The sequence below is a fragment of the Dermacentor silvarum genome, chromosome 9, assembly GCF_013339745.2.
Source record: "Dermacentor silvarum isolate Dsil-2018 chromosome 9, BIME_Dsil_1.4, whole genome shotgun sequence".
Classification (NCBI taxonomy): Eukaryota; Metazoa; Arthropoda; class Arachnida; order Ixodida; family Ixodidae; genus Dermacentor; species Dermacentor silvarum.
In genome coordinates, this window is record NC_051162.1 from 46,380,630 (window position 1) to 46,524,808 (window position 144,179).

Below are 144,179 nucleotides of genomic sequence, written 5' to 3' on the forward strand. Positions count from 1 at the left end.
CGACCACAGGGCGAGAAGTTTTACGTGCCAGAAACATGCCGGCCAAGAATCTTGGGACTTTACCAGGACAGCGCCGAATCGGGTGGGCATGACGGATACTCAAAGACGTACAGAAAGATAAACCAGCGCTTTACCTGGGAAAGTATGAAAGAAGACGTACATGAATATGTCTGAACTTGCCACCTTTGTCAAATGGCTAAAGCCAAATACAAACCTAGAGGAAACGAAATAGTCATTCCCAAGTATTCAAGCGTACCCTTTGAAGTTGTCCACCTCGACTTCGCTGAAGTCAAAAAGAAGGGGGACGGCGTGCGCAGGACGCAGGCTTTCCTTGTCGTCATTGACGAATGTACAAGAATGGCAGCAGCTAAATGTGGAAAGGAGGATGCCAACTCTGTAATCGCCCTAATCGAACGCGTCATCTTCAAGACAACTAAAGTATGGGTCTCTGATAATGGACCTGCTTTCCGTAGCGAAAAGCTCAGAAGATGGGCCGAACAAAGAGGCATCGCTCTAAGGTTTTCGACTCCGTACCATCCGGAAGGCAACGCACTCGCAGAAAGGTTAATTCGCGACCTCAAGAAGTATTTGGATTTATACCCTACCTTCCCTGGTGGACGGAAATGTGCCTTGGAAGCTGCAGTGACTCACCACAATAACACCTACATGGAGGGGTTGGGCTGCAGTCCAGACTTTTCTGCAAATGGAACAAGTCCTTGGCTTCCTGCAGATCATCAGTTAGGAATCGCCGGCCGCGTTATTCTTCTACAGACCCCCAAGACAGCCGAACAGCAAATGAAATATAAATGTGGAATGAAGAGAAACTTCGACAATAGGCACTATCATAAGTTGCCTGTGGTTGAACCTGGAAGTTTTATACTCGTCAAGAAAGGACTGAGCTTCTCCAAGTGCCAATTTAGTGGTCCATACATGGTCACCAAAACGGCGAGCCAGCAAGCAATCCTCAAGTCAGTGTACTACGAGACTCCGGCGAAGACGATCGAAGTTAGCTCCGTTGGGAACATCATCCCATACCATCCCAGGAGGGATGGAGTCAGAGGCCCCGGAGAATGTGGAGTGCCGTCAAGACGAAGTAGAAGTGGCGCGAGTACCGGAGGAGAAGAAGGAGAAGAAGAAGTTCAATAAAATGGAGGAACGGCTTTATCCGTTTCCGTTGAGTTCTTTACATATATATATATATATATATATATATATATATATATATTTATTTATTTAACAGCGTAAAGCGTACAGGCAATGAAAGGAAACGACAATCATTGAGCCACTATAATTTTTATTTATCTCTAAATTCCAACAAATATCAGTCACATTGCCGCAGCGGTTCCCCAGTGGTTTCGCATTCTAAAGACTTTTTCAATAAGGGCGGGTCGTTGTTGAAATGGAATAAAACAAGCTGTGTGTGAGGTATCAACGAACTTCTTTTATTTGAAAGATCCATGTATGACATTGTGTAGGAAATATAACATTATTCAAACATCCGCCGCGGCTTCTCACTGTGGCAGGGATCCAAGTGGTCCAAGATTCAGTAACTCTGCCGCATAGATCGGTCTGAATTCCAGCGATGGCCTGGGTTAAGTTGTCTTTAAGAGGATCATTCGCGCAGGTCGATTGCGGCTTATTGGCATAGACCTGTGACTTCAGTAAACCCCACAAAAAACGTCTAGCGGGGTCAAATTGCACGATCTTGCTGGCGAATTCACTTCACCTGTGTGAGAGAAAACCGTAACTTGAAATCGTTCATGCAGAATGTCCATTGTGGCCTCCATTGCGTGGCACGCAGCGCCGTCCTGCTGGAACAACATGTCATCTATGTCCATATCGTTAAACTTGGGCCAAAGGAAATCAGTTATCATCGTTCTGTAGCGCTCGCCGTTGACGGTGATGGCCTCGCCAACGTCGTTTTCCAAAAACGTACGAACAAGTGACACCGCCGGCCCAAAATACGCAACAAACAGTAATTTTTTGTGGGTGCATTGACACTTGGTGAACCTCGTGTGCGTTGGCTTCATCCCATATACGACAATTGTGCTTGTTAATACAGCCATTCATCCAAAAATGCGCCTCATCGGTAAAGATGATTTCTCGGCCAAAATTGGGGTCCTCTTCCAAACGCTCCGAAGCCCAGTTAGCGAACGGCATTGTCTATCGTAATTAACTTTGAACTCCTCGGTCAGTTCTATGTTGTACGGGTGTTGGCCCAAGTCCCGACGCAAAATTTGCCAAGTTGAAGTCTGCGAAAAGCTGAGTTCTTCCGCACGGCGAGGAATTGACTGCACACTTTGACGGACCGCGGCGATGTTATCGGCCAATGTGGCGTTCCTTTGACGTACGGGTATTGGCTCATTGTTTACCGAACTGGTCGTCTCGAATTTGGCCACCAAACGTTGGAGAGTTGACTTTGAAGGGCCACCGCGTCAGCCGTAAAATGCGGGCAACATGCACAACGTTTTCACTAATGAACAGTCATTTTGATAATAAATATTTATCATGTGGACGTGCTCCTCAATCGTGTAACTTTCCATGGTGCTTTGTCTTCATTGACTGAATAATAAACACCAAATTAGGCAGACGCCACCACAACAACATGGCCGCCACAGGTCGCAAACATCAACCCGCCCCAATTGAGAAACCCTATACGTGTTTTTCACTAGGGAAATTAAAGTTGGCCCCGGCTAAAGCTACCCCTTTAGTCTCCTTATTTTAGCTCACGCATACAAAAGTGTGGCACGTAAAGTTTTGTGCGATATTATATCGCAGACTGCCAAGCAGCCAGTAAAGCAGTCATACTTTCACATGGCTTTCTGTGCCTGAAGTAACCATGAATTTAGCGCTTGTAGGTAAAACGTGTATGAAAAAAAAAGTAAACATTACGGCCGCTTTACCCTAGGCAAATACTAAACAAAGTAGGGCATAAGCCGCCGTAGTTTTTGAGTGGCGTTGGCGCAGCTAAGCACGAAGTCTCGAGATCGAATCCCCACCGCGAAGGCTGCAATTTGATGGGGGAAAATTGCAGAAGAACTGCGTACAGAGCATTGGCTTTGCTTTTAAGAACCCCTTATGGTGCCAATTATTCCGGAGTCCCGCCAGTCAAACCAGATAATTTATTTTTTTCAATAGAACGTAATACCATCTTCACTGTCGTCACAACTGAAAACACTCACAATCTACCCACTTCATTGTGCTTATTGAGGCTTCCGTAAACAACAATTGCTTGCCTTGAGTGTCATTGCAGAATAGTCTTGTGACATGATGCCACGGGAGCGCGAAAGGAACTCTCCTCAAAACAGTCCTCTTATGGTCTAGTTTTGCGCCCCACTGAGCACAATACTGACCGCAATACGCAATACTGACCGTAAGCAATAATTTAGGCAGTGCCTGACATTTCTTGTTTTGTAAGGTGCCGGAAATTAGATTGCTCCGAGCAGTCTTGTTTTGTTGTCGGTAACGGTGTAACTATTACCTTGTTGTCCGTGGACTGTCAGCTCAACAATCGCCGACGCAAACCGTATCCCCCCCCAACCCCCCCCCCCCCCCCACCTATACTCTCGCTGCGACATACTACGTGTCAGTGCTGCACCAATTTTCTAATCAACAAAGGGAGCTTCCAAAACGTGTATCCACAGGACGACTGTTCGATTTCAAGGATAATGAATATGCGGAAATAACGAAGAGCCCAGTTGCTTCCTTTATTGCACAGCTTAGAGCACGAATGACATTTTAATCACAACTGTACAGTTTATATTTACACACGTCTAATTGCATTTATCGCTTCAAACAACCCTTATTGTCCTCTGTGACTGTTGTTCGCGCGAACCTTCCCTCCCTTTGGATCAATAAGCATACAAGTGCTTCATGTAGCGTCTGCTTGCTTCTTTTGGTGGTCTCCTTGGATTCCTCGTGTTGTATTAGCTGCGTCTTTGAAATTACTTCCAACGACTTTTGTCGTTGTTCTGTTATGGTGGTATTTATTATAACCACAGATTGCCCTATACGTTGAGCAAAAACGAGACTTTTTTTTTTTTTTTTTTTTTGGGGGGGGGTTAACAGCATGTTATTCGGTACTAAAGCCGTAATTATGAGTACTTTGCAGGGATGTACAAAAAAAACTTTTTTCCTTAGACAGAAGGTTAAGAGATAAGCAGTAAAAAGATGATTAACGTTGCTCTTCACATCTGAAGAGCAACGGTTATTCGGTACTAAAGCCGTAATTATGAGTACTTTGCAGGGATGTACAAAAAAAACTTTTTTCCTTAGACAGAAGGTTAACAAGAGATAAGCAGTAAAAAGATGATTAACGTTGCTCTTCACATCTGAAGAAACAAAACTGGTTAACCTTATAATCACTGAAAAGAAGCAGACATACCGGTGACTCTCAACTGAAAATTTACTGACAGAATTACTAACCCAGCTCGCGCTTTCAATGAAATTAAAATAACGTGACAGAAGATTAGTGAGCTGCTTAGCAAGCGAGACCGTGTCGTCACGTAATCGGCACCGGAGCTTCGGACTTCGGCAGCCAGTACAGCGGGAGTCTCTGGAGCCAAGCTACCCAAGCTTACCATTGCCCCATTTGCTGATGATTTGTGTCGATGGAACGACATCTGGGAACAATTCCACCAGATGATTCACCTCAACGGAAGCCTCACAGCGACGACCAAGTTTAACTACCTGAGGTTCTTCCTAAGAGGCGGCGCAGCCTCAGCTATTGTGGAACTGCCTGCAACAGAAGCTTGCTACAAGGACGCCATCGATATACTTAAGAAACGCTTCGGCGATGTAAGGGTACTCGAACAGGAGTACTTCTCCAGGCTTCATACTTTGCCTTCGGTCCGTTCAAGTGATCCGACAGCTCTTCGCAAGATGTACGGCCAGATCGTCATCAACATCCATGGACTGGAGACCCTGCGGGTGAGCAAGGCGTCCTTTTCCACAATGCTATGCGATCTGTTGCACCGGGCTTTGCCACACGATATAGTGGTACAGTACCACTGGTCTTGCGCCTTTGACGGGACAAGTGATAGTAGTAATGGAGCATCTATCGTGGAGCTGCAGCACCTAATAAATTTCCTGTCCATCGAGTTGGAGAGCTTAGAGAAAAGCCAGATTGCAAATCCATGAAGAGAGAATGCGCCAAACACACCTCGCCATTTTCATGACTCGAAACCCACGTGTTCAGTTCTCCACAACAACACTATGAAAGTACCTGAGAACTGTGCGTTTTTGTAAATCGAGTCAACATTCCACGGAAGACAGCGCAATTGATCCCCCACTATCGCAAAAGAAGCAAATTTTATCAGGAGACATGAGGTGCGTTCAATGCACGGTTAAAGGTCATAGGGCCGGTGATTGTGGACGCAAGAATACGTGATCTACCTGCCAAGGACGTCATGCGACAAGTGTGTGTGATCCGCAAAAAGTAAGCCAGAAGACGCGTGAAACCGGCAGAACTGCCAGAATACCAAGAAGGAATCCAAGCAAAACACGACTGTGTGCGCATCTCTAGGGACAGATAGGCGTACCATCGAGGATTCATCGACGAGCGTCCTCCTGCATACGTTCCGAGCTTGGGCAGTAACAGACAGCACCTGTCGATATATCAGAGGTGTCATAGACGGAGGCCGTTAGCGCACATTTGTCACAGAACGGCTATCACGACAGCTGAAGTTACAGTGTAGGGGCTCTACCATCATTGCACTCAATACGTTAGCATGCAAATCGAGTCGAGCAGCGCAGAAGCGGCGTGTTATACAGCTCCGTCTGCGAAGCCAGTTCTCAGATATGGAAGTTGCCTTGCAAGCGATAGAAATTCCACACATATACCAAGATATCGAGGGAAGTACAACCAGCTCACCGTTCGTCGCGGAAATTCAGAAGTCTGGAAAGGACATCGCTGATCACCGACTATACGAATCCGTTGTCGGGGAAGGAGGTATAAGCGTTCTCATCGGTTCCGACCAAATGTGGACTGTGATGACGAGGGAAGTCACTAGATGCGAGAGCAATGAGACACTGATTGCTATGAACTCTAAGCTAGGGTGGATGCTTCAAGGCAACACCAACTGCATGGCATCAGATATAACAGCTTCGCGGATCATGGTCTGCGTACTGAAGGCGAGTGTACACGAGAGCGACAAATTCCTCCGCTCATTATGGGAACTCGAGAGCGTGGCAATATCAGACGCCGTTGACAATGAGAGCAGGCTCAGTCCAGTATTGATGAAATTCGAAGAAACTATCACTCTTAGGGACGGGAGATACGAAGTGATGTTGCCCTGGGAGGGACAGGTCGAGCTCTCGGACAACAAGCAAGTCGCAATAACAAGACTTTGGAAACTTATCTCCCGACTGTCGAGCAAGCAAGGACTTTTAGAGACGTATGACGACATCATACGGGAGTACCTGCGGGCTAGACATGTGGATATTGTTGAAGGGCCACACCTGGTTCCGACAAAGGTTTATTACATGCCGCACAGGGATGTGATCCGAGAACACGCACTAACCGCAAATGTCAAAATAGTTTTCAACGCATCATCGCACGCCAAAGGGTCATCATCATCATCAGCCTAAACTTTATGTCCACTGCAGGACGAAGGCCTCTCCCTGCGATCTCCAATTACCCCTGTCTTGCGCTAGCGTATTCCAACTTGCGCCTGCAAATTTCCTAACTTCATCATCCCATCCTGTTTTCTGCCGACCTCGACTGCACTTCCCTTCTCTTGGTATCCATTCTGTAACCCTAATGGTCCACCGGTTATCCATCCTACGCCTTACATGTCCTATCCCAGCTCCGTTTCTCCCGCTTAATGTCAACTATAATATCGGCTATCCCCGTTTGTTCTCTGATCCACACCGCTCTCTTACTGTCTCTTAACGTTAGTCCTAAGATTTTTCGTTTCATCGCTCTTTGGGTGGTCCTTAACTTGTTCTCGAGCTTCTTTGTGAACCTCCAAGTTTCTGCCCCTTATGTTAGCACCGGTAGAATGCAACGATTGTACACTTTTCTTTTCAACGACAGTGGTAAGCCACCAGTCAGGATTTGGCAATGCCTGCCGTATGTACTCCAACCCAATTTCAATCTTCTGTAAATTTCTTTCTCGTGATCAGGGTCCCCAGTGAGTAATGACCTAGATAAACGTACTCTTTTACAGACTCTAGAGGCTGACTGCCGATCCTGAATTCTTGTTCCCTTGCCAGGCTATTGAACATTATTTTTGTCTTCTGCATATTAATCTTACACTTTCTCGGTTGAGGTCCTCAATCATCTGCGGAAATTCATCTCCACTGTTGCTGAATAGGACAATGTCATCAGCAAATCGGATGTTACTGAGATATTCACCGTTGATCCTCAATCTTAAGCTTTCCCAGTTTAAGAGCTTGAATACTTCTTCTAAGCAAGCAATGAATAGCATTGGAGATATTGTGTCTCCTTGCCTGACCCCTGTCTTGATAAGTAACTTTCTACTTTTCTTGTGGAGAACCAAGGTAGCTGTGGAATCCTTGTAGATGTTTGCTAAGATATTCACGTATCCCTCCTGCACTCCTTAATTATGCAATGTCTCTATCACTGCTGGTATCTCTACTGAATCAAATGCCTTTTCATAATCTATGAAAGCCATATAGATAGGTTGATTGTACTCCGCAGATTTCTCGATTACCTGATTGATGACATGGATATGATCCATCGTAGAATATTTCTTCCTGAAGCCAACCTGTTCTCTTGCTTGGCTGAAGTCAAGTGTTGCTCTGATTCTATTTGAAATTATCTTGGTGAATATTTTATACAATACTGAAAGCAAGCTAATGGGTCTATAATTCTTCAATTCTTTAACGTCTCCCTTCTTATGGATTAGTATAATGTTGGCGTTCTTCCAGCTCTCTGGTACACTTGAAGTTCTGAGGCATTGCGTATAAAGGGCCGCAAGCTTTTAGAGCATATCTCCTCCATCTGTGATTAAATCTACTGTTATTCCATCTTCTCCAGCAGCTTTTCCCCTGGTTATGTCTTTCAAGGCCCTTCTAACTTCATCGCTAGTTATAGAAGGAGCCTCTGTATCCGGTTCATCACTATTTCGCATGAAAGTAGCTTGGCTGTCTTGGGCACTGTACAGGTCAGTATAGAATTCTTCCACATCTTGCCTTCTCCTATGCCAAGTTTCTTCTTACCGATTTAATGCAGCGTCCATATTTTCCCACGTTCTAATTTCGAATATCTCTTACTTTCTTCTTGTTGATCAGTTTTGACAGTTCAGCGAATTCTATCTGATCACTTGAGTTGGACATTTTCATGTTTTCTCGTTACTTTGTTAGGTCCTTTGTTTCTTTGGAGAGCTTACCTACTGGTTGCCTTGATACCTTACCTCCCACTTCAATTGCTGCTTCTGAGATCAACTTAGTTACGGTTTCATTCATTACCTCTGTGTTGTCTTTATCTTCCTCTTGTAAAGCTGCATATTTGTTTGCGAGCATCAGCCTGAATTGGTCTGCTTTTACCCTTACCGCCTCTAGGTTGGCCTGTTTCCTCTTGATTAATTTCACTCTTTCCCTCTTCAAATTGAGAGAAATCCTAGACCTCACTAATCTATGGTCACTGCACTTTACCTTACATAACACTTCTACATCCTGCACTATGCTTGGATCGGTAGAGAGTATGAAATCTATTTCATTCCTTGTTTCTCCATTAGGGCTTTTCCAGGTCCACTTCCTGTTGCTGCGCTTCCTGAAGAAGGTATTCATTATTCAGAGCCTATTCCTTTTCGCGAATTCTACTAACCTCTCTCCTGTTGCACTCCTACAATTGATGCGTTTGTTGCCAATTGCTTGCTCACCAACCTGCTTTTCCCCCACTTTTGCATTGGAGTCGCCCATGACTACAGTATACTGAGTGTGCACCTTTCTCATTGCTAATTCATCATCTTCATAAAACTGTTCAATATCTTCATCATCGTGACTAGAGGTTGGGGCGTAGGCTTGTACTACCTTCATTTTGTACCTCCTATTCAGCTTTTTTACGACGCCTGCTACGCTCTCAATAATGCTGTAGAATTCATCCAATGTTGCCCGCTATGTGAAGCAAAGGGTGCTTCTAATTAAATTAATGCCTCGAAAAGGGTGAAAACCTGTGCCAAGATCTGGTGAAGGCACTATTTCGCTTCAGAACGCACCGCATAGCTCTGCTAGCCGACATTCAGAAAGCATTCCTTGAAATCTCAACCGCAGAGCAGGGTAGAGATGCCTTTCGATTCCTCTAGTTTCGAGAAACCAAAAGCACTGCGTTTCTCCGAAGAGGAGATACAAGAGTGGAGGATGACGCGAGTGCCATTCGGAGCTACATGTAGTCCATTCCAACTGACGACATCCATACTCCATCACCTAAAGAGTATACCTTCAAGCAAAGCCAGTACCGCGAAACTTCTCGGCGAGCCATTATACGTAGATGATATAGTGGTTCAAGCAGGGTCAGATGAAGAAGCACTCCAAATCTGCCGCGAAGCTAAAGAGATTATGCAGGAGGCAGGTATGACGCTAAGTAAATGGACGACCCACTCTGAAGTAGACCATATATTTATAGCGATTCACGAAGGGCAGTCCGAGCTTTTCAGAAAGGTACAATATCACAACAGCCATTACACATCATCAAAAAGAACAAGATCTAGTACCACTCCTTGTGCTGGTTCCCAGCACACCTAGGCAATATAGAGAACCCCCCCCCCCAATCTCGAAGAGATGGCTCATAAGAATGCGCGAGAACTGACCCTCCGCGACGCCACCCTCGAGGGTACAAACCATATCCAAGAGAACAGGAGATGCCCCCTCTACATACAACGAGCTCACAATACATTTCTATCTCAGCCGAGGAGAATTTAGCAGTCCACACCCCAGATTAGAAAGGCCACAGGCAATTACATTAAGACTACTCCTAACAAACACTTATCCTACTTCAAGAAGATTACATTTCCACATGGCAGACGAATATCCCAACACACAGTGTGCAGACTGCAATGCACCACTTAGAACATATGCTCTCGTCGTGCAACCGAACCAACGAAAATTTAGCCAAGGATCGGGACCGGCTAAAGGCCGCGATTCGCAGCCCGGACCTGACCGAGTAACTATGGGCCGTCAAGCAAGCCCACGACGCGGCCAAACGGCTCTGCCTGCCCGTCCCAACGTGGCAGCAGCCCTCTTTGTGAGGCAACTTACAACTTGCAGGACCTAATAAATATTTTCCTTCCTTCCTTCAGATGGCTTATTTAACATATTGGAGACAGAGGAACAGCCGGAAAGCAAAGAACTGGCTGTCCTCCACGAGATAAGCGTGAAGGTACTTGGAATTACATGGAATCCTTATGTGGATATTTTCACTTTTTCTTTGCGGGGTCTTCCCAAACTTATGAAAGAAAAAGATGATACCAAGCGGTTCGTTCTTCAAGCTGCTTCACCGATATTCGACCCAATGTGATTTGTTGCGCCGTTCAACATTGCCATCAAGATATTCTTCCAGAAATCGTGGACATGTGGAATTGGCTGGGATGAGCAGCTACCTCAGGATCTGCAAGAGGAATGGCATGAATGGGTGCGCAACTACCAGTCTTGCAGAATGTTTCCATACCCCGTTATCTTTGCAGCGGAACCAAATCGCCCCGAGTGCTACAGGCTCACGTATTTTGCGGCGCAAGCCCTTCGGCATACGGCGCAGCGCTCTACGTCGTACCGAGCTGCTCAGCGAGGCCCGAGTTGTTGATCAGAAAAGCAGGCGTGGCACCTATCAAGACAAAGACAGTGCCGCGGCTGGAGCTTCAAGGAGCCTTGATCGGAGCATGGCTACTTAATTACGTCCCAAGTTCCCTCACTGACTTGGAGATGCACTGCACAATGTGGTCTGATTTCACAATTACGTTGTCATGGATAAAAGGTGAAGCAAGGAAGTGGAAGCAATTTGTGCCGAACAGAGTGAAAAAGATCAGGGAAAAAACCGATCCTTCTATGTGGAAGTATTGTCCAGGAAAGGCGAATCCTGCTGACCTACTGACACGTGCAGTTTCGATGGACTAGTTATTGTATAATCGTACGTGGCTGCATGGACCAGACTGGCTAGGCGAGTCAGAAAATAGCTGGCCACTACAACCCCCAGAACCTATGAGCACTCAGGATAGGATAATCTGTAAAATGACTGCTGTTCACGTCGCGATCTCCAGTGCGGTGACGTCGACATCGATTGTGGATATTAACAGGTACACGATAATAAAAAAGCTGCTCGGGTTCACGGCATGGATATTCAGATTCATCAAACACGGCCGATTCAAAAACAGAGTGTACGCTGGTTTGCTAGTAGCCGAAGAGATCACTAAAGCAGAAAAATATTTGATCAGGCATGTACAGCAGCAAGCCTTCGGCGAAGATATAAGTTCAATTTCAACAAGTATATCAGCGAAGGCAACCTCTCGCATCAAAGACCTCAATCCATTCTTGGATGCCGACAGCATCCTCCGGGTGGGCGGGCGCCTGTTGCACCTTGACGCATCTGAAGAGGTAAAACCCCCAGTCACCCTTCCGCATGATCATCACTTCTCTACGTTACTCACAATGCAAGCTCACTGTTATAGAATAGAATAGAATGAAGTAGAATAGAACTGGGCCGCGCGGCACGGGTTTCCGTTCATGTCAGGGGCTTCGGACCCTGGGCGTTCGCAAACATCGAGCGTGACCAGGTCCACCACCAAGTCGCCACGGCGCGGCCACAGCGTATTCACGCTTCGGCCTGCAACCTGACAAGAGGTGCTCAACACATGAACGCCACGACGCCCTACCTACAACTTTATCCTCCACCTGGAGTCCTGGATTTCCCCTAACCGAGACAACGATACTTTGCCGATGGTGGTTTGGTGTTGCATTTAGGAAGTCGTCTGCTTTGCTCATTGGATGGAAGGATAGTGCTGTATGTGACCACTGCGGCGACGAGAAAATTATCAAACACGTTCTTTGTTATTGTTCCCTATGCAGCGCACAGAGGCTGCCACTTGCGAGCGCGCTGGCGTGTCATGACGACCGGCCGCTTTCGGAGCAGACAGTGCTGGAACGCGGAAATATACAGTCGTTACAACAAAAGAGAGTCAAAGCACTGTTGACATTTTTAGCTTCGAGGAGCCTTTTGCAGAGACTGTAGTTCTCATGGACGTTCAGAACTTTCCCTATACTTTTTTTGTTTTTACGGTGGAGCTGTTTAATATCGACGATAGCCGTGCCGAGCGTATGCCAAGAATCGGTGCAGCGGGGTGAGCAGCGCGCGTCGGGGCGCAGGTATTGGAAGAGCGGCGAGAGTGTTAGAGGAGGCAGGCGCGTGCTGAGCAGCAGGTGGGTGGAGCTAAAGAGTGGGTACCGATTACGTAGCGGTGGAGAGATCGAGGGAGAGTGCGCCAAGCAGTAGCTGATGCGGAGCTTAAGAGAGAGAGAGAGGAGTGATGACCAAACCATGACTTGCAAGGTTCTCCTGAGCTGAAGAGAGCGTGCCCTGGCGGCGGCGTCATTCTGCCGTGAGCATGGCTAGGACGAAGAAGCAGCTTTCTCCCGAAGAAGAAGATGTGCGGTGTCAACGGCGTCGTGATTCTACTCGGGAGCGGCTTCAAAGACTGCGCAGAGATCCGGAATTCCCAGCATGGGTTGCTGAAGCGGAGTAATGGTGGTGGGTTGGAGACCCTGAGTTTAGAGATAGAGAGGCTGCGTCTCGGCAACTAACACCCGCTAAGCAAAAGCCACGTTGAGAAAGTTAAGAGAGAGAGAACTTAGTTGAAGTTAAGTTAAAACTAAGTGAAAAGGCAAGTGAAAGCTAAGTATAAGCCAAGTTATAGCTGAGTAAACGACGAGTTAAAGCTAAGTAAAAGCTAGTATAAGCCACCAGCTCCGATGTTTCATCAGTCTTCGCGACGTTAAGTCTGGGAAGCTGGCTCATTTTTTTTTTGGTTTGCTTTGCCTTTTCTATGCGCTATTCTTTCCGTGTTTTATTCCCCTTACCCCTCCCCCTGTGCAGCGTCGAAAGCGAGAACCTTGACCGGTTATACTTTCTGCCTTTCCCATCGAGTTTATCTCTCTCTGTTATGGAAATGCGAGTGGGCTACGTCCCCGTTATTATGAAGAGGTGGCCTATCAACGGCGACTGCACGACGACGACCAAAACAGAAATCTCAGAATAAATTACAGGGCATCTCTTACTGTCCTTAAACCTACTTCAGTTGGTCTGCATGACGCGAGCGTTCAACATGAAGGAAATCTGCGGAGCTCCTAGACGTTGCATGGATGAATTTTTTTTACAATAAAACGTAATAGTTCAAACGAGCACCCAAAGCATGAAGACGATGCGTATTGTAAAGACATTGGTGACTCAGGAACTTGGCAGCTCATCGTTCATTATGTGTGGACTGACCGAAAAAAAGCAGTGAACATGGGGAAAAGCTAGTTCCTCGCCACTAGTGGACCCGGCTGACTTATGCTACATTATGATTAGTGAGTTTGGGTTGTGGCCGTGTGTTCATCTTTCATAAACAAATTTTGTTTTAGAGCAGCGCGCTGCTATAGATTGCCACATTTGTGGTTGAGGGGTTATGATTCCGAGCCGCACAGACGCGAGATAGCTTTGTCTATAGACACTGTAAGAGTGTAAGCCGTGCAACTGATGCCATGGAGCGAGCAAGACAGCCGCTTTCGTCGAGGCGACTCTTCAGGACCTTCTCGTGGCAAGGGTGCGCCGATGGGGTAATCGCGACCACCCAAGTTCTTATTTAGCTGTCTTCACGCAACTAGTCCTTCATGGCCTAACTATGAAAACCACGCAGCTTCTATAATGCATTTTGGAAGAGTATTGACGTCAGCTACATACTGCTTACGTGAACACTGAAATCAGAGAAAAGTCAGAAAGAGCACTCACGCAATTTCGGCCTACAAGCGACAAACCACCGCACGAATGAGTGTTGCCGTGTATTTATATATGACCCAAATTTGAAGTGCATCTACCGCGTCTTGAACAAAGGTAAGAAAGCTGCGCCACCTCCAGTGGGGCAAACGTAACAGCTTCTCGCGGTGGTTGTTCGCCATCATCTACCAACAATTGCCAAGTTTTAATCAGGGTCAAATAGCCCAGAATACAAGTTACGCTGTGAGCTCGCCAATACAACCACCACGTTAGCTGCACATCGGATGATGTATTTTCTGGAAGCCATGGGACATCCAGGAATTTCCGCAGGTATTCGTCTGGTGAATAGTTACAGACGAAATTGCAAGCATCTGTCAAGCAAGCAAAAAGGCCAGAACATTGACAAACAGGTGAGCTGGCGTCCGCAACTTTCTTCGCTCGAGAACGAAAAGCTCAGAACACAGTGAGCACACCAAATCCACAAAAGTTCTGAACTGGAACAGCAATTACAGGCCTTTTAAGGTGAGATCACTCCCCGGCAATGTTGCCACCAGTGGTGCAGGCCCCGACACGTCCTGACGTTCCTGCATCCTCATCCGCCTTTCGCCCCTCCGCCTCACACTCGCGCGCGACATCACCCACACGCAGTCCTCCCGCCAATAGAAAATTCAATACTGAGAATGAACTGGCGCCACAGCTAGTTGCCGAGCTGCTCGCACTCGTAACGGCGTCACTACAGACGCTCGAACGTGCTCTGCACTCTCTCCGCTCAGACACAGCTAGCTGGCTGAATAATATATCCACCCGCTTCGAAGCCATTGAAAGCGCCAATGCGCACAAGAAGCTTCATACTCTCAATTACAAACTCAGGTAAACGAGATTTTCTCCAGAGGTCAAATTCAGCGCCCCACGCCCTACGATCCCTCCGTAATCGCTCAACATGGCGGCAAAACACCACAGCATTATAGTATGGCAGTAGAATTGCAGGGGTTTCCGTGCTAAAGCACGGAAACCCCTAGAGGAGCACCTCCTAGAGGCAGCCGACATTGATGGTATCTTACTCGAACTCCTCCACGGCACACGCAAGACCACCAGCCTCTACATTCTCAACCTCTACAGCCCACCTAAAAGCCATCTAGCCCCTCTCATTGAGGCTATGCGCAAAGCTCTTATCCCCAGTTCAGGCACACGCCTTCTGGTTGTGCGTGACTTCGACGCCAACCACATCAGTTGGGGCTATCGTAAAAGCTGTCGTAAAGGCAGAGCTGTTTGAACTTTTGTCCAAAATGAAGGCTTCTCACTCCTCAATGACATTTCCTTCCGCAACCGCATTGGATCTAGCATCCAACACAACACCAGCCCCGACCTCACGCTCTCGAACACATCAGAGAGGGTCGCTGGACGAACACCATACATTCCCTCAGTAGCAATCACTACATCCTGTGCACCGAGTTTAGTATCTCTTTTCTCGCACCACCCAAGCGACGTGTAGTCCGCGTGGTCGACTGGGATAAGTTTCGCCATTTCCGGCAGACGGCCCCGGACACAATCGCGGAGCTCGACGCTTGGGCGACCTCGCTAACCCAAGATGTAGAACAGGCAACATCCACCATTCCCGAACCGGAAGACGTAGCGGCAGCGGATAGCTGTCTCCTTCAAATGTGGGAAGCCCATGCCAGCCTTCAAAAGTGCTGGCTAGCTCAAAAACACAACCGATCCCTGAAACGGCGCATAGCCCGCCTCGTTGCTGAGATTAAGGCCCATGCCAGCAACCTTGCTCACCAGCAATGGGGGCAGGTGTGTGACGGCAAGAGTGGCAATCTTGGTCTCAAAGACACCTGGTCCTTCCTGCGTTTTCTCTTCGATCCAGGTCACAAAAAGGCCACTCAAGGCAAGAACTTTACCCCCATACTACACCAGATACCTCTGGAGGACGACGCCCTCCTTCAGGCTCTCAAAGAATAATACCTTAGCACCAGCATGCCCATCCCCCTACCCTCCTACACCGGTGCTCCTAACCCGCCCTTCTATGAGAAAATCTAACCATCCGAGGTTCGAGAGGCAATGCACCGTCTTCGAACAACATCGGCTCCGAGAGCTGATCGGATTACAAAGAAAATGCTCCGCATACTCGATGACCTATCAATCAAAGCAGTTAAGGACCTTTTCAACCAATGCTGACGCAATTGCACACTCCCAGAACTGTGGACACATGCCTGCATCACTTTCATTCCGAAACCAGGCAAACTTCTCGAAATCAAGAACCTCAGACCTATCTTCTTCACCTCATGCTTAGGCAAACACTTCGAACACGTCATCCAATTGCCAGACTCCAGAACCATATGGACAACAACCTTTTCCCTGACACCATCATCGGCTTTCGCCCGCACCTCTCCACTCAAGACTTAATGCTACAACTTTCAGAAGATGTCCTACACCCCCGACACGCTAAACGCACTTGTGCCATTCTACCTCTTGGACTAACTACAGCATTTTACAATGTACACCATGCGGCTATCCTGGAAGCGCTCTCACTCCAGGTCGGCAAATGCACACATCAGTACAATGCGGCCTTCTTTCGCCACAGCACAGCTCAGATAACATTCGGATCTCTTTCCTCACCTACATTCTCTTTGGGCTGCCGAGGCATCCCCCAAGGATCAGTCCTTTCTCCTCTCCTATTCAACATCACGCTAATCCCCATGGCACGCACTCTGGCCTCCATTCCCACTCTCTCGCACTCTTTTGACGCGGACGACATCACACTGTGGACCACCACAGGCAGTGTTGGCGCTATGGAAGAGACACTGCAGGCAGGAGCTGACATAGTGGCAGCCTGTGCAGCCCAAGTCGCTTTACCCGGTTCCCCCACCAAATCAGAACTCCTCGTCCTCCGCCCCCCAAGGGGCGACCGGATATCGAGCCTCTACCCACATTGACAGTGACCATTGACGGCACTCCCATTCCCGAGGTTGAGAAGGTTCCCATCCTTGGTATCCTCCTCCAAAACAGTGGCAAGAACACTGCCACTATTTTCAAACTCACGGCCACCGTTCACCAGACGGTACGACTCATATACCGCATAGCTAACTGACACCAAGGCATGCGCGAACATGATCTCAGATGGCTAGTACAAGCCTTCGTTCTCAGTAGGCTAGTGTACTCTTTGCCCTACCTTTTCCTCTCCCGGGTAGAAGGGTAAAAGTCAACGCCCTTATTCGTCAGGCTTACAAAGCGGCCCTCAACCTACCCCGTACACATCAAACGAAAGCATGCTCCACATGGGGGTGCACAACACCATCGCAGAATTATTGAAGCCCAACGCTCAGCCTAACTCGAGCGGCTCTCTTCCACCGCTGCTGGCTCACTCATTTTGACCCGCATTGGCCTCAAGGCCCCTGGATACTGTCTCTCGCACACCACTCTTGCACCCCACATCCAGCGTCTATTCACGGTACATCCCCTCCCCAAAAACATGCACCCGGAGCCCCGCACAGCTCGCAGAGTAGCCCGTGCGGAGGCTCTTCACAAACATTACGGCCCGCGAACCATCTATGTCGACGCCGCTTCTTACCCCTCATTCCCAGCCTTCGCCATATGCGTCGTCTCCAACTCCCTGATCACGCAGGTCACTGGCTCGGTCGTCGCCACCTCCTCTATGGAGGCCGAGGAGGCAGCCATTACCCTGGCAACTCCTCCACCTCTGCCACTCACATCTTCAGTGATTCCAAGAGCGCGGTCTGCAACTTCAACCGAGGAAGCATATCGGGCCTGGCTTCACGTCTGCTAGCTCGGATCCCCCCCCCCCCCCCCTTATGAGGCCTAGCCACATTTTATGGGTCCCTGCTATCGCGGGTCACCCCGGAAACGAGGTCGCCCATTCTCTAGCTCGAGGATTCGTCAGCCGACCAGGGCAGGCAACCAACTGGGGAGACGCTCGCAAGCACAGGGTCTTACATCATGAAATTTCCCTTCATTACAGAGAGCAAAGCCTCCGATACCCACCACCACACAAATCTGTCACCAAGCTGCAGCAGGTGACGTGGCGCCAGCTACAATCCCGCATTTTCATCTCCCCCCGCCTATCTAGCACTAATTCCCCGGGACTTTTCTCGCCTGAGTTCACACTCTGTGGTGTGCCTAAAGCAGATTTCCACCACATTCTATACTTATGCTCTAAGCTCCAACCACCTACCGATTGGCAACTCACCTCGAGTGATGGGAGGCTGCGGTCTCCAGCTCTGATCCGGCTGTGCAAAAAGATCTAACGCACTGGGCTTAAATCGTCGCTGAGAAGCACCTGCTCCTAGACACAGCACACAGCGAAGAGCCGACCTAGTCCTAAGGTGTAACCGCATAAGGCTCAACCGACTTAAGAAAGTTTTCACCACCACCACCACCGTTTGCTCGGCGACGAATGGCGCGTTCATGAAGACAGCTCATCCGCACAGACGCAAGCGTGCAATGAGCAAAGGACGCGTAAGCGTCGCGCTGCACAAAAACCGCGCGGAATATTCTTAGTCACGCCGCAGCGCATACAAAACTTCAAAGAAGCGGTGGAGGTCCAAATTAGCACGCTCGCGCGCACATCGTTCTCGGCGAATTTTTTTGGTCTGCCCTGCTTTTACCAAAGATTCGGACTGCAGCTTGGTATCGGCTATGCACTATAGCATGGTCTTTCGTTTTGTGAGAGAGCCGGTAATATATTTCACCGGTGTGAAACATTAACATCGCTGTGCGTATCTTTGGTAACAGTTACTGTAGAAACCCATTTCTTCATTCTCTCGACGGCGCTCGAAAAGGGAAGCCAATTTTTACTTGCCAGTATAGCGTGTTGTGCTATTTAGTGCGTAGGTATGTATAGTGTGTGGCACATTCTTAACCTGCATAATCTCATTTTCTGTCTGCATTCCCTTCTCAAAGGTTACACACCCAGTGAATGCCCGGGAGCTAACATGTTGTTAGTCAAGAACAGCTGGCGTTGTTTCTCGCAAGAGACATCCTTTGATATGTGGATGATTCACCAGGAAGCTCGCATCTCTGTTGCCACTCTGCGTCAAGTGGGATTTTGAAGTATTGTTTTTTTGCGCTGCTGTGTGGTGTGACAGCTGCTGCATGGACGCTGTGAAGGCTTACTGTCGATTTGAAATGCCGTTTAGTTGTAAATAGTGGGCTACGTTTTGAGTGGAGTTTGTTGCTTTTTCTTGTGAGAATGTTTTCAGCCTGACCAGGTGATACGTGCATACTTCAAACAGCAGCGCAAACAGACGAGGACGATCAAATAGGTAGGAACACACAAAAGCACCGACTCAACTAGAAGTTTATTCTTGCAGAGAGAGGTTTTAAACACATTGGCCAACTTTACAAAGCCGAGAAGCCATGAATGCGTGGCAGAAACAGCCAGGTGCGATAAGAAAAAAAGTGGAAGAAAAGCCATGTCATGTGGAATAAACGTGCCTCAAAAACAAGAACTGAAAGATTTGTCCCAGGAGTGACACTACCTAATGAGAAATGCTCTTTTAATAACCGCAACTCTTCTCACTAAGGGCAATGGATGGCTTGCTTATGCATTTGTTTTTTTCTTGATCAATGGCTGTCATGAGTCGGATGCCAGCGGTACACGAAAACGAAGAAGACGAAGTTCGCCGAGCGTTCGAAACCGCGCGAGCGCTCGAGGCACGCGAACCGAGGTGTAATCCGCGAGGGAGAAGCGACGAAACATTATTATCGACGTGGTACTTGGACTGGAAGGTCGCTTCGTCAGATATGCTATGACGACGGGAGTGCGAAGAGCCCGGCCACGAAGCTCGTGACGCTGGCAAGGCCCAGCATGGCTGTAGAGCTCGGAGACGTCTGGATGAATAATCTGATCATCAAAAGCACTACGTCGTTGGATATTACAGCTATACATTGAAGCCTGCCGAAGTCAATTATAATACCACAGAGAAAATACTGGCAGGTTTAAAAGCTGTACAGCATTTAGAACCTATCAAGAAGGCGCGCAATTCACAATTTTTACCGATGATCAAGCTTTGACTCATCTCCTAGGCATGGCTGAACCGAAGGGTCAACTCGCGAGATGGGCTAATCACCTACAAAAGTTCGACTGACGTATCACATCGGCCTGGTCTACTACTGACAGATGTGGACGCCGTGTCTAGAGTACTTGTCCACGAGACAAGCGAACACCAAGAAGAAATGAATCAACTCAAGCTCTGGGAAGGCACTGAGGAAATGAAATTTGTGAATGGCAAAGACCACGTGCTATCGACAGTGTTTCCCAATATACTGCAACTATACCACGACAATCCAGAGTCGGAGGGGGGGGGGCATGGCGGCTTCTAGCGCACTTACTACAAGCAGCTGAAAAGGTTTACTTGGCCAAGTATAAAGGACGAAACCAGAAACTACATTCGCACAGGCTGCCTATGTGAAGTGAACAAAGTGAAATTCAAGCAGGCGACAGATGTGATGATAACGCCAAAGCATTCATGCATCCCATTTGAAGTCACCCACTTATACTTCGCGGAACTTACAAAGAAGGGAGAAGGCACAAGGAAATCTCGTGTTTTTACTCAGTTTCGATGAATGCACAAGAATGATCTCGGGCAAGGCAGGTAAAGAATACGCCAACAGTTTCATTGCTCTTCTTCAAGCTGTATGCTTTTATGGTCTTTGTTTTCGAAGCATACAGCTTAAAAAATAAATTTTTAAGCTGTATGCTTCGAAAACACACAGACCATAGTGAGTGACTGTGACGATTATGGAAGTTCGTCGCTTGTTTGTGTGTCTTAAGACGAGAAAGACGCACAAGGGACGCTAGTAGGCAAAAAGAAAATGTTTTTCTTGCAAACACACGATGGTAAGGAAAGGAAATGAGAAGAAACAAAAGAATGTCACAGCGGAGTTTCACGCGCACACTGATGTACGCGACGCTAAGTCCTACACCACCGTTCGGCGCGTCAAGAGTTCCGGAAAACCATCTCACGGTTTCGGTCGTGACGATCGACTCGCTTGTCGTTGCCGCGGTACGGTCGCCGGGGCGAGCCGAGGCAGAGGTGGCACGGTTGCTGCTGCTGGTCGCGGGCACACGGCTGCGCTACCGTGTGCGGCGCCTGGCTATGTTTAGGACAACAATGCGTTGTCCGGCCGCAACTCACGAGGACCGCGAACCAGGGTCGGCCCACGCGGACAGCACCTCGGTAGGCCTCGACCAAGAACAGCACTCAGCAACTGCGCCCTGGCAGGAGCCGCTCAGCAGGCCTCGTCCTTGGTCCCGGAACAGGCCTCCGCATCTGGCCCGGGTAGGCACGCCTTGGTCACTCGGCCGCAGCAGGAACCACGGCCCGAGCTCTTCTTCCCGAGCGTCGAACCTGATCTGCTGCCACCGTGGCTACGCCGCTCGAGCTCCTCCGCACGTTCGCCACGTAGCGCTTCTTCTTCTTCGTTTTTGTTCTTGTTTCTTCCAGCTCCCGTGCCACCTGCCCTCGTCTTCTTCAGTTCGGTATGCACTTCTACTGAGTCCACAAGTCTCGGAGTACACGTAAAAATATATATATATAAAAGAAATATTGTGTCCTTTCCCCACAATATCCCCCCGCTCAAGTAAGTTGTTAAAAAAACAACTTTTAGAAAAAAATACACAAATGAGTTCATTTATAAACGATGAACCGAAAAGGATGAGAAGTCCAGAAGTCATACGCGGCTGAGGTAGTCGGCACCTATGTTTTCGGCGCCCTTAATGTATTCAACCACGAAGTCGTATTCGGATAGCAAGAGACTCCAGCGGAGCACTCGGCTAATCATATGTTTGGCAGAGTTTATGTAAGCGAGAGGCTGGTGGTCCGTTTGAAGAACGAAACGTTTGCCGAAGAGGTACACATGGAACTTTTGAATAGCCCACACAAGTGCCAGGGCTTCTCTCTCTATAGTTGAGTAGCGGGTTTCTCGTGCGAGGAGCTTACGGCTGGCATAGGCTACTGGATGTAGAACCCCGTCGTGACGCTGCAGTAAGACGGCGCCAACACTGGACGAAGATGCTTCTGTGAGCAATATGAAGGGCTCTTGTAAGTCCGGTGATCGTACAACCGGACTAGACGATAGCAGTCGTTGCAACGTTTCAAAAGCTTGTTTCTGACATTCTTCCCACGTGACCCTGTCGTGACCTCGCTTCTTGGTTGTTTCCCGTTTGCGTAGACCAACAAAAGTTATTTCTTGCTCGTGTGCGGTGTCCGTTTGAACAACAACCGCGGCGTGTAGCAAGACGTCAGCCGTGGACTCCCTTTCCTCGTATTTCTTTAGGAGGTGGATATGAAATAGGCTCATTCGACCTTCGAGGTGTATCAAATAGTCATAGCCATTACGTTTTTCAACGACTGTAAAAGGCCCCTTCCATGTCAGAATCAGTTTGTTGCTATCTGATGGTAGGAGCAGCAATACCTTGTTACCTGGTGATAGCTGTAGAACTCTCGTTTTTTATCATAATACTTCTTTTGTGTAACTTTTGCCTTCTGTAGTTCTTCATGGGCTACCTTGCAGGTGTTTTGCAGGCGCTCCTGGAGCTCTACAACGTATCCATAAGTTGTCTTCGTTTCCGCATCGACGTTATCGCCTGTCCACAGTTCCTTCAGAATGTACATCGGTCCCCGGACGAATCGACCGTAAAGGAGGTCGAATGGCGAGAATCCAAGGCTTGCTTGGGGAACTTCAAGGCATGCGAAAAGCCAGAGAGCCAGGTATCTATCCCATTGTTTAGGGCATTCTTGGCACATGCGGCGGACCATTTGTTTGAGAGTTCCACTGAACCTTTCCACCAGTCCGTTTGCCATGGGATGATAGGGAGTTGTAGGAAGTTGATGAAATGAAAGTAGTCGCCCGAGTTCTTGCATAAGGTTGGATGTGAACGACTTTCCACGGTCGCTCTCTATTTCTCGTGGGACTGCAACCAGGGAAAATATTTCTAACAGTGCTTCTGCTACCCGCTCGGTCTCAATGCTCGGAAGTGCTACCGCGTCCGGATAACGCGTAGCAAAGTCGACCATCGTTAGCACGTATCTGTTTCCCTTAGCTGAAGTTGGGGACAGGGGGCCAATAATGTCGTTGGCGACCCGTTGAAATGGTGTGTCGATGATGGGCATATTCCCCAAAGGGATTCGACCAACGAGGTGTTTTGGTACTGTCCTTTGACATATGTCACACGACTTAACAAAACGTGTGACATTCGCCTGTACACCACGCCAATAAAATTCTTCAAGGACACGGTCTGTAGTCCTTCTTTGCCCCTGATGACCAGACAGAAGACCTTCATGTGCCATTTTCATCACTGTGTTCCGGAGATCCTTGGGGACCACAAGTTGCTCCAAGTATCGTCGTTCTACAGTGTGGTAACGCTGGAAGAGAACATCGCGTATCAGCACAAACTCTGTAACTATCTGATTTCTTGGATGTGGTTTTCTTCCCCAACGCTGCGAAACAATTTTCTAACGTGGGATCGGTGCTCTGTAATTTCCGCAGCTCTTTCGGGCTGATGTCCAATCGGTTAATCCATGGTACTGACAGTTCTCTTTGTTGCTTGTCTTCCTTTCCTACAGCTGCTGGCACATTCTCTTTCCGTCCTCTATTCGTTGAAGTTGTGCGTTCACTTGTGTCCTGATGGGTAACCTGATCCGTGCAGACCAGTACGGACCGAGGTCGCTCTGCCGGCTTCGGGATATGGGGTGTATCTGAAAGTACTCCGGTAACGTTGCCTAGCACAACTTCATATAAAGGGTTCTTCATGCAAACTGCAAGAACCTGTCCCTTGAAAAACGGAGAATCAGTGCACACTTCTACTTCCGGTAAACTCTTCGTAGACTGATCCAATAAGTGGATAGTGCGGATGCTACCAATTAGTTTGGAGTCGGGAACCAACGACCGTTTCATCACAACTGTACTGCATCCGGTATCCCGTAATATGGTAACTAATTTTCCTTCCAGGTAGCCCTTTGCTGTCGGCGTCTGCTTCGACCCGCCATCACAAGTCGCATTGCTTGGTGTACAGTCGCAAATATCATGACTCTGGGTTACCCTTTTCTCTTCATGTCCCGGTTCCACTAACTCTTCATGCTGTGCTTTCTCGGATCCTAAGAGAGAGCATGATGCTTCCCCTCGTTTTCAGGAGTCAGAGGGGCAACTATCGGATCTGTGTCCTGTCTTCTTGCAAGTCCAGCACTGTGGCGACTTCGGTGCTCGGAATTTGGTCCAGCAATCCGCAGCTCTGTGGCCCTGCCTGTTGCACAGAAAGCAAAGCAGTTTTCCTTTGCTTTCGTTTGTAGAGCCCACTTTACCAGTGACCAGAGACTTCCCTTTTTCTTCTTTACCCTTAGCGAGATTCACGATTCCCTGGGCTTCCAAGTACTGGTCTGCCGTCGTTGCCAGCATGTCCAGATTAAGACATCCTCTTTCCTTCAGAAAGATAGCCAACTTCTCAACGCACCGTCTTATAAACTGTTCAGACACCATCTTGTCTCGTAGAGCTTCATAAGTCTTCGACGTCTTCGCTAGCTCTTGCCAATGGTCGAAGTATCCCAAGAGGCGCCCTGCGAACTGTCGTCCTGTTTCAGCATTTTCGGGCCGGGCATCCCGAAACTTCACGAGGTATCCCTCTTCTGTGTAACGGAACCGCTGTAACAGCGTTTGCTTCAGCTTTGCGTAGTCTGTAGAGTCTTCAGCAGACATGCGTCCTACCACCGTTAATGCTTCTCCCGTGAGACACAAACTTAGCGACAAGGCCCAATTGTCTGTTGGCCAACCTTGGCTTGTGGCCACCCTCTCAAGTCTCTGTATGTAGGCATCCAATTCATCTCTACCCTCATTATAGGGCGGAATCATCTTGTGTGGGCTGCGAAAACTCTGACCACCACCTGTGCCATCGCCTACCGAACTCATATTCGGACGCTGCGCCTCTGCAGCTCGACGTCGCTCCTCAAGGAGGGCTCGTTCAGCCTCCATGCGAGCTAGCTCCCGCTCATGATCTGCCTGTGCTGTTATGCGCGCCTCTTCTCGTTCTTTCGCTCTTTGGTCCATCATTTCCTTCTCCTCAGCGCTCACCCATGCCACTAACGCCTCTCCAATCAGCCCCATCTCCTTACCTAGCTCCACTAGCGTTCTCTTCTCGTCCATTCTCATCTACTGCACACAAACAACGTGAGGCTCTAAGATATAAAGAGAGCTTCGTCCTGTCGCGGACGCCAGAAATTGTGATGATTATGGACGTTCGTCACTTGTTTGTGTGTCTTAAGACGAGAAAAACGCACAAGAGACGCTAGTAGGCAAAAAGAAAATGTTTTCTTTCAAACACACGATGGTAACGAAAGGAAATGAAAAGAAAACAAAACAATGTCACAGCGGAGTTTCACGCGCACACTGATGTACGCGACGCTAAGTCCTACACCACCGTTCGGCGCGTCAAGAGTTCCGGAAAGCCATCTCACGGTTGCGGTCGTGACGGGGTCTCCCGATGAGGCTCTTCGACACAGCCAGTAACCATACGATTCCACTATATTGGCGAGGTCATTAGCAGCACCCCTAGCAGGACGACAGGCCGGCACGGCAGCAACAGAGCGCATTGGTGATGGCCTGTCACATTACATTTGGAGGGGTACTCGGCGAGGAAAAGACGATACCGTGCAGACGGCGCGTACCAGATGATAGAGTGAAATGAGCGGGGACTATTTTTCGATCATCAAACACACGTAACTCTGCTATTACTGCACCGGTGTGAAAAAATCCTCGTGGCTACTTGTTCGTTGCTGTATCGTGTACAACTGCAACACCGCAACTAAATTTCGACCTCTGGGTGGTTTAGGGGCCCATTAAATATGTTCACAGCACTCTTTTTTGGTGAATGCAGATTGTATTAGATTCCTTAAGAGGAACCAATGGCGAGTTTTACTTCCCTTTTTACCATGATTTTGCAAACATGTATTCTGTTGGTGATTTGGTGTTGCGACATTAAATTACTTAATTGGAGCATTTTACCTGTGTCGATTATTTGTTCTTGTCATTAGTGGCATCAACAAATAGTTGCCCTGCATGTTAATGCAATGCAGGGCAGAACTTTAGTAAGTGGGGCCAGAGTCTATAAAGTTTCTGTGCTAGCTAGACCTAATGGAACGATTATGCGATAAGCGTGGCTTCTACTCATGTGTGCAACCATCCGCCCTCAAATTTACCTCTTATCTCACTATCTTGACTGCTATTACAAGAAATGCTTAGAAATATGAGAACACCCTTGACTCATTTTTACAGCGTAAGCTGTTATAATCTCATTCCAATAGCCGTTTCGGCTCGCGATGATGCCGTCGCCAGAGGTGTACGCCGCTGTAACAGCTATCGCTGGAAATGCGAGAAAAGTAACCAATTCCCGCCGGGATCGAACCCGCGCCCGCTGCGTCGGAGCCGATACTCTACCACTGAGGCACACAAGCGATTGTTATCGGGCAGCGGAAAAATGCCCTATAACGCAAGGGCGCAGGGGCAGACGACCCGAGCGTCCGCCAGTATGGTTGCGCCATCTAGGCAAGGCGCCTGCATACGCAGCTTGCGCAGGCACAGACGACGAGATGCGATTCAGACGAGGCGCGCAATCAACGCGATCCCGAGCTGCCCGAGCTGCCAAGCCTGCGCCATTATGATGGCGCCATCTAGTTAAGGTGCCTGGAAACGCAGCATGCCCGACATGTAAGCTGTAGTTGAAAGGCTTGATCGGGCTCAGCAGACTGCTGTGCAGAGAGCATTACAAGCCACAGCTCGCTGTCGACGCCGGGCGGACAGTTCAGATCGTTCTCGTAAAAACGAGGTGAACAGACTGCTGCGAAGGCCCTGTTGTGCGTGGTGTGCAAATTGGAGCTACGCTTGGGCCAGTCCACCAGCTCACGCTGTGACTGTGCTGCGTGTGCCACGCAGGCCTGTGACATTTTTTAGCCTGCTTCGATGAGCTGTTGCATCACCTCAACGTCGTCACAATAAGATATGCAGCATCAGTTAGTCTATTAAATATCTGCTTAGCCATATTATCCTTTTTCTCTGGCATTGCGACGACTGGCCAGTCGTTAAATTACTTCGCCACCAGTCCCCACCATTGATTATGCTATCACCTCTCCCGCGGGCAGTTGTATTAATAAACAAAGTCCTTATACACTGGTAACTATGTTGACCAGACTTTCACAGTGTCGAAAAGACAGAAAATCTGGTGCATATGTGGCCACCATGTTCCCATAGACAGAGAGGTGCCGTATAACCTGCACTAATCGGTGAAGAGTACCATCCCTCTTTAGTAGCTTGCTGCTCCTGCTTTGCTGTAGACTGACAGGTTGCACAGCTCCAAAATTCTGCAAAGGCGACAATTTTTAATGAACACACTCGTCTTACAAAGGTCACAGCCCGGCTGATTACGAGCCCAACGAAAGCTTGAGTCTGTGTCCCGGACTAGCATCAAAATGTTCTTAACTAGCCTAGCCAGTGCAGCTGCTTTAAACCAAGTGTACCACGTGACACACACACATTAGAAAAAACAGCAATGTTGAGTTCATGTGAGCACGCAAATTGCAATCCTCTTTGGGCCAAAAAAACATATATATTTCGCGCCTAGCGGAAGCCTTAGTTAAATCTGCATCAACCATACAAAATAGAAATTGGAAAGTTAAACAAGTGAAGTTCAGGCCTCTGCTGCAAAAAAATATTTTGGGCACTAAATAAAAAAACAACAAAGCCACTAGAATTTAGGAAAGTGTAGCTGAACTATCCATTCTTAGTATTGTTCTTACCTGCTCGAAAAACCCCAAACCTCAGGCATCTGCACAAGGTTCACTTTGACAATTATTTACCAAAAATTTGGCCTCGAGCAGTGCTACTTGACATAGTCATGTGCGCTGCCATGTGTTAATAATATTCACAATTTTACTCAGAAAAGAACAATACTGCTGGCATGACAAATGGTGCAATCACTGATGGGCAAGCTCAAATAAAAGCCCCGCGTCAATCAGAAAGAAATTTCTCATTCCAGCAGGAGTGCCACGGCATGAATAAACAATATTTAAATGACAAATGACTCGGCTCCTTTATTTATTTATTTACTTAGTTATTTATTCGGTATACCTACATCGCTGAACGGCATTATTGTAGGTGGGGGGGGGGGTTAAAATACAGGGGGTCACAATGGAAAAATATTCAGAAATACCAAAAGAATACATCAGTAAATACAACATCGGTTAAGCTAACAAAGTACAGAAACATCTAGAGCAGGAGAGAAAAAAGAAAACAGTGCACGCAGCAGCGTATGTTCAAAGATGAATTACAGACCATTAAAGAAAATGGCTCTCGATAGCATTTTCAATACTAGACGCTACCATCACTTTATTAGGGAGCTCATTCCAATCGTTAATCGTGTTAGGAAAAAAGAATATTTAAACATATTGTTACGGCACTGATGAACTCTAATTTTGTTAGCGTGGTCTCTCCTAGATGAGGTAGCCGGTCAATGTGTTCAAGCAGTTCACTAGATTCCACAAGTCAACTTTTTGTCCTTTCCAGAAATGCCTGAACGGGACCTTCGGGAAATAGGTATTGCCACCAACGGAAACAAATCAGAAGGAAAAATATGTTAAGGAAGACGATCAGAGGGAATAAAATCAGAAGAGCAGCCCATTGACTAATCACTCATCTTGCATTAAATTTTTTAATGCTTGCCGTTTTGTTGAGCGCTAACACGTATGCTGCGCGTTTTGTGTAGTTGTAGGCTAATAGGTACTAGAAAAAAGCCTTATAGCAGTCATTTTTGAATGCTGCCTTGCTTACAAGTGTATCGAAATGTCGCCTACACAATCGGATGTTTATTTTCTACGAAAAGCAACAATAAATATTACCCACCTTTGACTCAGAATGAGTATTTATTGAGTTGTAATTTTTAGAACAATATCTGGCCGATCTGGCTCTATATTCTCAGTTTTTCATGGAGTGTTCTACCAGAAAAGAAACGTAGCGCAACATTCCGTTCATGTTCGCGTCTTCGTCGCCTAACAGAATGCGATACAATTGGTACGGGGTCTTTCATTGAGGTCGGACCTTGGGTCCGAAAACAACATCATTTAGCTATTCGAGATACTTATATCTGGCTCGTAAGCGCGGTCAAGTATTTTTCTCGCCCATGCATAAAAAAGCCGTTGCGGTAGCTTAATTAGCGGTTATAGTGCCTATAGCATTCCACATCTGAACTGAAGATAGCGAGTTCAATCCAGGCCGCGGTATTTGATGGTGGCGAAACGGAGACACACTCCTGTGCTGATATTTAGGTGTACGTTAAAAAACCCTTTTTTAGCACGTTAAAATTCTAAACTGAGTGTCTCATAATAACGTCGTGGTTCTCGAATCTGATATCCCAGAAAAACAGGTTAACCATTAACCGGTCAAAATTGCCGCTCCTAGCGGTATTGCCGCCCCTACCGCTCCTAAGACACCAATGTATATCCGCTTATGTATGTATCGATCACCAGTAGTTCACAGTGGTATATACCATTGCACTTGTACCCTTTCTGCACTCTGACCAGAATCGGCCCACATTGTTGGTATATTCACTGGATACGATCCGCCAGATCCTAGCCATATGCAGCTTCGTTGTAAAAAAAATCGCTGGATCTCTCGTAATCGAGAGTAGAGCACTGCACGGGCTGATTTTTTCAGCCCGAGCCCGGCCCGGGCCCGTTTTTACGTTGGGCGGCCCGCCCGAGCCCGATCAAACATTTATGGCGAGACCCGGGCCCGGCCCGGGCCCGGAAATAATCAATGTTACCCGCCCGGCCCGGACCGCCACCCCTTTACCTTAGGCCCGAGCCCGGCCCAAGCCCGGCTTTAAACTGGCCCGAACCCGGCCCGAGACCGAAAAATACATGTTTTTCAGAGTTGAGACGACCGAGAATAACTCGCAGCACGTTACATGCACACCAGCAGAAAGCCCGAGCCCGGCCCGGGCCCGCGTCAAAAAGCGCGAGCCCGGCCCGGGCCCGGGTCAAAATCGCACGCCGTGCCCGAGCCCGTGAAAAAACTGCTCTACCGGCCCGGCCCGGCCCGTGGGCCGGGCCGGGCCCGGGCTTTCGGGTAAGCCCGAGCCCGTGCAGTGCTCTAATCGAGAGTAGATGTAAGAATGAAATGGCTACTATATGGCGTCGTTTATTGCCTGTGGTGCCGCCGTCTTCAACCGCTTTTCTTCTTGCGACAGTGCAGCGCACTCAGCGTCTGTCGCAACTTTTTTTCTTCGTTAAGAACTCCAAGATTTCATAGGAAGGCATGGGTGGCGGCTGCTATCTTGCTGCATTTATATATACATGCACCTTGCTTGACACCTTTCAGCGGTAGCAATTTAATGATTTCTGCGAATTACAAGAGAATATTTTCGAAAGCTTTTTTTAAAAGGTAAATATTTTTCAAGCATCCGCTGGAAAATATTCCGATTGGAACTGTGCCTCTCACTTCCTTCTTCGATTACGCTTTTTGAAACATTTCATCAAATTCCTGGTCTAGAAGAGAGAAACAAGAGATGATTTGTATGCAAAAAGCTGGCCATGTATGACATATGAAATGCAACCTACTAATCTGTGCATCAGTACTTTCTCCTGTTCTCTTTGTGATACAGTTTTGGCACCTTCTGTAAGTATGGCACTGTGAGGTGTACGGTGCCTGTTCGCAATCGAGCACCTGAAAATTCAGGAAACATTGACAAATAAACATAATAAGGCAACGTGCACAGTGTTTTACAGCAATTGCAAAGCCCTATTTCCCAGTATTACCATCCACGATGTTACCCTTTATTCATTACCTGAAGATTTACGTGCTTTATATACAGTTAAGTTCTCATGGCAAGGTTAAGTTGTAATATGCGAGTTCATTGTGGGCAGTGCGAGAAGAGTAGCTACTGCAAAGCTCATGCTAAGCAACAGAAAATGGCATTGATTTTTAACATCTTCCAATAAACGGTCACACTAGCCTATGGTGTGAAAAACTTTTCCCGCAAAGTAAGTAGCAATAACATTGCCACAACTTGGACTGGTTAGGACCTACTTCTGCAAAAGAACGGTACTTTAAAAACGCAGGCAAGAATGTTCGTGTCTGCCCTTTTCTCTTGTTCAGTTCACAAACACTTTCTGAACCAAAATGAGCAGTATTATATATGAAATTATATGAAACATTATTTCAACTGCCTGCAAAAGGAATGAATCAACCAGCAGGTTTGACACACGCAAGTGTAGGCTCGACGCATTGCACTTAACTTTTATCGAATGTATTAGCATGAATTGACCACTGACTGTCATTGCAACGCACGCCTCTGCAGGTCCAACTCCATTTGCGCATATTCATACTCCCGCATTAGCACGTAATGCAGCGACAGATTTCCTGTTGCACTATGTCGAAAGCGTTTCCTACCAATAAATACAGTGGCATTACTAATAATTCCTTAGCATATTTAAACTGAGACCTTGAAGTCACGTCCCAAAGAAGATCGCAGGCTAGAGAGGTGCATTGAATTGAATTGAGTTTGAATTGAGTTTATTAATCACATGAAGATTTGTACATTGGGTATGATATAAAGGCATTAATGGAGGGTTCTGAATTAATTTCAAACACGTGTGTTTTTTCTGACCAGCTATCAAAGCATAGTACACGAGCACTTAAGCATTCTGTTCCCAACACAATGCAGCCTCTGTGGCAGCCTCTACAATCTTCGACGATGCTAAGTGGAATACCAGCCAGGCGACTATGATTGGGTTTGGCCCCCGATATGCCAACGAGGACTTAGGGAGAAGCTTTTATGCCGCGATTTCGGACCGCACAAGATCATTCGACGCAATGGCGCACTGGACCACAAGATGGTGCTAGACGGCATTTTACAATCACAGTGGTACCGCGCCGCTCACGATATGAACAAACCGATGTTGTGCGCCTTAAGGCGTTCTATCAGCACTGATGAACTTTCGGACTTTGTTGCTTTGTTACTTCTTTCAAAGCATGGCCTTCATCCAAAGCATTGCGACACTTTCGGGTTCATGTTAACTTTAATTTTCAGTGCATAACGTGACACTCATAACTCAAGTGCGACAGCTGCGAATACAGCTTCCAGCCTGCCTAACAGGCATCTTGCAACAATTTACAAGGTACTCATGCGCCTGTTCATATAGTAAATTTTCACCAGCCTGCTGTCGGAATTGCAATGACTGCTCTAAGAAAGGACTATTCTTTTCAGCTCATGAAGTGTGTGATTCATTGCTGCATATCACAATGACCAAAACAGACACTACTCTCCTTGCGTAATCTTCTGAAATCATCCCTAATCCGATAGCTAGCTGACAAAAAGTGTAACAATGGTAAGGCACGCGAGCATTAAGGAGGCCGGCATGTGGAACGCCATGTATCTTGCTTTTCATGGTACAGTTATCACACAGATGAAGTGGATAATCCATGGTTAGTGAGAAAGTAAAAAAAGTACAACCACTATCTTCTATCCGCTGTGTGGGCTCATTCACACGCCCATGAAATTATGAGATGCAGAAGTAACATATCATGAAACTGGTCTGGGCAAGTGCTGCACGCTTCACGCGCTACTCCATTTGTGAGGGCCTCTCCACTATAACATTAAGTGAGAAGGATAAAGAAATAATTTGAACATGCTAAGAATTAATAGGTTGCACATTTGCATGCAGCCAACAATCTTCTTGATCCCCTAAGGCGCCGCTTGGAAATCTACATCAGCATATGAATGGTGTGTTTACCTAACAGCAAAGAACCTTGCTTCATACCACAATATTTTTGTGCACCAGCCACTTAACAATTCACAGTGTGTAGACTCCTCACCTTCAGTATTTCTGCTTTTTAAACATGTTCCTAGGTGAGTTTGCGCATGGAGTCCATGTTCTCTAAACTTACCAAAACTCACTAAAGCATTGAAAATTATTAATCTAGTCTGCAGCTGTAGGCATGTTATGGTTCTGAATATCGAAGCAATGCGGTGAAAGTAAGTTTTCATTCAACAGAATTCATTGGCGTATGAAAGGGTTAAACTTCTGAAGGCAACACCTCGTACCTTACATTTTTTGACATGTGACATTTGCACAAGAAGTCACGTCACTGAGTGTTGATTCTATGGATTTCTATGGATTCTGGCTGATCTGACCACACTTTATAATAAATCATTAAAAAAACAATTGACATGATCTTACTACACTGGCGAGACAGGCTAGTTGGTCGCTGAATCTCCGAGACATGCTACCAGAGCAGTCTAATAAGTCACAAGCAATAAGAGCATGCCCGAGAAAGCTGAAAAATGCGTATGAAAAGGAACAGATCATAACATTAAATGAGACAACATGGCACGTTGAACCTATGATCGATTTTTTATACAAAGAAGCTACAGCACTAGTGCTTGACTCAGAAGCTATTGAGGGTTGTTATGTTGCAGTGCCTTGAGTGCCTTGTTCCAGCTACGAAAAGCAAATTTATTTCTCCCTGTTTAGCATTTTCGCCTACAAGATCACCACTGAAATGACATCAATGTATTAACTCCGACAGCCTAATTTGGCTTGTATGTTAGCAATGTCGCGTACTGCCACAGCTGCACTCTGTCAGATGTGTTGAAATATTGAGGTGGTGCTTGCCTACAGGCCCTCGAGAGTCCCAAACAGTAATTACCTACGCAGCTAAGTAGACATCTTCGATTGACACTCTTAAAAAGAAAATTTCTTACTCGAGGCAACGCCTGTATTAACATCAATGTATTAACTCCGACAGCCTTATTTGGCTTGTATGTTAGCTATGTCGCGTACTGCCACAGCTGCACTCTATCAGATGTGTTGAAATATTGAAGAGGTGCTTGCCTACCAGCCCTCGAAAGTCCCGAACAGTAATTACCTACGCAGCTAAGTAGACATCTTCGATTGAGACTCTTAAAGAGAAAACTCCTTACTCGAGGCAACGCTTTAGTTTCCTTGCCTTACATATGGCAGACAGGAGAAATCTCCTCCGCTCCAGCAGGAGAACATAAAGTAGTGTTTCAGTAAAAGAAAATTATGGACTAGTAATGTCAACTTAGTTTCTTCCTACTCAGCTGTAACACAATTTGAGTTTCGTGCATATAAATCCCAGCTTTACAAATGCTACTGCACTATAAGTAAATCACAGTCTGCGTAAATACATCTGCTTTCTCGGGCATGTCCAAGTTCTTGGTAGATGGTGCAACATTTACAGCTAAGTAACTAATTGACACAAATGCCTTGTCTGGCCAAATATAATTCGGACCAAAACACCTTACTGCCCCACAGGCACTTTCACTTAAGGACACAGTAGAGGCAACGTTTTTTTGCTACAATGAAAAAGCACGCAAGCAAGGAAGTAACTATAACACCTATTGAACCAATGCTATTAGAGCGTTTGTATTTACAGCCATCTCAGAGAAATGACCGCATACAATTATGTGCTCGAGCCGGCCAGTGAGCGTCAGTAAGACGTGTGCAACTGAGTGCACTTTCATCCTAAGTCGTCAACGGAAGCTTGACAATATCTCACTGATAATTCCAATCGTGATGGAGCCCTATTCCATTGTAGCTGGGGCATAATCGAATGCTGGTACGCGGGCCCTTTACATCTCGACTGCACACGAACCGAGTACAGTACACTGCGCTCGTGTTTAATAATCGCGATCGCAGGCTGACATCTGTACTGTAAATTTTACTGTAAAATCGGCAAATTTTCTAAAGGCTTCGCACTCAATAACCGACACCTGGGGCGCTAGGACGTTAAATGATTCCAAACAGTTTTCATTGCAATTTCTGCAATCAGCCTCCACTATTGCTCAAAACATTTAATGACCACTCCCAACTTCGCCAGTCTGTCACGCGACGTCACGAAAACCGCGATAGCTCCCCATCTGATATAACGTGTACACGCTGATTATGCATGATTAAACCGCACAAAAGAAAAATAATCATTCGTGATTCGACGCTTTTTCACCATTATCCGTCTGCTATTGGTCCCATGTTTTCCGGCTACGCCCACTTCGCCTGTCTCTCACGCGACCTCACAAAACCGCGAAAACTCACCACGCCAAAGTGTACGCGAAAAAAAGTGCATCAATATTCCGAACAAAACTGAAAATTTTTCTGAATAGCCACAGACTGCACCGTTCCGAAAGAAATGGAAGATGGCTGCCCGCCGATCACTCAGGCCCTCGCTCCTCGCACCTGCCGGGGAGCATGTATTTATTTCCGCAAGATAAACCTTTTTGTGTGGCAGTAAAACGTTATCGAGCCCTTTCGGCATGCATACGACCTCGCTCTGCCAACTCTTCCTTGCTGAGGATCCGTTTTAGCGGCATTCTTATCCTTCCGTTGCACGCCACCGCCATTTTTGACCAGCCACTGCAAGCTAAATAAGGCGAAGCGGACCCCTCGGAGACGCCGGCACCACCCTCTTCATGCGGTTATCTATTTTCACTGTGCTGGCTCGGCCCCATCGAAACCCTCTCCACTAGAGCGTGCTCCTCGACTCTTGTCAGCCAAATACATAAGAAAAACCGCTGAGTGTAGACGATGTTATTGGTTTTGAAAGCAAACAAAGGTGACCTCCTACAAACGAGGAGCGTATTTGATTGGGTTGATCAGACAACGCTGCCGGTCACCGCCCGATGCTTGCGTCAGTGGTTAGGTAAATTTCATGTCAGCAGTTTGGAATCAAAACAGTGTGGAATCATTTTACGTTATAGCGCCACTGGTACGGTAGAGCTAACTTTACTCGGTTTGTTGGACCATTTAGCAGCGCTCACAGCGATCCGAAGTTCACGTGCGACACCAGTACTAAACCGTTTGTAACACGTCCCCACACAGAAAGACGTTGTTTATAGGCCTTCTGGGAGATTATCACAGTTCGCCATGCCGCCTTATAACACATCAGTTGAGTGCACTGTCGCGCATACCAAAGCGGCGTAGGTGTACCCGAACACAGGACAGCTTCTTCGATACCGCAGTGCCCACAGTATTGTAGACGCCGTGAAATACATTAACCGCAAATATCCCCACTCTACGACAATAAATACTAAGAGTATTTATGACAACAAAACGAAACAGGGCGTACGAGCCAAATATTAGTATGTGAAATAGCTAAATGATGTTGTTTTCGGAGCCCAAGTTCTAACCTCAATAAATGACTGCATACCAGTTGTACCGCATTCTGTTAGGCGAGGAAGTCGCGAACATGAACGGAATGTTGTGCTAATTTTTTTTTTCGGAAGAACACTCCATGTAAAACTGAGAGAGAGAGAGAGAGAGACAACTTTATTCATATAAAGATTGTGCCTGGTTACTGCGGGTGAAGCCCCTCTTCCAGGACTCCACTGGCTACTGCGGCGCGCCGCGCCTGGTCAAGGGTTGCCAATTGGCTTCCCAATTCAGAGAGTCGCGCCTCCCATGATCAATTGCGGAGTATGGCGTTAAGCAGTGGCAAGACGGCGTCTGCCGGAAGCTGCGTGCATTGGTAAGTGATGTGTTCTAGTGTCGGGGTGGAGTCGCACCCCGGACATTTCTCACTGTGTTTCTCGGGCAACATTTCGTGGAGTCTATGTAAGTGTGGCTAGGTGTTAGTCTGTATTCGGCGTTAGTCCCTCGTCTGTCGTCTGTTGAGCTTGAGGTGAGGTGGAGCTTTGCTTCGTCTTCCTGGTCGTTGTGCCTCAAGTATGTCTCTTGATCTGCTTCCGGGTGTCGGAGAGGTGTCCGTTCGAGCGGTATATTTCGCGGCTCGGCCTGTTATACCTCAAGCTAGGCGATCCGCCCGATCGTTTCCTTCCACTCCCGTATGCGCGGGACACCAGGTTATCCCGTGGTCCATTTGGAGGCTAGGTCCCAGTATGCGAAGGTCTCCGGCCGGTAGAACTCCCCGAAGAAGGAGCCAGCAGGCATCTTGCGAGTCTGTGAGTATATAAGCCGACTGGCTTTTGGCCTCAGCGCCTCAGATGGCTAGGGCTATGGCCGCAGATTCTGTCGTAGCGCTTGAAGTCGTTCGTACGGACGCTGCTAGGATCGCTCTCCACCGCCGTATAAGTAGGATTCGCCGTGTCACCTCGGTGGTATAAGCCTGTGTCAGTAAAGTAGGTGTCTGCGTCCTCCTGCCTTTTGCGCAGGATGGCTGCTCGGGCGTGTCGCCATTTCACGTGGAAGTGAGGGTTCATATGACGTGTAATGGGGTCCACATGAATTCTTGCTCGTAGATCAGGTGATATAAGTGTGGTCACCTCTACGCAGAACTGAGGATATGGAGCCAGATGGACCAGATATTGTTCTAAGAAACTATAGCTCAAGAAATACTCATTCGGAGTCAAAGGGGGTAATATTTATTGTTAGGCTTCGTAGAAAATAAAGATCCGATTGTGTAGGTGGCATTTCGATACACTGGTAAGCAAGGCAGTACTAAAAAATACTGCTATAAAGATTTTTGTAGCACTTATTAGCGTAAAAATACAAAAAACGCTCCACCCACGTGTGTTAGTGTTCCACAAAACCGCAAGAATCCAAAATTCTTATGCAAGATGAGTGGTTAGTCAATGAGCTGCTCTTCTGATTTTCTTCCTTATGATCTTTTTTCTTCTGATTTGTTTCCGTTTGTGGCAGTACGTCTTTCACGCAGGTCCCCTTCCGACATCTCTGGAAAGAACAAAAAGTTTATTTGTGTAAGCTATTGTATTGCTTGAACATATTGGCCGGCTACCTCAATAAAGAGCCGAGATATTTGTCATTTAAATATTATTCATTTATGACATGGTACTCTTGCTGCAATGAGAAATTTTGTTCTGATTTCCGTGGTGCTTTTATTCGAGTTTGGCAATCAACGATTGCACCATTTCTGACGCCAGCAGAATAGTACTTTTCTGAATAAAATTGTTAGCATTATTAACACATGGCAGCTCACTTGATTATGTCAAGTAGCGCTGCTCGAGGCCGAATTTTCGATAAATTATTATCAAAGTAAACCTTGTGCACCTGAGTGAGGTTTGCGGTTATACGAAAAGGTAAGAAAAAGACTAAGAATCAAAAGTGCAGGTATTTTCCGTAAATTTTAGCGGCTTTGTTGTTTTCACACTTCTTAGCTCCCAAAATATTTTTTTCCGCAAAGGCTTGAAATTCACTTGTCTAACTTTCTAATTTCTATTTAGGCATGGTTGTTGCAGCTTCAACTAAGGCTTCCGATAGGCGTGAAATATATATTTCTTTTTTAGTGGAAACAGGATTGCAATTTGTATGCACACAGGAACTCATCAAGGCCTTTCCTTCCTTATGTGTGCCTCACGTGGTACGCTTGGCTTAAAGCACAGCACTGGCTGGGCTAGTTAAGAACATTTTGATGGAGGTCTGGAACACTGACTCGAGCTTTAGTTGGGCTCGTAATGAGCCTGGTTGTGATATTCGTAAGTCGAGCATGTTCACTAAAAATTGCCGCCCTTGCAGAGTTTTGGGCCAGTGCCACCTGTCAGTCTACAGCAAAGCAGAAGCAGGCAAGCTACTAAAGAGGGGTGGTAGTCTTCACCGATTAGTGCATGTTAGCGGCACCTCTCTGTCTATAGGAATACGGTGCCTATAGCAAGTCGCCCTACATATGCACCAGATGTTCGGTCTTCGCGACACTGTGAAAGTCTGGTCAACATAGTTGCCATTTTATAAAGACTTCGTTTATGAAGACACCTGCCCGTGGCACAGGTAATTGCATAATCAATGGGTGGGGAGTGGTGGTGAAGTAATTTCAAGACTGGTCAGTCATCGCTATGCCAGAGAAAAGGGATAATGAGGATAGACAGATATTTAGTAGACAAATTGATGCTACATATCGTATTGTGACAACGTTGAAGTAATGGAACAGCTCACCGAAGCAAGCTAAAATATTTCAGGGAGGATGGCGGCACACATGAGTCGTAGCCATGCTTATTGCAAAGTAGTTATATTGCATCTTGTTCTAGCACAGAAACTGCATAGACACTGGTGGTACTTACTTATTGCCTTAACAGTGTACACTTCTGGCAAGAACAAATAACCAAGACATTTGAAAGGCTGCCATAAAGTGATTTATTGTCGCAACACCAAATGAGCACCAGAATACATGTTTGCAAAATCAAAGTGCAGGCTATGGGAAGTAAAACTCCCATTAGTACCACTTATTTCCTTCATTCATTTTAAAAGCAATTTGAATAATGTTCTACAGCTTCTCGCATCAATAGTTCGGCATTTAACTTCAGACTTTAAACTTATTTTTTATCTATACTACCAACGAACGCAGACGCTTCCGAACGTTGCAGCAAATGATGATTTGAATACGGAATATAAAAAGTCGCAGTTTTGCCCGAAAGGCGAAACATCAATTGGGATAGCAAATTAGTGGAAACATATGCAGAGTAAGGATAGTAGTTAGATCGGCTGCATAAACTTGGGCACATTCGCTTATCAAGTGAATTAAGAAGCATGGTGCCAGCACGCACAAGCAAACATGAATAGATCCCACTCGATGACCGCAGCTAACCACTTTCAAAACGCCGGCATGAGCAAGCGCGGCGGCTGCAGCGAGCGAAGGTTCGTATGGTCTGTCGCTTCAACGGAAGCTGAGCGGCGAAAGCACAGCGCATACAAAGTTAAGAACCGTCTGGAGAGCGCTTTCAAGATATGGAGCGCGCGACAGCCCCGAGCCGCACAAAGTACGAGTCCGCAGTTGCTGGCAGAGTAGAAGCCTCACCACCTCCCTCCCACACTGCCTTCCCGCTTTACTCCTTCCGCGTGGGAGATTGAATCGCCAGTTCCCCTTGCGGCCGGTCACGAGATACACGTTTTGTGCCGCAGCTAAAATTCGCCTCCCCTCATTCCCTCCCTTCCTCCCTGCAATCCTCCCATGACCTTTCGCACGACAGAATATGCGCTAGCAGTGTCCATATCATTGCTATCGTAATAAATATAAACGCGGAAACAAATATTTTCTCAAGACATTTTCGTTTCACCATATAACAAAATTCATGTGCGATAAATGGCACTATCCTTGTGGTCATTCGAATGTATTTCTTTTTTTTAACGCCACGCGGGCTTGATGAGAATCCTCCTAAATGAAGAACTATGACATGATAGACTTCATGGAATAAAAATAATAACAGTAGCTACGCTGCCTACGCAGTACCACCACATGTTCAAACCAGCTTTAGAGCGGAGAAGATTGCCCGAATTACGAAAGAAGAATAATTAAATGTCACACTAAATATTCACTATCATAAATTTTGCTTGAATTGTGCTACACAATTTTCTTTTGCCATGTGACAACATGATAAGACATGTATGTGGCGCTCGACTATTACCTGTTGGTATGCGATACAGCTAGAAAAGCTCATAGCAGTCTTGTAGTCCGTCATTCTGAAAACAAATAGACCAGCGCGTGTATGTTGGTGTTCCCGCTACATTTATTAGCATGAACTTGAGCAGTACATTGCAATGTTTCCGAGATTCAACATTAAGATTAACTAACTAGGGGTGTGTACATTAGGTAGTCGTCATTGGCTTTGCCCCTTTTACCTCCACAGCAATTTCTCAAAGTACCGCAGCGGCGATTGTATCACACATTTAGGCGTGATCATAAAAAACAGATGATCTTTCCTGTCCTTCTTGATCGCTTCATATGTCCGCAACAATTCAAGTGGAATACATGACACTGAAATATTTCTCTAGTAAACCATCTGTGTGCGGCTGGTATCTTCACAATAGCGAATAACTTCACCAAGCTTCATTTGACTTTAAGCACTAAAAGGCCGAACCAGGCCGGGCTTGGTAAGGACCCCAAATTTGGGATCCATGCCAGGTACGGCAAACTTTTAGGAACACTGTACCAGGCTCCTGAAAGCAACAGCATAGCGCTACTAAACTTTGCCACACACTGAGTCTGAAAAAGATGGCTGTTGCCGCACTCTAACTTGGCTCTGTTCATTAAAACAGATTGTTAAATGTGTGTTGCACACTTAGACTTAAATTGACTCAGTCAACAACCTATTTAGGATTAGTCTAAGGGAAAGAGTACAGTGACACCCACTACGTGAAGCCAAGCGATGTTTACTAGGCACAAAATATTGTTATTAGAGGAATGCGCTTTTTGCTTCTCGGTCCAAGTATTTCGGTGCTGTATATTACACTTTGACAGCATCTTCGTGGAGATATTTCCGAGTTCATAAATATTTCATTTAGTCTCAAACTGTGTTAGCCACTTCAAAATAAGTAATTGCCTGAGAAAAAAAAGGCTTGGTGCTACCTATCTTGACAATATATTTGTTAGGACTACTACGATTGATTCAGTACTCTGGCCTTGGCACTTATTCAAGATGAACAGCCCACTCCATTGCACATTTTATATCAGAATACAATGTATGAAAGTGGGTTCACGTGAATGCACTGCTTCTGCGAAATTTACGGCAATGCCATGTACGGCCATGTTTCTGCAGACAGTCGGCATACTCGGCGGCTGTGTCTATCTAAGTTGTGTGTGCTTTGTAGAAGTCAGAAATCGCTTAGTTCAACCTGTTTGCTGTACCCAACAGACATGTTCATGAAATCTAGCTGTGTTCTCTGAGGTGAAGAAAAAACATCGCTTACTCTTGCACGTAACAGCTGTTAATGCGTTGCCCGCATAATTTATGGACCAAGCGATTGAGTGCAGGCAGCAATGGAGGATTCTTTCGCTCGTAAGAAAGTGCGATAAGTGTTAACACGAGTCTGAATCATAATGATGCCGACATGCGCGCTGAATTACCAAAGTAATGCAGTGTATCCTTTTCCTCGAGGTTATATTCTCCCTCATTTATTAAATTGTGGCAGCCGATCGTTTCTTCCTCCTTGTGCATGCAATACATTTCTCCTTGTGGCGCCTCATTAGCTGATTATGGGCGTCCTGAGCGTTCGTGTCGCATAAAACTGAACTGTTTAATCTTGGTGCAACCTAAAACGGCTTACAAAATATCAGAAGTTGGCGAGATCTATTGAGTCACCGTGTTCTGCACAACGAGCGCCGCTCAACACTATCTACGTTAGCGACTGTTATTTGGTAAGGTATTCATCATCAGGGCATATAAGCGGTTAATGTAGCAACCACGTGAGTTCCCTGAGACAGATGTTATCTTGGACCAGTTCGTTATGCCAACGCCTCGAGTAAACAGGGGCGCTATAACGTAAAATGATTCCAAACTGTTTTGATTCCAAACTCCTGACGTCAAATTTACGTAACCACCGACGCAAGCTTCGGGCGGTGACCCGCAGCGTTGTCTGAACAGCCCAATCAAACACTCTCCTCCTTTATAGGAGGTCACCTTTGTTCACTTTAAAAAGCAATAACATTGTCTCCACTCAACGGGTTTTCTTATCTAATTGGCTGACAAGAGGCGAGGAGCACGCTCTAGTGGAGAGGGTTTCGATGGGGCCGAGCTACCACAGTGAAAATGGATAACCACATAAAGAGGGTGGTGCCGGCTTCTCCGACTGGTCCGCTTCGCCTTACTTAGCTTGCGGTGGCTGGTCGAAAATCGCGGCAGCGTGCAACGGAAGGATACGAATGCCGCTAAAACGGATCCTCAGCAAGGAAGCGTTGGCAGAGCGATGACGCATACATGTCGAAAGGGCTGGATAACGTTTTACCGCCCCGCAAAAAGGTTTATCATGCGCAAATAAATACATGCTCACTGGCAGGTGCGAGCAGCGAGGGCCTGAGCAATCAGCGAGCAGCCATCTTCTATTCCTTTCGGAACGGGGCAGTCGTTGGCTATTCAGAACAGTTTTCAGTTTTGTTCTGCATATTAATGCATTTTTTTCGCGTACACGTCACTTTGACGTGGTGAGTTTTCGTGGTTTTGTGAGGTCGCGTGACAGACAGGCGAAGTGAGCATAGCCAGAAAACATTGGACCAATAGCAGAGGGCTAATGATGAAAAGACGAATCAGGAATGATTATTTTTCTTTTGTGTTGTTTAATTATGCATAATCAGTGTGTAGACGTTATATCAGATGGGGAGCTGTCGTGGTTTTAGTGACGTCGCGTGACAGACAGGCGAAGTTGGAAGTGGCCCGAAAATGTTGTAACCAATCGTGGAGGCGGATTGGAGAAATTGGAATCAAAACTGTTTGGAATCATTTTACGTTATAGCGCCCCAGGTAAGCTATACGAGTCGAACTCAGAGCCGGCCACCACTGGCAGCGAATAAAAAAAACACGTAGAGTAACAATAAGACCCATACGCACAGTCACACACACACGAGCGCTTTGCGTGTCTTATTCTTCGTCTCCGTCTCGTAAGTTCACAGCCGTTCAATCAAAAATGCCCAACCAACAAGCCCGCCATTTCCTCCTGAGCTAGAAAAAAAATAGCTGTTTCAAAAAATGGTTCCCAATCCTTGACATAACCGGTCCGTGGAATCGGATTTTATAAGTACCTACCAAATAACATACATTTCAAGACAGGCGATTTCTTAAGTTGTGAGTCTATGCTGTACTTGTTTTCACATGAAATAAAACTGCACTATATGAGTCAGTACACATACCTGAAACAGTGGGCAGCTCAAACGTTTTACCGATACCTAATGTAATGATGAACATCGTTTGATCTTTTTGTATGTACTTTTTCGTCAGATACTCTGCTTTGAACGTCGGGTTTTCTCCTCCTCCACCCCACTGATTGGAGGCCAGAGGGGTCTACACGTATATACATGTAATTACAGCCAAGGAAATCAGTTCCTGGCCTGTAGAACACACGTTTTCTTGTGCGAATGTGGGTCCACGAACATTCTTGTACCACTTTTCATTACAACCATGAGTAAGCTTTTTCTTTGCCCGCTGTTAAACCACTCTAACGTTTCCAGAACAAAACAAATTGATTGAGCAACTCTCAATGACCTTTAAACACATATTTACGGAGAAGAATATCCTTCCAATAAAACTTCTCACAACAACTTCCAATACAGGCATTTTTAAGCGGATTTGGTTCTTAGAGCTTCGTTATGATCGTTGAACATAGATGGCTCAAAGCGAAGTTGTACCTAAGAATCGCACCTTCACTTTTAGTATTTTTTGATAAAAACGTGTATACTATGCCAGTACTTCGGCTTTCTTATTCTCCACGAGACACACCTTCTCAACGTCTTGCTGTAACGCAATTCGGTACCATCCGTGGCATCTTAGGAAGCTGGATTATAAATGCACTCAGCATGGGAATGCTTATCTCGCTTTTGTTTGCTGCTATGAAGGCCACCCTGTCCCCTTCCGAGAACAGTGAAGATTGGGCGCTTTCATATTTTTCTCTATCAATATTAGCTACTTTGCGCGCAGGAGCCGCATCATACAGGTAGAGTTACAAACATTTTCTACTGCACAATACACTAAAGAGAAAACTCGATATGCCAGAGGGATCCATACAACTATCCAGTTTAATTGATTGCGCTGCAATATGATGTTACGGTAATGAAGAACACTTCTTCGTGGTTGGTCGCTGAGGTGTGTATTCAGAATGAGTTTAATCGCAGCAATTATTAGATCGGTGATGTTGTAAGGGCTTGAGTAAGCGCTTTATATTTGCGTTGCTGTAGTTAGCGGCTAAGTGGGTGCATATATAGGGACGTGAGCGCCGGAGGAGGAAGGCTCCCGCAGGCGGAGAAGGCGATAACCTCGTTCGCGCCTCTTCCGGTTGTGCTTCGACGTCACGGTGCTCTCTTTTTGTTGGCGGCATCCATTTGCTTGCCTGTAACGCGCGCTCACGCAGTGGAACATGTCTGTGAATTTTAGTTTCGGCGAAAGTCTACGTAATTTGCCCTTCATCGTCGTATATTGCTCCACCTAATTCTTTATCACATATCAAGTTGCCCCTTGCCTGGCAGATCATCTTTACGCAAATAATGTTGTAACAAAAAATAAACGTAATTACAAAGTGACTAGGTAAATTCATTTTAGTAAAAAGCTATTGGTAGCAGTCAGCCTTGTGCGTCGACACAAAGGCTCAAAGAGTGTTATTTTGAGATGGCCTACGCTTTGTTCAACATTACGGTGCATGGAAAACGTAGCAATAACAGAAATTTCACTTGCTTCGTGCTTAGGCTAAGAAGTTTCCCAGGGAGATGCCCCGGATGAACTAAGGGCGCGGTGGAGAACCGCACTGACTAGCTCTGATTTTCAGGAACAACTTTGGGCCATCCAGCAAGCCCGGGAAGCTACCGAGAGACAGGGTCTCTCTGCGGCCCCCGGCGCGGCCTAGACCCAGGCCATCAATTTGCCAGATATTTATTAAAGCTGTCTCACTCAGATGAGACGTCAGATAAAAGAAATGATTACCATTGAGGGATATCCGCCGTTGCAGGGTGTACCGTCCTTTTCCGGTAGGGCAAATGATGACGAGAGTTCAGTGTAGCAAGAAAACCAGCAGTACCCGTAGGTCTGTTGGGTAAAATGTTGAAGGAACAAATCAAAAGGCACAAGCGTTTCAAATTAGCAGCATTTAGCTGGAGATAGATTATTACTTTCTAATAAATTAAATGTAAAACAACTACAAACAATATGGTAAAGGTTTAGCATACTGGATAGCTATCACCGCCTTCGGCATAGCTTTGTTTTCTTTCTTTTTTTACAGAAGCATTCATAAAAAGAAGTGCATCGTGTTGGGGGTAAATCGAAAAGTTGCAGATTAGCTGCTTGGGCTGCTTGGCGAATTGTTCTTTCATTAAGAAAAAAGCGTCATTTCGCGCACAATCCACTTAAGAGAAAACTCGATATGCCTAGAGCACTCGATATAACTATCCAGTTTTGTTGATCGCGCTGCAATGTGATGTTACAAGAAGGTAGAAGCGTACTAGCATTTACAGAGGTGTTTTAATGGCTGCGTAGAGAAGCGAAAACCAAAATCTTTATTGTCGTCTCCCAGGCCACCAACCATGTCCTCTTCTTTCCAGGTTACAGACTGTGGCACTACCCCCGTCGGAAGAAGCACCTTACTGGTGCGACTCACTGGTTCCTGAACGGAACAGTTTGAGGTGGCTGACATGGTGATGTCAGATATAGGTGAAGGTAGGCTAGCATCCAGTGGAGACAATTCGTATGTGACAGGCGTCACCTAGCGGATGATGCGATAAGGGCCCTAGTAAGGCGAAAAGTGTTTCTCCGAAAGACCGACGCGTCGAGATGGAGCACCGGGTTCGTATTGCAGGTCATGGTGACGCTGATAGTAACGGCATTTCTTACGTGTCTGTTAAGCACAGAGACGAAGACGGGCAATTTGGCGTGCTTGGGTCGCTGTGACTATGATACCACGAGTGTACTCTGTCGGCGAGTCGAGTGTAGTAGAAAGCATAGTCTCGAAATGCAAGGCCGGTTCATGGTCGTTCATGACCACTTCTGGTTCATACGGTGTAGCAAGGAAACAGATATGTTAACGGGCGTCTGTTTATGGTGGCTTCGACTTCCGCTAAGACGCAGTTTTCCAGTCTCGCACAAATAGGCCGACTGCTCCGTAGGCTGCATTACTCGCGTCAGTGAAAACGTACAGCGGTGTGTCTCAGAAGGACCTCGAGGGATGACACAGTCTTGGGACAGCCAACAATACAATATTAGGCACTTACCACCGTCAGCTCTTCCAGTCTTGCGGAAGTTCGTCTGAAATTCCGTGATCTCACGACGTCCCTATTCACCAGATGCGTTGAATAAGTACTTTTACTCGGATCAGAATGGGTGCTAAAAAGCCGAGTGGGTCATACATTCGAGCTGATGCCTGCAAAATGAATCGTTTTGTGGGCTCCTAGTTCTTAAACCACTCCAATACCAGTCGGACATTCAAGCTTAGAGTGTTCTCTTTAGTGTCCCGCATAAGGTCCACTATTTTTGTCTTGTCAGGAGTACCAATGTAGCCACACATTTCAGCGCTGTTGGTTGCCCACTTCTAGAGTTTCATGCCTGCGCCAGCAAATATGCGTGTGACATCGGCATGCAGCTGGCGAGCGGCCTTGTTCTCCACTCCAGTCAGCATGCCGTCTACATCAAAGTATTTAGACGTTTGCACAGTAGTCTTACAAGGTTCACAGCCTTGCTGGAAATGGTATTGTAGAGTCGCGCTCAGTAGAAACGGACTCGATGTAGTGCCGAAAGGAACACCAGTTATTCGATACTCATTTGACTCCACATAGGTCTTCTACACCCGTCGGCGTGTTTTCAAACCACGGGGATCTCAGCGAATCCTTGTCGGCGCACTTGATTCAAGTGTGCAGAAAAGGCTTTTGAACGTCTCCGGTGATCCCAAACTTATGCATGCGAAAAGACATTTTCAACAGGTCATTGTTGAGGTTGGGCCCTTTTCTCAGATGATCATACAAGGATGCCGCTCCGGCAGCATGCGATGACGCATCAACAACGAGCCTTAGCTTTGTAGTCATGGGAGACTCCTTGATTACTTCGTGATGTGGCATGTAATACGCCTTGTCCTGGACTATGTCGTGCGGAGGTATGGGCTCTGCATGGCCGTCCTTGAGATACTGCGTGACCGCCGTATCGTACTGGAGTAGAAGGTCTTCACTCTTGCACAGTCTGCAGAGGAGGAACTCTAACCTTCTCATCTTTACCGAACGGTCGTCTTTAATTTCAACATCAAGCGCCTTGCAGGGGAGACTTACTTCGTAGCGATGGTCACGCGGCTCAGCATTGTTCTTAATTTTTTTCAAAACAGCATTATCATGTTCAGACTAATCAGGCTGATCAGTTATACCCATACTCTCAAGCTTCCAGAAATTTTGTAGTGATGCTGACAGATCGCCGAACTTGCAACACGAAGTACGAAGCACACACATTTGTCTGCGTCCGTCGATTGAGACGTCTGTCGTAGCTTACTGGGCCTTGCAATACACATCCGAGTGCCGAGCTCCTAGCAACCAGTTCTTTGTGTGCCTCATCCCATGCCACTTCTTCTCTTTATATTTTCCCGATCTGATCTTCCCCGATTAGCCAACTAATTCCTGGTTCCTGTAGTGTTTCATGATAAGCAATCGCGTCAGCCAGGAGCCTACAACGACTCTCTAATTTCTTGAAAAAGTCACTGTCATTCGGAATCTCCACAATGTCCGGCCAAATGTGCGGGATTTCAATAGCCTCAATTTCCACAAGGGTCCCATCAAACTGACACTGCAGTGCAAGTTTAACTATTTTTCGTCGTGCAGTGTGGCTGGGAATTTGATGGCAAATTCGCGTATGCATAAGTCAACTTCATATATGACTTTAGGCTTCAGTTCGCGCGATAGTTCCTGGCTAACAAACGTACGTTGGCTGCCGCTATCAAGAATGCCTCGCACATAGCAGGAAAAATTGCGGCCCGTCATCCATGCTCTGAGCATCTGAAGTAGATTATCAGCGCCAACTCTGCAACGGTTCTTGCTGCCTACTTGTGTAGCATGCACCGACGCACTGTTGAAAGACTGCTTCGGTTCAGGTGTAACCGCCTGCGATCGGTTTTTATAACACATAGATGAGGCATGTCTGCCGGCGCAGTGAGTGTAACCAACCTTGCGGCGGCAAATCCTGGGCCCGCTTCCCCTTGTTAGTGCACCGTAAACAGCTGCCGCTTGCCGTGAGCAGACGCCTTTTCGGCGGAATCACACTCTGATGCTGCATGATGCTTCTCGCAAAAGACGCACGTTCCAGTGGTACTGTTCCTAAGCACTGCTGCCGATGACGCTGGTGTCTGTCGGTGACCGGATATGGTCAGCGGGTACTGTCTCATGGACATCTCTAGTGGACCGTGTGCTGTTGTCTCCCTGCAGTCAACCGCTACGTGAAAAAAACTGCAGATCTTGGAGGTCTTCCTCCGCTGTTGGCCTCCGGTTCCGATCGTTATTCGCCTTAAGGCTTCTGTGTCCATGGTAATTTACCGTGATATCTTGAGGGATGCCTTTCGTTTATACTTCGCCGAGCATTGCTGCATATGATGATGGAGGAAGTCCGAGACCTTTCAGTCCTCTTATATTCCCCTACACAAAATTTTACAGGCTTCGCAATCCCATGACATGGGTCGAAGACCTCACCGGAGTGAGGGCACGTAGGTTTTTAAGGTACTTTGCTTCGATCATCTTTGCGTTCCCGAAACGCTCCTTGAGAATCTCAATGACATCGGTGTAACTGTTCTCGGTAGTAAGGGTCCTTGCGATAGCTGTGGCTGCTGAGCGGCCCAGAAGAGAGAAGAGTTAGTGAAACATGTCAATGTCACTGAGACGGCAGTTTTCATGCTGGTTGTCGCGGAACGCGTCCCAAAAGGACTGCCACTACATCGTCGATCCATCGAACCTCAGCAGGTCTTCTTTGGGCAGTCTTGATTCAAGTGGTGCAGTGGTACTCACTTGGGGACCATTCTCGTCACAAGGCATCCCGCTGTTAGACTATGTGCGGCGGCTCTACATGAACACCTGTACCGGTGGTCGGACGATTAGACAGCCCAAAAATATGGTGTCGCAGCAGTCCTAGGGCGCGTGCGGCCTGGTCTTCATATTCAAACACGGAATCATTGTCAGCTGAGACCTCATCGTCGAACATCTCGGCATGAAACTCACCGGTGTTCTTCGTGAGATCATTCGTGCTCTTCTCGAGACTCTCAAGGATAGTCGGGAGTTGTGCCTGGTTGAAGTCATCGGATTCAATGAGGTGGGTGATCTCTTTCAGAAGTGGAGTCTGCTGAGCTCGTCGAGCTGCATGCATCTTCTTCAAGCGCTCCATAGCCCATCTAAGTCGAAGTCCTGCTCCAGCGCTTTCGGCACCAAATGCAAAGGCGAGAGCCTTTTCGAGGGAAATAGAAGGCTTCGTCGTCGGGGACGGACAACCCTTGAAGCCAAGAGACAATGCGTCTGCTTGTCTTCAGGGTTTCATTTATTTTCTTCTTTTCTCTTGTCCATGCACCGCATTACGCCTGCCATGCACACTTCTCCAAACCGATTTCTCGACGGCTTCGATGCGCCGCACAGTGTAGCAGATGACGCTACCACTATACTTACCACTATACTATACAACAACAAGCTTAAAAGGCTATTTTGGTCCATGGAGACATTGAGCTTGTGGAATTCTAAATTTGTTGCCTCGCTTAGCGTCAATATACGGACAAACAAGTGTCGTCCCCCGTGGTGACCACAGACGTGAATTACGGGCATTACGGGAATTACGGTTATCGCTAATTTCGCCGCCTTGTCTTGCAAAATAAACACACTAAAATGTCGTGGTTTCAACACGAATGCGGTAGTCAAGGGTGGACGTCATTTGATACTTCACTCGTAAAGGAAGCAATTGCAGCATAAATTCGCAAACATGCAATAACATAGCAAGCATAGTTCTTTAGGCGCGTGACAGGGTTTGAATTTAGATGCCGCATTTCTTGAAAACCGAGCAAATTTCTAAAGTATTTGATAACATTTCGTATCACTCATAACTTTAGCATTATAAACCACAGGTGTGACTATTTAATGTCCTCGCAAAAGTTTTTGCAGTTGTTTGTTTACATTCTTCAAAAAGGCAGCAAACTTCGCCCCATTCTTTGTAAAACAGCGACTCGTCAATAAGATTTTGAACCCTACAAGTTCGTTCACATTGATCATAGTTTAGGAACGCGGTATTGTCAATTCCAGAGGAAAATGTACAGTCGGCGTCACCCTTGCGTAGAGCACCGGAACGGCGGCCTCTGGGGCGCTGCGCAGGCATCCAGCGAGGCTTATAGCTAGCTGCTGGGTCCGACGTCTAGCGGTAGCTGCTGGACATGTTCGGACCCAGAAAGTACCGTTAGAAAGTACCGTGGCTAGCTTCGCAGCACCCCGCCAGCGGTCCTTCCCGTGCTCTATACGCCAGGGTAACGGCGATTGTACAGTTTTAGATGGAGCTGCTGCACTGGTTCTGTTCATATAAGTTTGTGCATCGGTGGATATAAAATTTCAGATAATACTAGACCATGTCCATGGTTATAAAGTTAATTAATGACGCCGTTGTCATTAATGCGAACACCTTGTACAAGTAATTTCTTTTAATATGACCGGCAAAATGTAGACACCCGTGCTGTGATGAAACCGTGAACAAGAGACAAGCCCTAGTAGGTCCAGCTAGCTCGTGGTGTTCTATCTGACAATCTGTAGCACCGGAACCTGGTTTAGACAAACGTGCATCGCGCAGTAGCACATGTGAATATTATGAACTGGGTCTATATTTTCGTAGTGACAAAAACCAGTGCGAAACATAAAATACTGAACATCAGTACTCATGTAACAAGTTAGCCCACCTCAGTAGCCATGAGTTTCTGGCCCACAGCCAAGTAACGGGTACACGTATCAGCCCTTTCTTTCTCACGTTCTGGATTGACCTTTATGGCCGGAACGTAGTCGTCTTGGAACAAGCAACGAGCCTGGGGAGTGCTGCGCAAATGCAACAAAATGGTGTGTCAAAACTCCTGAAACTACCTTTTCCTGAAAGAAAAAGAATCATGTGTGAGTGCTATATGTGGATTCCACCTTCCTCATATTTCGGTGTTGTTATGACGTGCTGGACTTTATTTTATTTTCCTTATCTGAATCATCAGCAGCGTAGTGCACACATTCATCGTCGCCATAGCCGGAGATTGGTATAAATAAAGCAGTTCCTCAGAAACGGTGGGTGTAGTCGTCATTCTTCAAGTTCCGCTCACCTTTTCTCTCGGGAACATGAATCCTCTGCGTGCACGAAGCGGTCGCTTGCTACCAGGTCAAATGAACACTACCGCACCATAGACCTATTCTCGCTTTACTGACTGCCGCCAACAGCTCCGTATTTCCTTCTACCAACGAATATGTTACTGACACGGTGCCTCTGCAATTGGCATCTATGTCGGAACAATGAACGGCTGAAAAGCTCCGTACCGTAAGAGCGGAAGCGTGGTTGTCTACTTACCCGGCTGATCGACATGAGCGTGGCGCCACTAGCGACATGCTTAGCACGCGAACAGTGACATTTACAGTAAAATATCACTTATATGTCATCCATCGTGACATGTGACGATCACCGTCAAGTCTATAGCATTGACGTGAGCTGCGATGCCAGAGAACATACTTGGGCCTTTCGCATTGCAAGACGGCATGTGCACACCTCGGCTTCCTGCCTAAACCAGGCGAATGTCGGTTTTTAAAGTGAATATTTATATGGTGAGACGAAATCATATATGGCTAGGCGAAATCGCCTGTGTACAGAAAACTATCATCAGCATTGGCTCGAGTGTCGTCATCTTCTTCGGCAGCTGGCTTGTTGGCACCCCTTGAGTTGCGCTCGTACTCGTGCTCGGCCAACAACCCCTAGACAGCTTTTGGCGCGGCACGCGCACGTGCCACTGCTTCCGTGTTCGTCGCCGTCGTCTGCTACACAGCTGGCTGTGCTGCCGCTCATCATTCCAGCGTAGAATTTCATTTACCCTCTGTCGTTGTAACGGGGTGGCTGCGTTTACGGGGTATGAGTCATTGCTTAAGGGGATATGATCCATTCATTGTCTTAGGTAACGGACAAATTTAAAATTGAAGCAATTTATTTCGAAGAATCGCAAGCGGCCATGCCGGGCGAATGCTGCTAACCACGCCGCCAAGCAAACTCGAGACATTGAACAAGGTCCATCTAAATAGGTCGCGAAGCTTGGAACGAAAAGGTTGCCAAAACCTATCGCCAGAGATATTAGTTAGTGGTGCACGATTCAAGCGCCACATCGTGAGGGGGGGGGGGGGGAGGAGGGGACAAACACTGAAACTATGAAAGCTATGGGGAAAATTTTTTCGCAAAGTTTTTATCAAAATACTGTCATACGAGTAAATATTTCGTGTCAAATATTTTTGCTGTACTAAAGCAACAAATGTACATTTTGTTTCTATTTCGCGATTTATTAGTCCGTTCTTGGTGACCCCTACCAATCAGTGATTCTGGCGCAGATGCAAGACGCAAGCTCAACTCAGCCTCAAAAGCGAAATAGCTGCTGGCGGAGCGGTCGAAATGCCGTACGCTGAAGAAATTCAAACATTCGCACCAAGGAGCATAAGATCTTGACGTCACTGCCATTTCCGGTTGTGACGTCACTTTTAATTTTTTTATTTTTTGCTTGCTGTTAGTTGTCCCCCCAATACGTAGATGGCAACGGTTGCAACAAGCCACTATTTTCTTGACATGTGGACTTCTATGGAAGCTACGCTAGCAGTTTACAGATACCTTGCATCGAACGAAAACGACAATGGCAGTCTGTGGACGTACCGTCAGTGACGTCATTCTCTCCATCGCAGTCGTACGTATGGGTAACCTCATAATTCAGAAATGCTTTAATGAGCCCTCAGGACTAACCCAGGGATAAACACCGGGACCGCAAGTTTCAGCTTCGCTGGTTAACTATCTTCATGGAGTGCTAGGGCCGACGAATTTTTTATTGTTTGATAATACTAGTGACCCAAACCTCGGCTACAACATGTTTAGGGAAAAGTTTCTGGTGTTTGCACGTGCCTACGCAAAAAGCCTATGTTGACGCTGGACAATGCAGTGTCGGCACCTGCACCGGGCGACTAACGACAAAGCTCAGCGTCTACGTGACCAGCTGCATTCCTACTCCTTCAATGCAAAATAATGGTTTCAGCGGAAAGGGTACAGATACCACAAGGGATCCAGGCATGACTTCGGGCTTTTTGTCAACTTGCTACTTGTTTCAACTAAATACCTGTATGCTTTGTTTTCATTATGGTCACGTTAAAGGTTGATCTCTCTTTCGTTGTTAGAGGTGATAAAGCTGCAACTACGATCAATGAACTGTTGAAATTGGTAAGTGATGCTAAGGCGCACTTTTGAGGAGCTAACACTTTTTTGTTTTATTGTAATGCCAAAGGAAAGGGAACTTTTCATCTACCGGATCACTTTTATAAAAGACGAATCAATTGTACAGTTTTTGATCCTTGTTTCCTATAAAACATATGGAAGGCTCAATCATGCTAGGGTGAAGTCACTGACCAAAACTTACAGGGAAAGTCGACACTGCGCCGGCCAGGCGGCCATAGCGAATTTTTGGCCCCTGCAATACGAGTACTGCCTGGAACGTGTTTTACGACTAATCAGTGACTTATATTTCGTGACATCCTAGGACTACAAACTGAACCGGTGATACCAGGCTCGTAAGCAGCTTCAAGTTTTCGCTGCTGCGCTACCCAAGTCACCCATAAACACCCAAATAAGTCGTGGTTATGAGCCTATTTTGATTACCTACGATGAGCAGAAGGTTAAAATATATAAAAAGAACGTATTTTATTATTGTAAGTGGTTGGTTTGCAATACCTTGCGGTACACTTTCGAAAGTGAAAGCGAGATCAGCCCACAGCGGCGTTGCTCGCAAGCCGCTGACCGCCATGGGCGTCGTATCACGACAGTGAACGTGGTTTCCACCAAAATACCCTTGAAAATGAATTTTAACCCCAGGAGGTGAAAATTGTTCCGAAATCCCCCACTACCGCCAGCCTCATAATCAGATCATGGGTTTGGCACGTAAAACCCCATAGAAATACAAAAAGTAACTTCTATTTTATAATAACATATAAGTATCTTTGAAAGGTAATTTGATTGAAAGGCAACACAGGGGTACTGCTGGTCCTCCTTTGAGATTTGATACCAGGCTCGCCGTCGCGCACTGACCTTCTCCGAGGTGTCATCGGTGGTTCTCGGCGCGTGAAAATTGCTTCAGGCTTTCTGTAAAACTCTCCTTCAGCCGGCTTGAAGAAACCCGGCGCTGCTAAATTTGAAGCTTGCCGCTGGAGTGTTTGTGCCCAAAACTTACCTTACAGTATTGTCAAATACAAAGAGCAAAGTAACTCCACGCTTGTGCAGCGGCAGCAGCCGTCGATAAGGCAGGGCTATTACAGTATAAGTTGCCAAACGTTATGTCGAAGATATGCGTTTCACAGAGCAGTGCTGCACAGAGCAGCGAAGATAAATATTCTCTGTTATTAGAGGTGTCCACCCGACATGCGCTCTTCTCGGGAAGTGGCATTTTGACGTTATCTTGACTGTAGTAATGACGATTGCAAGTGCTCAAATACATTGGGAGCGGATGGCTATATTGAGAACCTGGACTTGATTGAACATGTCGGGATCACAGAATCAAACTTATTTTTTGTAAAAATTCAGCACTTTTGAATGGCAAAACCTAAAATTCTGTTTATAAGACACGTAGTCGTGGGGGACTCCGGAATATTTCCAAAAACACGGTTCAATTTACCATGCACGTAAATATAGTAGGGAAAAATTGTCATTCAACCATAATGTAGCACATATATATAAAACAAACCCAACCGTCTTTCTCAGATAGAACGCTCCGGCGTTGTCAAAAATTCGTCCTGGTCCGGGATTCAAAAACGGAACCAATGTGTTTCCAGGGCGGTCGCTCTACCATCTGAGCCGATCAGTAGGCTAGCAGATCACAGGGCTATAGGGCGAATTCATCGACAGCTCGATGCACATGGACACAGAATATGGCAAATCAGTTCTGCGGAACCGCGCAGAACTGATTTATCGTTATCGTGTATGGTGAAAGCTGCGTGCTACATTCGGGTGGATGACAATTTTTTCCTTTCCAAGATATTCCCTCCACCTTGCGGGATTCAGCAGAACTGAGTTGACGCAAATCTAAGTATAAAAAAGTTGTTTGCATTTCGCCCTCACGGAATCGCAGCCGCTGCCTTGAGCTCGGCAGCGAAACGCCAAAGCCACAAAGCTACCATGGCTGGAGTAAAATGAAAATATGATTAGCGTTGGAAGAGCAGGCTCTTCGCGTGAAGACAGTGTGCGTTTCGCAGTCATCAGCGACGCCACACCCGGATCAGTTTCCATGCTGAAGTTCAGCATTTCTAAAAACTTGACACACCCTTCGCGTAAGAGAGGGCCTATATAACTTGCACCAATAATGCTACTGAAGTAAGAAAAAAAGAGCTAAAGTTTCCTTTCATCGACATTCAGTAATGAACACACAAACTTCAACTTTTGCACGACGGTCAGTCAATCTTCTTCTTTCTGGGGTTTTACGTGCCAAAACCAGTCCTGATTATGAGCCACGTCGTAGTGGAGGGCTCTGGGGTTCTTTAACGTGCACTACAACGCAATCACACAGGCGTTCTTGCATTTCGCTTCCATCAAAATGCGGCCGACACGGCCAGTTATTATGGCAAATTTGCACACGACACAGGATTTTATTCTCTCAGGAGAGCGGGCAGAATTTCCGGGATGCTTGTAAAGCATTTTATTGCTCTGTAAATCGCGCTCCGATAATTTTGGTACAACGCCTCTAAATATTCGCACCTAAAGTTTTCCCGCAGATTGCACATACTGTGCATTTCCTCAAAATATATGCCGGTTGCCGCCTCCAAAAGAGCCAGAACACTAGGAACGTTTGTAGGTGCTAAGTATAATATCTCGAATGTCAGGGAAGAGAGTATGCAAGTCGTGATATTATGCACCAGTTTTAGGGTTGGGTTAGTCTCGCTGCTGCAATGCTACCGTCGTAACACAAAGTGAAACTCGGTGCTCCATTCAGTTCTTTCATTATGCTTGGAGACGCCATACAGAAGAGTTGTGTAAAGCTCTCGAACGCTTCTATGTATCTACATTGTTCTATAAGTGCTGTGGTGAGCATACCCTGGCTTAACTTTGTTCGTACATTACCCCCACACAAATTCAATTTCAGTGCTTCATTTAAACCTCTCTCACGCTTTACAAAACAATTATATAAGAGAAGCAAGCAAGTACTTCGTAATTACTTTGAAAGGTGCTAATATTCCTACAAATTTCTAAGCCTGTCACTTATAATATAGTCGTCATGCTATAAAATAAGGCCGTTGCCACATTTAGTTCCCGCGGACAAAAGAAAATCTGCTACAGGTTTTCCACATAGCTCTTCTAAAGAGGCACAAAATGAGCGCTTAGCGATCTTAATTGTGTCATCAAAAAACTGCATGACTTGATTTTTGTCGCACATCGCTCCTGTGACCTTGCCCAGCCAATGCAATTCCCGAAGCATGACATTATTTACTTCTTCCTGGAAGCCAACAAAACCTCCATACCAACTGTTGCATGTGAATCTAGAAATGGGCCACACTTTAAAAAATATGCAAATGCTACGTAGTTATACAGACCGAAAGAAATGTTGTTTGCTGTCGCTTAGAGATATTCAGATAATTTCTTCCATTCCATCTAATTATAATTAGTCCTAATTAATTATTCAACTTCTATGTTATAATTAGATGAAAAGTGTCAATGAGAACATTGTAGAATAACATCAGAAACTGCCGATGTAGCTTTCTGTTGCTCAGTACATGCTACATAAAAGTGTTTTTCCGAGCGTGAAAGATCCCTGCGAAAGTTCGCAAACTGCCTCAAGTGGCCACTCGCGCGGCAATTTTGCCTGTATTCACGGGCTTGTTTCACGGTGGGAAAAACACTTTTATGTAGCACCTATTGAGCAACATAAAGCTGTATCGGGAGTTTTTTCATGTTCTTTAATGTTCTCATTGACACTTTTAATCCAATTATGATAATTGATAAATTGATCAAATAATTAGGACCAATAATCTGATTAGGTGGAACGCAAGAAGTAATCTCAGTATCTCCAAGCGACGGCACACAACATTACGTTGGTTTCCAGCTACGGTGCATTTGCATAACTTGAAAGTCTGTCCTAACTTAAGTGAAACAACCTGTATAGCCGCAATAACCGCGCAGCTGTAACAGATGTAATGGGAAAGCCGACTGCACCGTCGCCTTCCCCATTGTTGCTTGTTGTAGCTCAGATGAGTAACGCCAACGTACTCGCACGAGTTAACCTGTCTACTTTGTTACATCGCAAGAATATACACAGTTATGTTAACAAAACTTACCTCAAAAATTTACGAACGGCAGCCTTGGAACACTCCGAGTAGAAAGGCTTTGTGTACATTGATGCTGCGGTTCCCATAATATAATAATGGTTTGCGCAGTCCGCTGATGTATCATGACCGTCGTGAGGTGATCCCAGCCTAAAAACAATTTCTTCGGTGTAATGGCGAGTGTGCTCAAGATCGAACACGCTTAGTGTTGCGAACTACTCCCGCGCACGATACTTAGGCAAATGACGCTCGCCAATCTTGTAACTTCAATGAAGCTGGAGATATTCTATGCTCACAACAAACTCGATAAAACAATGACTGATGCGGAAGCTTCTGTGTCATGTGCTGGAAAAAACTGAGCTTCTTAAACGTTGTTTCACGTATGATAAGAAGAAATTTTATGCTGTTCAAATTATCTTGTTAGTTTCCATGAACAAACATGACTCTTGATCAAAATAACTTATTTTGCATTCTTTCTTTGGAAAATGATTAGGTATATTCAGCATGGCTGGTTTTAGGGTGGTGCGCTGTTAGGAGATGGGCAATGGAACTATCTGTAGAATATCACGTCCGAAATAATTTAACAATATCTATCGAATAAAAAAGTCATTCACTGAGTTTGAACGAAGAAGCTTGCGGGTGTGGTACGGACAACCGCAGTTGATGGTCCGCGATGTGCAAATAACTATGGTGACACCTAAGAATTTTTTATGATGGGCAATTGCGAGAGCATTACTTGTCGCCGAGTCTGTCGCTGAGTTATTTGGCTGGGCTTAGTGTGGCGGCGAATTGTTACTGAGTTTAGTGCTGCTGTTTAACTTTCCGAGTGCATTATTGTTGCTTATGAGGTCTCAACAACGCAAGGCGACAAACCGGCCATATTGCTATCTCTCAGCTGAGATTAGTTTGCGTAGTTCTCATTAAAGTGGTAATTTAAGAACGATGCGGTCAGTGTGCTTTCTCGATGTCACAAATTTGCAGCACGATAACATATCTTTGCGGAGTGATGACAGTACTTTTCCGAGCGCAATCAAGGAGTTGATTACATTTCTTCATCGGGTTCGTAGGCTAACTCCACCTCACACTCTGTGGGGATGTCGTAGTAGCCGGACGAGTAGGTGAAGCGCGTTGTATCTTATTCGTCCATGTGCTTCGGCGACGGCGTCTGCGGATCCCCGAGAACGCGAAAGGCAGAGAGAGCGGCTGCAACTCGCCGTGCTCGCTCCGGAGCCGCTCGCTCTACCATTCAATGAATCCTCCACCTGGCAGAACCCAACCACGTGCACAGGCTCGAAGATTTTCATCAAGATTGACTGTTGCAACGGGGGCACAGTGGTTAGCACGCTCGGCTGCAGAGCGCTAACAGTGGCGGTGGGGCAGAGGATCGAGTCCTAACCATGGCCACTCCAACGCGAGAGCATTCAGGGCCTCGTTTCGCGGAAAATCTGGTGTCGGAGGGGGTGGAGTTGTCCGTGAGCGAAACTTTCTGCAAATATTTAGGTATATTGCCACCTGCAGTAGTGGGCACAATGCAATGTGGCCGGCAAGGACAAGGAGAAAGAGGTGCGGGCGCTACACTCCGGCGCCGCTCGATAGCCAGGTCTTACCGCCGTGCTCCTCAGGAGCCAGCTGCCCTCAATGAACGTTGCCAGTTCCCTTTTAAGGCACGTGACAAAGTGGTGGAGGTGCGGGGTACTTCTCACCCATGCCGCAGAACTACGGGTGCAGAATCCACGGATTGCAAAGTTTTCAAAGACGTCGAAGACTGGATGGCCGACTTCGAGCGCTTGACCGAATACAACGAATGGGACGACGCAACTAAACTTAGAAGTGTGTACTTTTGCCTGGGGGACGGCGGCCTTACATGGTTTCAAAACCGTGAGGAGCAATTGACGTCATGGCGGGAGCTCCGCCGTTAGCTGCTAGACACCTACGCCAGTGCTGATCACCAAGAACGAGACGAACGAGCAATGCGGGTCCGCGTTCAGCTTCTCAACGAAAGTGTTGCCGCGTTCGTCGAAGATATTACGCGCCTCTTCAGACGAGCAGACTCAGGAATGACCGAAGACAAGAAGTTGCGTTACCTGATGTGAGGAGTGAAGGAGCAACTTTTGGCTGGTCTTGTAAGGAGCCCTCCGAAGACTGTCGCCGAATTTCTGTCTGAGGCTGTAAGTATGGAGAAGACGCTTCAGCAGCGCTCCAAGTTTTACGATCGGCAAGTGAACGCAACTACGGACATTTTCGCGGCCATCGGAAGCCAAAATTACAACCTTCGAGAGCTCATTCACACGGTTGTGCGCGAACAGGTACTGAAGGTTTACGGCACCCCACTAGTCACGGTGTGAGCTCTTTGCCAGTGTTATAAGAGATGAAGTGCACCAAGCGCTCCGGTTCACCGTTCCTTTTGCTAACACCACGCCTGCACCTTCTGTACACCACCGTGCGACCTACGCAGAAGTCTTGAAACACCCTGCTTCTTCACCTCCGCTGTTTCTTCAGGCCGCTCATCTGGTTGCACTTCCACAAGCCCAAGCGGTGCAGTACATCGAGGAAAGACGCACGCCTCCACCGTTTCCCCATGGCAGTCCTCCGGTTGAGCTTCTGCAGGAGCAGCCGGTACATTACGCCGCGCTCGTCGCATGTCCCCTAGGAAGTCGGCTGTTTGGCGCAGACCGAACCGCCGTCCTCTGTGCTTCCACTGCGGTGAGGCAGATCATTTTTACCGCAAGTGCCCATACCAACGCTTCGGCATGGGCAGCTTTTCCGCCTACTCGCCACCACCCCGACTTCACCAACCACCTCGGGACATTCAAGACAATCTTGCTCAACAGCGCATGCCACCGCCTACCAGGCCGCAGTCACGCTCGCCGTCGCCAAGGTGACTTTCACCACCGCCCCAGCGGTTTTTTAGCGGACGGTCACCAAGTGCTCATCGGGAAAACTAACTACAGCGACCTTTGGGGGTGAGGCCGCTGGCAGTCGACGCACTGAAGACCTCCGATCGACGTGAACAAGGAAGGGTACCGATCCAACGTCAACTGCAGCTGAATGGAATGACCGGATTTCGATCGACATACCGGTGTTTAACGACAGTTACGCGTTTAGCGCTTTAGTGGATACCGGAGCGGAATATTCGATCGTAAGTGGGGAGATGGCGACGTTTCTGAAGTAATTACACCTTGGCATGGCTCGCAGACTCGGACGTCTGGTGGTCACGTGATTACTCCACTGGACTCCTGCACTACTTGAGTTTGGATTCAAGGTTCGAAATTCGTTGCGAGTTGCCTTGTCCTACGCGAATGCTCCTGCGATGTCGTTCTCGGGGTTGACTTTCTTGAGGAATACACCGCTGTTATTTACCTACGAGGAGGCGTACTCACCTTCTCAACCGACCGAGCAATCGACGGGTACGACGACAAATGAAGTGACAACCCCTTTCGTGTTTCCGCCGAAAGTGTTATGCTTCCTCCACGAGTCAGTGTCCTAGTCGAAGTGATGTGTGGTGAAGTGGTCGCAGAAAGCAACTTATTGCATCTCCTGACGCAATGTCTTTGTGTGGATGGGAGTGTTCTACAGCTTCGTGCTGACCCATCTCAGTTGCTTGTCACCAACTTTAGCAACGAGCATCGACACCTTTTCCGCGGTACTTCTATAGCGTTTGCCGACGAAATAGAAAATGTAGCTGCATGTTTTTCCTCTGAAGCAGTTGGGATGGCCGACAAGTCACTGTCAAACATCGACAATAATTCAGAGCTATCACAAGACAACCAGGCAGCTCTACCCGAACTCTTGCTTGAATTCAGAACTTGTTTCGCAAGTTCGTCGAAAGTACGCCAGACTGCACTTACTAGGCACCTGGATTATCGCATACGACGATGTACGCCTAATACGCCACCAGCCCTAACACGTGTCGGCAAAAGAAAGCGAAGCGAATCGATCTCAAGTAAGAGAGATGCTTGAAGACCGCGTTATCGAACCTTCCAACAGCCCTTGGTCGTCTCCGGTCGTTCTTTTCAAAAAGAAAGACGGAACGCTACGTTTCTGCGTTGACTACTGGAAGCTCAACACCGTAAAGAAAAAGGACCTATACCCACTGCCATGCATCGACGAATCGTTAGATACACTGCGCAGCGCCCACTATTTTTCGCCCATTGATTTGAAAAGCGGGTACTGACAGATCGAGGTAGACGAACGAGTCCGCGAAAAAACTGCCTTTGTGACCCTTGACGGCCTCTACGAATTTCGAGTACTCGCCTTCGGCTTGTGTTCAGCCCCAGCAACTTTCCAGCGGATGATGGATGCTGTCCTCGCTAGGGCTGAATTGGCCGACTTGTCTGGCGTATCTTGATGACGTAGTTGTCTTTTCTGCAGCGTTCGAGCAACATCTTCATCGCCTGCGGAATGTGCTAGAAGCAATCCGATCGGCTGATCTCAAGCTTTGATTATTTTTGGCCACTTTGGTTATCAAGAGCTCAAGTTTCTCGGACACGTTGTAAGCGCCACAGGAGTCCCACCTGATCCCGACAAGCTTGCGGCTGTAGAAGCATTTCCTCCTCCTGCAGACAAAAAGGCTGTGCGGCGCTTCCTGGGCTTGTGTGCGTATTATCGACGTCTCATTGAAAACTTCCCAAAGGCAGAAGAACCCCTGACTCGCCTTACAAGGGATGACACGCTATTTGCCTGGACGAATGAGCAATAGGTGACCTTCGCTGAACTACGACAACGAGTGCAGTCAGCACCCCTCCTGGTACATTTTGACGATGAGGCTGACACGGAGGTGCATACTGACGCCTTGGCAGAGAACTCGCTCAACGTCAAGACGGCATTGAAAGAGTAATAGCTTACGCTAGTCGCTCGCAGTCATGATGACGTCATGGTCGTTCCACCAATTGACGTCCCAGTTCGTATCATATCCAGGACTGCCGCCCATCGTGCGCCTATGTTCGCTAATACCCTAAGCGGCACGCTGAGCAAAACCATCAGAACACACGGCAACGCTTCGCCTTAGTGCTTAGCAGAAACTATGAGCAATTTTATAGTAAGCTGAGGCTAACAACACGGAAGAGGACCGCGATTTCTGCAACAAGTTCCGATAATAAAAACATTCAGGCGTTTTCTGTTGTTTCATCTCGCTTAATTGCAGAAGTTCAGTCTCAAAATTGTAGGGAAGACTAATCATACACTGATCAATTAATGAAGACAAGTTTGAGCTACACAAGAAATAGAAGTCCCTAAACACATCAATTTGCAGCTCAGCATTATTGTTACTACCTTTCACAGTAGCGCATGTCCAACACAATTATACCTTAAACCTACTGAATAAACTGCGAGATGCTAAATCAGAGTTATCCACAAAGATGAGCTCACGCGCGATCCTCACCTGTCAGTTGTGGCCTCAGGACAACTGGCCGTAAGAGCTCGTCTCATCGCTTACCCGCGTCAGCCAGAGTGGCGCAGACAGACATGATTGCGTTCGTAAGGCTGCTACTCCCTATAATAGAAATTTCTTCTTACGTAGGCAGCTCCAGGGGCCGTTTAAGTTCTATGAATCAGATCACACGTACTTTGGCCGCATGTACTGATGTTGGCACATCTGCTACCCTTACATACACTCTTTTTGTCGACTACAGCACTAGCATTTGCCGTGGTGGGCATCACAAGCTTGCTGATCTTACAGAATTTTATAACTTTGTGAATACGCTTTTAATATTTCATTTTTCTTGGGCCAAATTATTTTCGCATGTTTGCTTTGGGAATTACACCCCATAAGAGCAAGCCTGCTGCTGCTAACTTACAAATTTACGCTATTAGGCGTAAAGCTCAGGCTATCACACCAGGAATCTGGTGTTGACGATCTTGAGAGACGGAGCAGGCAGCTAAATATAGAAATCCAAGGTGTGACTGAGAATGATGGAGAAGACATGTTTAGCAAAGTCAATGGAGTCGCCCAAAGGATACATGTTGCTTTGTTTTGCAGGCAAGATGTCGTAGCCCTACATAGGTTACCTAGAAAGCCCAGGCAGCCCCGAGGAATCATTGTACGTCTTGCACGCTAGGAATTGGCCGATGATTGGCTCGATAACAAGCGAAACCTGAGAAACAGTGATGATAAGGTTCACATAGCTGAAAATCTGAACCTCCGTACAAGAAAGCTTCTCTACTTTGCTAAAGAATGGTATAAAATTCTTGCTATAGATATGCTTGGTGTTCTAATGGGAAAGTCCTGGTACGTAAAAATGGCGGTGATCCTGCGTTTGATGTAAAATGTTCTGACGACAATTCTGCCCTAGCTCATTAATACAAGATATCTTTGAGTTAAATAGAGTAATTATGCACCTCGGCAATAAAACAAAGGCAGCATGGTTCTCTACACTACGCGTACAAGAAAGACGATTAAATTGTATACATCTACATGTGCAATCTGCGAATAATAAAACAACATAACTGGAAATCTTATCAGTAATAGGTAACTTGGGCGGTGTAGTTAGGCTTACTGAAACGTGGTAAACTGACGCTAGCAATATTTTTCAGTTACCTACTAAGAAAGCGTACTATTTAAACAAAGAATTATTGCGTGCAGGCGGTGTTTCCTTGTTGGTAAATGAGTTTATGTCATGTGATCTATCTGGTAACTTTCCGTGCACGAATGAAAATATTGAGGTGCTATGTGTTGAAACCAATTATAAGTGCTTTGCTGTTTGTTACCGACGACCTGATGGAAGTTTGAATGCTTTTTTCACATTTATAGATAATCTGTTGTCATCTGTCAGTGAAAGGCCGAAAACGTGTAGGTACTGCAGACTATCGACAGATTTCCCACTACCGCCGCGACATCTTAACGCCAAGACCCACCGCGGTTCGTTCAGCCGACGGGACCGGAAAATATAACACGCATCGTTTGCCGTGAGCTTGAGGCCATGGCCCCGGCTCCAGTTCGTTCGGATTGTCGGGAAAGCGGGACCTCTATCTCGCTTATACAACCGGTCGTTCGGGAGGAAATAGCGAGTTGGGGCATTCCATCTCTCTGCTCGGTCTGGAATACGAGCACCTACCAGATATCCTACAATTCATCGCAACCCAGCAGACTGGCGCACAGCGTATGGTACACCCATCTGTTTTAATGGTTCCGGCATTGGACACATGTCATTGCCGCAGCCGATGGTCGGCGCCTCTTGGGTGTGGTCGTCTCCGAGTCACTACAGCCAATTGCCAGACAATCGCACTTTCTCGCCCTAAACGCAGACTAGGAACATCAACGCCGACGGTGCTGCACGAAAATCCAGCCACTCCCCGTCTCCGAAAGGTCGTCGGTCCCATTGGCCTCTCATTCACCACTCTTCGTTCCCATCTGCAACTGGTCGTTTCACTTCGGAAAACTATAGCGGTGCAGCTCCTGGGATATGAAGGTGTAACTCCGGCCCGGCCCATAAATCCTCTGTTGACCCCGCCTACACGTGGAAACCTCCTGGATATTGAAGTTGATGGTGTTCCTGTTACATCTCTCGTTGTCACAGGAGCGCAGCTTTCAGTTACGAGCGCTGCTCACCGCCGAAAGCAAAATAAAGTCGCAGTTCCGGACGAAAGATGAAGTATCATTTGCGATAGCAAATTATTAGACAGCTATACGGAGTAAGGATAGTAGTTTTATCGGCTGCATAAACTTGGACACACTCTCTTACTAACTGAAATAACAAGTACGGTGTCAGCGCACACAAGCAAGCAAGAATAGATCACACTCGATGACCGCAGCCAACTGTCAGGACGCTGCCGTGAGCAAGCGCGTTTGCAGCGAGCGAAGGTTCGTATGGTCTAGCGCTTCAACGGAAACTGAGTGGCGAGAGCACTGCGCATACAAAGGCAAAAGCTGTCAACTGTTCGACGTGACATACGAGATTGCCGCAGTAGGTCAGTCTTCATTGCCAACCAACGTCAGCGGCGATGTTTTGCCCGTCGCCAGGCTCAAGCCTATGTCCTCTCATTAAGTCAGGCTCTATAACCTGCACCGGGGCGGAGCTAACCCCGCCGGGAGGGTGAAGTTTCGGGGAAGGGAAAGAAGAACGTGACACGAACTAGAGAAATACGAAGACTCTAGCCGTTGCCTGAGCACCATGTACAAGGCTAGTGATCATCATCAGCCTATATTTTATCCACCGCAGGACGAATGCCTCTCCCTGCGATCTCCAATTACTCCTGTCTTGCGCTAGCGTATTCAAACGTCCGCCTGCAAATTTCCTAACTTCATCACGCCATCTGGCTTTCTGCCGACCTCGACTGCGCTTCCCTTCTCTTGGTATCCATTCTGTAACCCTAATGGTCCACCGGTGATCCATCCTACGCATTACATGGCCTGCCGAGCTCCATACACGTATACATGGCTTGTAAATACACATTATTCTACAATCGTTGGCCTACCTTCTTTGTACACCAAAATGTATTATGAATGATAACACTACATACGGTCTTTCCTCACTCTTCAACATAACAATGCTACATTGTTATGTTAGGGAGTGACGAAGGGCCGTATGTGATGCAATCTTTGACTATGCTCATGTAAGTTAAATTATGCAACGGTTATCTGCGAGCTTTGACGAAAATAGTGGATCTCACGAAACACATTCTTGATGCAGACGTTCGGCGGATGGTAATGTTTTAAATGTGCTGTCTCGTTATGTGCCCTCATCGTTCTGGATGGATGTGCGATAGAAAGGCAAAAATAAAAAGGAGCAACCAGATCAATGAGCTTTTCTTGTAGCACTTACAAATGTCCAATTTCGTGCGCTATGTTAATATGAGTATAACGTCGGTTTCCGGTATCCGAAACAATCATCACTTTTTCAAGGCCGCAGGCTCCATTTCTTACAGCGATCCCTATATGAGAGAATAAATGCAGATTATGGCCACGCATGATGTATATACAGCTGGTTAGGAACTATGGAAATTGTGTGGAGATAACACGCTCACAGGATATTTGTGCGAATTCATGCATTTCATACCTCTCACAAATCGGGTAAGGACAGAAAAATGTAGAACTATACAAGACCAAAAAGTTAAGGAAATTGCTCGTAAGAGTTCATCGTAGTGCTTGGAATTACATCCTGAAAGCTAGAGTAGATGTCACCTTAGCTTAGTTTTTCAAAATATTACTAGTGAAAGCAAGCCCGTCCTAACCGTAGGTGATAAATTATTAACACGCTTGATGTCCACATTGGCGCTGTATGCGCCTATAGAGACTGTATGACTGGCTTTGGGGTTAATCAAACAAGAGCTTCTACAACTACAATTCCCACTAAAAGAAGCAGGTCCCTGTTAGACCATGCCCTCACTAATATTTCGCCTTCGGCAGATTCTAGTGCAATTGGCACAGATATATGATATCATTACACTGTATTCATCACTTTGAAATCTACCCTTCCTAGGTCAAATGCCTGTTATATAAATTTTGTTGATGCAAGTGACAAAATCTACTGGTCAGTGATAACTACCAAACAGAATCCAGGACAAGCACTTCGGTTATATTTTTCTTTATTTTAAAAAGCTGTTCATGCTAACATTGTAACTGCGAAATACAAAAAGAAATCTTAATTTCTGCGCATTAAGGGGATCATAAATGGTTTACTTTTGAGCATGAGAAAAAAAGAAAACATGTTAGAGGAGACTATAAAACAGCCTTTCAGTGTTTATTTAGCGTTACGCTATAAAAATATTGCAAAATCCTCAGCAATTCTAAAACGGAATATTTCGAAATTGAATTCGCGAAAAATGAGTTTTTCAGGAAAAACTGACAAATAATCAACGAGTTCTTCAATGTACCGTATTTTGCCAATTCCACTGAAAAAAAATAATTTAAAATAATTTAACTATCACTGACCCTCTCAGCCTTGCTCATGTGTTGTTCAGTAACCACTTTAATGAAATATATAAAAGGACCTATGTTTCTTCTGACTTTCATGCGAGCCGATGCGACCAATCATTCTTTCGGGTTCATAAAATTTCGGAAGTCCTAAGTTTTCCAACTTAAAGAATATCTCTCCTGTCCTTCCACATTACATTGGAAGCTTGTTGCTCCAACTATTTCTATGGCTCTCAAGATTTTACATAATCCTATGTTCAAAACTGGTATTTTCCCTAGATGTCTAAAAAACCTAAGGTAATTCTAGTTCACAAAAACGGTGATAAAACTGAAGTCGGTAACAATTATCCTATATGTATTTTGTCTTCAATTAGTCATGTATTTGAAAAGTTATCAGTTAGCCGTATTACCAGCTATTTTAACAAATTTAGCTTGCTAAATCCTTGACATTTGGGTTTTCACTCAGGAGTCTCGACTAACTTGGCTTTGCTAACATTAACTAATTATATTAGACATTCACTTGATCTCGCATGCTCTGTTGGCTCGGCCCTATCAGACTTTACTAAAGCCTTTGATACAATAAACCATAATGCTTTGTTTATTAAACTGCGGTCTATTGGAATTTCCGGTTGATCACTTAATACGCTAAACTATTCAATAGTGAAATAACAGTGTACATAGGCGGCAATTAGGCAAATTAGTAACCAAGGAGTCCTCACGGCTCCATTTGTGGTTCACTATTATTTTGCACTTATAAGAATGATTTATCAGTCTGCCTTAATTATACCATCTATATTGCACACACGCGATACGACTATTGCCCTTTCAGTTATATGATTAGTTACGATAATTTAGAAACTAAACAGTGACCTGTCTAAAATTACTGGTGTAATGCCATTTTTCTAATTATAAACTGTACGAAAACGCAATTCATGATATTTAATTCATCGCAGAAACATTCGCCTTGCTCTCCGACTATAACCCTCTACGAGCATGGTATTCCTGCCTACACTTATGCGGCCTTCCTCGGCAGTAAATTAGATCCCCACCATAAGTTTACTAACCAAATATGCACATCAAACAAAAAAACTGCATTTGGCATTGGAGAACTACTAAAATCACGTGCATTTTATTTCGAAGAAGCATTGTTATCATTACATTTGTCTTTCATTCATAGTGAAATCATTTATGGTATTGCTTCATGGGGTAATACTTTTCATTGTATACTTTCCTTTATTCGGTACGCTCAAAATCAGGTTATTCGCAATATAACCCGAAGCCATTTTTTATCTCTCTCTTCTCAGACCATGTACAAACCGCATTCTTCAAGTGACAGATTTGTTAAACTATCATTTAGGGATAATATACTTTAAATTGCTAATTAAGCAAGTTTCTCCCAAATCGTTAGTTGTGATCTACCTCTTTATCCTAATAACACAGTGTCTGCAGCAGAAGGAAATTTCCTGTTACCTTTACGTCATACTAATTACGGAAAGATGACTTCCTCTTTTAGCGTACTTAAGCTTTGGAACAGTCTACCATATGCGATTAAACTGTCATCACAACATTACTGACTTAAATACCAATTTAAAAATTATTTGCTGACTGATTACCTTTGGATAATGTTATTTTGCTAATTTGTAGCTGTGTAATCAGTTGTGATTGCAAATGTGGCCGCTTCCTTGGCTCAATATGTGTGCCCTCAATCAGTTTCTTGCTTACTTCTTGGTTATTTCATTGTTTTGTTTCCCTACTCTGTATTCCGGTTTAATTTTTATGACAATAATTCAAAGGTCCTGGCGTAGCCCATCAATTCGGGACCCCTGCCTGTATATCACTTCTAGTAACTAATCGTATGAACGAATAATAAACTGAAACTGAAACAATGTTCCACATGGGCTCGCTGGCATTCTATGCAAAACTGCCGCGCGACTGGGAGCTCGAGGCAGTTTGCCTGTATTCGCGGGCCTCTTTCACACTCCAGAAAACACTTTTATGTAGCACGTATTGAGCAACAGAAAGCTGTATCGGTAGTTTCTCATGTGTGTCTACAATCTTCTCATTGATACTTTTAATTTATTTATAACAGTTGCGAAGTTGATTAATTAGTTCGGACTAATTATCGAATTAGTCCGAATGCAAAAAATCTGAGCATCTCTAAGCATCGGCACACAACATTACCTTGGTCCTCTCCAGGTACCTGGGATCTGCATAATTTTCTTTCAGTTTGGCGAAAGTTAAGTGAAACAGCCTGTATATATATATAAATATATATATATATATATATATAGTGAACGAGAACAATGCGATGCCTTCAGGTTAGCAATATGTGGGTTTATTTACCAGTTGCCATCACCCAAAAAGATCACGTGCTCATGACGCCTGCGGCAGAAAGGATGTTCCACATCCGCCCTATGGTTTGTGAGTAGTGGCACTGGCTAACACTCCCAGGGTTAGTTCTAGTTGTAAAACATAAGTACCCCAGAAAGTGGATGGGAAAACGGTTCTGCGGTAGCTCAATGGTGAGAGCATCGCACGCGTAATGCGAAGATGTGGGTTTGTTCCCCACCTGCGGACAGTTGCTTTTTCATCCATGTTCATTTTCATTAATGTATCATTTCTTTAATTCAATTATTAAGTACAAGTAATTTTCCCCTATGTTGTCCTTGGTGTTATTGTTTGTTGGCTCATCATGATATGTTTATATATATATATATATATATATATATATATATATAATAACTGGATTTTGCAATGGGCCAAGCGTATGTAGCAAAATGAGAAGCACAACATTGTGGTTATGTTAGGTTTATTGACCCAACAGTGTCGTTCGGGGTACCGACCTTTGTTCCACCAAGCGAAACTGTTGGGTAAATAAACCCAAGATGACCGCGCAGTTGTGCTTCTCATTTTCTCTCTCTCTATATATATATACAGACACACACCCACACATATATATATATATATATATATATATATACCGGGTGTTTTAGCGAACACTTCCAAAATTTATTTAAGGTTGCCTGTGGCAGATAGCCAAATTCTAGTTAATGGGCTCGAAGAGGCGGACAATATTTGCACAGACAATGGAACTGTATATTTGAATTATCACACAATATTTACTCATTAGGTTTTTCACTAATTACCTGATGGCCCATATTGCAATTTACAAATTGTAGCCGTGGAGTTCTCAAGGCGGATCAACTTGAAATTAATTCTCAGGGTGAGACCAGTTTCGAGATAATAATTCCCGAACATTTGTGGAGGAATGTACAGGCGTTCCAGTTAATTTTGTGCTTCAATGCATAAAGTAATGTTTTGTCAAGAAAATAACTGGAACGCCAATGCATTTCTCCGCAAAGTTCCGGAATTAATATCTCGAAACTGGTGTCATCCCGTGAATTCGTTCTAAGTAGATCCGCCGTGCGAACTCCGCGGCTACAATTTGTAAATTGCAATATGGGCCATCAGGTAATTAGTTAAAAACTTAATTAATCCATTTTGTTAATTATTCGAATATGCATTTCAATTGATTGTGCAACTAAGGTATGCTTCTTCGAGCAGACGAGCTAATGAACTAGAATTGTGCTATCTGCCCCAGGCAACCTTTAGGAATTTTTGGAAGTGTTTGCTGAAACACCCTATATATATATATATTACAGGGGACACCTAAAACTACGGGCGCTTTACAATATGACTTACGTAGTGCCAAAATTTTCAATTTGGCCCATACTTAGCGGTACAGACGCAGTGACCCCTGGTGTCTGCTTACACTCTTAATTTCGCGTATAAACGAGTTTTGTAACCTTAATTTATACGTTATTTGGTGCTAGAGGTAACATTCAGGGTTATCAGATAACAATGTGTAAGCCATGGAACAGCCAGAAGCAAGTTGTCAACTTCGGCAAATAGGTTGAGACCCATGCTGGTTATAACCCAAACCTAAAATTAACGGCAATTAACCGGCAAATCATAAAGGGGGGGGGGGAGAGACAGAGGCAAAAAAATTAGCGTAGCTTGCACTGGAGGTCCAATGCTAAAGAGACAGTGGAGCTGGTGGGCACCTAGCTAGTCCTGGCTTTTGGTATAGGCTAAGCATGACCAAGTCATCCCCAGCATTTTGCGTAATTTATTGATTATTGATTGATTATCGACTAGCTATTGACTGGCTAACCATTGGCTATCGCAAGGTATTGGCCACGTATTTGGGCTAGACTAAGCAGTACCAAGTTATCCCCAGCATTCTCCGGAATTTATATCGGACTAAGCTTAACTAGTCCCAACCATGCTTAGCTACACTTAGCCAGGCTCAGATTCGCTAGTTCACAGGGTTATGTGCCATTGCGCTTGGACACTTTCTACACTACCGCCAGGAGTGGCTCACATTTCCTGTTCGCATGTTACGGACTAACGCTCGGCTTAAACAGCTGCGCTGTTCGAAGCTACGCCTTAACAATGATATTCCCATATGATGAAACACAATATTCATTCTGCTATCCTGTAGCATGCCATGAATACAATCCCCTTTGACGGTCTTTTGGTGACAGATCAGCTAAGCAGCTACAGCAATCGTGCTCTGGGCGCCCCACATGTGGACGTTTTTATCTTTGAGCACGAAACTTTCGTAGTGGAGAGCGTGCGCCTTGCTTAGAAACACCGCAGTTCATTCGTTTGCTGCCTCTTCCATCCCATTATATGATTTCACTGGTGGTTTCGCATTAAATTGTATTCTTTCCAGTCTGTGGCTGCTCGATTGACGTCCCATGAGACAATACTCCTCATTGCTGTTCTATTTTGTCGATTGCTTCGTGGGATAGTGGAATGAAGGAGATTGTGCGAAAACTGAAGGAGATTGCAACAGCTCTCCATGTTTAGAAGGAATTTGTTTGAAGGAATAGGACATTTCTGTTGAACAGAATAACACCTCGAGTTAAATACCGTATAGAATATTGGTGTCTCACAGCGGACACAGTTACATGAGATGATAAAATATAAAAAAACAACCCGAGAGCACCTAAGTACTTCTTACGAGCTGTGTATGCCAAAGCATTATAGTCAATTTCAGAAAAGCTTAGACTCCCTTTGAATTTTGCGATGCGAGTAATGTACCATAGCGGTACGTTCTGTCCGAGCCTGCAAGCGGCAGCAACCTGCGGTGCCAACACCGCGTGCCACTGGCGTGTTGCCCAACAACAGACTGGGCAACCAGGAGCGCCGCCAAGGCCGGTAGGCTTGTGCGGCACCTAATCGAGTGAGACGGACCTCGCGCCGGCTTTCGAGAGCGAGGGTGACGTGGCGTCGCGGCGATGCCCTCTCCCTTATAGCAACAGCTGACGCGCTAACCCAACAGCAGGTGTACCCTTTCGCCCACTCTGCTCCGTCGAGGCGCACTGTTACCGCGGCGTCACAGCCAATGGGAACTCTGTCGAAGTGCGCTTGTGACGTGGCGTCGCAGCCAATGGTAACCAGAGTTTAGGTGGCATTTTGCTGCTACAGATGACAGACGCCGGCGATTTCGTTCAATGGGCCATTTGACGCTTTTGCATCAAAATTCCCACATGGCTATGCGACCAGCTTCGTGTTTGTGTATCGTTCCTCAATGTTCGAGAAAAAATTATTTCTGAACTATTGCATGAACAATTGACTTGTATTTTTCATTGAGGACAAAATGTGAAAATGCAATTTCTCGAGATGAATTTCTAGAAAAAATATATTCCTCCATGAGGTACGTTAGTGTGAAGCACGGGAACTAGTGTTAAACACACAAAACAAATAAAACAAAAAAAAAACTGAAGAATAAGAACGTGAATGATGTTAGACGGGGAAGCATACCATACCAGCAATTGATTTCTTTATATTTTTCTTGTCTATACCGAGTAATCCTCGCCTGCAATGCAAAAGTGATCGAAGCGCAAAACAAACTGAATAGAAGAATAAATAAAACAAAGACTGAGAGTCATTGCGAGAGCCCACGCATTAGGGCTCGTGAAAATTGTTACATAAAATTGAGAAGTACTAATTTGAACTACATACAATACTTAGCAATCGAGTTTACACGTTGCTTTCAAATGTTTACGCCGAATAAAGCAAAGCGTATATGCTTTAATGTTTAGTAGGGTTACTGCTAAAAAAGCATTCAGTACACTTCAGCTCCGTTTGGTTATCTTTATTATTTTTCAACTAATTGTCAGAACACTTAGCTCGGAGCCTCTAGCTGTGAGCACTATTATCAATAAATTAATAAAAAAGTGCTCTAATAGCACCATGCGTTACGTAATATTCTTTGGTATATTCCAGTTATCACATCCCAAAAGTCCTCGAAAATTGGCAGCGCATTCATTCCTTGGAGATTATTATCGAACGTAATTCGATGACTATTCTTTCTTAAGACGGGAGTGTGATTAGTTACATCAGGTGCCGAGGATTCTTAACATAGAGGAACTAACAAAACAGAGTGAATTGCACAATATATTCAACTACATTGTGCTCGTTTTACTTTATCCAGATGACTTGTTGACTAGCATTCTATAAACATCTCTCACCATATAAAAGGTGGCATCTAAACCCGACGTCTATGACATGTTTCCGGCTCATTGAAATCAGTTCCACTGTATTCAACCAAAACAAATAACACCATGTTTTATGATCGTATTTTAAATCCAGAGGGCACCCCTATAGGGCGTACATTTGGACTTCAACTATAGAGTGCATATGTTGTATACAGGGTGTTCATGTTTAAGTTTTACGGAATTTTTAGGAATCGCCTGTGCCAGGTAGTATAATTCTTATCATTCAGCTGGGATATTCGATGAGGCGGACAATAGTAGCTCAAGAAATGAAAACATATTCAACAATTACCAAAAAATACTAATTAATTTCTTAGTTATCAAGATTAGGACGCATGTTGCCTTTTAAGAATTGTAGCCGGTGATCTTGTCAGGCGTATTCACTTGGAATAAATTTCCAGAATCCCACCAGTTTTGAGATATGCGCCATAAAACTCGTCGTAAAATATCCACTGTTCTTCTACTGACTTTTTCACCAAAATGCTGTTTTATACACTGAAGCACAAAAGTAACTGGAACGCCCATGTATTTCATCCCACACTTTGGGAAATAATATCTCAAAACTGGTGTCATTCTGGACATTAAATTGAAGTGAATGCATCTTGCAAACTCACCGGCTACAATTCGTAAATTGCAATATATGCCGTAAAGTAATTACCTAAGAAGTTCATTAGTCAATATTTGGTAATGAGTTGAATATGTGTTTCGATTTCTTGTGCTACTAATGTCTCCGTTTTCGGATAAGCCAGCTCAACGATAAAAATTTAGCTACCTGCCAGAGGTGATTTTTTAAAAATTCCGTAAAGCTCACTTTTGACCAACCGGTATATACACAATATGTATGTTCTATAAACATAATACATTATAGGACAGTTACTCGGCACTGGTGACCACACTGCATCACCTTCTCGTCCGTTATTGACGGCGTCGAACACAGTGTAATGGATCAAAGACGTTTTGCGTCAATTCTTGTATGATTGTTCGCTGGGGGCGCAAGTAGCAGAGAACCAAGGTGGCGTCAAAAGGAGAGAGAGAAATAACTTTAATCTAAGAGTTCAAAAAATCCACCGTTGCCTTCAGTCCATAGAAGTTCGTAGGAGAGCGGTACGCAACCAGTAGAACATTATTGGTGTGAAAGATTTTCATCTAAAAGCAGCTCATATATAGTGTCAAATATCGTATGACCCAAGTTGTTCCGGCGGTCAGTTTGGAACCCGGTATCTCTCTGCGTCGCAACTAAGTGACCCAAATTAGTGAGAAAACAGTTTTAGGTTTACAAACCAGAAACTCCGTGGTGAAATACTCTAAGAACGTTAATTCGCTTATTCGCTTTAATACGCCATTTGGTAGTCAGATTAGGCCACCTATATTCTTATGCATCGAGCATGGGTTACTGATCTATACCTTGCGTGTACTACACGTTTGTGTGTTCTATTTCAGTACTGTTCTCTGAAATTTCTCGAAAGTGAGAGACTTACAAGGCTATCATAACTCGTGCACAAGTTCAACTTGAGGACTGAGTAGCATGGTGAAATTATAAGCAAGAGGAAGTAATTTGACCTTGGGTCAACGTCTTCTCACCAGTCCCATGACAACTGTAAGATCACGCGTGTTCACAACAGCAATCTACTCTCCCATATGCGACTTTTACGGCTTACAGCTATTAAACGGGACTTGTGTAATAGCCGAGGAAGTGTACACACACACACATATAATATACATATATATTATAGTATTATACATATTATATAAGTACTCTATCATCATCATCATCAGCCTATAACTATGCCCACTCAAGGACGAAGGCCTATCCTTGTGATCTCAAATTACCCCTGTCTTGCACTAGCTGATTCCAACTTTCGCTTGGTGTTGAATGTGTGTGTAAATATAATAGACACACACATAATATATATATATATATATATATATTCTTTTTTTCACGATACCTTTCTCGCCGAAGAATAGTCATTTGGTAAGGGGATTTTTAAAATTTTACCTGGGTTAGCGAGCATACAATTATAAAAATCATAGGAACCCTATGTTAAATTACATATTGAAGAATAAAGTGTACACAATATTTAAAACATGCAATAAAGAATCAAAGCACGTCAGAGGTTAATTAAAGTAAGAATTGCGTGTTGATGTATTGACCGAATTTTTTTTTTGTTAGCTTCGGCTTCCAAATATTGGAAAGGTCGTTCCACAAGCGCATGACACGAAGAAGGGAACCCGAAATAAAAAAAGTGAAGTGTTACTTGCCAAAACTACGATTTGATTATGAGGCACGCAGTAGTGGGGGACACCAAAATATTTTGAGCACCTGGCGATCTTCAACGTGTCCCTAAAGCAGATTACATAAAACTGTACGTGTTACCATCGATGCGCGTGGAAATAAAAAATATACTGCTACGTCATGACGAGTGTTCAAACAAGGAATTGATCGATTGATTTTATTTTATTTTACGTTATGCTTGCGTTTTAGTTTTAATTTCGTTAGATGAATTTAGCGACTCTAGTTGAACTGATTATAGCACAGTTAATTATATAATGAGGGGATCATACTCAATAAACAAATTCAATATTCGGGTGGACCAATCTTAGATATACTAATATTGTTGCGGAAAGAAAATATATGTATTTACATTATATACAGTTAGAGGGTTGTAGCTCTGTCGCCAGGGTGACACCATCTGATGATGATGATGATGATGATGATCCTTTATCATGGCTGGCACCCACTGAGGGGCATAGGCCAAGAATCGGGTGGAAGTAGGTAGCTAAAAAAAGCTACCGAGCTCCGAGACACTTCAGCCTCTTCTTCCCCAACCCAAGTCATTTTTTAACACGAAAGTGTTTTATGTCGGGGTCCACCAAGACTTCACTGACGTATTTCCGTCACGGAAATACGTCATAGAACATAATACAAAGAAAGAAACCAGAAGAAAAAGTTCCACAAACATGCAAAATTTGGAAATCGAACCCACGACCTCTCGGTCCGCGACGACAGATCGCCGAGCGTTTAACCCATTGCGCCACAAACGCGTTTGCAGAGAGCTACACAGACGCGCCTTATATATCTAACACTCCTCCGTGTACCCGCGCTCTTGCTCGGGGCGGTGCCGCCGCCTACGAGCAGAAAAGAGAAGTACTGCATTATGACACTAACGCGCACCGACAGTGAACGCTTCGGTGGTCTCAGCACTACGACGCCTCGATGCCAGCATTCGAAGGGACGCTGGCATCAAGAAGCACTACCAACGCCACCTAGGTGGCGTTCACCGTACTCAGCACAGCGGAGCGTGGCCTCCGCAATTAGCTCTGAAAATGTTTCTGAAGTTGATCGCGGAGGCTGCAATTACGACGCGCTGTACGCGCTGATTTGACTCGGTGACGATTCAGTTACGTGCTTTGTCTTGCGCGTTGTATTAGTGTGTCAGTTACGTGCTTCGTCTTTCGCGTTGTGCTAGCGTGTGCAGCGTAGTGCAGCTTCCATATGCACGACGGTTGCTCATGGTCATCGACGTTGGTAGTCGTGATGGAGGAGACGTGCCACCAGGCGTCAGCGTGGGTGCATCAACGCCTAAGGGCGCTTTAGCCACAAAACACCAATAGACATTATATATCAATGTGCAATAAACATTACACTACTTCTGTGAAGACACGTTTCACTTTCGTGTTCTATACCGATTCCTATATAAGAGGGATCAACCACATTTTTTTCCACAGTGGTACAAACTCGTACGTGAAATTAATTACCCCCGGCGGCAGAAGCATCGTCTCGATGCTTCTTAGGTTGTCGAATCAGCATGCGAGTTATAGGCCATTAGTCGCGAAACGTGCACGATATCAGTTCCTGGGGTGGTAGAAGATTTCGAATTCACAGGTGAGATCTCATATGTGAGGCTGGTGACTTGGCGAAGAACTCGGTATGGCCCGACGTATCGTGGCAGCAGTTTTTCACAAAGACCGACGCGACGGGAGGGTACCCAAAGCAGAACAAGGGACCCAGGGCTGAAATGAGCGTCCCGACGACGACTGTCGTAACGGTGCTTCTGGATAGTCTGAGATGCCAGAAGACGGTCACGGGCAATACGACGTGCTGCGGCCACGCGAACAATGGCGTCGTGAGCATAGAACGTGGTAGTGGTGGCGTCAGAAGGGAGCAGTGAGTCAAGAGGCAGGAGAGGGTGACGGCCATATAGTAGATAGAACGGGGAATAACCAGTAATATCGTGACGCGACGAACTGTATGCAAAAGTCACGAAAGGTAAGGTGCAGTCCCAATCCCGGTGATCATCACACACGTACATGGAGAGCATGTCCGTAAGTGTACGGTTGAGACGCTCGGTAAGTACGTTTGTCTGTGGGTGGTAAGCCGTCGTGAACTTGTGGGACGTTGAGCAAGAGCGAAGAAGGTCGTAGACAACCTTAGAAAGAAAGCAGGGGCCTCTATCGGTGAGTAGCTGACGTGGGGCACCATGATGTAGGATCACTTCATGGAGGAGAAAATCAGCCACATCAGTTGCGCAGCTTGTAGGGAGGGCCCGCGTTATGGCATAACGCGTGGTATAGTCCGTCGCAACAGCCACCCACTTGTTGCCCGAGGATGAGGTAGGAAATGGGCCAAGGAGGTCCAGGCCGACGCGGAAAAATGGCTCACTAGGGATATATATAGGCTGAAGGTGGCCAGCGGGAGACAATGGAGGCTTCTTGCGGCGTTAGCAAAGTTTGCAGGCAGCGACGTAGCTTCGAACAGAGCGATATAGCCCAGGCCAGAAAAATCGTCTGCGCACACGGTCGTATTTACGGGAGACACCCAAATGACCAGCGGTAGGCGCATCGTGTAACTGCGAGAGAAGTGTCGAACGCAGATGCTGGGGAACGACGAGGAGCAGTTCAGCACCATGTGGATTCATATTGCGTCGATATAAGGTCCCATCCTGGAGAACAAACATACGGAGAGAAGCGTCCTGTTGCTCCGAGGTGATGCGTTCGATGATGGATCGCGAATATGGGTCACGACGCTGCTCGTCGGCGATGCGTGAGAAGTCGGAGATCAACAAAACGCCGGTATATGTATCGGTTTCGGTGCCATCGGGTGGGTCGACAGGGTAGCGGGAGAGGCAGTCGGCGTCCTTATGTAACCGCCCAGATTTGTAGGACACGGAAAACGTGTACTCTTGCAGGCGTAAAGCCCAGCGGCCAAGACGGCCTGTCGGGTCTCTGAGTGAGGATAGCCAACATAAGGCATGACGATCTGTCACGACGGTGAAATGTCGACCGAACAGGTAAGGGCGGAACTTGGCAATGGACCAAACAAGGGCCAAGCATTCACGTTCTGTTATCGAGTAGTTTCGCTCTGGTGCAGAAAGAAGACGGCTAGCATACGCGATCACGCGATTGGTGTCCCGCTGTCGTTGGGACAAGATAGCGCCAATATCATGGCCGCTTGCATCAGTGCGAACTTCTGTGTAGGCATGCGGATCAAAATGACTCAACACGGGAGGATTGGTAAGGCGACTGATAAGCGTTGAAAATGCTTCAGCCTGGTCGGGTCCCCAACGAAAAGTGGTGTCCTTTTTCGGAAGGTCTGTGAGAGGACGAGCGATTTCGGCAAAGTTCTGGATAAATCGCCGAAAATAGGAACACAGCCCTAGAAAACTGCGGACATCGGTAGGAGAACGCGGAAGGGGAAACTACCCAACGGCACGAACTTTGTCAGGATCAGGCTGGACGCCAGAAGCGTCAACCAAGTGACCAAGTACTCGTATTTGGCGGCGGCCGAAATGGCATTTTGCAGAATTCAGTTGTAGGCCGGCACGTCGAAAAACATCAAGCATCGCTGAGAGTCGGTGAAGGTGGCTCTCAAACGTCGGTGAAAAAACTATGACGTCATCAAGGTAGCAGAGGCATGTGGTCCATTTGAATCCGCGCAGAAGAGAGTCCATCATGCGCTCTAAGGTAGCAGGGGCATTACACAGTCCGAAAGGCATCACTTTAAATTGGTAGAGACCATCTGGGGTGACGAAGGCGGTCTTTTCGCGATATCGTTCATCCACTGCGATTTGCCAGTAGCCGGAGCACAAATCAATCGATGAAAAATAACTGGCACCGTGTAAGCAGTCCAGCGCGTCATCAATACGCGGAAGCGGATACACGTCCTTTTTTGTAATCTTATTCAGGTGACGGTAATCGATACAAAATCTCCAGGTATTGTCCTCCTTTTTAACCAAAACGACAGGTGAGGCCCACGGACTGCAGGAAGGCTCGATAATATCTTTGGAGAGCATTTTGTCCACCTCCGTTTGGATCACCTGGCGTTCAGCCGCTGACACACGGTAGCGCCTCCGGTCACCAGTGAGGATGGGATGGGTGACGACACGGGTGCAATCTAGCGGGCGATTTCCAATATCAAAGATGTCTTCATAGGACATCAGAATACGGCGAAGGGCGTCGGCGTAAGCAGGCCGTAGGTTAGTAGCTATCATGGGCGTAAACTTGTCGTTGCTTGAAGTAGGACGGTCGGAAGCTGCAGCAGTGTCGAATCGTAAGAGGGTTGTAGCTCTGTGGCCAGGGTGACACCATCTACCCAGCTCCGAGACACTTCAGCCTCTTCTTCCCCAACCAAGGTCATTTTGTCCACAGCGGTACAAACTCGTATATGACAATATGCGTACATTTCACAGCGTCTTACGCAAGTTCCAGCGTAAATAGCCCTAGGACCAGGAGGCACTGATCCAGATAATGATATTTAAAGTCCAGGAAAGGTTTGATGTCAGGATTAAGCCTACATAGTTGGAAGAACTAACTTCTGGCACAATGTTCCTATTTTTATAGCGTAAAATGTTTGAATTTAAATGTTTGCAAATGGCAGAAATTACATTTATTTGGATTAAGAGACATTAGCCACGTGCTGCCCCAATTGCTGATGAAGTACAGGTCCTTTAGAATTTTTTCGTCGTCATCGGTATTAGTAACCAGGCAGTAAATTACACAATCGTCATAAAAAATTCGTACGTGAGAAGATATGTTATTCAGTATGTTGTTAATATATATAAGAAAAACAAATACGATAGGTTGATGAACATTTCATGAAATAGAAACCACTGTCAAATTTACTCACCCTGTCAACAGAAACAATATGTCGGACGTCCACAATTTCGTACGTGGTCTCGCATACAACGAAAGCTTACGCAGTGTTTGTTCCGCCCAAACTTTCCCGTCATCTATCAAAGCCAAATATTCTTCGGCTCCCTGTAAGTTGCGTTTCGTTATACAAATATATACTGACGCTCAGGCCACTCACCGAGTGATAAGTCATAACTCCTGTTATACTGATAGAGCCAGGAGGGTCAAGTAACGAGACCAACTTGTTTGCCTGTAAGTTCAGAAAGCGGGAAAGTCAGCTTTGTGCACGTATACGCCAAAACTTGTTATATGATGCCAAAAATTTCAGTAGTTTTATGTACTGAAGCACAGTCGTAGCACTTCACAAGGTATGATGTAATAGTTCAGCGGAAAGAAGTGAACAGGCAAATCAACAGTTGATATCGGTGTAGTATATTTGTCTGAAGGCGTTAAAAAAGAAAGGAGTTTCACGAAAGAATGTCGCTCTTAAAACATGCGGGGTGCGACTCTCGAGAGCTGCTGAGTTGTCAGAAGTACAAGTAAGCAAGACTAGAGCAAGGTTCCGCATGAAAGTAGTGACAGCGACAATCTGGAAACTCCACCACAAGGGAAGCGTTGTCAGAGGGAAATAGAAGCTATTTCACGCGTGCATCATTTTGTTAGGAACACCCAGGACTAAGGAACTTCCGGACCAAGTTCTAACATTAGTGAGATGTGGCTGAATGGCGCAACACCCACTGTGGCTATGCCAAGCCAGTGGGTGGAATTATCAATAGTAAAAGCGGTAAAATGTGCATCGCCTCAAAACCGCATCCAACATCGTCGAAATATTTGAGCACTTCTGACTATTATGTCCTGTCATAGAAAGAAAGTGGGATGTAAAGATATGTGCATTTGTATATTTCGCGAAAGTATTATCACCTTCGTGCTGGTGAGTTGTGGATATGCACGTAAAATGCGCTCCTCTTTTAACGGTTCGTCGCATTTTTTCTGCACGCTGGTTGTTCCTAATTTGTAAAAAAATGTTATGCGCTCTTTATACTCTATTTGTAATCTGCATACTAAATCTTCGATATAATTCAAGCGACGGACGGTGGCGCACAATGGCGGTCAATAAGATGACTACGGGAGTCAGCACTTAATGTGATTGGATGCAATATTCCCCGCGCAGTATTCATGCTTCAGGCTATGGAGGGTCAAATGTTTGTTTTCTTTTTTTGCCGCCAGTAATCATTTGCTACTCTGTAGCGGTAACGTGTTTAATATAAGTGGTCACTGAAATTTGTTTTAGGCCAACGGCGTGTCCGTTTGGTATAAATGCAAAGTTTTTTTAACACGAAAGTGTTTTATGCCGGGGTCCACCAAGACTTCACTGACGTATTTCCGTCACGGAAATACGTCATAGAACATAATACAAAGAAAGAAACCAGAAGAAAAAGTTCCACAAACATGCAAAATTTGGAAATCGAACCCACGACCTCTCGGTCCGCGACGATAGATCGCCGAGCGTTTAACCCATTGCGCCACAAACGCATTTGCAGAGAGCTACACAGACGCGCCTTATATATCTAACACTCCTCCGTGTACCCGCGCTCTTGCTCGGGGCGGTGCCGCCGCCTACGAGCAGAAAAGAGAAGTACTGCATTATGACACTAACGCGCACCGACAGTGAACGCTTCGGTCGTCTCAGCACTACGACGCCTCGATGCCAGCATTCGAAGGGACGCTGGCATCAAGAAGCACTACCATGTGGCGTTCACCGTACTCAGCACAGCGGAGCGTGGCCTCCGCAATTAGCTCTGAAAATGTTTCTGAAGTTGATCGCGGAGGCTGCAATTACGACGCGCTGTACGCGCTGATTTGACTCGGTGACGATTCAGTTACGTGCTTTGTCTTGCGCGTTGTATTAGTGTGTCAGTTACGTGCTTCGTCTTTCGCGTTGTGCTAGCGTGTGCAGCGTAGTGCAGCTTCCATATGCACGACGGTTGCTCATGGTCATCGACATTGGTAGTCGTGATGGAGGAGACGTGCCACCAGGCGTCAGCGTGGGTGCATCAACGCCTAAGGGCGCTTTAGCCACAAAACACCAATAGACATTATATATCAATGTGCAATAAACATTACACTACTTCTGTGAAGACACGTTTCACTTTCGTGTTCTATACCGATTCCTATATAAGAGGGATCAACCACATTTTTTCTTTCAACTACTTCTTCTCCTTACAAACAGTGCAAACCATCTGACACACATTTTACTTAAGAAGGTAAATGCATTTCAAAATAGTGACGTTTCTTCGATACCTAATTAGTTATCGTGATGTCACGAAACGGACAAAAGGTGCAAATATGACTGTGAGGAAGAAGATCGGCACACTGAACAGCCCCGTTGTAATCGTATGGCTCGTACCCAGTTCGCTCTCTGGCAACGACCTACCTGCTGGTGCTTCGTTTGTCGCTGCCGCTCTACGACCCCAATAAACCCCATTTACAATTAGTGGAAGTGCTGGGTACAACAGGAAATCTGAAACTTCCCAACCGGACACTACAGCCCGTTTTCATTATGCCGGAAGAAGGACCACCACAACCACAACCCACTGCCCCAGTGACTACCTTGGTCTGTCCTGGCCGGTTACGTCAATGCAACCAACCCCTCTTCAGTGGCACAGAACATCATGACGTAGAAGACTAGCTCGCTGACTACGACCGGGTGAGTACCCACAACCACTGGGACGACACCCAAAAGCTGAATTGTCGTTTTATTTGAGCGGTGTCGCCAGCGCGTGGCACCGAAACCACGAACGTGATCTCATGACGTGGGCGACCTTCAAAACTAGCGTAACGGAGGTATTCGGGCGCCCCGCCGTTCGCAAGCTTCGCGCCGAGCAACGTTTGCGGGCTCGTGCACAGCAGAGCGGGGATACATTTACCAGTTATATATAGAAGATGTTGTTCACCTCTGTAACCACGTTGACGTCCGCAATGGCTGATGCCGAGAAGACCAGACATATCCTAAAAGGCATTGAAGATGACGCCTTCCAGAAGATGATGCTGGCGAAAAATCAGGCAACATTCTCAGAACTTGTCAGTCTCTGTCAAAGCTTAGATGAACTACGCAAACAACGCGTAGCCACCCGTCAATCTCTTCCACAGGCCACTTTAATGCCGAGTTGCTCGTCAGCTTTCGCTGATGCCGCTTACACACGGCCAGTCGAGTTTCCCATTGACGCCCGCTCTGCAATATGTCATCAAGGAGCAGGTAGGCGACCACGTTCCGCCTTCTTTCCATCAGGCTCCGACTGCCGCTCCCCCTGACGTACGCCGAAGTCGCTGCCAGGCCTGTACTGCAGACCTACGGTCCATTTGGCCCGCCTTTGCGCCCACATGTATCCCCTCTTGCCCGAACAGTGGTACAGCATGCACGACCTCAAGACCAATGGCGCACGGAAGACAACTGTCCAATTTGTTTTTATTGTATCTGGGCTGGACACGTGGCACGTCACTGTCGCCTACTTGCACCGAACGTGTCCAAAAATGTGTCTATGTGCGCCACGTTTCCAACAACGCCGCAATTATTCGGAGAGCTATGGATCTCCTCCTGTCGCCGAGACCGCCTTCGCTCGCCGTTCACCATCTCGCCGCCGCTCCGTTTTGCCCATGCACCGTCGGCAGAGCCCTCTGCGATAGGAAAACTAAATATCACAGTTAAGGAGGCAAGAACTGCGGTGTCAGCAAAGTGTATAAGCCCTCACAGTTACCCGAAAGACGTTATTTAAGTCCCAATAGAAGGAATATTGACGCTAGCCCTTGTCGACGCCGGCTCTGCACTTTCAAAGATAGATGCCTGTCTTTACCGCAAAATTGTAAAAGTGATGTCACCGCTTTCCAGATTATCCCTTCGCACCGCCAAACCGCAGCACGTCGATCAAACCCATCGGCCGAACCAATTACTTTACGCTGCAGTGAAAGCCTTGGGATAACAGAGCCACTGGCTTCACCTTCAATATTTCGTACAATGGACGACTCCGCTTATTTTACCGCACTCGAAGGATCGCCTCCTCAATCACTGCCGCGTTCTTTTACGCCATCTATTGCCAGTGCCCTTACGATGTTGCAGCGAGCCGAACTACTTCACTCGCTCCAAGGCTCCTCTTCCTCTTTTGACTGTCAAGAAGCGTCACTCGGCCGCACAACCACTGTTTCGCACACTATATATATATCGACAATGGAAGCCATGCAGCCATGCTCCTTCCCGAGTATCGGCGAGTGAAAGACGCTTAATCGATGACCAGGTGAACGATATGCTCAAACGCGGTGTCATACAGCCTTCCAGTAGTCCCTGGGCATCACCATTCGTCCTAGTTAAGAAAAAAGATAGCACCATACGATTTCGCGTTGATTATCCAAGGCCTAACAAGATTACTCGAAAGGATGTATACCCGTTGCCACGTATACAGACGGCGCACTTGACTGATTACAAGGAGCGTAGTTTTTTTTCCTCCTTAAATCTCCCCTCTGGCTACTGGCAGGCGCCCATGGCTGACGCTGACTGTTCAAAAACCGCGTTTGTAACACCAGACAGCTTGTATGAATTCCCTGTAATGCCATTCGGTCTCTCTAACGCGCCCGCCACATTTGAACGCATGAAGAACGGCATCCTGCGCAGCTTGAAGTGGCATACTTGTCTCTGCTACCTCGATGACGTTGTCGTCTTTTCCCCAGATCTTCCGACACATCTTCGCCGTTTTGACCAGTCTCCGGAATGCTGGTCTCCAGCTTAACTTGAAAAAGTGCCTATTTTCAGCTAGAAAACTGACTATTTCAGGCCACGTTGTCTCCAAAGAAGAGATTCTTCCCTACCCTGCTAAAGTTCTTGCTGTATTCGAAATATAGAAGCCCACTAACTTGAAAGCACTACGCAGTTTCATTGAACTGTGCTCCTATTTTCGACGATTCGTTCGCAATTTCACTACTGTGATCGCACTCCTAAACCAACTTGTCCAAGGCGACAATCAACTTTCTACTTGGTCGGAAGCCTTTTAGGGTGCGTTTACGACCCTTCGCCGCCTACTTACGTCTCCGCCAATCTTGCGACATTTTGATGCAAGCGTACCTTCAAAACTTCACACTGAGACCAGTGGTGTAAGCCTTGATGCGGTGCTCGCACAACGTAAGATCACTAATGCCGAATACGAGGTCGCTTACGCCAGTCGTGCCCTTATAAATTAACCCTGAGGTCAATTACACAGTAACAGAAAAAGAGTGACTGGTCATTCTATGGGCACTTCAAAAATTGCGCCCATTTCTCTATAGTCGACCCTTTGACGTGGAGACGGATCATCACGCTTTTTGGTGGTTATCTAGCCCCAAAGACCCATCGGGTCGCCTCGCTCGGTGTGCCCTCCGTCTCCAGGAATATGGTATCCGTGTCGTCTATCGCGCTGGACGCAGATACTCTGACGCCGATGCCCTCTCGCGCTTCCCAGTTACTTCAGACGCCATTACTTCTACCGACAGTCAAGATATCTCACCACTTGACACTCTGACGCCGATGCCCTCTCGCGCTTCCCAGTTACTTCAGACGCCATTACTTCTACCGACAGTCAAGATATCTCACCACTTGACACCATGGACATGGCCTTGAAGCAACGAGAAGACCGATGGATCCTCATGATATTCGATATTTTGTCAAACCTTCCGGCGGCTTCGGAAACTCGACCGTTACGCCGACAGGCCCAGCATTTCTCCACCCGCGACCGACTTTTACACTGCCGCGACCACCACAATGACGGCCGCACATGGCTGTTAGTCGTGCCCCGCCGCCTTCGAAACGATTAATGCTCCGCTTTTCACTTCGACCCCCAGTGTGATCACGGCAGAGTATCGAAGACCTACACACAGCTTCGCCTATGCTCCTATTGGCGCGGGATGTACACCTTCATTCGCAAATACGAATGTTCCTGCATTGCCTGTGAGCGACGCTAATGTGTCTCGCATATCTCCAGCGCACCTCTCCAGCCACTTCCCTGCCCAGTTCACCCATTTGACCGTGTCGGCATCGATTTATACGGGCCTCTTTCATCTACTGGCGCTGGCAACCGATGGAACATCGTCGCCGTAGATCATTTGACATGATACGCCGAAAACGCCGCCTTACCTGCCGCATCAGCAAAAGACGTCGCCTCGTTGATTCTACGCAACTTTGTTCTCCACCATGGCGCACCTCGTGAACTGCTGCGCGATCGTGGTCGCATATTCCTCTCGGATGTGCTGCAGTCACTCCTATTGGAATGCCAAATTATTCACCGCACTAGTACTACTTATCACCCACAGACAAATGGCTTAACAGAACGATTCAGCAAAACTCTTGGTGACATGCTATCAATGTATGTGGCGTCAGACCACTCCAACTGATATCTTGTACTTCCCTTCGTCACATACGCATATAACTCTGCCTCCCAAGCCACTTCCAGGTTTTCACCATTCTTTCTGCTTTACGGCCACCAGCCCTCCAGCACCATTCGTACGCTTCTCTCGTACCGGCCGGACCCTGCCGACTGCTCACCCGCGGCTATGGTCGCTCAGCACGCCGAGAAATGCTGACAACTTGCCCATTCGTTGATGTCTGCTCAACAGTGTCGCCAAAAACAGCCTGACGACCTCAAACCACCTCCTCACCCTTTCGCCATCGACTCCCTCGTTTTGCTTTGGGTCCCGCCTATTTGTGCTCCTGGCCTTTCGTCGAAGCTCCTTCCCAATTACCACGGGCCCTACCACGTGGTTGCGCAAACGTCACTAGTTAATTACGTGGTTGAACCCGTGTCGCCATCTTCCCATATCCGTAGTCGTGGGCGAGAGACTTTACACATTGAACGGCTCAAGCCGTACTACGATCCGCTGAACTCTCCCTAGGTTGCCAGGATGGCTACTCTGCCATACCGGGGGGTGGTTGTGAGGAAGACGATCGCCACGCTGAACAGCCCCGTTGCCATTGTGTGGCCCAGTTCGCTCACTGGCTATGCCCTACTTGCTGCTGCAGCATTTGTAACCCGAATAAACCCCCTTTACACTACAAATTTAATAATTTTCAAGAAATTACAGCGATGAGCAGTAGGGCCACCTTGACAAAAGTTCTTGCTATGCTTAAACTAATTTCCCGTTTTTCCTTTACTCAGGCAAGCAAAGGGTAATTACCTCAGAAAGGTATCTGAAAGAAAGCAATTCAAAATCCTAGTTCTGATTTTTATATTCTTCCAGAAAGCTCATTCGTCGCATAGTTGTACGTATATACTCGTCACTATTTTTTTTAGGAATGCGACGGCTAAGGCAAAAGCTTGCGAAAATCATTTTATGTCTGCCTCATTGAGAACATGACTTTCCGTCTGTTCGCTTCCAGCGAGTGCGGAGTATATAGAGGAGACATACCGCAATTATACAACCTCCTATGAGGTGCATATAAATATATTCCTTCATTACTTGAATTGCGCTGAAATAAATCTGAATTGCACTGAATCATTTTTATTGAGAACTAAAGGAGTTTGATTAGGAAAAAGTGTATGTACTTGCCTTATGAATAATGTTTCTGGCATCATTCTCGGCTGCTCTGCGGTTATTGCCAAAGCGGTCGGTGAACACTTTGTCAACAACGAGGTATGTGTCTATCTTGAAATGTCCTATTATTAAGGTAAAGAAGAAGACAACGAGGGCAGGGAAATTGGTGGTTGACTAATAGATGACTATTATATCGTAGAGGGTTGTCCTGGTATTAAGAAAAGCCTAATTCTTTTTGGCGGAAAAAGAAGCAGTCAGTCAGATTACGTATCCTAACTTTTCATATGGTATAGGAAAACAGCATATAGAGTCAGTTCGCTTATAAAAAGCTTTCATTTTCTTAGCATGTTTTCTCTGGATGATTCCTTCGAATTAAACGGTTCTCATAGCTTTCAGCTGGTCGGTGTCATCCATCGAAAAACAAATGTTTAGCGCAAAAATTTAACCTAAGCGCACGTTGGCACGTAAGGATCATTGATGAGCGAGAACAAGGTAATGAAGGCAGCGACAGAGTTATTCGTAATTGTCTCTGTACCCCGGTGATCTTGTGCTGATGTAATGCTGATAAAATGTTTTACAGGTGTCCGTATATAAACGCTGCAAATATTGTATGGCCTTGACAAATTGTATGTGCATGCAAAAGGCGCCACGTGACGGCATCTCAGCCATGCAGCAGAGCAGTCAGTGGTAGTCGCATACATGACTTTCACATGACATAAAGCATTCACGGAGTGAAATGCACGCTGGTAGCCAAATGGCCGTTAGCGTACAATAGATAGGTGCAGCTGTGAAGCTATTGTCATTGCCCTAACGAGAATGTCAAGCCACTGTCTTTCTGGCTTCACAGGTTTATTTCTCGATTTGCTTGCAATTATTTCGTTGTATCGACCGTAGATATGAAAAGGGAACGGATATTTTTAGCGCCAGTATCTTTCAGCCATCGCTACCTGTCGAGGAGCTGGAATGATTCGAATTGGCACTCGTTACAAACATGCCATCTGCCGTCGGCATGCTGTCCACCTGGTCGCGACTCTTAAGCAATGACACACAACGTTATGAATATTTAGTAAAGTGTATTATAAGATTGTGTAAATTTTGTGACACTATTGATATCATCTCATGTTCAATAAAATTACGCTGCAGGTCGCGCGTTGCCGGTGGCTCATCACGGACCGCACCGTTGGATGGCGTGTAGGGTGCTCGCACGAGCGATGGGACCGCAGCGCATGAGGGCCGCGAGACGTGCATTGGATGCGGACGTGTTACACCATGTCGGGAGGTGACATCGAGAAATGATCCTGCGCAGTCGGCGATGAGGCGCATCGTGAGGAAGCCACTGGCCGGCCGTGCAAAGTGCGGTCAGGGGCCGCAGGAGTGTCCGGTGGTTTGGTGAGGACGCCCGACGCGGGATGCACTGCAGCTGGCGCTGCGACATCGCAAAAACCGGCAGCGGGACGAGGCTGTGAGGTGCACAGCGACGAGGCGCAAACGCCCACGGAGGTGAAGAACCGCAGGGACTGGGTAGGTGGTGTGGTCCGTGCCAACAGCGCCGAAGACTGCACTTATCGCCGGGGATATGGCCAATTCAATGTCGAGGTTTGCAGACAGTCATGGCCCGTGTCCGTGGTGGCGATAGCCGGCAAGGTCGGAGGCAGCGAAGTCCGCACGGTGCAAAGCTAGCGCGCTGGCTCGGAGGCGGGCTCAGCGGCCGGCGTGGACGGATCGGGTAGAGGGTCTGTCGGGGGCCGATTGGCAGGAGTGAAGTCGTTGAGACAATCACGCTAGCGTGCGGGAGTCGACATTGGGTCGGTGATGTTTCCACTGCCACGCGTCATCGTCGGTGGCGGTAAAGGCAATGAGGTGGCCTGACGACGTTGGCAGGAAGAGATGCTCTTGGTGCTGGCTGTGAGGATTTTGGCGGAGATCAATCGGGTACCGTATGGTCAACCTCTGGAAGAGGGTGGTAAGCCGCGCCATAGAAGTTCTGGGCGGACTGCCGCACTTCGTCGTAGGGGCGCGGGCCAGGCGATGGAACGACGAGGTGGAGCTGGAGAGCAAGCGGCAGCACGTCGGGGAGAACCACGTAATTTAACTCCTGGATCAGGATGTGGTTCAGCTCCAGAGCCGCCTCAAACTGCGCTAACCATGCGCCCAGGCAGCCGGACTTTGACGGTGGCAGTGGTGAGTTGAACTGTGGCTCCGGCCCTGTAGCCATGGCAGCGTGTCGCTCGATGCAAGGTGCGTTCTCCCGGATCACCACTGGAGGAGGACGTGACAGCAGCCCCCGAGCTGTGCCATCGTCCTTACATTCATTCGACAAAGGAGCGAAGGCAGTGAGCCGAGCGGCGGCTGCGACGACTAGCGTGGCAATCTTCCAGAAAAGCACTGCACGTGCCCAGCTTGCGCCGCGAGCAAGGACTGCGCATCTTTATATTTCTCTTCGTTAACAGCCGGCACTAATGCGCCGGCTGAGATCGCTGGCCATAGCGTCTCCGCGTCGATGGGCGCTACACTGTCATCGCTTACGCCAAATAATTGAGATTTCTTGTAGATATATTTCGTAGATCTATAAAGAATCGTACATGCGGGAGCTTCTGGTGGCGGAACTTCATTTTATCCTTCATTGAGGTGTGCGACAACCGCACATGCCTGTGTCAGGATCAGTGCTTGTATAAACGGCCAATATCGCCGAGGCCAAAAAGCCTCGGCGATAACATTTTTTTGGTCCAAAATCAAATATTCGTATAATATATCCTCGCCAACCCACAATACTGGTACGAGGGTGTGATTGCTGTGTGAAAGGTACCCACTGGTCTTGGTGTTCGTATGGTGAGATGCCAATGTCAAAGCAGGAGCAGGCCCAAAGCAGGCCCATGATATTCAGCAAAATTCGCAAAAAATACTGTTTGAAAACTGCAGTGGTTGCAGAGAAAATGTTCCTCTTCTGTGCAGAACTGGCGGTAAGAACGCGGGTGTGGTTACAGCGGGAACGCGCACGTAAAGAAATGTTCGCGCGCGCAGCCCCGCGCCTATCATAGCCCCTTTTCGCCCCGTACGGAAATGCTGAGAGCATTAATTTAGCTAGATACACTATATTTCTAAATAATTAGATATGTAAATACTTTTACGCATTCTTTAATAATAAACGAAACGCTACAGCACATAACACAAGCTTGCACGGCGAGTAGGCGGAGTCACGGGGGTAGGCCCGTTTGGCGCCATTTTTAAGTACCTTCTGTGGCGCATCTGAGGGCACCACTTGGTGGAAACATCTGCCAACCCTATTGCAAAACCCAGTATCCAGTGCCATGCCTTATTATGGGCCTAGTGTCGCGCACTTGATGCTGGGACGCTGGCAAGGCGTGCCATGTTGGGAGGCGCTGGGCGCGACGTACTGGTGCGAAATGCAGCTCTAGAGGCAGAAATACGTTGTGCCTGGCCACCTTATACTTTTTGTTCATATACAAGAAGGAACAGAGAGTGTTGTAATGCAATAAAAAAGAAGAAAAGTAAAAACAAAAATCCCCTAGGATTCGAACCTGCGACCTACAGAACCCGGTAGCAGCATCTTACCACTACGCCACGTCTTCTTTTCTATTTATTGCCATTTCACAAACAGAAACAAAAATTGTCAGATGCACATGTAAATATTCTAAATACACCAGCTACAACGCGGCCAGTGAATCGGCCACGGCGGCCGCATTTCGATGGGGGCGAAATGCGAAAACACCCGTGTACTTAGATTTAGGTGCACGTTAAAGAACCCCAGGTGGTCCAAATTTCCGGAGTTCCCCATTACAGCGAGCCTCATAATAAGAACTGGTTTTGGCACGTAAAACCCTATAATTAAAAAAATTTAATTTATTCGGCCAGTGAATGTGACTTAAAAATGCTTCACAGAAGCCAAGTGATCCAATGAAGGTAGCCACTCTGGGTGTTCACATTGGGCTCTGAACAAGTCTCGGGTGTAGATCATACTCTCAACAAAATAGTGACTCGCTGAGTGAGTTTGTATATGAGCATGCCTAATATCCATGCTCGTCTTCCATAAGTGATGCATGCAAATCTACATTAGCATATCACTCGGCACTTCCCCTGTATCCGCACATGGAACTGTATTCCAAACGGGCTTAATGGCGATTCTTTCTTAAGAGTTCTTTGGAAGACATCCCACAGGAATACGGCATTGTGGCAGTCTAGAAAAATATGTTCTATTGTTTCCGGTTTCTTACAGATTAAACAGTTTACTGACCAAGGCACAAAAAAGACCTTTAATTTGTAACCATCGCTTTACAGGGAGAGTGTCGGTACGTATTTGAAAAAAAAAGAATGTTTTAACTGAGGACCTAACCAGCATTTTTCTAACACGCTTTTGCACATCGCGTTCAGGACCTAGCTTGTAGACAGCTCGATAGACAGGTGTCGGTAAGACTACAGCAAAAATAGCACAATACAAACGCTTTTTTCGTAACATCAGACAAGTATACACACGAAAATTTTGCCTTGAGCAAGCGTATAGACATAACCACTTCACGAAAATAAGAACTGAGCGGTCCTAGCTGCTTTCAAAGAAAACGATGATACAACAAAAACAGACAGATAATGCTGTAATCGTGCTTGGATCCCAGTTCTCAAAAATACATAAGTTTGATCCCGCACAAAGAAGAATCTGTTCACCAGCTGCTTGAAGAACAGATGCGAGAGCCCTAGACCCTCATTTTTCACCTTATGAAACAAATTGCACCGGCTGGTGCGCTCCCACTGCCATCCCCATATAAAGGTCGCAATGACTCGTTGGATTTTTCAAACTGAACTTCTTGCCATGGTCATCACTTGCAACACGTAGAACACTTTGGCAATTAAAAAAGTATTGCAAACGGAAGCTCTTGCAAATACTTAAAAGTTATAGCCACCCCATTTATCTGTAGTACTTTCAACGCGTTTGATTCCCTCAGACCAATATTCTTCCGCATTTCGGTAATAATTCAGTGGAGCTCCGAGGTACTTTCCTGGGGAAGCTGTCCAATTCATATTGCAGTACACATAAGGTGTGCTCTGCCAGATGTCATGCCAAAATCCAAGGCATCTCGGCCAACTGATCGCGCTACCTGTTGCTGTGCAGAAAGCTATAGCTAATTTGACAGTTTCTTCCACACTTTTCTCATCAGTACAAAACACGGCTATGTCGTCCGCATACGCTAGAACCCTAATTTCACTGCTCAAAAATGTATAGCCAAGAATACCTGGTGTTGCAAGTAAATCTAAACAAAAAGGTTCCATGTAAATCGCAAAAAGAAGAGGAGACAGAGGACATCCTTGTTTCACGCTTGAACTGCACAAGAATTTAATCACCTAATTCTTTGTTAATCACTAATTTGGCTCTACAATCATAATACACAATTTTCACACCTTCAGTAATCACATATCCAACATTTACATGCTCCAGCAGTAAAAACAAAACTTAATGTACAACTTTATCCAACGCTTTACGTAAGTCTGACTGAATCATGGCTACGCGGTCATCCATTGCGTCACAACATTCCAGAATACTTCTAGCTATGTGTATGTTCGTGAAACTTGTTTTACCTTTATTACCACACGTTTGATGCGGGCCAACAAGGGACTGAATAACAATTTGGAGCCGTCTAGCTAACATTTTCATGTATAGTTTGTAGTCTGTATTGGTCAAACTAATGGGACGGTAAGACTCGACTGAAAGTAACTTTGCAGGGTCATCCGTTTTGGGGATCAGAACTACATGCGCTGTCCTAAAAAAAGAGGGATGCTTGCTTTTTTTTATAACATTGAGCATGCATAACATTCACAAATCGGCGTGGCGTAGTGGAATGGCTTTACACTACGCCCCGCCGATTTGTGATTACCGATACAGAATTTGCCTTCTGAACATGCTGACGCAGTTGCAGTTTTACACAGACGTCTCGCACAGACATGGTAGATGCGCTATCGCCCCGCAACTAAAGCTTACCCCTCTATCCGAACGAAAAAGTTGTTGTCCGTATTGCATAGTATGCCTGGAAGTGCTGCAACGCTGATTTGCTTTTGCGATTGGTAACTCCGAAAAAACCTTACATGAACCGCCGACCCGGGACGCTGTACGGGCTATAACTGGCGATTTTGACAGGCCGTTTCTTGTTCTTCGAGCAAGGGTAATGCAATATTTACTTAGCTCGACAATGCATTTCAATCGACGCGTATGTTTCGTCACATATTTCTGTCAGAGAAGCGGTCGGTTAATGCGGCTGGCAGCCTTCGGCGACAGCACATATAAGTATGTTTATACGACGACATATCGGCGCTCATCGCTTGTTGTGCTGACACTTTAGACGCGAAATAATGGTCTGTTTAAAAACACTGATGGGAAAGCTGAACTACAGAGTGATTTATCCTCCTTAGACTTGTTGATTGCTCAGCCCAGACGGGCCGATAGAGTGTAGGCGGACTCAGCGGGTACGGTAGGCCTAACCTTCGGTGGAAGGTAAAGATCTCGGCACGGGTACCTGATGAATGCGAAACTGTTTGTATTTGAGCTTCAGAACCTTCTAAGTATTATTTTTAGTACACTAGGGAAAGTGGAAGCGCACGAATCACCTCAGCTTTGCTGTCGGTGCGATAATATCAATCAGCGGCAGGCTTCATGAGGACCGTTCGAACGCGTCTGAAGGCTCCTGGGTTTCGTGTCGACTGCACAACAATGCCACAACTGGCAGTCATCACTTGCGTACAAACTACTGGACAACGAGGCGTTATCTACGTTTGCGTAATTTCGTTCACGAATACAGCTATCTGCATAGTCAAAAGGGAAATACACAAAGCGAAAGTGATCTTCAGTGTCGCATATGCATGGGCAGCTCACGCACCTTTATTCCAAGCTGCAACACCGCCGACACGAAACAGACATTTATGACCCCAAATTGCAGCGCTATTTAGAACAGTAGTCTGCTTTTTGGGCAGGACTAGCCTATAAAATTGTATCAATCATTTAATCTTCAACAGCTCCTAAGGGCGTCTTGTGCTGGAGCTTGAGGTATAGTAGCGGCACCTGGTGGCGGCGCGAAAAGTTATCTGGGTCGTACCAGCTTGGGTAGTATTGAGCCCTGGCGGTGGCGAAGCACGTTTATAGCCCGAGTTTCTGCCCGAGTTTCGCACTTTTTTCTGCCCTGTTGCGAGTGAGCAAAGGCTCGTCACTTCTCACAGATGACGCTGCGAGCTGGGCGCAGCCTAGTTTAACCAAAACGGACTCTCCGTGTGCCGTGGGACGTAATGCTGCGAGCAGAAGGAATCGGCAACGCCGATCCGGAGAGACCTAGTTCAGCCTCGGAAAAGCATCATCGTCTTTACTGCTGCGTCGTGAGCTGCCACGAGCAAGAAGGCCTGAATCCCAACATCAGATTCTATCGTTTTCCTTCAAGGCCTCACGAAACGGAGCGTCGGGCGCGCTGGATAACTTCGCTGCCCCACTACGAGCAGCACAGGTGCGAGAGTTAAATGTGCCATCCTTGGCCTCAAGCCGTGTAGCGCGTCGAGGCAGCGCAGCAACGCAGTATTGATTACAGCACATCGATGTTCGAGCGCTGTCATTAAAAGCTACATCAAGCGAGCAGCGCACGAGCTCGCGCTGCAGCGCGATTCGCACGTACGTTACTGCAAGCTCATATGCATTGCATTATTTATTTATGAGTTGCTAAAGGGACAGATGGCCGCTACTACAGCGCAGGCCTAACGACTTGTCTAGCGACATGCAGTCAACAAAGCTTACAGGAGGCCAGCCGTTTCGTGGCATGCTGAAAGACCGCTGCTGTCGCGGCGCGTACCGTTGTGCGCTCGAATAGTTCCGCACACTTGATATCTGCTTATCGCTGCTTTGAATTGATTTATAGCACGCATTCCTTCGCGTTTGTGCGCCTGAATCTAGCAGCGTGCAAACGTTACCTGAAGTTGAACTTACGCGACTCGCTTCCCTTGCGATTGACACCGCGCTAAAACTTCGCCGCTTATTTCTTGAACGGCCGTACACGTATTCGGCGTTGCATAATTTCTTGCCTTTACGCAGCGTGCCACCCCTGAAAAATATAAGGCGCCCGACATTCGCTGCAGGCCGTGCTACAGCACAACCGAAAGTGGCTGGTCCATATTGTAAACGTGCTTTCCGAAGCAGACGACCGAGCTTGGTACTACCCAGTTCAGGACAGAGGGCTCTCTTTAGCACCATTTTCGTTACATTTTCGCAGCGCCCCCTGGGCAAAGCAGGAGGCCCATACTCTGGCAGTGTGGCACAAGCGAAACCAGCGCAGTTTCGAGAACGATCCAGCGAACTTCAGCGACAACCAGCGTGTGTACAGCGCACACCAGTGCGCCGCAGCGTCATAGCAGTGAAACCAGCGTCTCGTCCAGTGTGACCCAGCTCTTATCCAGTTATCTCACCAATGTCCCAGTGACTCTCAGCGAGCGCTAGCGTCCCCAATGCTTCGCAGTGTCGAAAAAGGCGCTGGTTTAGCACTGGTAGGCATTGGAAGACGCTTGGTTTTGTAATAGGGAAGAATGCTGGCATATTGTGGTAGTAAAACAAAAATGGAGGATTTTTAGTCATTTTGCCCTCTGTCCTCCCTTAAATAAGGTTTATTTCTCCTTCTCTCACTCTCTGCTCCAGCGCAGTCCTTTTGCCCACGAGAAATGTATTTCCTATATACAGGGTGTTTCAGCGAACACTTTCAATAATTCTTAAAGTTGCCTGTGGCAGATACAGCTATTCTAGTTCATGAGCTGGTCTACTCGAAGAGACGGACATTACTTGCACAAGAAATTGAAATGCTTAATCGAATAATTAACAAAAATTCACAAATAAATTTTAACTAATTACCTGATGACCCATGTTGCAATTTACAAATTTACAGTTTCTTAAGAAAATGTCGCTTTATGCATTGAAGCACAAAATTAACTGGAACGCCAATGCATTTATCCGCAATGTTCGGGAATTAACATCTAGAAACTGGTGTCATCCTGAGAATTATTTCCAAGTGGATCCGCTTGCGAACTCCACGGCTACAATGTGTATATTGCAATATGGGCAATCAGGTAATTAGTTACAAATTTATTTAGTGGATTTTTGTTAATTATTCAAGTAAGCATTTCAATTTGTTGTGCAGTTAATGTCCGCCTCTTCGAGTAGAGCAGCTCATGAACTACAATTGGGCTATCTGCCACAGGCAACCTTAAATAAATTTTGAAAGTGTTCGCTGAGACACCCTGTATATTGTTATTTATATAACGTTTGAGCCAGAACCTCTAAGATGTGCTCAATAAATCAATCAATCGGAGCATATCAATATATTGTATAGCTGCTTTGCAGCCCTTGGTGTGATAGTTATGCTCAGACAACACATCTGCACTCGGGTTGCACAACCGCCTTCAGACTTTTGTTCCACAAAATAACGATGGAGGTACGCCTTCGTGATGACAATTTCTGGTGCGTTGTACTGATGCAATGACAGGTAATGAAAGTACTCACCATGTCCGCCGGATTTTGAACTGGCTGCGCAAACCACTGCAAAAGGTTATGGAACCGAGCAGCAGCAAAGCAAAGGAATTAGTGAGCGAGCGCTTAAACCGATAATTATCGTATACCTCTTTTTACACAACAAGCGGAGTTTAATTACTCGTACCAAGTATCTCAGGTGCCATGAAGCAGCAAAAAATGGTGGTCTTAATTTTTTTGTATTCGGGAACTTTTTGCATTTCACCGTTCCAATTAGTTATTGGAAAGCCATTAAGATTGCGTTATTGTCTGCGCTTTGCCATGTTGAAATTGTTTTATCTGTTTCTTATAACTGCTTCAAATTCTCCATTACGAAGTGATGTCCTAGCTAACGATGTAAACACCATTCAGCCTAATGCTAACAGAATTCCAGAGCGTCATATTTGCCAGAGACACTTTCTACATTATATTGCACAACCAGCTTAATTTTGTTCAACGCTAACATGTAAGCAATGCCGTAAACTACTTATCCACGATATGTAGTCTTCGTATGTGGATTGTTATCAAAAGAGCTTCATCACATTCTTGCCATAATCTTTCTAGAACATGACTTTATTTGATCTAGGTGTTTGCCTCGTCACAAGCAACAAAACGAATTTGTCTACAGTGATTTGCAGTTCTACGAGATAATCAATTCCTGCCCGCTCCACAACATCCCCCCCTCCCGCCACCCAACAGCTATCAGAAGTAAGGTTTATTGATTTATCAGCATCATAGCTGTTACAAATGTTTGCACCTAATCATAGCTAAACATTTATACCGTATCACATCCTTTTATATAGCCACTCGAATAATAAAATTGGCCTTAGCATTAGGTTAACTGAGCTCAAAATTGCAAACTACAAGTACTTTTTTCATTGCTCGCTGAGCTCGTTTTTATTGCGATAGCAATTATATGGACACTCCAAAGCAGATTTCTGCCGTCGGCGTCGCCGTCGCCGTCGCTCTCGCCGTCGCCGTGAGGTTCCGTATGACGTCAATGGAGATGAAATCGTCGCCGCGCGCCGCCGAACGCTGTATGTGCGAGTGAAAGGGCGCGAGGGACGCGCGCTTTCACGGGGAGTGAACGCACGGCGGAGAACAAACGCGCGTTCTTTCCTCTCCCTTAAGTCTGCAAAGTAGCGCGTCCTCTCTTTCCTCCTTTACAATCACCATATATGTAGAGCAAACGCGCCTTCTGACGCACGAAAGGCTGTGGGGGGGGAGGGGGAGGGAAGGGAGACGTTTAGCTGCGGCACCAAGTACCTATTTATATCAGAGGCTCCGGCAACAGTCACCAACGCCGCACGCATTTTGTGCGAACGTGGGCAAAACGCCGACGGCGTCGACAACAGTTCTGCGTGTTGCCGGTGCTGCTGCATGTCCAAGTTTATACAGCTGATAAAGCTACTATCATTACTCCGTATAGCTCTCTACAATTTTGCTATCGCAATTGATGCTTCGCCTTTCAGGGGAAACTGCGACAACTTTTTTACAACATTCTTTAATGTTCTATCTCTGTTTACGGGGATATGCATATGCTCGTAAACATCAAAATACGAGCATGTATCTAGCGCGGAGTACAGATACGTGTACTTGTTCAATGGTGCAAAAGTTATTTTAGGTGAAATAGGTATCCATTTCATCTTGAATGTCTAATTGTATTCATATAGTACAGTCCTTTAAAGTTTAACGTGATTTATTAGGAATAAAATCCTGGCTACCTAAATCGTGCCCTCACAAGCGTTGTATGTGCTCTGGCATGCAGAACTTTTTTCGAATAGTTGGAGCAATCAAAGTCGCATTTACCAAATAATTCTGGATTAACATTTTCTCAGCCGTCTTGTGGTGATACGTTCACAATAGAAACGTTATGGCAATCTTATTTGCAGACTGTTTTATTTCACATTATTCTCCTGTAGCGTTTGTTTTACAACATATTCATCAAACAATACCACATTCAATCAACCGATTTCGCATTCAGGAGCATGGATCTTGACACACTGTCGAGCTGTAAGGGAACTTCAACGTGAGGCAAATGGAACCAGTCAGTCGTTGCATGTTTCTGCCAGCCAAGAGCTAGAGCGCAGCTGTTATCAGCATCGCCAAGCTTGCAAACAATGTGCCATGCGAGGTAATCCACGTTACAATGGCGGCTGGACGTTTTCGTCGAAATCCACGCCCCTAAATGTAAAATTTTCAGCTGTGAAAATTGATCATGAAAATTTACATATAATATCCTGGGGAAGTTATCTGAATGATGCGTAAGCATTTCTCACTAACGACGAGGTTAACACTGCTGGTAATCCTAGTAGTGCTCTGCGGCTGCGGTCCTCTTGGCGCCATTATGGTAAATGCAATAGCGCTGCGGTGACACGAACTGCTGCGCAAGGCGGCGCACCGTGAACTGATGAGGCAGGCAAACTACTACGGTGGCGGTGCCAGGTGCGTTGATGACGTTCCGATCCGAAGCCATGGCTGCTGCACAGTTCCGGCTGTCTAAAGGTGTGCCTAGTGCGTGACTGATTCCACACGTCACTTGGTCACACAGATGCGCTCGTGCCATAGCTCGCATATTCTTCTTCCACAGCTGGATCCGAGACCGCTGATCATGCCAGCGTTCCCATATTGCCCCTCGCGCTCGTGCCACTGCTCGCCTGTTTGTCGTCGTCTTCTTCATCAGTTGGCGAAAACATTGCGGCTGGCTCTGTCTCGAAAGCGATCGTCTTACGCAAGGACGGACGGACGCACGGACAGGTCTTCTCATTGGGTAACAATAGAAATGCTTACGCATTAAATAAGATGCAACAAACGCGCTTCAGAAGAACCAAACAAAGCAAGGTTGTTTTCAAATACGATTTTCTGAACGTTCACAACATAAACAGACGCAGTAACTGTGAAAGCAATAATAAATAAAGAAATATTCGTTATTTATGTTTGGTGGCTTCCAACTTCTCGCAAAAATTGGGCCTGCCAAAGGTGTGCAATAAGACTACTTATTTATGCTTTTTTCGGGGACCGTATTTCACCGGCTAAGAACTTAATCTTATCGCTCAGCCCAAGACGCACCTGCATAATTTCAAGCTTACTCGAAGGTTATTATCGTTGATCCTATCTGTTGTCTGTTGTCACCGAACCTTGTGCAATTTAATTGTATGCGCGACGCGAATTGTGTAGCATTTTCTAGATAACACGCGGGCACCAGTTATTTCGCTTGAGTCTTCGACGAGTCGACGATAAAAGTCGATCCGGGTTACCCGCAGATCACATTTTCATCGATCACCGACTTTGCTCGCCTCTATTCTTCTGCCTCAGTAATAATTGCTTTACTGGGCCCAAGTTCGCCCAATGAAAAGTTAGTTACGTGTTTCGCAATTGTCGCTACTGTGTTCTTCGCCGTCACTGCCACGTGAAATTATGTGTATCGTAATTTCGATGCATAGACATATTGTCGACATTCTTCCCTCTACAACATCAGGCATCATCTTAGATTTCATGACATCGCTGCGTTCATGGAAAACATTATTCTACAATGTATAGTTACGTGTAGAAATAATTTACCCTTTCCACTGAAGCCACCCTCTCATAGGTGAGATGCGTGTTATATCTGCAAAATGTTATATTACTTTGTTTATTTGTCTACAATCTGCAATAACATGTCTGGCATGCACGTTAAACACATATACTTCTGCTAAACTTTTCAGCATTAAGCATTAGCTTTGCATTAAGCATTACCTTTTCAGCATTTCCAGCGAAATTTTTCAGCATTTCTGCTAAACTTTCAGCATTAAGGAGCGCTGAATAACAATACATAATCAGCCTGACCTTGTACAAGCCCATGACAGAATGACAATACGATGACAGGAGGAAAGTGAACTCCAACGACAAATTATGCAGAACGCCTGCACCGCAGGAATTGTTGAATGCGAACCCTATACGAGTTTGAGCCATCAATGCGAAGTGGGAAATTGAATTAGACGCACAGCAGATTTCACTGGCGAACACGTAGATCATTGCCATGCTGGATCTTGCAGGGAAAGCGTACCTTTTATTCGGCGTAAAACGTTGTGCACTTACAGGACACGACGGTCTTGGTCGTGTAAAAACTTCCCACAGTACGTCGAGAGCCGCATTGCGAATTTCGCTGAAGAGCGCGTCTAGTAGCTTCTATCTTTATCATCAGCTAAAGGAAACGTGGGCTCAGCCTTTATGAGCATACTGTTGCCTTGCCACTCACCCCACGTATAACCATGTGGAACCGCTAGCTTGAGTTCGGCAAATTCGTAAAGGTGTCTTATACCGTATTTTCAGGCACATGTCCGTATCAGAATAGCTAGAGCATCGGTTTGTATGCAGAGAAAGTCGGGTTCGAAACAAACAGTTGCTAAGGACATACATATACATATATTTGAAGAAATTTACGTTGAAAACTGTCAAGTTTATTTCGACTTGCCGACAGGGTACCCACTAAAATGTCGAAATAAATCACTTGTGATGTTCATAATTAAATTCCTCAAGTACCTATACACTTGCCAGAAACGCAAATTTTATTTGTACATTAAAGTTACGCGTTTCTTGCAATATATATAGAGGCCTGGTCAACATATTGAAGATTTCTGTAATTTTCAGGAAATCGGCTGCTGCAGATAAATATTTGCTTAGTGCTTGAGCTGGATTATTCAGAGAGGCGGACATTAAATGAACGAGGAAATCGAAACATATCTTCAGATAATACCAAAAATTTACTGAATAGATTCCTGTTTATATGCTTTAGAACACACATTGCAATTTAAGAACTGTTGCCATTGACTTTGCAAGGTGTATGTGCTCGGCATGGTGGTGGTGGTGAAACTTTATTTCCGAAGAGAGTCCTGAAGGACACCCGACTGTTCGTCAAGGTGTAGAGGGCACCTCCTACGTCGGGACGGGGAGCCCTAAGCTCTCCGCCGCTTTGCGGGCCATCTCGACAGCCCAGAGTTGGTCTTGTAGCTCGCTGCTCATAAGAGCGTCATCCCACTCGGCATGAATGAATTTAATTCTAGGGTTTTACATGGCCAAACCCACGATTTGATTATGAGCCACGCCGCAAGTCGGGCACTCTGGATTATTCTGACCATCAGATGATCTTTAACGTGCCCGGAATGCACGGGACACGGGCGTTCTTGCATTTCGAACCCATCGAAATGTGGGCACCGAGCCCGGGATTTCATCCATCGAAATCATGCTTAGGAACACATCACGATATCCGCTAAACCACCGCGGCGGGTATCACTCGGAACGAATTTTCATAACAACACGAGTTTGAACATATGCGCCATCAAACTCGCCGTAAAAATGCTGTGGTGCTGCACTTACTTTTTGAACAAAATGCTCTTTTTTTACCAAAACGCACACAAGTAAACGGAACAAGAATGTATTTCGTTCCATATTTGGAGAAATATCTCGAAACTGGTGTCACCCTGGCACTTCATTTCAAGTGAATGCAGCCTGCAAACTCACCGTAATGCGAATAACTAGGATGTTATTCAGTGATCTTTTTGATATTTAGTTATATCTATTCGATTTATCCTGCCAGTAATGTCTCCCCCTTCTCATTTTCCTCTTCAAGGACAACAGTTATGATATCTGCCACTGGCGCATTCAAAAATTGTCCGTAACACCTAAAAAGCATAACCGTATATATATAAATATATGCGGCCACATTAGGAGAAGGTAGGGGATCAATTGACCAGTTATTGTTATTTGAAGAAATGTTGACACAACAGAGGCGTTGTGGTAAACGCAAACCTAAAGCTTATTTCACCGCGATACCGTTAAGGGCCCCGGGTCGCAGAAAATCCGGTGTCGGCGTCGGTGTCGGCGTGGATATCGCCATCCGTGGCGGAGAAAATCATCCCGTATCACCCCGACCGCGTAGGCCCTCCGCGTGGCTTAAGGTGGTATTAAACTAAATTGAATTTCTCACAGTGAAATACGTCAGAAAAAATGGTAAAATGCGGCTTAGCCACAACCTACAGACATGGTGATGTCGGACTGTTATTTAAATGTACGAGAACACATATTTCTGTTACAAGGTTTGCCAGCAGTTTCGATAGTGGAACTCTCTTCGTCAGGGTAGTAAGTTTGAACTTATCCTGACGAAGACGTCTTCGCATTACGCGTGCGATGCTGTTACAGATTGAGCTACTGCGGAGCTTTTTTCCCATACACTTTCTGGGGTATCTATGTTTACCTACTAGAACTATTCTGGGAGTGTTACAAAGCGCCACCGCTCGCGACCTTGGCGGCGGATGTGGAACATCCTTTCTGACGCAGCCGTCACGAGTACGTGATCTTTTTGCGTGAAGGCTACTGGCCAGTAAATTCACACGTGCTACCTTAGACACATTAGACAGCTTAGACACGTTAAGCACGTTAGACAGGCGGCGATGCGAATTTCGTAAGCACAGCAGGAACTAGGCTCGACTAGAGCATCTGCGTCGGCAATCTGACTAGATTTTACGGCTACAATGTCTTCGTGACCAGAAGGCAGCACGTAGTCAACACCGACAGCAAAGTTCACGCATGAAGGAGAAGGGTTCGTAATAGGGGCAAGCACGGTATCGGTGATATGGACAATTTTCTCTCGGCATGAAATGACGGCTGAAGCAAAATGTAGGAAGTCCCAGTCCAGTATAAGCTCATGGATACACATCGATATATGCTGTCGATGAAAACACGAGCAGTACACTGTACGTCGGTTTTAATGACAATACATAATTGGGACTGCGCAATATAGGTCCAAGATAAGGCGTTCTTACTTTCTCGAGCCGCGAACACAGGTGACTTCGAAGAACAGAATCGACGAGAGCTGACACAGGAACACCTTCAACAATTAGTTTTCCGAGTGCTCGTCTGCAAGATGGGAAGTGGGGCGAAGTGGTGATGTATAGCGCCGGTAGGACGAAGGAAAACTACATCCGGCGGAACGGCAACTATTAGGTAGATTGGGGGCAACTGGTGGAGACGGAGAATGCTGCTTAGGGAAGGAGTACGGTCCGGGGGAGTAGGCATCAGGTTGGCGGGTACTGTCTCTCTAGTGCTCAGCGTAGCCTTGTCTTTCATCCTGCAGGCGAATTGGCAGAAACGAAGGATATGGCCACGTACAACGCCGTAAAAACAAACTGGACGATCTGGACACCACTGAGGGTAGGATGGCACAGCAAGTGGCCTAGTTCCCATCGAAGCCAAATAACTATAGATAACGCCAGTAGGTACAGAAGGGTTACGGTAGTCGTTGGTAGCGAACCCAATCCGCATACGAAGGTGTTGGGTGCCCTATACCGCAGTAAGATTCGTCGTGAATGTTGTCATCGCTGTCAACTCTTGCTTTACGCTCGCAACCTCGCACAAGTCGAAGGTTGGGGTTGGGACCAAGGAGGTCAATGCTAAAATGTTTGGTGATGATATCCTGCGTTACACGTTTCTCGATGTTAAATTTACGCCATACATACTGACTGGCGCATAGCTGCGTGTGGTTGGGCTGTGATTTCACCGCTAGCTTGCAGCACGCTCGAGTTGCACTCAAATACGCGCGTGGTCTGATTGTCATCATTATCATCATCATCATCATCATGATCATCAGCCTATTCACGCCCACTACACGACGAAGGCCTTTCCCTGTGATCTCCACTGACCCCTGTCTTGCGCTAGATGATTCCGACTAGCGCCCGCAAAACCTAGTTTTCTGCCGTCCTCGACTGCGCTTCTCTTGGTTTGCATTCTATGACTCTAATGGTCCACGGTTATCCATCCTACGCATTACATGGCCTGCCCAGCTCCATTTATTCCTCTTAATGTCAGCTAGAATATCGGCTATCTTCGTTTGTTCTCTGATCCACACCGCATTCTTCCTGTCTCTTACGTTAGGCCTAACATTTTCGGTTCCATCGCCCTTTGTGCGATCCTTAACTTGTTCTCTAGATTATTTGTTAACCTCCAAGTTTCTGCCCCATATGTTGGCACCGGTAGAATGCAATGATTGTACACTTTTCTTTTCAACGACAGTGGTAAGCTCCCAGTCAGGATTTGGCAATGCCTGCCGTATGCACTTCAACCCAATTTTATTCTCCTGTAAATTTCTTTCTCATGATCAGGGTCCGCTGTGAGTAATTGATCTAGATAAATGTACTCCTTTACAGACTCTACAGCCTGACTAGCGATCCTGAATTCCTGTTCCCTTGCGAGGATATTGAACAATATTTTTGTCTTCTGCATATTAATCTTCAACCCCCCTCTTACACTTTCTCGCTTAATACCCTCAATCATTTGCTGTAATTCGTCTGCATTGTTGCTGAATAGGACAACGTCATCTGCAAACCGAAAGTTTCTGAGATATTCGCCGTTGATCCTCACTTCAAAGCTTTCCCAGTCTGAGAACTTGAATACTTCTTCTAAGCATGCATTGGTGAGATTGTGCCTCCTTGCCTGACCCCTTTCTTGATAGGTATCTTTCTACTTTCCTTGTGTAGAACCAAAGTTGCTGTGCAATCCTTGCAGATATTTGCCAAGATATTCACGTATTCCTCCTGTACACCTTGATTACGCGATGCCTCGATGACTGCTGGTATCTCTACTGAATCAATTGCTTTTTCATATTCTATGAAAGCCATATAGAGAGGTTGATTGTACTCAGCAGATTTCTCTATTACCTGATTTATGACATGGATATGATCTATCGTAGAATATCCCTTCCTGAAGCCAGCCTGCTCTCTTGGTTGGCTGAAGTCAAGTGTTGCCCTGATTCCATTGGAAATTATCTTGGTGAATATTTTATACAATACCGAAAGCAACCTAACGGGCCTATACTTCTTCAATTCTTGAACGTCTCCCTTCCTATGAATGAGTATAATGTTGGCGTTATTCCAGCTATCTGGTACATTCGAAGTCGTGAGGCATTGCGTATAAAGGGCCGCAAGCTTTTCAAGCATGATAGCTCCTCCATATTATAATAAATCGAATGTTATTCCATCTTCTCCAGCAGCTTTTCCCCTGCTCATGTCTTGCCAGGCCATTCTAACTTTATCACTAGTTATAGAAGGAACTTGTGTATCCTGTTCATCACTGCTTCGAATGAAAGTAGCTTGGCTGCTCTGGGTACTGTATAGGTTAGTATATAATTCTCCCACTGTTTTTACTGTCATCGAAATTGCTGATATTACCCTGCTTATCTTTCAGAGCACACATTTTGGCTTGTCCTATGCCAAGTTTTCTTTATACTAATGTCATGCTGCGTCCATATTTTACTGTTTCGTCAATCTTTTCCACATTATAATTTCGGATATCCCTTACTTTCTTTTTATTGATCAGTTTCGACAGTTCAGCAAATTCTATCTGATCTCTCGAGCTTGACATCTTCCGGTTCTGCCGTTTCTTTATTCGTCCTTTGTTACTTGGGACAGCTTACTTACTGGTTGCCTTGGTGTGTTACCTCCCACTTCAATTGCTGCTTCTGAGATCAGCCTAGTTGCGCTTTCATTCATTACATCTACGTTATCTTCATCTTTCTGTTCTAAAGCTGCATATTTGTTTGCGAGAACTAGTCTGAATTGGTCTGCTTTTACCCTTACTGCGTCTAGGTTGGCCTGTTTCTTCTTGAATAATTTTATTCTTTCTTTCTTCAAATTGAGGGAAATCCTAGACCTTACTAACCTATGGTCACTGCACTTTACCCTCCCAGCACTTCTACATCCTAAACTATGCTGGGATTGGCAGAGAGTATGAAATCTATTTCATTCTTTGTTTCTCCATTAGGGCTTTTCTAGGTCCACTTCCTGTTCTTGCGCTTCCTGGAGAAGGTATTCATTATTCGGAGCCTACTCCTTTGCGCGAACTCTACCAACATCTCTCCTCTATTGTTCTTAGAACCGATGCCGTAGTTGCCAATTGCTAGCTCACCAGCCTGTCTTTTCCCTACTTTTGCATTGAAGTCTCCCATGAGTACAGTATACTGAGTTTGCACCTTTCTCATTGCTGATTCAGCATCTTCTTGAAACTGTTCTATTTCTTCATCGTCGTGTCTGGAGGTTTGGGCGTAGGCTTGTACTACCTTCATTCTATACCTCCTATTCATCTTTATTACGACGACTACTACCCTCTCATTAATGCTGTAGGATTCGCCAATGTTACCCGCTATGTCCTCATGAATTAAGAATCCTACTCCAAGTTCTCTCTTATCTGGAAGACCTCTGTAGCAGAGGACGTGGCCATTAGTCAGCACTGTATAAGCCTCACCAGTTCTCCTAACCTCACTAAGGCCAATATTATCCCAGGCAATACCTGATAATTCTTCAATTAGCCCTGCTAAGCTAGCCTCACTCAATAGGGTGCGCGTGTTAAACGTTGCCAGGGTCAGTTTCCAGTGGCGGCCTTTCCGGACCCGGAGATTCTCAGAACCCTCTGCCGCGTCGCAGGTCTGACCGCCGCCTTGGTCAGTTGCTTCACGGCCGCTGGGGACTGAGGGCCATGAAATAATTATTTGAGGCATGGGGAGGTAGTTGCCGAATACTGCACCAGGGAGGCCAATTCCTGTTCTGGTGAGGGAGTGACTTTGTTCTCGGCGATATTTTTTTGACGCCGTCAGGTGCCACTACATGCCTGGAATGTGCAAACGAGAAGAATATGTTTTGTTGACAGGGATGGTGCCGCCATCTAAGAGAGGTGAAGTGAGCTACTGCAACGTGACAGTAACGAGCGCCGATAGGCAGCGCTACGATAGTCAGTCACAGCAACGCGTCGTATTTCTTGGCTTTTACGTGCCAAAACCAATCCGCCTTTTTCATTTTCCTGTGCTGCCCTCTGCCGCACGCCATTGGAAACGTTTTGGAAGGTTGCCGGAGGTTTTGCCGGTTGATTTGTGAACCTGCGCCCAGGTTGAGTGCGCATCGGTTGTGCGTTTCGTGGATCACGAATAATTATTAAAGGCTTCTCCGGGGCAGCATGCCGTTTCTGGAAGCCTTGTAGCACTCACCAACTATATATGTATATAAAGGGTGAGCAGGCCTGAGTGCGCTGTTTTGTTCACAGTGCGGCCGATAAAGGCACGCTGAGTTCTGCACTTGCACATCGCCTTTTTTATTATTTTTACACATTCTTTAGACATTTCGCATTAAATGAGAAGTATTCGAGCGCGCAGACTTCGCGTCGCATTTAGCAAATCAGTGCACTTGTTTATATCGACATCTACAGCCGCAGATCGTTGTTATCGTCAATTATTGGCGAAAAGGTCATCGCTGATATGAAATAATGTCAAAACGTAGAATAAAACACACATATCTGCGCATAAGATCCACGTTGTTCCACTGTGAGACGAGTCAGTAAGAGCGGCTGAGCCACTTAAATAATGGCGACTGTGATCCAGTTACATACATCGGGCTGGTAATTTATTACTGATTCTCGCTTTTCATTAACTTCATCATACTTATAGTTTGAGCGTGTCATAAAGAATTATTAGAGAAAACTGTGCTCGCATAAGCGCTCATTTTAAGGCCGTGTTCTACCGCGAAAATGCAAATGCCATCGCTGACACCATTGGCATATGGTGTGATTGTGCGCATCGCAAATGCGTCTCCTTGTCATATGACTTAAGCAAAAGGGTGCTTATGTAGCGAGCATTATGTACTTGTGGGTACTAGTAAACAGGTGAGGATGTGTTTAAATTTAGAGTATATTAATGCGTCATTATTCCTTGATGCATTATTCCCCATCTTCGCCACGCGAAACGTGCCTTGTAGGCCTTGTATCTGCACAAAAATGCGTAATTTGCGTAGACACCAAATAGTTGTAATAGTGTAATTGTAGATGATTTGTAGCTTTATAAGCAATAAAAAATCGATTTACACCAATAAAGATTATCAGAGATAGTACTCCGAAGAGTACATAGTGTTCTATAGAAAATGCATGCGGAAGCTCCTAGTGGGGGTGGGCTAACTCAAATTTTGGGGTGGGACAACATAAAGCTTTGGGGTGGGCCAACTTAATTTAACAGTGGGCCAACTTTAAATTAGCTAGTGCGCCAACGTGAAATTTGGGGATGGGATAACTTGAAATTTGCTAGTGGCCCTCTAGAAATTTAGGGGTGGGCCAACATGATATTTGGGAGTGAGCCATTTGAAACTCGGGGGTTGGCCACCCCCAAATTTCAATTGGTTCACCCCAAATTGTAAGTTGGCCCACCCATACTATGATTATCCCAATGCATTTTCTATGGAGCACTATGCATCTTAGACGATGTTGATAGTGGCGTGTGGCGGTGACAAGACGTGGTGCGTGACAAGCCAGCTTGAAATGATGGTGATTGTATGGCAGCAGCAAGAAGAGAGTTGGTGATGATGATAACGGAAGAAGACGACCACGTGCCACGAACAAGAAAACGGCGCGAGAGCGCGCAGAGCATGAGAGCGAGCGGCAGCCTCGAAGGTCAGCTCGCAGAATGGCAGTTGGAGGCTCGGGTACCGGCGACCGGGTGTCCTGCTACCATGCGGACCTGGTCGGAGATCCAGCTCGTGGCTGGGCTTTCTTGCGCACCAGCGGCTTGGTGTTATAGCGACGTGGTGCAGTGCTTCATGCTGGGGATCGGGACGCATGACCTACCTGCCTGCTGAGCGAGCCCTATGACTGGCGACCAGGTGTCCTGCTACAGTGCGGACATGATCGGAGATCCCACTCGTGGCTGAGCTCTCCTGTGCACCAGCGGCTTGCTGTAATATCGGCCGGGTGCAGTGCTTCCTGCTGTGCACCGGGCGCCTGTGCTGCCTGTGTGCCGACCAAGCCCGACGTTTTAGTGGCCGAGGCATTACAGGCCAGGCGTTGCGGACCAGCTACAGCAGGGGCCTGGTGTTCTGACGGCCTGCTGTTCCCCTGATTCCACGTCGCGACAAGGTGCGGCGTGATAATGATGGCATAAGACGTGGCCGTCGCAAGCAACACACCAGCTGTCTTCAAGTGTCAGACGACGCAGCGACGTACTACACAACAACCGCCTTGGTCACCGCAACGACAACACACACCGGCGAGTCTTGATGCATGAGCGCTAGACACATCCTTATATAGAAGGACAAACGACTTCGCGAACTCTAGTCGGTGTGTATGTAAAGCGTCTGCATCGTGTTAGCGTGTATTGTCTGTATAAATTCTGTGTTTACCGTAGCAAGCTTAGAGCACTGCACGGGCTGGGGCTTACCCGAAAGCCCGGGCCGGGCCGGGTAGAGCAGTTTTTTCTCGGGCTCGGGCCCGGCTCGGGCACGGCGTGTGCTTTTTCACCCGGGCCCGGGCCGGGCTCGGTTTTTTTGACGCGGGCCCGGGCCTGGCTCGGGCTTTCTGGTGGTGTGCATGTAACGTGCAGCGATTTATTCTCGGGCGTCTCAACTCTGAAAAACATATTTTTCGGTCTCGGGCCGGTTTCGAGCCGGGCTCGGGCCGGGCTTGGGCCTAAGGTAAAGGGGTGGCGGGCCGGGCCGGTCGGGTAACGTAGATTATTTCCGGGCCCGGGCCGGGCCGTGGTCTCGCCATAAAAGTTTTGATCGGGCTCGGACGGGCAGCCCAACGCAAAAACGGGCCCGGGCCGGGCCCGGGCTGAAAAAATCGTCCCGTGCAGTGCTCTAAACAAGCTCCCGTCTGCCGTGTCATTATTAAAGGATCCTGGGCCCAACGAAAATAGCGAGTTCGTTTCAATCACAATCTCGAGAGCCTGCCAGGATTCGACCATAATATCGCAAACGCGGAGACCGGCATTCGTTTGTATACACGCCGCACTATAGACGACCGATATGGATTTAGATAGGCTAGCCGCCACTGCAGCACAGTCAGGCTTGTCTTGCGCTGAATTTCGCGAGTGGATTGAAAAAGAACAGGCTAGGAAGACGGACGAACGCGCAGCTGAGCGACAGGCACCCAAACCAGCAGCAGAAAGTCAACGGTTAGCCGACAAAAGGCAGCGACAAATCTTGCAGCTGAAGCTCAAGCCTTAAGAAGGAGCGAAGAGCGAGATATCTGCCCCAGCAGCGCCTGTAACGTCACCAAAGCTACCCTGCTACACCCGCAGAAGTTACTGCCACTGCTCGATGAACGACGTGACGACCTCCATGCGAATCTCCAGAGGTTCAGTGCTTCCTGCTGGGCGCCGGGCGCGTGAGCTACCTGTCTGCCGACCGAGCCCGACGTTCTAGCGGCCGATGCATTACAGGCCAGGCGTTACGGACCAGCTGCAGTAGTGGCCTGGTGTTCTGCCGGCCTGGTGTTCCCCTGCTTCCACGTCGCGAGAAGGCGCGGCTTGATGATGGCGTAATACGTGCCCGTCGGAAGCAGCACACCAGCTGTCTTCAAGTGTTAGACGACGCAGCGACGCACTACGCAACAACCGCCATGGTCACCGCAACGACGACACAAACCGGCGAGTCGTGATGCATGAGTGCTAGGCACATCCTTATATAGAGGGACAAACGACGTCGCGAACTCTAGTCGGTGTGTATGTGAAGCGTCTGTATCGTGTTCGCGTGTCTGTATAAAGTCTGTGTTTCGTGTAGCAAGCTCCGTCTGCCGTGTCATTGTTCAAAGATCCTGGGCCCAACGCAAACAGCGAGGTTGTTTCCATCACAGTATCCCAATGGGTATTCTCTCTCATTAATTCTTTTACTGGTTTGAATTGTTCCTAATCGCTTATAAAGCTACCAATCATCTACATTTACACTATTGTAACCACTATAATCTTCGCATATTACGCATTTTTGTGCAGATACAAGGTATTACACTTTTCGCGTGACCGAGTTGGGTTACTCGGAAAAGAAGCTAATCATTCAATGCTTTCATGCACAAGAAATCATGTAGTATATTACTGTTACTAAACTACCTCAGCGCAACTAAAATGTGTATGTAAGATAAACAAACATTTTTCTTTTATTTTTGATTGGGGAACCGAAAATGCATTCGAGTGTCGCGCATATTCCGCGGCCGCCTATATGCTCGACCCACCCTCTTTTGCCCCCGCAATAATGGCCATCGGTGGCTTCTCTCGCTCCCGTAAGTGGCCACAGCGACTGCTACTCCAGAAGTTTTGGTATAACCTCCTTGGTTGGGATGCAGGCAACATGAGAAGGCCTCCGTTCTTGTACTTGAAGCTCTTCGCGGATGGTGCTGTGGATGAGAGCACGTAGATCTGAATAATTGGAAACCTGAGGACCGCTGTTATCGTTTAGAACACGGAGAGACTGCAGCTCGTCTATGCGCTGACAAGTGGACGTGATGCGTTGGACGGAAGCCGGATTTTGCACGATTTCCAGGGCAATTGCCTTTTAATATTTGTCGAACGCGTTCGGCTTCCACCATGCTAGGGTTCGCACGGTGCCACAGAGCATTTGCATACTCTAGGTATGAGGTGTAAGACTTGCGGAAGTTGGAGGCGCGTGTCTAGCTTCTTTTTTGCGACTTTTACACGACCAGACGAAGAAGCGAAGATTTTCTGCAGCTTGGTGCTAAACGTTGACGAATCCGTGGTTGAAATAGCCCGCCTTTGCCACACCTGTCAGATGAAATGCGATGTGCGTGAATATCTCGGTGTCATTCCACCGGTTGGACGAACTCACGCAGTCGTAGTTGTCGAGCCATTCGTAAACGTCATCACCGCAGGGTCCCGCAAAGACAGGAGCATCGCGTTGAGGGCTCGTCAAAGTTCAAGAGGGCATCGCAGGCAGAGAAGTCTGTGTTGTAGGGTTAGAGGAGCCGGAAAGGTGGTTGTTGGAAATGTCCATCGTTGTAAATGTAACCGGGCGAAGGCGGAGAGATGAACATAGCTCCGGGGACGACGTGAACGCGAGAGGCCGTCGTGGTCTTGACGTACCTGCACCACTGATAAGACCGAGCCCAACCAAGCGGCCAAGCACTTCTTTTATTCCAAAACGTGCCAGCTCATGCGCCAAGAAACAGAAAGTCAGGGATGATGATGGCTATGTATATGTACAAACGACGTAGAATTTTCATAGTGCTTACAATATATATATATATATATATATATGCACGCGGTGATCCGAGAGCCAAGTAGGGCTATCACTTTAATAACAGCGTAGGTGAGCTACGGCTAGCTACAGCTAAGTATAACATGATAAATCCACAACCGCTGAAGGTATTTAACTAGACCTGCACAGGCCACCCTCTCAATAATACAAGAGAAATTGTAAACTCTAGAGTATTCAACGCTCAAGGTGGGAAGTCATAGCTCCAGTTCAAATTGTGCTTACCCAAAATAGCACTCCAACAAACTATCCTCAGAAAAGCATTCACCATGTTTGATAGCTTGTGAATGGTATGGAGGCTGTGCGCCTGTACTATGGTACAATTATTTCTTTCTATAAGCAGGTTCAATGCGACAAATCCAAGGTACAGAACACATTTCTCATTGACTGACGAATAACAGCAATGCAACTGTGGTTGTATAGATAAATTTTCATATATATTAAACGCGTCAAAAGTGCAGTTGATCACATTCACAATAATTTTCAGCATATGATATTTGCCATCTAATGACATGCTAGCTTCCAAGCAGGATATATTTTTTTATCCAAACATATGTCAGATTAAGCTAGAAGGAATGACGCAGCTTTAGTATATTTCAATAGCCATAAGTACATTCTACGGCGAGTGCAGTTGCAGAATCGAGAGGAAATGGCAATATGACATTTGAGAACTTTTATTGGAGAGAAAGCATCCGGCCAATAAAATTACGCCCGGTAATGGCGAAATAGTTCATCACAGGCAGATTCAACACTGCGACTAGCTACTCAGTTGCAGAGTTCCTCTTCTTCTTTTTCTGGGGTTCTACGTGCCAGAACCAGTTCTGATTATGAGGCACGCTGTAGTGGAGGGCTCCGGATTAATTTTGACCATTTGGGGATGTTTAACGTGCAGTACAACGCAAGCACACGGGCGTTTTTGCATTTCGCCTCCATCGAAATGCGGCCGCCGGGGCCGGGATTCGATCCCACGACCTCGTGCTCAGCAGCGCAACGCCTTAACTCACTGAGCCACCCCGGCGCGTTTGTAGAGTTCCGCATGACGTTGTACTGTTCTTCTAAATTTATAGCCTGATAACATTGTAGCATTTCATTTACAGACACCTGTTGGCACAAAATGGGTACGATCATTGATAACTGCCCAAACAGGCCCAGCCAAGGAAATGAGAAAGTTCGCTGATGCCGCAGACGCGCTTCCGTACCGGAAACATCCGTGGCCCACCATGTAGATATTTATTGCAGCAAGTGCACTCGCCACATTAGTCCTAGTATTTCACCAGTCCATTACCCTTGTCGTCCGTTTTCACAGCCTGTACTTTGCACATCTTGTTTTCCCAGTCAAAGCGACTAAAAAACCCGAACATGACAATCACATTACACTTAGTGTTGTGCAAAAGTATAGGTGTCATGAAACCCGTCTTATGCGGCTCTTACTCGCCTAACGAACTTTGTGCATTATATTGCAACACCAAATATTTTTTATGTATGACGAACCACTCTAAGAGTGACGTATGATGCTTTCAGGTCACTCAACGTAGGGGCTAAACGCATTTTGTTGCAAAAGTTGTCGAAGAGTAGGTTTCGGTTTCCTAGTTGTACTCCTCTTGTAACTGAGGATAAATCAGGCACAAAAAATAATTGGCTCGTCGCAGCACAAGAAAGTTCGCTGAATAGAAGCTGCTGCTCGACGAAGGCGATTGTTTCATTTAAGAGGCCAGAACAGCCCCACTGTCGCTGTACCTGAGCTTGTGAGCCGCCTATGGCCTCGGCTACAGCACCTAAAGCACTTTCCAAAAGGTAGTGGACGCAGCCAGAATTGCCCGACTCGAAACGTCTCCTGGCGCCCACTGCCTGTCCTGCGATGGGATTACACCTTCCCCCTTTAACGCTTCCTTTACTCTTCTATCCCCTTTTATACTATTTTCTGCTCGCTACATACAATGAGCCATGCTCCTTTTGCGGCCGCCGAAATATGTGTGTCATTCTCACGCCTACCTCCACCCCTCCATTCGATCAGTGTGTATTAAGATCTGGTATGGCCTCTCCATACAGTCTGCAAGGACCTAATTACTTAAGTAATCTTTTCTGCTACCACGTTATGTTCCTTTATTCAGAAGACTTCACTTTCTCCGTATCATAAGTGGTGCTGAGTATCATAGGTGGTGCTGAGTTGGTCGTTATCTAGGCTAGCTGATATATATATATATATATATATATATATATATATTAGAAGGGTTGCTGTCTTGCACGATTGTGAGGTACCGTACATCGAGCAAATCGGCACCGAATCTGATGAGGACTGAGGCGGTCCGGGATAGCTGCGTCACAAAAAAAAATCGTAAGCCCATGGCATGTGACTCCTTTCTTTTATTAACAATCAAATTGTCTTAAAGGGGTTGTAAACCACTTTTGTAACGAATCACTAAATTGCATCTCTATTAAAGGGCGTCTTCTAACGGATCCCATGCCGCAAACAGGTTTTTAATCATTTAACGATGCGTGTAGTTATCGCACAGGGATCCGGCTTTCTCTCTCTTTGCATCTCCTCCAGTACGCTCGGAGCTAGAAAGCGGAGAAACCAAGAGGACAAAGCCCCGGAAAAAAGTTGAGTGCCACGGCGGCTCCCCGTGGCGTCCGCGGTAGACGCAGCACGCTGCTGTCATATCGGTTGCCACGTTCAGCAGACGCAGCTACAGGCAGTGTGAAGATGAATTGATTTTTATGTATTTGTGAGATCGCGGACACAATAATGTTTTCCATTTATTCAAGTGAAAATTAGCCATTACGTATTACTAAGGATGGTCTCACAAATCACAAAATCAGCCAATAGCGTTGGTCGCCAAGCTGCTTTGGATGTAGCGGCATTGCTGAAGCGAGGGTTTTCGCTGGGCTTGGCACGAGATTGTAAGTTTATTGCAGCATGCAGTGCCGTAGTATTTAGTTCACAAGTTCACAGTAGACTCCAAGAGAGTTCGGCAACATTTTCTTGCTGTGTTGAAATGTTGTTTCATGGCTCATTCAATATTTATAGCGTATTGCTTTAGATTTTCGAGAGGTTATCTGTAGATCCATAACACATTTATTCAAGGAGAGTGTGTTGGGAGGTAAGTTCAATAAATCAGAGGTTAGTCTGCGTTCGTCCTGTCTTCTTTTACTTCGTTGTCTGGTCCCTAGCGCAGCTCAAATTGCCCCGAAAAATTGTTCGACGTCACAACTGCCCTTTCACCCAGTGAAATCTCCCGTTGGCGAAAATTTCCTAGCGTTGACTGAAATATCAACTTTACGCCGCCAATTAGCGGCGAAGATCTGCCCTAGGACCTGACGAAAATACCACGAATATATTTTTTAGCTATCTAGCCAGAATCTTTGAGGGTCTGAATCTCCGAGGCTGTCTTACCCAACTGAGCTGTTAGTATTTTATATTTACAGATTTTGCAAGTGAGCACAGCAACATTATCGAACTATCATAACGTCTGATACAAGATCTGGTGTATACAGCCAACGACAATTGCACTAGCTCCGCCTATATGTGCTCCAAATTTGGGCCTCACATGACATGAATAAGGCCCCACAGTCGCACGTGTTGTTTATTTCGAAAGATGTGGCCTATGTATGTAATAAAAACAAAACAAAAAAAACATTGCGCATCAAAGCAAGCTCTGAACCAAAGTAGAGCTTGAATTATAGCGAACTTGCCGCACCGCGCGACAGACCGAGAAACCTACGCACAGCGATGCACACCAGAAAATCAATCAAAACATGAAAGTCCTTCGAGAAAGTTGGACTTCTAATAGGAATGAATTCGCTTCTGAAAGTGCAAAAAGCTTATAAAATAAACTGAAATTTCCATGGTCTGAACACCACACTGGCGTACCAGCGGTGCTACAATATGCAGGCACGAATGAAAAATTCGCTCATGATAATTTTAAGATTGGGCCACTCCAGCAGCATATTCGAGGATAAATGTATTTGGAGGAAACAGAAGCGGAACTACACCTGTAGTTTTAGAGCACTGCACGTGCCGATTTTCTCAGCCCGGGCCCGGCCCGGGTCCATTTTTACGTTGGGCTTCCCGCAAGAGCCCGACCAAAAGTTTTATGACGACACCCGGGCCCCGCCCGGGCCCGGAAATAATCTGCGTTACCCGCCATGCCCGGCTCGCTACACCTTTACCTTAGGCCCAAGCGCGGCTCGAAACCGGCACGAACCGGGCCCGAGACCGAAAAAGCATGTTTTTCAGAGTCTAGAAGCGCGAGGATAATTCGTTTCACCTTACATGCACACCACCAGAAAGTCCGAGCTCGGCCAGGGCCCGCGTCAAAAAACCTGAGCCCGGCCCGGGCCCGTGAAAAAACTGCCCTACCCGGCCCGGCCCGACCGATGGCCAAGGCCGGGCCCGGGCTTTCGGGTAAGCCCGAGCCCGTGCAGTGCTCTAGCCAGTTTCATGCGCGTGTGTACAAACAGAATTAGTAGACGCATGTATGTTTAAATCGCTGTGATTCCTTACTTATTACTCATAATATTGGTGCAATAGCAGAAATTGAAAACATACTAAGCTTAGTATATAAGACGTACAGATCGACTTACCAAATTAACAGTGCTTTGCAGCTGTGCAACACGTACTCCTAGGCCCACCTGACACGGTGAAATGGCGCCTAGGGGCCACTGTTGCCATATTTTGTTGCCGTCACACACGCACGATTTCTTCAAGTTACGCTGTCCCACTGCAAATTCACCTAGATTGCTTGCAGTGAACATCAGTGACGCGGCGAAATGTCTTCACAACGCGAACAAAGTCAGATAACGTCGTCGGAATAAAAATTGGCGGTTATTGTGACCAAAAACAAAATACTGCTGCTGGGAGGGGGCAGGGTTAGGGTGATTGAGGTCCAGGTGAGCAAGAAACACATATTCCTGCGGCCCTAATGGTAGGGCTGAAATGGACGTGGGCATAAAGACATTAGAAGAACGAGCGACGGGTTAGAGTGACAGGTCGCGTGCCATTGCAGGAGTGGCAGTGAGAGGCAGAAGTCTCTTTGTGTGTACTGGTCAGTGAAGTGGTGTTTATAACCAAAGCCGGCGCAGTCTTGCGCCCTCATTGCAAACCAATGATCACACATTGAGGCGACATCTTTCTTTACCTATTCATTCTCAACTTGCACCTTTCCCTTTTCTTCTTCTTTGAGGAGACATGCCTTAGTGCAAATAGCGCATCCCTCTCCATTCCTTGCATGCTTTTGCTTCGTTACGCTCTCTCGCTGCTTCAGTGGCAGCTTTTTTACGCCAGTTTGCCACCAAATAGCGTAAATTGCCCAATAAATTGCTGCTGTAAAGGAGCATTTTTTTCTTGCTCGCCTAGGAAAGACTATGCAAGTATTTGCTCGACTAAGAAGGATTTCACATGCTTAGATGGTATTGTGCTTCAACCTTCCATTTGTAAGCTTGACGAGTTTTACATGAAGTTAAACGTGGCTTTGGCTTTTGGGGCTTCATTACAAGTTCGTACTATGAATACAGTGCACATCGAATACAGTTTTGCACACTTTTCAATGGGGTCGTAAAGCTTTTCTAGTGTATGGGGCTTTAATATGGATGAGGCTAAAGTTCCCTAAAATATACAGTGTGTTCTTTTAGATGTAATAATGTCGAAAACCATTTTTAAAGACTATGTTCAGCCTTTCGGTCCCTTTTTTGTGTATGTAGGCTTCTCCAGAATTAATTCTTGTGACCATGAAATACAGAAATGGCCTACCCATGACGCTGCTCCAGAACCTTTGAAATCAGGGACATTTATTAAGCGAATACCAGACATTCGACTTCCGCTGGTCTTGTGTGCGCCTACATATGTTTATTATTTACATATAATGCTACAGTTTCTCCCTGTGGTAAGATGTGACCATTGGTGAAAGCATTGCATGTGTAGTCATCCTTCACTGTTGGCGTCCTCGGAAGCTAGGAGCAAATTATAACCAATATGTCAGTCAATAAAAACACACAAAGACTTATTGATGGCAGTTTTCCCATTTGTTGCCTCTAAGACAATTTTTGTGTGTTCTAACCCTGCTTGTTTTTGAAAGACCCTAAGCGACCCGTAACCGTTCGATTTAGTTTTTGAATACAGACAGAAAAAGCTAGCATGTAAAATCTTCAAAGCATTTATGAAACATTTATGAATGTTTTTTAAACTTTTATGAAAAACTCGCGTCATTTTCCAGGATTGGCGTGGCTGAACATCAACAAGAAATGTAACAGTTGTTAAAGTAGGCAACAAAGTGATCAAATGCTTTCTACTTCTCATTGTGTTCATAGAGACTTTAGTCGGGTCCTGTGCCCTAATATGCGTACCATTTCCAAAAGGCATTCGAAATTCCGAAATTTTAGTACCACACATTCCCGTGCTGAACGTCGAACGTATTTCGAACATCGTTAATAGAGCACGAATAACGCCGTAACCAGGATTTACGTTTAATCGTCGACTGCTGCAACACCGAACTATCTGCTACCTTTGTTTTGTGTTCCCGTTGGTAAAATACACCATTGCAACATCACTACGACCACCCTGAGCGCTTTCTCATTGAGCCGGGTATGTACGGTCATTTGGCTTACGCCGCATTTACGACGAGCACCCCGCCGGCAATATCGAGTCAAGCGCACTTTTGATAGCGCCAGGCTCCACTTATAGACTGGACCCTAACACTCCGTGCCGTGGCGTATCTCTATACAGTGGCGCCAAACGGACACCAACGCTTCCACTCAGTCTCCTTCTTACTACTGACATCTGCATGGAAACCGTTTTCTCTCGTTGGGCTTGACCTTCTCCCTATTTCCATATGAATATCTGCGAGCAAGTGAGTCACTGCCACTTCCAACTACGTGACGTGCTTGGCAATTAGGCGCGCCCTCCAACTAGCTGCGCTACGCATGTCATTGACTTTCTTCTCGTCAACGTCAACGTCAACTTAAACCTAGACGTTCCTTGACAGCTTCTCACCAAATGGGGCTGGTACTACTTGTCTCATGTCATCAAAAGCATCTTTATTTCATGCGCCACCCACCATAAGCTGAAAATTGTTTATTACGAACGTACAATTGGACCAAGTCGGTGCCGGAACCATACTCTAGCCGATGTGCTATCCGTGTTAGTTCCTGCCGGCCAGCACGACTGGTCCTGGTATTAGCGTGTTTATTCCAAGGTGGCATCAATGCCTGTTTTCCGCAGTGCTGCAGGAGATATACTGTGTCTGAGGGTTTCTTCCCGTTCAAATCACCCAACAACGACAACAGCGACAATTCAACGTTTCATCTGTTTATGAACGCAAACATTTCCTGCCCCTCTCTCCCGCTTTGATAAAGTCAAAGCTACGAAAGTCCACGATTAGAGGGTGGGGGCTGACACAGCCCGTACTATCAGTTGTGAGTGTCTGATAATGACCCGGACTTCCCAACAGGCCCAGTAATATTGCCGCCACAAGGATGTTTATTACTCTAAAGCTTTCCTCTTTTTGCTATATGTCACCGTCGGTAGGTCTTAACCCTTTGAGACGCCAATTAGTTGTGTTCATTGAAAACTTACTTTCATCGCATTCCTTACATCTTCAAAATCACAAAAAGCTCACAGCTGGATAATAGATTAAGAGTTTTCAGTTCTTTAGAGAGATTTATCCAGTTTACAGATAGTGGACTCCATTCGAAAACGAACTGCAGGAACATGGGATATGCGAACATCAACTATTTCATGTCTACCAGGCTTCAAAGCACCTAATCCAGTCACTCGAAAATTACGACTGGGGCAACAGCATTCTGAAAAACAATGAAAGAAGTGATCCCACTGCGTACAATGACATACTCACACCAAGTAAAATAACCGACCATCTACCTTCATACTCGTTTTACTCAAACAATTTGCCTGTATAATTCAAACTTGCAGTACTATTTCACTGAGAAGCGTTAGAATGTGTACGAGACTTAGGATAAATATCCTCACTTTAATCAACGCTTTCGCTGTTGATGGACCATCTTGGTGTTGTACATAGCACCGAAAGGGTTAAAAGCGCTGATCCCTTACAGTGGTTCCGACAGGATATTACGCAGAGTCGCCGACGTTACCACCGTCGGCGTTCTCGTCCCCGGAGCACTACCGCCGGGCAGTGAAGGCAGCGGTACTGTAGGTTGAAAACGACCAGAGCAATAAAGTGGTCAAATGAAGCCTAGGGCTTTGCATTCATCGTGTGTACTTATAGTTTTATCGCTAAAGCAAATATCCAGGTACTCGAGGCAGGTTCACGCCGTCGCTGCCGCCACCGTTACTGCCAACACATTGACTATGCAAGTGGAGCGCGCGCGTCGAGTGTTCGAAGATCGCAGAGACGTGCCGGAATAAAAGAATGAAGCTAAGTGGACGCACCTTGACGCTCCACTCAATCGGCTCTGCCATGAAGCCATGGTCCTACTGGGGGCCTCTGTGTATACCACAACGCTGTGCACACACTAATCATTATTGTAGGGATAGTAAACGTCAAGCTACAAACTTTAGGTTGTTTTCTTCCTGGCTGATATCATTTCAATTTAAGGTGCGATGCCTGCCACGCCTCTTGCGGCGCTCCTCTATCCGGCCAGCATTGTGATACGCCTACTAGTGGACAAGGCATTGTTTCTGTGGCGCTGCAGAAATGGCCTCACGCCCTATGTGGCACTTAAATGTAGGCCGCGCTTATTGAAGCGAAAGCTTCATTACGGTACCTTGGGCAGCCGTCGGTGACACAACACTTTTCGCCTTGAGAGCTAGAGGACAAACCACAGGAGAGCATTAAGGCGCGTTTGTAGTCCGACGTTATCGGCACGCGGGCAAGCGTCATCAGACGCCAGGCCCGTCGGAGCGCAATGGCCGCGCGTCCGGTTACGTTGGCGGCGTGAGTACGTCGAACCATCGGTCGAACTATAGCCGCTGTTGTTCTCGCCAACGTGACATGGCCTGTGCGCGCGTTCACGCTACGTCGGACAATATTTAGGCCTTTACCGAGCCCTGAAAGGAGACATTGCCGCCGTTGCCTGAGTAGAGTTGGGCCCGGCTGCGAATTGCAACCAAGTCTCACTACTTTACTGATCACCGAAGTGTCTTCATACGCATAAAAAATGATGAGTAAACAATGTGTTCATTACAAACATGTCTGTATAGCATTGCGAAACCACACCTCGGCCACATATCGACAATGGGCCTAGACAGGGCAGTGAAGCTTTCGCTATCAACCAGGGTTAACCAAAGCTAACCCACACCAAATTTTTTAGCACGGTCTCAGGAGCTTTATTTATTTATCTTTATTTACCTTGTAAATTAGAAAAGTGTGGGCTCTTTCTGACAATATATTGTTAAAGGTTGTTTGGCACGCGAATGTGCTCGCTTGCTTTCGTTTTCTGTCCTCGAGATTTTTAACGCGATAGCGTTAAGGGCACCGTGTCGCAGAAAATCCGGCGTCGGCAACCGACGTGCGATGCTTGTGGCTGAGAAAATCCCCAACCACCCCTACCGCGCAGGCCCTCCACGTGGTGCAAGGTTTTGGTGAACAAAAATTGAATTTCTCAAAGTGAAATCTGTCACGAAAATGCTAAAGTACGACTTTACCATTCGGTGTCGGATTTGCCGTCGGACTGTTTACCAATCGGCGTCGGAATGCAATTTGAATGTACGAGAAAACGTAATTCTGCTGCGATGAAACTCAAACACAACCCCCTTTTCCAACATTTCTACCAGACCTACAGCCGCGCGTTGCGATGCGAACAGGTTCCGATAACGGTATCCCGTTCTACTCTTAAAGGCGAAGCTTAAGCGTCCTCCAATTTTCCTGCCTCGTAGCCGCAGTGTATACATGAGTGATTATTACATTATTGCGACTGTCTCAATTTTTTCATGTCAGCATTAATGATGATACACGAATAATTGACTCGCTCGACAAATATCTACAAGTTCGTTTAACGCTCCCAGAATATAATATGAACAGAATTAAATATCAGTAGGAGGGATATATTATCAATATAACGCAGCATCCCAATCGCCAAACGAGACTGGCCCTTCTGCACAGTGTCTGCTTTAAAAGAACACGGTGCGAGCTTCAGACAGAAATGAGATACGCGGTATTTTCGCGAAAGCTTTGATATGCGGGACTGTTTTCATAGGATTTTTCCTGTGCATTAAGAAAAAAGTGGACAAAACAGGAAATTTTTTCTAAGCACAATGTAAAAAATTTGGTTTTTTTACACACGTGCATAGGGTTGCTTCAAAACTTTCTCAGAGTAACGAAACAACATTATGCTGGAACCGTTGACGACGATTCTCAATGTAATGAAATATCGCAAACGAACGTGTGAGAGAGTGACCAAAAGGAACAGCGAACGAGTAACCAAACGAGAGGGAAAGGAGAGCAAGTGAATGAACGAGCGAATGACAGAGATAGTAAATGACGGAGACCCAGAGCAAGAGCGCAAGTGAACGAACGGACGAACGAACGTTTCCCTAGCCAAGCCCAGTCGCAGGCCATCGACCGACTATCGCCTACCGACCAACCTCGAAAATGTCGAAATAAACAAAGAAAGTCATTCGCTTTAAAATTTCCGTATAACGTTTCTCACGATAATAATCTACGTTAGTGCAATTTTCATTGAAGGAAACTAGCTACTCAACGCATTGTCAACACAGAGATTTTTCATCAATAACGCATGCATGCCGACGCGTGCGTATCGCGCTTTACTGTGTACGCGCTGCGCCATGTAGTGCCGTAGCGGCAAAGTGCGTGCGCATGGTGCGCTTCTGGGTATAGGTTTTTTCATGCAACGATGCTTGAATATACTGAGTGTTTTTTACATTGTATAATTTTCGCCGTCACCGCGATGTTCCTATAAAGTCCAAAGGCGTTAACACCGTCGCCACGCGCCGTGTGCTGCATATGTGATTGAAGCGCACGCGCGAAATCGACAATCGCGACTCAGTCTGGCGCGCGAAAGAGAGGCAAGCTGACCGGAAACGCGCCGTTATCCGTCTCGCGAAAGGCCGTGGGGGGTTTGGAGGGAGGAATGGGGGGAACAGCGTGCACTCTCACATTATGGCCACTGTGTTAGCATACCATCTCGTACTGCGACATCCTTTCAACTAGAATGCAGTGGCTTCATTATTTTAGTACAATAAAATGAGCTCAGAAATATAGTTAAGCTATAACTTCGTAGTGTGTTGGCATAACACAAACAAAGATTATGCTTACAGGTATCATATTGACACGCTGAGCGACCATATTTTGCAAAACCTTGGGAATTCTCGGGAAGAAAACGAGCATTACTTTGTGTATTATTCTATTACCTTGCTAACACGCTCAGTGTTTCTCCCATCGTGTAAAACTGTAATATTTGTGATAGGATATTTGTCATGTTATTAGACCGCTCATTTTTGTTTATATCTATTTCAAATACTTTTTGTTGCTTATTCTTCCTGAACTTGCGCGCAATGCGGGTTAATCAGTTCAACACATAGGCCCCTAAACCACCCAGAGGTTTAAATTCAGTTGTAGCGTTACAGTTGTGCACGAGCTTACAACGAACACGTAGCCACGAGAATTTTTCGAAATGGTGCCGTAATAGCGTAGTTAAGCGCGTTTGATGATCGAAACACGGCCCTCGCTCGTTTCGCTCTTTTTTTCGCTGCTCTGCTCGTCGGCTGGTCTCTTTTCCTCACCGAGTGCTTCTCCAAATGTCAAGTGACTTTTCTCGTCGCCAACACGCTTCGCAAAACACTGTCCACTTCCGGTTAAGGCACGTCCGCGCTAGCGGCAATCATACCGACGGCGAACCGACCTCCAGTGCCGTAGAACGCCTGCCGCGGCAGTTCGGCAGTTAGGCAAAGTATAGGCAAAGTATACGGCAGTTCGGCCGGCGCACTGCCCGCTGCACGATCAACGGGCCAATCGACGACGCGCGAAGCTGCGGGCCTCCGCCGCCGGCGACGAAAACATCGGCTGCAGCTTCTGTTCCAAGCAAAATTATGTCTGCAAGATAAAGTGATGCATAAATTGTACATTTAATGAAAAACAATATCCGCTGGCAAACGTTTAACATGAACGAGAGCTCGGATACTTGTCGAGCTGAGCTGCAGCGCACGGATACCGACGGGACTCGACCGGCTCGGCTGTGCTCGCATCGCAGCGGACGGCGCTCCTAACGTCAGCGTATTTTTGTAGCGTTAGCTACACTGGCCTAGCCAAGCCCGTTTCGCGCGGCACATCAAGAGCCGTGCTGCGCATGCGCAAGGATCAGTGATGTCACACGGCTTGCGCACCGGAGCCACCGGAGCCGGCACCTCTCGCGCACTCCGCCGCCGCCAGTCTGCGCATTCCAGAGGAGTGACGTCGTAGCCGTGGTAGACGCACTGGCGCCGGCGCGCGCTCGCTGTGCAGTCGCCGTCTGACACTGCGCTGGAGCCGCTGCGCTTCTGACTGGCGTTTACTAGTGTGGTATAGCCATGGAGAAGGAGATGCTGCTCAACAGCGCAGAAGAACGGAGAAGCTTGACTCATCGGATCCCGAAGTAGTTGCCTGGCAATTAGCGGTTGAGCGTAGGAGGAATGAATACATGTGCCACATAATACGTATACCGCGTGTGTGTCATTGGAGCAGCAGTAAGCATGACAATCAAGCTAATCCTTGACAATCTAGACAACCAGGAAAGCTAAGAATAATCAGCTGAACCTTTGCTAACGCTACGTATATCCTGGCATAGCCGAGCTAAGCCACTGCAACTTTTTCTTCTTTGTGTACAATTATTGCGAAGAGCGACAACAACGATAAGAAAATATTGCGGCTCGTAAGCATCGGTAATCATTCCGAAGCGCGTCCACTTTAGCTTTGAAGGGAACCGGAAAAGGCCTAGCGACGATATCGGCGCCGTCGAGCGATCAGCGGCGGTGAGGCTGCCGCACTAATGAGTCCCGGTCTCATCCTCTCTACCTACGGCAAGGAAATCTTGCCGTTCGCGATCAAAAGCGCTGTCGAACGGCGGCCCGCGAATGGCAAACAGCGTGCGGCAAGTTACCGTGCCGGTAACGTGGACGCGCCTAAGCCGCGACTCAGCGCTTCTCGGCTACCCGCTGTTGCTTCCGTGCAGGCCCATGCTCCTGGGAAGCATGCCGCTATGGACCCTGTGTTGCGCGCACGTCTAGAAAGGCCAACACTGTCGCACTCTGTTCGCGCAGCTAATTAGACCACTAAGCACGACTGCCTTGGAACGCGAGCGATTTGGCACTTGCGTTGCGGGCAAGCGCACACAAGCGAACAACACGGCGAGGAAGAGCAGCGAGCGCGCGTACCTGCTAGCAAACTAACCGGCTCGACCAATCAACATCGTCGACCCGGTTGACATCACCAGATGCACCCTGGTGACATCGTGACGACCGCTGGAGATACCGGAAAGTGCAGGAGAGGAGGTGGGCATTGTTTTTTATTATTATTATTATTATTATTATTATTATTATTATTATTATTATTATTATTATTATTATTATTATTATTTGTGTGTGTGTTGGCGCGCCCGCGGCCCGTAGCGCTGCAGAGTTTGGCATCGTTGATCGTGACGGCATTCTGAACTCGATGCACGCGTTTACTTGAAATGTTCAAGAAATATCTGAGGTGGTTTAGGGGCCCTTTAACATATACAGAAGAAAATAAAGCCGTAGGTACTCTATTTTGTATTCGGTATGTTACGTTGTAAGAATACAAGAGAGAAAAACAAAAGAAAGACAGGAAAAAAATATCTGACGGTGCTAACGGGAAAATTATATTTACCAATAATGACGATTTAGCGCACTACCCTTAGAAGAGCACTTCATACATTGACAGTTTCTTGTAGCCGCAAGATTTACATCTTCCTTATGATGACGTAGTTTTGTCTGTGTTGTGGTAATGCTTGTCCTACCCAACAAGAGAACAGAGTGAATACGGCGTCTCATGCAAGGATAATGGCAGGAATTAGTGTGGGAAAAAAAAGAAAAAAAAAAAACACCTTGTGCAGGTCACGTGCAAAAGTGGTCTGCAACACGCCGTCCTCTGCACGGCGTCGACAAAAAAAAAATAGTCCTCTATTAAATACTACGCATTGGAATTGTGTTTATTTCTCAAATTCATCGTATGGCAGCGCGATCATGCAATCTCGGGGTTCCTTCGAACACTGCCACTGTGTTGCCGCTGACATTGCACGTAACTGTACTGTCTCGATAAAGAGCGTAATTTATTCTGTGTGGCAAAGGCTGATGCACTGAAAAGAAGTATCCATAAAAGTACACGATATGATCTTCATTAGAGCAGTTCTCGTCGCTAACGTGGCTGCCGCTTTCAATTAGAATTTGGAGTTTGGAACATCAACCTCCATTTTATTTCAACGGTGAACTGGCCTGCGCTATAATGGGGCGTCGCACTTAGCTGACTAAACGGACAAACGCCGTCGTCTCTCTCGATCAGTGAGAGTTGCTGCTTGGGGAACAGCTGAAGTCGGAAGGTTGAAGGAAAGGCTGTGCGTCACACAATGACGTCTTCCTAACTGTGTAAATTATTTGAAGCTGAAAGGCCGTATTAGCATTTCTCTACCACCATGTGCTCTGATTCAAGTAAAATATTTAGCGAGCGCATTACAAGTGTCATTTTTTTCATTCGTGTCGACAAGAGAAGAAATTCGTTATGGCAAACTCAAAATTCTTATTAATATCAACAACCTCATTAGCGGCGACAGCTGCTATAAAACATGTCATGCACACGTTTTACTTAGTGCCTCCAACTTTGCCATCAAAATCAATTATATTTTTTTTCTATAACGTACCGCTGCGTACAATGCGAGTTGCAACACCATGTCCATGGTCGAAGAGAACCCGAGAGCGCCCGGTGTCGCAAACATACGAATAATGTAAAATATATACACGATTAAAATTAATGATACTTATTAGATGAATTATTTTTTCTTTGTCGACGCCGCCGCGCAGTCATAAGTCCCTTCGACCACGGGCATTTTCGTTGAGGTCATATCGTACGCGACTGCAAATGATGGCCCTACCGGTACAAACATTTGCCGCTATCCCTGTATGAGACACCGCATTCGTTGCCTTCTCTTCTTTCGGCACACACGCACTGCCTCCTAACAGGCAAAACTACATAATTGTACGGACGAAATACATCTGTTGTTTGCAAAAAAAGCTGTAAATATGATAAATACTCTTCTAGGGACACTGCGTTGGAACGTCATTTTTGGTAACTATATTATTCCCTTTTTGGCGCCTTGACTTATCAATTTCCTCTGCCTTGCTCTAGTTCTTCGTTTTTCTCTTGTATTCCTGGGGCAAGATTCACAAAGCTCTTCTTTCGAATGTTCGCTTTGCAATTGGCTGGCCGCCTTCAATATTGATATGTCTGACATCCGGATTGGGTAAAATTCTTTTTTACGAAAAATTCTAGAATATGAAGTATTTGTGAATTCGGGCCCTGATTTATTGGGCTTCTCAAATAACTATTTCTGCAGAAAGGAGGAATAAATAGTTTAGAACTAATATTCCGAGTACAAGATAGACGATCTAAGACATTATTCCCTTCCATATGTTTCATACCAGAAGGGCGAACAGGATGAGTAACTGATTACCAAACATCGCAAACAGGTACAAGAAGACGGAATAGCGAGAAGTTATTCCTTAATTAAAAATGTACAAAGAACGAGCGGTGTGAAAGCAATGTGGGACAAATGTTTTATCACAAATATCACACATTTACATGACTTGCGGTACATTGAGTGTGATCGCAAAGTATTAGAATATTAAGCAAAGCAACACTAGTGCTTATATGTTTTTGAACGTCACTGCGGCATTATTACGCCGGGTACTATGTACGTCCGTTTGGCGCTCCCGAACTATAAGGCCGTGTTAGCTTTTTTTTTTTTCTGTGTCCCGATCTCGCGTTACCGAATCGTTGAAACTGCAATGTATAACAATGATATGCGAAGCAAAGCTAGTTTTTTGGCAATTCGTATGCCTTTGGGAGTTTTTCCCACTTGGCGGAATGTGTGTCTAACATCTTTCACGCCTGAACTTGCGCCACTCGGTCTTTACCGGAGTACGGAACTTGGACCCCTCGGCAAGTGCAACTAGGTACCGGCGTGAATGCATGTGCCCTTTCTTTGTAAATCCCCTGAATTGCTTAGGTGTACACTCTTCGAAAAAATATTAGTTTCTGTCACTTTTAGAGCAATTGGTTGTAACAGGAAAGTGAAACGTGTGTTCTAAGAAGCAGTCGCAGCTTTATCGAATATTCCCATACGCATGTTCATAAAAGTACAGAGTCTTTTAGCGATTATAGTTTTTCTCGAAGGGCGAAGCAATGGCGACGATAGCAAGCACGTGATGTCAGCGCTGCTGTGCTCTCACACAGGGTTCCGGAGGCTACCAGGGACCATATATCAGACTAGACAGCGAGTCTGTATGTGGCGAAACGGCGTCTTTACCGAATGGTGCGTTTTTAACGAGCGGAAACGCGACACCCAAAAAACGCCCGCATAGCCGCTTACATGTGAGCGCCCGGATGAAGGAAATAAAAACCGGGCGTGGACTCACCGGGTTTGAAATGAAAACGGGATGCGTGATCACCTTCATGGCTGCTCGCGGTTTTTTATTGTTCTTTGGTCGCATATGACAGCCGCCGAGGTGTTCTCCCACAAGATGCTCGGACGTTAACCGCATCTCGGGGCGGTTAAAGTAACGCCATCTCGCGAGCATGCCAGGAAATTAGCGTGTTGATGATTTCTTTGCATACATACGTTGGACAAGTGTTCGGTGGAGAACGGCATATATTCCGGTCTTAAAGTTACTTTATAATTACTCCGGTGCTGCACTGAATCGCAGCCGCATCACACGGGTTCCTCAAGCCGAACTGCCTTACACGTTAGCGCGCTGCGCCACCTATGCGCCTGGACACCCAGAGAGCAATTCTCAACACTCACACGCTACGGTAAGTCATGTACCTTGGAGGCCACGCGGGCACGTTGCGGCGGCACCTATGAACGTCGCCGAGTGCCCAGAGTGATGTGCGAGACAAGAACCAGGCTTCAGTACATGTGTCTGTCACAAAAGAGCGCGTAATCCAAGCGCGCGCCCCGTGTCATGCAAGCCTCTTGACCCGCCGTGGTTGCTCAGTGGCTATGGTGTTGGGCTGCTGAGCACGAGGTCGCGGGATCGAATCCCGGCCACGGCGGCCGCATTTCGATGGGGGCGAAATGCGAAAACACCCGTGTACTTAGATTTAGGTGCACGTTAAAGAACCCCGGGTGGTCCAAATTTCCGGAGTCCCCCACTACGGCGTGCCTCATAATCAGAACTGGTTTTGGCACGTAAAACCCCATAATTTAATTTTTTTAATTCAAGCCAGCGAAAGAACACGCCGGCCCCGCGGCAACTTCAACAGAGGGGGAGAGCTCGTACGCCTCAAACAGCGACGCGAACAACGGCGCCTAAACGTCTAGAAGAGCCTCGACGAAGCGACGGTAACGAGACAGAGAGAGAGAGAGCACACGCGCGCGCCGAGACACCTTCTTACCCGGCGAGTCGACAGAGACTACTACAGCGTGAGCGTGCGCCAACAGCATGACTCATCACCCCCCCCCCTCTCGACAACCCTCAGACGGCGGTCGAAGGTACGAGAAAAGACGAGAAGCTTCCCAAGCTTTGGCCATACTACCAGATCACGACTTCGATAAGAATGTTCGAGAACGCCTGTGGAAGCTATATAACCGACGTGCGAGAATCGTTCAGGGAAGTTCAGGAGTTCAGTCCGCACCGGTGAAGTGATGTAACGTGAAGACCGAGCGTCTGCGGAAGAAGGGGATTCGCCGGCAAGCTAGTCGACGGTTTCATCGAGCGTCTGCATTTCCGGAAGACGTTCTTTCTTCGAGATTTGCCCCGAGTTACGCCGAGATCGTCTGACCTCAAGACCAACACTGGTGAATACGATTGGACACTTAGTGTTCCTTTTTTATTTTGTGTTTTACCTGTTGGACTCTTTGTGCTTGTCGTTAACTATTTTCTTGTGGTTGTTAATACCCATCTGATTTGTATTGTGTTGTGTCTAGCCTAAGTGTGCAAGTGTGTGTGTAACTGCCTAGTGTGAAGAATATATTTTGTTGTGTTTGACAACTCTGGGCTCTGACTCGGTTTTTGGACAGCAACCGGCGTTCGCTGGCGCACCAGAGGGCCCACTCTTAATTGTCCTTGCTTTTGTGGGATTATTTTCGGAAGCTGATAAGTCGGCTTTGGAATTTGGTCCGGCGTCTGCACCTCGTTCACGGGGTCTGTGACAGTCTTGCATGATGCTTTTAACAGCGAAGCTGTTCTAGCTAAGCGTAAAAAGTGGCGCCTGCTGTCGCAAAACCTCGCCAAACTATGACGTCACTGCGTTGCCTAGCAACCGCCTCGCGGAGTGGCGTGTGCCTCGCCTCCTCTCCGTGCCGTGCCCATGTTGCCTTGACACGGGACGTTAAGGAGAGGGAAGGAGAGCATGGGCGCAGCGCGCGCAATGCTCGGGGAGAGAGAAAGAGAAAATGAGAGCTAGATAGAGAGAGAAACAAATTGTAGCAGCACCAGCGAGGCAACGCGCAGAGCTCCCGCCGACGCCGCCCGCGCTGCCTATCCGCGCATGCGTCGAAGCCGTAGCGAAGACGTAGCCTCGCGTTGCCTAGTAACCACCGGCGCAGGTCCGCTCACTTCGCCCGCACAGACACGACTTCTGTCTGCATGCCTGCCTGCCTGCCTGCCTGCCTGTGTTTGTGGCATGCCAGGAACGCTGCCGCTCGAAGGCGCCGACGCGTCCAGCGCTAGTCACGCGAAATGTCGCGAAAGCGAAGGTACCTCCGAAAATGATCGCTCGAGAATACCATCTCTACATGCGTAGTTAAGTTAAACCAAATTAAGACCTAGCAGCAACCAAGTTATTACTTAACAGTAGCAGCCAGTAAGACTTGATGATTGACACTTTTGCTGTGCCTAAGCTTTGCACGACCGAGTGCAAACTTTTCCGCTTATTTTAGCGTTAACAAATTCACTGATTACACTTGTGGCCGCATGGACTGTTTATTGAAACAATATCCACGGCAGAATCATTAGCTCATAACCATGCAGTTACACTTAAGTCATTATTAGAATTGATGCAAGCACTGCTGAGATTGTTGCGTATAGGGAATTAAACACCAAAGACATATATAGTGCCGTCTTTTTGGCACACTGTGCAATGCACAAACAGCTACATTAATGGATAAATTCTTGTTCTCTTGCCCGGGTATGGAACATTATCTTGGTCTTCCGCATATTAATCTCAAACCTACGTTTACATTTTCTCCGTTAAGGTCCTCAACCAACTGTAGTAATTTGTCCCCATTGTTGCTGAATAGGACAATGTCATTTGCAAACCGAAGGTTACTGAGATATTCGCTGTTGATGCTCACTGCTAAGCCTTCCCAGTCTAAGAGTTTGAATACTTCTTCTAAACGTGCAGTGAATAGCATTGAAGATATTGTGTCTCCTTGCCTCACCCTTTTCTTCATAGGTAAGTTTCTACTCTTCTTGTGGAGAACCAAGGTAGCTTTTGAATCGTTGTACATATTTGCCAAGATATTCACGTATGCCTCCTGTTCTCCTTGATTACGCAATGCCTCTATGACTGCTGGTATCTCTACTTAATCAGAATCCATGAAAGCGATATCGAGAGGTTTACTGTACTTCGCAGATTTCTCTATCACCTGATTGATGACATGAATATGATCCTTCGTAGAATATCCCTTCCTGAAGCCACCCTGTTCTCTTGGTTGGGTGAAGTGAAATGGTGCCCTGATTCCATTGGAGCTCATCTTGAATAGTTTATACAATACTGAAAGCAAGCTCATGGGTCTATAATTCTTCAATTCTTTAACATGTCCCTTCTGATGGATTAGTATAATTTTGGCGTTCTTCCAGCTCTCTAGTGCACTTGAAGTCGTGAGGCATTGTGTATAAAGGGTGGCAAGCTTTGCAAGCATTGCCTGTCCTCCGTCATCGATATATATATATATATATATATATATATATATATATATACTGGCATAAGATCGGCTCGGTGGATATGATTCGGGTAACATTTACATTCCGCTAAACACCGCAGAAACAGTCAAGAATATTTTTCTCTTGAAGTGCGAGAAGCGCCCACTGTCACATCATCAGTGACCAAAATTCATCGGGCGGTTGGTTTCCCCCAGCACATCCGCCCGATGCTCTACCCATGACACCGTCGACTACCCAGTGATCCAAGGTCGCTGGAAAATGGTAAGACACAGCGAGACATCAGACAGACAGACAGACAGTGGAAATTGCGCGAAATATCCTGAGAATAATAATTTTGTTTTTGAAATTTACGGTGATCTCATGGTGACATTGCTATGAGCGCTTGAAGAGCACATGGTAAATGAATGTGTATGAAGCAATAAAACGCCTATGTAAAGCGACCACTGATGACAAAATTTATTATAAGCACAATCCCTTGCTAATGTGCTTGGCATGTACCCCTCCACTGAAATAATTAACAGCATTTTCAGTGAAGTTGTATTCAGGATAATTGTAGTATCTAGGTGCACGCTCGCGTACTACAATTACTTCTGCAGCTACTAAATTCTATAAAATTTTCCAGCGTTTTGCTCAGCTTTTCCAAAATCTGGACTGGCAAGCAAAGGTGAGTATTGTCCGTTGTGCTAGCATACACTTAGTAGACCACACTGCAGAGAAGAGTGTGTTACAAGTAACTTCTTATCGAACTTAAAAATTAGAGTCGCACATCTTGGAAGTATGTACCTGAAAAAGACAACTGTGGGATGACGGACTATAAGTTCGCACAGACATTGCGACAGTACCTGCGCGATATAGGGTTACAAGTTTTGATTTTATTTTCTTCGTATACCCATAGAAAAATACTGCTGAAATGTGGGAAGTGTATAATTGTCAGTCATCTCGAAGTGATCGAACTATTTTTGAAGTGGGATAAATTAGTTTTAATTTGCATTTATTTCAGTAGAATTTATAATATTTTATAATTGTTCTGGGCCATAGATCCTTTTTAGGTTGTAGCACGCGCTGTAAACTCAATGGACTTGTTTTGATGCCGTTATGAATACTTTTATGAATACGGTTCTTTTTTTCCAAGGTCTCCAGGAAAACAAGATTGTTACTACACTCTCCTATCTCAAAGCCTAAAAGCATAGAAATATTATTTTCAAACGTTTTGGAACTAACAAAACCAACATGACAACCAAAAAGGAGAAAAAGAAGGCGATCGGCTACGGTTTCCTTGATACAATAAGCGCATTCGTTGTGACGATCGAAATCATCCACGCTCTCAGAAAGTAAGAGATAAGCTGACGCTGAACACGAATGCTAACGCACGCTTGTAATGCACGGGAATACCGTACTCATTCTTTAGAAATAGGATGGGGAGTGCAGCAATCTAGATATGAAAACATTTCATTGTTGCTTTCTCTATAATAACTTCCAGCGGCCGGAAGCACTCCTGGGCGATCCCTAGATTGCAGTGCGCATATAGGGCCTGAGTAGGTATCACTGCGAGATGCCGTCTGATGCGAAATGTAGCCTCAGGGAAGATTACAAATTTCATGCAATGATGCTCTTTTGGCTTGAACACACCAGGGGTGAGAAAAAATGATATCAAATCAACTTGCAGTGTTCTCCCCCTGGTCTCTGTTCTCGACCACTCCGTCATGTGGGCTCAGGAGTGATGAAGTGAGCCACTGAAAATCACTTCATGACAGTTGCCAGCCGCATGTCGTTGCCCTTCAATAAGACAGTGGGGTCTCGGACGTCCGGTCACTACAGCCTCCTTCTGCGAAATTCGCCTAGCTCGTGGCGACCTGTGATCGCAAAACGTGTACTCTATCTTCCTCCTGTGTTCGAAGCAATGGCTTGTGCGTCTTCTTCAGTTCGTCTCGCTTCGACCAGCTAACTTATCTTGTCCACTGGGCCAGTCAATGATGCTTCATTCGCCGTCTTCCCTCTAGATGTTGAACGCGTTGCTCTCCCTCTTCGGCATTCGAGATGCACCATTAGAGATGGTCTGCTCAAGTGGGGAGCACTATTGCTAAAGATTGAGGCTTTACAGGTTCGTGAGCAATTTCTCATACAATGAAATGTACGCAGAATAAGGTCAAAGAAAGACAAGTTATATTGACAAGAACATTAGGCTTGAAAAGATATCAAGAAAAGCATTTCGCGGAACGCATCTCGCAATGACTGATGCCGGTGAGGCGTTTAGCAATGCATTAATACAGCGACACGAGCTATTACCACCATCGAATGTAGTTATCTATGAGGACGCCCCCGTCAAGCCGCGAGCCAAGCCCACTCCGTCAGAGCGCGTAGCGAGTTTCGGAGCGTGAACGCGAGGCTATAAGGCAAGAAGTCGACGAAATGCTACGCGACGACATCATCCAGCCGTCCAAAAATCCATGGGCGTCCCCCGCGGTGTTAGTCAAGAAGTAGGATGGAACCCTACGTGTCCGCGACGATTATTGTCGCCTCAACAAAATCATGAAGAAGGTCGTATCTCTCTCTCACGAATGAACGATGCCTTGGATCGACTCTGCAACGCAAAGTAGTTTTCGTCGATTGACCACAAAACAGGCTACTGGCAAATCGAAGTCGATGAGAGGGACCAGGAGAACACTGCGTTTATGACACCAGACGGACTGTTCGAGTTCAAGGTCATGCCGTTTGGTCTTTGTTCGGCACCTGCGACTTTCGAACGCGTCATGGATACAGTACTGGTAGGCTTGAGTGGAAGACTTGCCTCGTCTATTTGGACGACGTCGTTGTGTTTGCCTCAAGCTTCGAGTAAAACCTCCGGTGCCTTAAAACAGTTCTTCAAGCAATCAAGGCCTCCGGACTCACGTTGAAGCCCGAAAAGTGCCGCTTCGCATACTAGGAGCTCTTGCTTTTGTTCCACGTCATCAACAAGTCTGGAGTGTGCCCTGACCCACAGAAAACGGCGGCCATCACTGAGTTTCCTTCGCCAGCCGACAAAAAGGCAGTGCGTAGATTTCTTGGACTGTGTGCCTATTACAGGCGCTTCATCAAGGACCTTCGATGACCTTCGAACTCATTCGAGAACCTGCGGAGTGACTACAGAATCCTGTGTGTGACCGCGGGAGAGAATGAAAGCGAGGAGGACGTCTGTCGAAAGTCCAGGATGGTGGACTGGGATAGATTCCGGAAAAATAGAGAACGAGACAAGAAGGAGGGCCCGATTGAAGACATCAGCGAATGGTGTAGAGAACTACTCGCGGACGTAGAGAAAGCCACCGGTGAGACCGAAGGGACGGACTGGCGACAAGAATCTCCCATAGAAGGAGGAGACAGATCCCGCGGAGCTGGGGACGACGACGCTCCGCAACCGTCCAGAGTGGACAGCCGGCTGGCACATTTCGTTGCGGCCAAGACATCCATGCAACGGAGAGCGAGTAAGCAAAACTCAACAGGAAGATACACAAGAAGATCGCCGAAACCAATCGGGAGATCGAGACGCATTGCGGCCGCCTGTGCGAGCACGAATGGCAGGAGCTGTTCGACACGATGAACGGCAACATGAGCGCGGGACGCACCTGGAAGATTCTCAGGTACCTGCTCGAACCGGGAAGCACCAGAACGGCGACCCGTACAGAGATTGCCAAGCTGCGACACAAGTACAAAGACGACCCGGAACGAACCGGCGAACAAATGTTAAACGTTACCGCTCGGCGCAGGACGCGCCTGCATGCATCGGAAGTTTCTCGAACGTTATCGATGCTTCTCTCCGTTGTCTGTTGTCACCGACGCTTGTGTGATCTAATTGTATGAGCGACTCGAATTGTATAGTACTTTCTGGAAGACACGCGGGCACCAGGGATTACTCTAGAACCTCCCATGACTCATGTATAAAAGCCGACGCGTTTCGCCGCTGATCAGATTTCGACGGCCGCCGACTGTGTTCGCCGCTATCGCTGTTCTTTGCGTGTAGCTTTCTTTTTTGGGCACAGGCTCGCCCAATACAAAATCGCCTTTGTCATACACAGTTTTAAGACTGTGCTCGTCACTGTCACTACTACGTGACATGTATATATATATATATATATATATATATATAGTGAGCGCATTTTGTGCATATCGTCGTCGTCATTTGTACCTACGACTCATTATCGTGTGTGAGCGCTATTTGTGCATATCGTCGTCGTCATTTGTACATACGACTCATCATCATCTTTTCTCTCGTGCGGTGCTTCGTCTCTGACTCGGGCGGCTGATCGGAAAGAAAGGCATCGCATCGGGCGACGTCTCACAAGTGGTGCAGGGTGCTTCGATTCCCACGTCATCTTACTTTCCAGATTGCCCTGGAGCTCTGATCCGGTCGTCGTTTGCTCTCGCCTACCACGGTGATGGCAGAAACGAACCCGTCCACCAGTGCTGCTACCACCTCTGCTCAGCCCGCTGGGCCTACCTGGACAGTGAACACCAAACACCGAGATCCTCCCGTCTTTGCCGGCCTCCGCGGCGACGACGTCGAAGATTGGCTCAATCACTACAACAGAGCCAGCGACATCAATCATTGGGACGACACGCACAAATTGCGGTATGTCGGTTTTTACTTAACGGAAGTTGCGAATACATGGTTTTTTAACCATGAAAGTGACTTTTCGGACTGGCAATCATTCCCCCAGCAATTTCGCCAGATATTCGGCATGTCCTCTGGACGCTCCGAAGTCGCGAAACAGAAGCTGGCAACGCGCATACAAGAACAGGACGAGTCCTATACATCCTACAATATATATATATATATATTGCTTCCCCAGAAGGTGCGTGGACTACCTTAAGAATGCTGACGCTCTAAAGTGGAACTAAATCAGCTATGGCAGCTCTATTTCTCGGCAGAGCCGAAGTTGCCAAGCACCTAAGTGTGTCCCAGCACGATTTGTCGGGGTTACAGACTCATGCTTCCAGCCCTTCGATGCTCCCTACCAAACATTTCCATTAACATCAACCCCGCCTCTTTTAAGTGCGTTGACATTTTTATAGTAGATTACGCACTTTTCAAGGGACTAACTACCTACCGGTATATATATATATATATATATATATATATATATTGTGACGTCACAGTAAGGTCGGACCTTTATTGAGCCCGAGAGACGACACAGCGAAGAAGGGCGGAATCCACAACCAGCCTGAACAGCCTTCGACAGTCCACGCTGATGATGATGCGCCCGCACGCGCGATGAAGATGAGGGGCACACACATGATGATGATAATGTACAGATGATGAAGAAGTGCACAATAAATGCCCACACTAATTTCCCTCGCGCGAAAGCGGCCATCCTGGCCGCTGCCTAAAGGTACGGGGAACGCCGCGTGAAGGGCTTCATACGAGAAACGTGGACCACTTCGGTAGAGCGGCAACGGCGGTCAGTTGAGGAAACAACAGGGGTCACGCAATAATTAACTGGAGAAGTCATTTCCAGGACCGTGTAGGGGCCAATAAACTGACACTGAAACTTCTCGCACAACCCAGGAGTGCGAACTGGTGTCCAGAGCAGCACTTCATCGCCAGGCTGGTAGAATACTACGCGATGATATGCGTCATAATGATCCTTGCGGTCCCGCTGTCTAGCTGCGGTGTTGACGCGGGCATGCTGGCGACAATGGACGAGGGGGGAAACATATTCTTCGCAGGAATATCGAGATGGACTGACAGGGGCAGAGAAGAAGGAAACATCGAGAAAGGAACTGGGTGAACGGCCATAAACAAGGTAGAATGGCGAGTAACCGGTTGTGCGTTGAACGGCGGTGTTATACGCGAAGGTGACGAATGGCAAAATTGTGTCCCAGTTTCTGTGATCGGGTTGAATATAGGCGGCTATCATGTCAGAGAGCGTACGATGAAACCGCTCAGTCAGGCCGTTGGTCTGAGGATGATAACTTGATGTAGTTTTGTGAGTGGTGCCAGAGGCTTTGAGCACTTCGCCTACTAGTTGGGAAAGGAATATCTTTCCGCGGTCGCTCAGAAGGACACGAGGGGCGCCATGGCGCAGGATGATGGATTGAAGAATGAAGGCAGCGACTTCGGAAGCCGATGTTGAACTTACAGAGGCTGTTTCGGCATAGCGCGTCAGGTGGTCGACGGCGGTCACTATCCATCGACTACCGGCGGGAGTCAGGGGAAGTGGCCCATATAGATCGATGCCAACAACCTCAAAAGGTTCCGCAGGACATGATACTGGTAGTAGTTGTCCGGCAGGAGCTGATGTTGGACGTTTGCGACGCTGACAAATGGCGCAGGAAGTGACGTATCGCGCCACACTGGTAGACAGGCCAGGCAAGTAGAAGCGACTTCTTATGCGGTCGTAAGTTTTCTGGCTGCCAAGGTGGCCAGCAGTCAAATCGTCATGAAAGGCCTGAAGGACACGCGCACGAAGGCAACGAGGTAGCACGGGCAACCAGCGTCGTCCATCAGGATGGTGGATACGGCGGTACAGCACGGAGTTTTCAAGCTTAAATTGTGTCAGCTGTCGACGAAGCCGGGCGTTAGGCGGGTGCGAAGCTCCACGAAGGCGGTCTATAATACGGCGACAGTACGAGTCAGCGAGTTGTTGAGACGAAAATGATGCATGGTCGTGCGAATTGAGATGATCAAGAGTGGCGAAGGACAAAACTGCCGTAGAAGAGACGTCAGTGAGTGCGTCACTGGAGGCGGTGGCGGAACCATTGATGAGTGCGGCTGGAGGAAGCGGGCAGCGAGAAAGAGCGTCTGCGTCTTGGTGCTTCATACCAGACTTGTAGATGATTTCAAAGTCATATTCTTGGAGACGAAGAATCCAGCGGCCAAGACACCCTGACAAGTTCTTGAGTGTGGAAAGCCAGCATAAGGCGTGGTGATCCGTCACGATGGTAAAATGGCGACCGTGGAGATAAGGGCGAAATTTCTGGACGGACCAAACGACAGCGAGGCACTCCTGCTCGGTGATGGTATAGTTCTTCTCTGCAGGTGTGAGCACGCGGCTGGCATACGCAACGACTCTCTCACGTGAAGAGTTGTCTCGCTGGAGGAGCACAGCACCGATGTCATGGCCGCTAGCATCCGTGTGCAAGAGTGTGGGAGCAGTCTCATCAAAATGACAGAGGACAGGTTCAGATTTGAGGGCGCCCTTTAGCTGGTCAAAGGCAGATTCACATTCAGGTGACCACACGAAGGGAGCACCAGAACGAAGTAAGTGGTGTAAAGGTGCAGCTATAGAGGCGAAATCGCAAATAAATCGGCGAAAATAGGAAGCGATGCCGAGGAAACTGCGTAGGTACTTGGTCCTTTCTGGACGAGGAAAGTGAAGCACCACCGAAATCTTGTCAGGATCAGGTCGAATACCATCCTTGCTTACAATATGACCTAAGACCTTGATCATCTTGCTTGCAAAATGGCACTTTTTGGTGTTGAGCTGAAGACCAGCACTGGCTATGCACGTGAGAACCTCGTCGAGACGTTGCAGGTGCTGTGCGAATGTCGACGAGAAAATAACGATATCATCCAGATAGCACAAGCAGGTCTTCCACTTCAGGCCACGCAGAATGGTGTCGATCATGCGCTCAAAAGTTGCGGGAGCATTGCAGAGGCCGAAGGGCATGACGTTGAACTCGTAAAGGCCATCTGGGGTTGCAAACGCTGTTTTTTCTTTGTCGGCTTCGTGCATCGGAATTTGCCAGTAACCTGAACGCAGATCAAGACTGGAGAAGTACTCGGCACCTTGCAGGGAATCGAGGGCATCGTCAATTCGAGGCATGGGGTACACATCCTTGCGCGTGATCTTGTTGAGCGCTCGATAACCTACACAGAAACGCACGGAGCCATCTTTTTTTCGGACCAAAACAATGGGAGACGACCAAGGGCTAGCAGAGGGGCGAATTATCTCACGTTGCAGCATGTCGGCGACGTTTTGCTCAATAATTTTGCGCTCAGCTAGAGACACGCGATACGGCCGGCGACGCACGATGGATCTGCCGTCTGTCTGAATCCGATGCGCTGTGATGGTCGTCTGTCCCAATGTCGAAGAATGGGCGTCAAATGAACCTTCATGCTTCTTCAACAAGGCAAGGAGCTGTTGCGTCTGCGAAGGGGTCAAGTCCGAGCTGATTACAGGAGCAAGAGCAGAGGTAGAGGCAGAATGTCCAGCAGGAGGGATTTCAGAGGGAGCAGCCTTGAGGGGAACGACGGAGAGAGGCTCGGAATCAGCGACGCAAGCCAAAGTGGTGCCTTCAGGAAGTAGAATTTTCTCAGGTGTTGTGTTCTTTGCTTCGAGAAGCACAGATCCATTATCGACCCTAACTAGGCCTGAAACAATGGCTATCCCTTTTGTGAGCCAACGCGCACAAGGTAACATTAACACATCGCCATGGTCGATGGCGTCGGACGTGATGGTCAGAATTTGCTGACAGCCTGGAGGTAGCTCGGTATCTTTTGCTGCGAGTAGACGAAGTGGCTGGTGCGGTTCATCGCCGAGCGAATAGTCGGTGTCGGTCATATGTACGACACCTTGCCCACAACATATAGCAGCAGAAGCAGAGGCAAGGAAATCCCATCCTAGAATGAGCTGGTGGGAGCAGGGCGACAGCACAGCAAATTGTATGTAGTGGACGATGCCATCGATATATATATATATATATATATATATATATATATATATATATATCAATGCATCAATGTATATCTGTATGTTTGAATTACACTATTTGCCGACGAACCTGCGTCACTGCGTAGGCCTTCGTCGAATGCTTAGAGCATCGGACTAAATTGCTGAGGGAACAGGGTTCTAAACGAACCGTTGGACCAACATGGGTCACCGACTATGTGGCAATGTGTACGCGTAGACAGCTCTTTAACGAAGCTCTTTCCCACCGACGGTGCTCACTGTAGATGCGAGACTGGATACGTACTGCTCTTCAGTGGAAATATTCGACGCCTACCTGGAGCACTGGGTATGTGTCAATCGGCCTGTGCTGTTCTTCAATGAACATCTGTGATGCCAACTTGGGTCGCTGCGTATGTGCCAGTAGGTATGTGCACCTCTACAGTGGCAAATGAAAATCCTTTGAAGGTTTGCGACGCGGGGCGGAATTGCCCTCACGTCTCATAGTCTCCTCAAGGACAGCAACCCGGCGATTTACCAGACGGCGCCACAGATGAACTGGGTATGTTCCGCTTTTCAATGAGTGAATCTCACGCCAACGCTTTAGCGAGCTGCGCCATGAATAAACTGGGTGTTTGCCGCTCTCAAAGAACCTAGAGCCAACTTGAGTCGCTGCGTATGTTACACTGGGTGTGTGGCAAACTAGGGAACGATTCTCGTCGTTCGCCCGTACCGGCCCGCAATGCTTCTCGTCTCGGAGGGCACGCATGGACTCTCGGCAGTGCCACAAGATGGCGCAGCGCGTTTAGAAAGACGCAAGAAAGAAGCCCGCGGCTGCGTGTTTCTATTTGCGCCAAATCCCAGTGCTCGACCGCTGGCGCCGCCATGCGCGGCTCGCACGTACCAT